We start from the raw sequence: 144,179 nt of genomic DNA, 5'->3' as shown, positions 1-144,179 counted from the left end.
GTGCCATTGGACCCACCGGGTGGGGACCGATGACACGTTCGAGCAACAAATTTTAAACGTCCATAAATATTTTTTGAAAAGACGGATATTCATGTATACGAGCGCGATAGGTAGAGCTTGTATCAAAGTGCTGAGCCAGCAAAAAAACTGCTGTTTTCGGCTGAACATTTTGAGACAAGCGATCATTTTCCAATTTTTGATCCATCGGTACCACATCTCCCCTATGCGTTTGTGTTTGAGTGAAAAAGAATTATTTAGAGTAGTGACAGTTTGTGGCCAACGAATGCAAATCGATCATGATATTACAATATACGCTTTCGTCAACATAACGACTTGGTGTAGAAATACTTTCACGTTTTTTGAATAACTGGATTCTCGAGACTTGTTACTTGTACGATGTACCGTTGGTGTGCAAACTATAACGACCATTTTGTATGATAGTATGTTTTACTAGTGAGGATAACCATATGATGACTCAGCACTTTTCGATAGCAAAGTAGATTGATCTATGTGAAAGATGTAAGGATCGTGACTAGAAAACATATGTACTCTGTTGTTGGAGTATCTGGTTTATTGTTATGACATTGACAGACCCCTCGGGAAGTGGGTATGCATTTCTTTCACGAAAGTTTACGCGGCTCCGTTGTAATGAATTTGTGTTAACTAAACTTGGATGGATACCGCAGTTGCGCTCGACTTACACATGGTATTCGCATACTGTACGCATACAAACTTTTGTGTAAACAACTCTGATGTTTCTGTTCGTACTATTGTTGTGTGTTGAACTATTTGATTAATAAGATACATGAACAACCATTCAGACAATAAAGGTCTTGAGGTGACGAAACAGTTTGAAAGCGTCACCAATCATTGTACAGGTTCGTAGCATGGGAATATCGAGTAAAGTTGATTACTTTGTGTGATGTAAATATCTTTCGTACTTTTGTAAGAGTAGTGGGGGTCTCATGAAAAAGTAACTAGTTGACAAAAAAACAAAATATTGAATGAAGGTTCGTCTGTTGTTTTCATAAGTCAAGAGAGTGAAAATTGTTGTAGTTGTTTTTGTTACACTAAATCGAAATAGTGTGAAAGCGTCACCAATCATTGCGTATGTTCGTAGCATGAGCGAATATATTCGTGTACCATGAATATCTTTCATATACACTTAGTATGAAATGAGATGCGTGGAATAATAATTAGTGTCCTACAAAAGTAAAACTTGTTGTGTTTGCTTGTGTACTTTTTATCATTGTTTGTTGTTGAAAGACGGGTGAGTTTACATTTAAATATAGTAAGCAGGACAACTCGAGTAATAAATTTTGCTCGGTTGAAAATCGACTCGTTTGAAAATACCGGTCGATGGAGTGGCAGTATCAATATGAGTGGTATATTATTTTTCGCGAGATGCACCAATCTTCTAAGTATAACTTGTCAAAAATATATCGGGCCATAGAAAAGTAGTCGGTTGTTATGAACTCGAAACAAATGTACTTCGATTATCACGATGATGGAAATTACGACCAACACAGTATTTCGTAAGTGAATGTGTATCGTTTGGTATGTTCAGCAGTCACTAAATGACAAAAATAGCAAACTGATGCAACCCGGTAGTTAAACGATACAGCTACAAGTTGGATGTAATCTTGATTTACAGATGACAGCTTGATGAGTATTGTGATGACATTTACTTTAGCGAATGACAACGGAAAAATTTTCGATTGCATTGTCGGCGTATGCGTTACACAAATAATTCTAGTACACCTAACTATAGGATGCATTTGAAAAACATCGTACAAATTGTTTCGTTGTGATGGTAACGACTTTCAGCGGTTTGGTTTCATGTCGGGAATTATTATTTGGGGGTTCAAAAACAATCAATACTACAAATGAACAACAATGCAAAACACGTTAAGTGGATTACAGCGTAGCAAGTACTTCCTTGATATTACGATTGTTGTGTACCAGATATTTCTAACTGAATTGAATGCATCTAGCAAACATATTCCAATTTACTTTTGTAATGATCAAAGTATGTGAAATGGTGCGAATGGATTAGGTATTAATCAAGCGGCTGTATGTCAATTCACCCAGTGTGATATCTTGACACCGGATAATGTGCGAAAGTGTTTCAATTCTCACTGCTGATTACGATGATAAAGTATTGTACCGGTTATTGTTTAACAAAGGAAATTGTTGTTTCATCTTTAGTCTTGGTTAGTGGAGACAATTACATTTGTAAAATATTTTCTGATATCCGCGATACGCAGGGTGATATGTACCAAGGTGGAATAATTTTCCATTAAAGAACATTTCAGACACGCATAGTTTTACAACTCAATATGTTAATAACAACGGTACTGAAAAGTTTGTTGCTGTCATATTAACCTTTACCACAACGCCGGGTCTAATTAACGCGAATAATTTAATAACCAAGTCATGATAGACCATTACGAAATCTCATATGTTAAATCGATGTGACAATCCTTATGTTTACATCACGATAATTTTCGATATAACACCTGCGTTCGATTGTAAGAAACTACGATGGTCATACTTTCAAATGTCGTATACTCAAATATATTATGTTAACCTCAAGTCGCCGACACCGAGAAGTAATTACTTTTGTCTTACAAAATATACCGCATAGTAATTTCTTTGTCTTGCGGCATAGTAACGACTTTTACAGTTGAACAAAAAAGACGAGTTGGTGGTATATGCCTAAAACCGAACTTGATATGTTTGTGGGTTGTAGTGATTACTTGCGTAGTCTTGTCTACTTTTCGTATGGACACTTTTTTGCTTTGGTTCGGTGAGTTACAAACGGATTGACTTGACAAGGTTTTTGTATTTTACTCTTTTGTTGATGGCAAGATGTTAAAATGTTGAGATGTCATAGTGATAATATTTCTGAAGCTCTCTTTGACAAACGTAAAGACAGGTCGCGAATAGAGTTGTAATGTTTCATTACTTGTTTCGAATCAATGTGCGTATAATCTCTAAATATGACTAAGTTGAAAGTTGTTAGTCATGTTTGTCAATCTATTTCAATTCAGACTATGTCAAAGTCCAAATATTTCATTTTGGATTATCTGGATTTACCTTTAGTACATCTCGCGAGTGGATTCCGACGTCGTACTATAAAACTCTTAATAATACGGATTCAAGGATTTTCAATCAACAATACCTGAATTTTTTGGTAATGCTAGAGTTGGCAAATGATTATAGTTACGTGTTTTTGTTAAGAGTTTAAATTCATGTTGATAAAGATAATAACTGTATAATGCACATACTTGTGATTCTTGTAGAGTTATGTTATAGTTGGTATTGACTCTATAGGTGTGAAACAGCGGCGTGGAATGTGTGAATAATCCGACGCGACTGAAGTTGGAGTCAGTAATATTCAGGTTACGTTCGAATCAACAGATCGCGGTAAATGGATTTCTCAAAGGATTAGGGTTGTACCGGATCAACACATTCAGATACGAATCAACTTGAGCTGTGTAGTAAGTTTCATTTCAAGTTGACAAATTGACACACTGATTGAATATTTTCATGATTTGTATCACACAAAGTCAACGACTGTTCCGAAGTGTCAAAACATATAGCGATCGCGTGCAAGTGTCAAATTGTTGGTTTTCGAATCACGGTCTGCGCTGGTACTGTTATTCATTACTTATTACTTGATAGTAACAACCATCGACACATTACACTGTAGCGATTGGGATGTATGTAATGACAAGACGCGAGAAATGGCTATGTCTTTGGTGTTATCTTGTGAGCGATCGTGGGATTTGTAACCTATTTCACACGTTTTTGAAGTGTTGGTTTGTGAACGCGGCAATTGTTGATATTCGAATCACCGTCTACGCCGGCTCTGTGGCAAACCAATTACCAAAATATTACATTGTCAACGATCAGTATGTATGTAACAGCGAGTCGCGAGCGATGGTTATGTCTTAGGTATTATCTTGTGAGCGATCGCGGGATTTTACCAATATTTCACACCTTTTTGGAGTGATAGTTTGTGAACGCGGATATTGTGCGACGGCTCTGTGACAAACTTATTGCAGAAATATTACCTTGTGCGTAATTCCTACCTTTGTAACATCAAACCACGAGAGATGGCTATTCTGATGTGCTATCTTGTGAGTGGTCGTAGGAAATATTTCACACCTTTTTTGGAGTGTTAGTATGTGAACGCGGCTATTGTTGGTATTCGAATCACCGTCTACACCGGCTCCGTGGTAAACTAATTACCAAGCGACTGATTCCTAGATTTAGCAAACTATTTCACACCCTTTTTGGTGAAAGTACGACATGCCGCTAGCATTCTATCAACGAAAGTACGATTCACCGCCGCAGCCTATACCTGAAAGTACGAGTCACGACCCCGAGTTTTCAATACGAGTCACCGCCGCAGCCTATACCCGAAAGTACGAGTCACGACCCCGAGTTTTCAATACGAGTCACCGCCGCAGCCTATACCCGAAAGTACGAATCACGGCCGCACCCATAAGAACCCATTACGAGTCACCGCCACAAGGGGGGTCTGAAAGTACGAGTCACCACCCCCGGTTTCAATACGAGTCACCACCCCGCCCATAAGACGAAAACGTTAGTTCGCCACCCCCGCCATAAGACGAAAACGTTAGTTCGCCACCCCCGGTTTCTCGTTAGCTTGCCACCCCGCCCATAAGACGAAAACGTTAGTTCGCCACCCCCGCCATAAGACGAAACGTTAGTTCGCCACCCCGCCATAAGACGAAAACGTTAGTTCGCCACCCCCGGTTTCTCGTTAGCTCGCCACCCCGCCATAAGAGCCCCACCCACCTCACGAGCGATCTATATAACTACTAACGTATTATCGGAAAGTTTTTTCAAAGTACTTTTAATAAAAATCTACATTCAGAGTGATTAAAATACGTCGGCCCAGAGACCGTGTCATCAGTATCAGAGCGCACGCGTGCCGCTTAGAGGGAACAGTGACAATAATAGTTCTTCGATCCCCCATTACCATGCTGTGACGTCACTCGAAATTGCAGATATTTCTGTCCTGGCCGATAATAATATCTCTTTCTGAAAGTGATATCGACTCGATATCATGGGCAAACCGATAATAGTCGGTCGGGTTTAATCGCAAAGTCCAGTACGGTGTGGTGTCAATCAGTGTTGGGATGACTCGAGTCACCTTTTTCGTATGACTTGACTTGACTCGAGTCACTTCGCTAAAATGACTCGACTTGACTTGACTCGGCGTATCAGAAATGTGTATTGACTCGTGACTCGGAGCAAAATTCACGAGTCAATTTCAAGTCATCAAGTCATCGGTGTTGATAAAAATCGCTGCATCTTGCATATCATCGGATTGTTCGCAAAACGCTGGTGTAACCCTTGAGAGCGACCAATCCTTCAATGATCGTGAGTTTTACTGAGCCTCCATAGTTCTCTCACAAATAAATTGACCGCAAACGAAGTGAACGAAGCTTACACCCTACGTTGTCGTAAACGAGTTTAGTAAAGTAATTTAATAGCAAAATGTCCATCTCTGTTTTCTTACCTCAACCAAACCTCTTGTTTTATTGAAATTGAATTCGATTATTGTTCATATAGTCCTCAGCCATTGTAAATGGATGATGCATAGCATCTTATCAATTCCTTTCTCTGTTTTCTATTTCGGCTGGTAACTATAAACGTGGCTATGCAGTTAGCAGTTTTACGTATATGTGAGCAATACAATGCCTTCTTGTGTGCATATTTAACTCTACATTCATTCATCTGTTCAAAATCAATGACCATGCTATCGGTATTTCAGACAGTTCGCAAAATGTAATGACGTAATCATGCCTCATACTTCGAAAAGGCAACTTGACTTGAATTGTTACTTGACTCGTGACTTGACTTTACTTGACTCGACTTGACTCGAGTCACCTCCAATAATCGAGTGACTCGACTCGAGTCACCTTCGAAAATCGATTGACTTGACTTGACTCGAGTCAAAATGTGCAATGACTCGAAATGACTCGTGACTCGAAGGTAGTGACTTGATCCCAACACTAGTGTCAATACCCTGTTTCTGACAACTCAGCTAACATATATCCGGAGTCGGTACGGCACGATATTAAACAATTCCAAATGTATTGACTTAAATATTATGCTATCAAAATATGACAAACCGATCCGTCAGTTATTTTGCCTTCACCGGGCTCGCAGCTATTTTCGGTAGCGATTTCGCTTGGTTTTCGCATCCAGGTCTCTCAATGACGCTTCTCTTCACGCCACGCGACGCAAGCGATATAGCCAAGTCAACTTGCCGCAGCCAAGGCATGTCCTTGAAAGTGCTAGCCATCGTCATACACTGGATCGCGTTATCCCTGGGGTCCATACTTCTGTACTTGGCAAAGTTCTTCATAGTCGACTGGATGGGGTTGTTAGATTTGGGAGTCGCGTGGAAGAATGGTCGAAGGTGATTCTCGAAGCTGATAGCGGGCAAAGGTATGCGTCCTTCAACTCGGGCTACAGTTCTCTGGATGGTTTTAAATTGCCCTGTAAGAGAGGCGACTTGGATTCATTGTCGTTTAGGCATAAGGCAACCAGACAAGAAAATACGGAATTAGATGTTTCAAAACAGGGACGCGTAAAATACATAAAAATTAGTTGTGGGTTTCGTCCAGCGGACCTTTCGTTACTGCTTCGCTGGTTGGCCGTAGAAGTAAGCCATGTATTGGGCTGTTAACCAGACTTTCGTACACTATATTATTCAAAGTCTCATGATTTAAATTCTAGTAATCTAATTAGAGCGACATGCCGGTAATTTTACTCTAATCTAGGTAGCGAAATGCCCTATCTAATTGCAAGGCCTCCGAGTAAATGCTAAAGGAGAACTGTATAGTAGGGCTCTTCAAAAATGACTATTTTTCTCAAATCGTACTGGCTACTTGATAAAATTGTTAGGTTACCTAATTTAAGCCTACACACAAAATTTAGTTCAATTCCAGCCAGTAACCGCTTTGCTACAGACGAAGAAAGTTTCTATTTATTAAATAAAAATAAATAATAAAAAATTTAAAAATTACCTTCAGCAATCGTTGGCAAACGATGTTTCTGAGGAACAGGCGTCTGTAAGTAAGATCCTGTGGCCGAGTTAAGCCTCGTGTTCGGTGTTCCTCTGTTGTGTTTCTCTGCACTTTTGCGATCTGCCGTTCACAAACTTTTGACACTATTGACCAGTATAGCGTATGACACGTGAGTACGACAAACCTGGTATTTTGGGAAGCTGCTGGTCCGATGCTGTGCTGTTATATCGAACGTGAAACGGCCGTCCTGACCTGAGTAGCACGTCTCGCTTATCTGAATGATCCGACCATGTTTATTTGTGTAAACCCGTGAAATATTCTTCGCGATGCAGCGCAAGGTTTACCTGCTTGAGTCAGATAATGATGGTCGTGATTGCTTGCATCGCCGTAAGGATTCAATTCTGGATATATTGGTGCAGAATTCATCGCGTAATGATTAAATCCGTCGACATAAATGCCGTGTCCAACCATTGCTTGTGGCTGAAAAGAGTAAATAGTTTTGGTTAATAAATGCGCATCAATATTCAAACGTTGTGAAATATAGTGCTTAACGTATAATGACACCAATAACGCATATATACCTCGCCCGTTTGACAGATATCGTTGTGATATCACTTACCCGATAAGTGCGCTTCTTCGTGGACGATTTATACGCGCCTTGGTTTGTAAGGACCGATTCCCTGGCTCTTTCACTCCATTTTTTCGTTTTTATGACAATCATTACTGGCAGCGTAACATTATTCTCCGTGTAGCTACTGAACAACTTCGACGTCAAATACTGGACGCATTCTACTTGTTTGCACCTATAGAGGAAGAACGCGCGTGTTTTAGTTGAAGACCGGGCCTAGTCAAATTTTAGTTGGGCTGTTGGCTGTTGTCTAGTTGGCTAATTGGAGCCTAATGAGGTCAACAAGCTGATATATTGACTTCGCCTCACACGTCAAGTGCCGACTAATTTTTATCGCTTGTCCTGTTATCATATATCTTTCATTACTTTTCATTCAATGCACTTTTGTACATGCCTTTACATCGCCTATAGGTCAAGGTGGGTGATTGATCGAAAATGACTGCTCCAAGTCGTTTCAACACTTTCCTATCTTTTCATTGTATGGTAATCATAATATGTAGTGAGCTGATGATATTATGAATTAACTGATACCAATGCGAATTTATCCATGGGTTTGATCTTACCCGAATCCTAATTGCGTTGGAGTTCTTCCCGAACCGTCTTTAGCTGTAAGAGAGCAGATGCTGTTCTGTACAAATATTCGAACGATGTTGACTTTTCCGCAGGTGACAGCCTCGTGGATTGGCGTCCTCCATGCGTCGACGTGACACGAGTCCTGGATTCGTAATCAAGAGTATTGAAGCTATCAGTAAGATGGAAATAAATGCAAAGCAATGGAAGTGAAGATACATATACTTGTCTTATGATAAACTCACTCACTCTATTATAGATAGCTACATATTATATACAGCTGTATCTATATTACTATGCTACATATATATGTGGGTTGTTCAAATTTTTGCGGCAGTTTTTAACAATTGCAACCGGTAGGAGCGAAGTTTTTGCTGTTGAAAATTTCGAATTCGAAAAAATAGCATCGATGGTGGGTAATCCCAGAATTATTAATGAAAAACTCAAATAATTTCGCTTCTATGGGTTATAATTGCGTCAAATTTGTCTTGCATCAGTCTTGTAGACAACTCGACAAGTTTATAGGGTTGACAGTAAAATTTTAAGAAAAACACACTCTTTACAATAAATTATATTTACAATAAAATTTTCAAACTCTTGTAGCTTCACATCTACTAGTTGGAATTGAGCCAAATCTGGCGTGCAACGTTTTATGAGCCAGCCTAACAATTTGATCAATTAGCCGCAAAAATTTGATAACAAAGTTATTTTGACCAACCCCATGCTATATCCCATATTCTGACCTTGGCCCAAAGCCTTGAAGGGTGCTGACCGACCGGTTCTTCCGGTTTGATGCCTCCAAGTTTGGAATTTATCATTGAATTTGCAAGGTCGACGTGTCCGAAATGAGCAGCGATGTAACAGGCGACTCGAAATTGATATTTTGCGATCTGAAATAAGAAAAATATCATGACTTCTGTGATATTGTTTTGATTGAAACTGTCATTATTTTGATACTTAGCATTTTAGAATATATCGAAATTGTCAAGATTTCGTGGAGTATATAGAATTAATACCAAATTCAATCTGCGCGGTCCCGTATACAAATATAGTCAATTTACCAGTGACAACCGAAGTTCTGCAAAGAGTTTGACATGATATTGTTGTCTGTCGTAGTAATTCCTTTCAGCAATAGGTATATGACAATGGTATTTGAGACTGCATACGGTGTCATGTGAAGTTTTAAATCGGGGTAACATTCACGTTTGGAATATTGTAGATTGAGATAACGAGGATGGCACAAACAGGTCAATATACTTCTGGGATTGACGCAGTATTCAGCGGTGCTACTCCGGCAGGGATATCTAGCTAACCCTGTAGCGCTGTAGGTCATGGGCGGGAAACACACGGCATACAGAATACAGAATCATCACAACATACAGAATCGAATCACTCAGGTACTCGATTTTGCCCAGCCCCACTTACCACGTCAAATTTTAGTGACTGTATGTTATTATACACGTGTGTGCGCACTGCGCAGCGTGCGAGAGTGGAGCTTACGCGTTAGTTCGTCGAAGCGAGAAGACTTGCATTATCGGCATTTATGATGTACTCATATGCGGTACGCGGGCTTATCGAACGCCTTGAAATCTTAATTAAGGACTGCACCGTGTGTTAATTGATCAGAGAGACCCAGACATGGCGGCGCCTTTAAGACAATGCTGTTCTCCAATCCACATTGTTTTCGTCAATATCGGCGAGAAATGGCTTTGAAGAGACATTGCTGTCGTTAAAATACATTCAATAAACACGATTTATTCCTTGTATATGTGGATAAATGCATGGGCGAATAATGTATCGATTCAGCAATCCGACCCGCCAAAGTACCTAATTTTCCTAGATCCGGCCCGCCGATTGGAGAAGTTTCCCGCCCCTGCTGTAGGCCTACTCGGGTAGACACTTTTAACTTGTCTTTTACGATAAAATTGTTTGTTTGTTTTTCTTCATTCAGCATTTCTCCATTCAAGTCGAAATACAAGCAATTTTTACTGAATCAATACTAGTCAGCCCGCAAGATTACCGGACCATGACCTATATATAACATCGCTCTCGCCTTCTGTCTCATGCCATCTCATTCTGTCGCTGGTGCTTTTTATCTTCTTTCACTTTTCATCCAATTCACTGTGTAGTTTAGGCCATATCACTGGCGTAGCAGCATGTGCTGCCGCCCCTGGCTGTCGCTTAAAATGCCGCCCCCTAAGTAGAAAGCAGTAAATTTCGACATATATTGATTTTCAAGCAATCTTGTCAATACAAATAATTACAAATAATATGCCGCATCTCACCGTCTCAACGTTAAGAAGGCCAAAAATAAGACAGACAAGAAATAGCGAACGAATGTATTGTGCAAATAGAAATCAATATAGCCGCCTAAAAACAACTTTTCGGGCTTTCACTGAAGCAAAATCAGCGATAATAACCTCAAATTAAAGTTTTTGAACGTATATAGTCTCTTTCTATATACAGAATGGATAGAGCTGATAGCCGATCATCATTCATGGTAGAACGTCAATATGCCTTAACCAGTTTGAGCTTTGAGAAGCTCCTCTCACAGCTTGCAATTGAAACACCAATGGTCAGATAAAGTTTCAGACACGAGCATAAATATGGTGTCGAATCAACTAGCTTTTCATTACCTAACCCAGGGGTGGCCAACCTTTTCAGCCAGAGGGCCACATTTTACTGACGAACTATTGCGCGGGCCACCAGCCGCGCAATGCGCGAAAATTTTTCGAGGTTCATAGGTCAATAATATTTTCACTTGACTATATTGCGGGCCTGCTGGATATCGCTGGGCTCAGCTTGCAAGGAATGGACTATTCGGTGCCTTGACATTTCGATATCGCGAAAGCTTCGACCAACATGAGTCAATCATTTTGTGCCTAGGTTTCATAGTCGACGGTCTTTCAGCGGGCGCAAACGCAAGGTTGCATATGTTAAACCACACTTTGTCTCGTAATCGCGAATATAGCTCGACTCAATCTGATACATTAGGCGTTGTTTCATTTTCACAAAGGGGTAACAATATTAAAAGCAAGAAATCGAGTGATAACATGTTGCGCGAAGCGTGTAGAAAATTTTTACTTTTGATAAATCTATCGCAAATTATTCTGCTTCATTGTAATGTACGAAAATCTACCAAAATGTGACTGGCTATGGATCTGCCAATGCGTCGGAACTGATATGTAAGTCATCACATCTCAAGTGTTGCGGCCAGACTAATCAAATTTTTGGTTGGCCTTGCAAGTTCACAATCTGTGCAATCCATTTTGGATAATATTACTAATTTCGGAAATTACCTCGCGGGCCACATGTGGCCCGCGGGCCACGGGTTGGCCGGCCCTGAACTAACCACTGCTCCATACCAGCCAATGTCAATTTCCACAGCTAACTCCAAAAAGTCCACCTCGTCGTCATAGGTGCCTTTAAAAGCGCTGGTGAATAAATTGTGACTTTCGCTTTGCAGCAGCGCGTGGGGATTAAAAAATCCAAACATCATAAGTGGTGTAGGCCTAGGCTATGCCGGTAAACCTAGTTTTTTAGGGTAACCTGACAATTTGATAACAGAACGACTGGAATCCAGAAAAATAATTTATTTTTGAGCAGCCCTACTGTACAGCTGTAAGTACAGTGTGCACTGTGTGTGTAGCCTCATTTTGCCGCCCCCTTGGAGCCTGCCGCCCCTGGCGCAGAGCCAGAACCGTCAAGTGCCTGCTACGCCACTGGGCCATATGCCTCCTCTTTACGTCATTCAATCACAGGTTGGTGTCTGATTTGAAAGACTACTACATGTCGCTTCGACACCTTCCTATCTTTTCATTGTATCGCAGTCTTGTGGTGTTTTGAGATGATGAAATTCTTAAATAAAACTGATACTGAAACAAGCGGGTCAGGCCCGATAGCTGGCTTAGCTTTATAATCGCTAGATACTAATCATAATCTGTTATGAATTCCTTTACCTGCTCTATGCTGGACGTGTTCCTCAAAACTTTTTTTGTGTGCCCCCGTGTCGCGGCCTTCAGCAGATCACTCCATCCGTCCCAGACGTGCAAATGAATCGTGGTTCCTAGTTCTATGCCGTATCGTTCGAGCGGGTGATATCCGAACATTGTTTTACCGTCTTTGGTACACAAACGGAATACTGTGACCGGTAGACCTGTCTTTGATGACACCAGCCTCTGAAGTTGTTTAACTTCGGTCTTCGAGAAATCCAGCTGATCCCTAATCACGACGGTTTCGCTGGAATAATATACAAGTGAAGTAATAATTAGCATTTGAAGAGCTTCTTGGAGGTACAGAACTTCAATATACAATCGAATAGTCACAGAGCAGCGGTTCTCAACCGGGGGTCCGCGAAGCAATTTCAGGGGGTCCGCGAGACCTCCAAATTTTTAGTATGGTTGATATTCTAATTTTCATTTTTTTATTTGAGAAAGCATGAGGCAGTTTCGCACAACAACTGCTAAAACCTCATGTCTCATATCATCGTAATAATCGTCTGACATGATCGTAGTGTGGAAATTCATCTTCATAGCCAATTTCCCATTAACCTGCTGATGCAAACATATTGCTGTTTAGAGACGTTTTGTTGGGGTTTGTGGAAAAAGTAAGAATATGGAGATAGTAACGTCAATCAGGGTGACTTCGTAATGTCTGCGAAACCTTCTCGATTTGAAGTTGTCAGTCTCATCAAATTAGTGAGCAGTCGTTTGAAATAAAAGGTTCCGGATTATTTCACTAATTTGTCCCAATGCAGGGATTGAAACCTCGCCCCAAAACCCATTTTATCCTGTGATATACATAATCATTATTTGAACAGCTTCTTGGAGGAAGAGAATTTCAATATACAATTGAATAGTATATTCATTATTCATATTGAAATGAACCCGAATATTTTTGGCTGGAACCCGTCATAAATCGGACAATGGTATACATGCTCCTAAAGCTGGGCTATCAGATTTGGCGCATTCTGATTGCGGATCCCCAATCGACAAGGCTGTTTTTTATGAACAAGGAGTGTTTCGTTGCTATCAAAGCATTACGCTCCAACCCTGAGATTCATGTCACCAGTTATATTGGTATGCAGCAGCCTTGTCTTGTTAATGTTCAATTGTTTATGGTCGAAAATGTTTGCTCGTAAATATATATGTAAAACCGAACAAAACAAGTAGTTTCATGACAGTCTTTCTCAGGTTGGAAAACTTGGATCCATTCTTTGGGGCATAAAATTTGTCTATACTTTTAGATTAGGATTTTACCTTGACCTCGGAAACTCTCTACGGGCCGATCAAAATGCCGTCGCGGGCCGAATCCGGCCCGCGGTCTATTGCCCGTCCCTGCGCTAGATGCCGACGTGATATGTTTATAAAATATATGTTTCTTCATTTTGATGCCATAAATGTTGCGATCGCACCGAAAGTATCGTCGAAGCGTTATGCGTTAATATTGCATTAGCCCCCATCTATCTCTGCGGAAATGGTTTTCGGCACTCCTCGTTCATATCATAACGAAGACGCGAATTTTCAAGACACGACCACGTACTTCAAGAAATACAGCAGCAAAATTAGCTTTGAAATAATAGAAGTCTACCAATTTCTGCATAAATAGTATGATGTTATTTGCATGAAAAATCATTATTTTGGTATTCATCACAAGCCTACAGTTCATATTTGCACAAGACAGATATGAAGGTTGCGCCATAATAGAGCTAAAATTGAACTAAAACTTCAGGGGGTCCGCGAGAGTCCGTGGCGGTCAAAAGGGGTCCGTGAAGCCAAAAAGGTTGAGAACCACTGTCATAGTGTATTCATATTGAAATAAACCCGAATACTTTCGTCTGACACTCGTCAGTAACTATATAATTGGAAATAACATTGTAGCCCTATACCAACAATCGCATTGCGTCTACTGCGTACTGTTTCTGTTTGTATAATAATGATTTCGCTTTTTCCATGGAAGTGACCGGGCAATCAACGTGTGAACATCATTTTTCATTGGTATGTAGTATTCATCACGAACCAATAAGGTTGCAGCATGATGTCAACAAACAACGAGGCCGGGCAACCTTACTCTGAGCTCTTATGGAAACGGGTTGAAAAATAGAGATTTTAAGCAAAATTACATTGAATTGAGCATATAGGTGGCTTTGATGAGTAGTAATAACGCAGAGCTAGCAGAGATGGTCAAAGTAGTCAAGAAAGCTACTCAAGTAGAAGTAGAAGTAGCGACGAAAAAACCTACTCAAGTACTAGTAGAAGTACTTCTTCCACAAGCAACTTAAAACTACTTGAAGTAGAAGTAGAATTGACTGACTTTAAATCTACTCAAGTCAGTAAGTAGTTGTGAAAACGATACAGGTAAAACACCGTGAAAAACAGACGCTGTCTGTTTATTACATAATACATTTTGGTATAAACTTACTCGTTATACCAGCACCTGATATGCAGTACCGGCTGGTCTGAATCAATCAATACCGATTTGATGACAGACGTCGAAGTGATGCCGATGTCAGAACACACCCAATCGTCTCGTAATATCGCGCCGGCGAATATCATTCGTAATATCTTTCCTTCTGCATGTGACGAATTGAGCTGTACAACGTTACATTACCGATTTTAATCAGAATCAAACAGTTCGTAATCGTGAAGATCCTGTGATCTTCAAATGGTGTTAAACTTTACTACTGTTTTATATATCGAAAATACCTTAAATCTTATCAATGAGCATTCTGTACACAGAAACTTTCACACTTTAAAAAACATATTTGCGCAATCTGCAATGTGTCTTTCGTAATTCTCTTATGCCGGAGATCATAAAGTTGATTATTATCGATAAAGTCGATTGTAGTGTTCATCAGGATAAACAATGCAGGAAACCGGTTGATCGCAGCGCATAAAGGTAGTTTTAATGCCATGATTTAATAAACCGAAATAGATAATAGTTATCTATAAAAACTGAGTAGGACTGCGTAACATTCCTACGTGCAAATGTTTCGAAAATGACCGTGACAAGGTTTGCATTCAAAACAAAAATGAATTTAAAACAAACATGTTTAAAACAATGCCCTTGTTTAAACATGTTTTTATTGTTTTTATTTTGTTTCTTAGCCATGACGTCACGAATCTTCAATTGTGACGTCACAGCGGATTGGCATAGACAATTGTGAATATGGCTCCTTCGACGAAAAGGGCTTCCAACCACTGTCATAAACATACCCAAAATATCTTTTAGCGGGACTACATCGTTATGCAGCATTTTTACATAGTCGGCGATCATCATCATCATCTAATCGCCGTACCAATATTCTATATGTACGTGCTATAACTGTTGAACCGACGACGAATTCGAGGGTTCCAGCCACTCCACGACGTATACGTCGGGTGCAAATCGTCAGTAGGATCATACTACATGTTATTTCGAGTTTCAACAGTATTTACACAATTATGGCTCAATTATACAACGTTAAACTTTGTTATTGTTTAGAAGGCATTTGTTTAAAACACTCATGGATATCTAGAACTTCTAGATATCCCTGAAACACTATTTAAAACATGTGTTTTTGAAACACCGTTTGTTTTAATTGCGGGTGCCTTTATTTTGCACATGCAAGCTAATGAAAAGCTAATGCAGCTAATTAAGCTAAGGAAAAGCTAATTAAGCTAATGAAAGGCTAAGTAAGCTAATGAAAAGCTAAGTAAGCTAATGAAAAGCTAATGAAAAGCTAATTAAGCTAATGAAAAGCTAAGTAAGCTAATGAAAAGCTAATGAAAAGCTAATCAAGCTAATGAAAAAGTAAGCTAATGAAAAGTAAGCTAATGAAAAGCTAATGAAGCTAATTAAGCTAATGAAAAGCTAAGTAAGCTAATGAAAAGCTAATTAAGCTAATGAAAAAGTAAGCTAATGAAAAGTAAGCTAATGAAAAGCTAATGAAGCTAATTAAGCTAATGAAAAGCTAAGTAAGCTAATGAAAAGCTAATGAAAAGCTAAGTAATCTAATGAAAAGCTAATGAAAAGCTAAGTAAGCTAATGAAAAGCTAATTAAGGTAATGAGAAGTAAGCTAATCAAAAGCTAATGAAAACCCAATGAAACAAGGCAATGAAAAACTAATGAAGCTAATGTAACAAGGAAGCTAATTGAACACCACGCATCGAAAAACTTCGCTGATTGCAATTGCGAAATGTGTGCGTTTGTTGATTGACGCTGAATTGGTATCTTTGAAATAATAATTATTAACCGACATCAATGCCAGCCTCGTTTATAAATAAACTATGCTGCGAGTACTATCTCGCGATATTATTGAAAATACTTGTGATATACTCATTTTCGACTATGAAAATGTTGCTACTTTATCGTTCCCAATGACTATGAAAATTATTATATTTGGAACCACTACACATCGCCGATTTTGGGTTGAACATTGTGCCAATGAAAACGTAGCTTTCTCTTTACAAAATATATTGACCCTACATTAAATTACAAAATTACATTACAAAATTAATGTTAGAGACAGTTAGTCACACTTATCAGTGGTCACACCAACGTAGTAGGTTGGTATTAATGGTGTTTCTATTACTATGGGATGGTCATTGGTCATTTTACACCAGGCTGGTATTCGTTATTACGGTTCCTGATCCACCGACTAGTATGGGTCGGGGCCTTTGCAAGACACCGTCTACGCGGATCGTACGAGCAGTACAAGCCCACACCCTACATAAACCAGAAACACTTGGGTAGGAATACTGGAACCGACTTGGGCCTGATTCGAACTCCCAACCAATTCGTTTTGCAGCTGCGGAGCTGTGAATATATTCAAGCGAACTAAAGCGGAACTAGTCAAGTATATTCCGCGCTAAGCATTATTCTTGTCGGATATTATAATAAAAGATCACGAGCGTCAATGCGTTACGACTCGCTAGTCGATAGGCTATACCTTGCCCTCCCTGTGAAATATTATAAAGCAGAAATGATACGTGAATATCCCAATTCAGCGCAGCAAATATATGCAATTACAAAGTAGTACATATCCGGACGTTTTAAACGTTAGTTTACTCATTGCTCAGGATGACAATGGTGCCGATGTCTCACTAGTACGTCATTTAGGTTTCGCAAAGGTAACGAAAAAGAAGTCTTCCCAATTTTGAAATTATGCGCAGAATGATTCAGTTCTAAAGAAAACGATCAATAATCTAAATTATAATCTGTCGATCATGATGTGAAGTTTATTTGTAAAATAAAAATTACTGTCAAGCCCGCAACCAATATCCACGCGAATTCGGTTTACCAGACATATCGCGTGCCCAAACGGGTTAATCCAGTTTTGTATGATGCGTTGATTGATAGCAGGCATGCTGGAGCTTGTGTGACAATGCTGTTTTCAAATCCTCCTTGCCTTCCTAACTAATTACCATCAAGAAATGAACTCCCTTTGAAATGTCGTTGATGTTCATGTTCGTTCACGCTATCAAATTCAGTTTGCAAACATAACCGGCCACATTATCATGTTAGACGTGCTGGCACTTTAGCACCGAGTAGGCAGAAAAACTTCGTCAGAGATCACGGCTGTATGTAGTGCCGAGATAACGTAGTGGTATAATCCACAGCTGCAACACCAATGGGTTGTGGGTTCGAGTCCGACCGAGGTCGACTCCAGAATTCCTACCTAGGTGCCATTTCATCCGTGTAAGCGGTGTCTTATAAAAGCCAAGAATGCGAGCCGTTGTACAAGTCGGCCGCTACGGAATAGAAATGTAGAAAATTGCCTGGTGTAAATGACCATGACCATGACCATATTAGTCGAGACACACCATGAACACCTCAAAACAAACCTGTCGGTGCCGTCAAATCTTCCGGTTTGCAGGGTGCAGTTAGGTCTGAATTGGCACTATTGCAATCATAATTCAAAAATCCCTATTGAGAATCGAATATCCAGATTCTAAACTTGGATTTAAAATTTCGGATTTGATACATCCAGAATCATATGAGCAAAATACTAACCTGGACTTACTTCCTTGCTTCATTGGCTTCATTTTTACATTCGCTGGTTTCATTAGCTTTTCATTAGCTTAATTAGCTTTTCATTAGCTTACTTTTTCATCAGCGTAATTAGCTTTTCATTAGCTTACTTTTTCATTAGCTTACTTAGCTTTTCATTAGCTTTTCATTAGCTTACTTAGCTTTTCATTAGCTTAATTAGCTTCATTAGCTTTTCATTAGCTTACTTTTCATTAGCTTACTTTTTCATTAGCTTAATTAGCTTTTCATTAGCTTACTTAGCTTTTCATTAGCTTAATTAGCCTTTCATTAGCTTAATTAGCTTTTCCTTGGCTTAATTAGCTGCATTAGCTTTTCATTAGCTTGCATGTACAAAATAAAGGCACCCTTAATTGCAACCCTTTATAAGCCTAATCTTTCCATAGAAACGCCCTTCAGTCAAAGGTCAATTTTATATATTTGTACAGTTGATTAAATCAGTAACTTTATACAGTACACACAGTGTATAATTACGATCATTGTAATATGGTATAGTATAGCGGACACATATAGGCTATGTGACAATACAAATTAGAATACATAGCAATCTATAAATCAGCTTTAATAGAAGTACAGATCTTCAATGTTTATATTGCCAAATTCCACTCACAGCTTTTCAACTGACTCTCCTCAGGAGCAAACTTCAGTAATTGCGGTTAACATGTTAATCAGTGTACCTCCTATAACCATACCTTGAAATGATCTTTCAACACCGTCTTTACGTCGCCAACCGTCTGCCCGGGCTGCACATCCATTGGAAGTCGAACATCTTCAAACGCCACAAATATTCGCATGGTATCTATTCGATGTTATTATTGTCCAGTCGTTGCAATATTTTACCCACGAAATAACGCCCCTATACTGTATCATCTCTCCATATCTCCCGACCGGTATTTACGATGTGTCGCAAAGTAATGTTTCAACGAGAAAATTTGAAACCCTATATCGCACCTTTATCATTGGGGTGTCCAGTTACATACGATCGCTCTGTAGCCATGTGTATGGATATTATCGTGATATGTCATTAACAATACTCAAATAATCAAAGTATTGTGTAAAAAACAAAGGTCGGAGTAACAGAATAGGTATTTATCAATGCAAACTAACCACGATTTACTCCGAATGACGGTGTGCAAAATGCTACATACACAAACCACTTGGCGGCCGACGACCAATCTTTCTTAATATGTGGTCTCTTATACGGATAGGGATTAGCTAACTTGAACTTTTTAAAATGTATAAATCTTAATGATTTCATAATTCCGCAATGTGTTTCTTGACGCAAGTCTATATCCTAAATATAGTAAATCAAATTAGCTCAAAAGTACAGGGTTACCATATTTTGGAATCGGGAAAGGACGACACTTTTACCAAATCATAAAAGTTAGATGATCGAAATTAAAAACAGCTGGCTTTGTTATAATATAGGCCTATATATATAGGCTATACATCATTGATTTTTCCCAAACTGCGATCCACATTTGGCGTGGTGTTTCCCGTTTTTCAAATGCGCGTATGGAAACAAGCACCACGCGCGGCCAGTCACTCGTGTACTATAACGGATGCTTTAAAAATTGTAAGATTTGCAACATAGGAAATTAAAGGCACACCTGTCATAACAGCGTAGTTTCACTAAATATACGCTCGCGAATATGACCTACGTTATGAATACGACAATGTTAAAATCATATCGCCTATCGTTAGCCCCGGTTTGATACATAGCTTACTGAATCGTCTCAGCCCGGCATGATACAACATCACTGGATTGCCATGAAGGTAGATATCGGCAGTAAAGCTATAATTGACAGTGATTATTGGTTACCGATGATCAGGCATCAATTTTCACAAAAAAATTGCTTATGCTGGTTATTCAGGCAGAATTTTTCTGTCGGAAGGTAATAGCCTAGTCCAGGGCTCGGCAACCTTTCGTATGCAGCGTGCCCAAATATAAAAAAAATACGTCAAATATTCCCAATTAGCGTGCTAAAATTTTTGATTTTGCCATATTTAGTGTGTCAAGCAAGGAACCCGACCAACCGCTTATCTGCAGCCGTCATCGGTTACACCAATGATTCTTACGGCATTGGTCGCGAAGGGTATAAATTTTGGGGGGGGGCGGCAACCTGTTGTATGCAGTGTGCCAAAAAACGTCAAAAAAATGTGAAACTATTATCAACTGGCGTGCCAAAATATTTTTAATTTTTTCATATTCAGCGTTTCAATCAAGGAACCCCACCGACCGGTTATCTGCAACTGGCAACGACCTCAGTTACGACAGAGATTCTTAAATTATATAGGTCGCTACCGCTATACGTATAATATCTGCACCATTCATTTTTATTCGCGCAATGATTGATCTTCTGCGGTTGATTTGGTCGTGTCCAAGCCAATTGTGTTCGCTACCATATCCAATCAGTGACAAGCCAATCAATGTTGTTACGGTGTTATGTCCTAATAATGAAAATGTGCCCGCCCCTGTATCAGTGTATCATTCAAGTCGGTTTGATGTCACACTAAGGCTGGTCTGGCACGATCTGGCACTTCGTCTACTAAGCTCCAAAGGTCGCGGTAAAGCTTGTCGTTGCTCTAGATATGTTGGAATTAGACACGGGAGTTCATTATTTTTGTCGGTGGGTCTCATTTGATACGTGTGGCTCAAGCTGCGTGCGCTGGACTATTCGGCGCTGGTCATTTCGGACATTGGACATACCGATGTCGAACGTTTTGGCCATCATGCGGCGGTTATTGTTTTCAGGGTTTTATCGCCGTCAATCATTTTAACAGCGCACGCCACACACTGCAGGGAGTCGCATGGTCGCATGTTGCCCGAAACATAACGTCTATGTCGTATCTTCTACAACGTGAAAATGCCCAGCACCGAAATGCCGGTTCATATAATAGCCGCGTTCCCGCAGGCTTCACAGTGGCAACTCCTTAGACTAGCGTCCAAACGGTTTCATACGATGCTAAGTTGTCGTAGTAATAGTAATCGAACGGTTGGACTCATTTCTGTACATTATGCATATTTATGACGGTTCCCACATCATAATCAAGAAATCAGGTTCCAATAAATAGCGCGAAGCGCAAAAAAATGCAAATTATTAAAATCTGCCCCAAATGACTCTATTTGATGTTGATTTACGAAAAATGTTTTGTTCGCCTATGAGCATCATACATTTTAAAAACATATGTTTTACTTTTTGCTAAATCATGGTTATAATATGTCGTTTGCGTCAAATTATTAGGCGTGTCATGAAAAATAATCTCGCGTGCCACAAATGGCACGCGTGCGGGGGTTTGCCGACCCCTGCACTCGACCTATCGTCTAATGTACGTAATATTTGCATCATTTTAATTTTTGTCGCGTAATGATCGATCTTCTGTGGTTACTCTGGTCGTCTCCAAGTCTATTCTGTTCGGCACCATAGCCAATTAGTGACGGGCCCATCAAAGATGTTACGATGATATATTACCTGATGATGAAAAATCTGCCTATTCAGGTGTCATACAAGTAGGTTTGTGGTCACGTTAGGGTTGGTCTGATACTGGATTTGGGTGCAAGCTCCAGAGATCGCGGTAAAGCGGTTATTTTTGGTCCGAACACGATTCCAAATTCGTTCTTCGACACGAGACTTATTTGTGAGGCTCAGGCTGCGGGCGTTGGACTATTCGGCGCCGGTCATTTCGGCGCCTGGACTGTGGAGTGTGGACATAGCAAATTTTGCACATTTTGGCCAACATGCGGCGGTTATAACTAGGCCTACTTCAAGGTTTTATCGCCGTCAGCCATTCCAGCAGCGCACTCAGCGGACGGAGTCGCATGTTGCCTGAACGTGTGTCTCTGTCTCCTAGCGTGAAAATGCCCAGCGCCGAAATGCCGGTTCATGAAATAATTGCGATCCCACAGGCTGCACAGTACACATGCCTAGACGAATGCATTCAAACGGTTTTATACGATATCATGCGGTATTAGATTGCTGTATATACTATTTTGGGTTTCCCACATTAAAATCAAGAAATCAGGTCCCGGTAAATCGCGCGAGGTGCGGGAAAAAATTTCAGGAAAAGATTCTTATTGATGCCCCTAAAAATTCTGTTTAATGTTGGTTTACGAAATAATTTTTGGTCGTCTACGAGCTTTTTCCATTTTGAAAACTTATGTTACATGTTTTGCAACAAACATGGTTTGGTTATGGTTATAGTATGTCGTGCGCGTCAAATCATTTGCCGACCCCTGGCCTATCCTGTAGGCCTACTGCTTGAGGGGAACGGTACTCATATGGGGTGCCCCTCATATGGGCAAAACGATCGCATCCCAAGGTCTTTTCGATAGATCGCGAAAACCGTCTGGCAGACCGCGCAGCAATACGAATCACAGGGGACACGGTTCGAGATCGACGCTAATTTATGAAGATGGTGCTATTTTTTTAATTGGCGATTGGCTATTGACGAATATACACATTTTTCGTTAATGCCATATCCATACGCTGCAAAATTCAACGACTTCACTTCTGAATCTAAAGTAGGCCTACAACACATGTGCGCGTCGACGTCCATCCCTATATGTTCAGCACAATTTACGAACAGCTCAATGATATCTATGAAGAATGACGGCTAAGTCGAATGAAAAGTTTCTCAAGCAATGCAGACGCAGTCGTATATGTCAGCTATAGGGTTACCATATTTTGGAAATCTGGAAAGAGGACACTTTTTCAAAATTTTCTGACTTGCAATCCTGAAAAATTGGTAAATTTTTGCCGGTTCGAGGTCGGTTGAATAAAAAAAGGTCAATTTTCCGAAATAGCCGCCGGAATAGCCGTGCCCTATATTCAACCAAAATTCTCAAAAAAGAGGACAAAATCTCAAAAATGAGGACAAATCCTCTTAATAGAGGACGTATGGTAACCCTAATGTCAGCATATGTCCAGTGTCCACAGCATCCAAGTCAAAATACAAGCTGATTCTAGTGAATAAATCTAACAATATAATATAATAGATAGAATAAAATAAAACTAATCTTCGCCCGAGATTACTGAATCAAGATCAAAGTTCAACACGTATATCTATTGCGCCTTCCACCCACACGCGTGCCCTTATGCGTTATCTTCCATCAGTGTGCTATATTGCGCATGCCTCTTATTAACTTCCCGCTCAAAGTAGGTGCTGATTGAAAGACATCTCCAACCTGTATCGCGTCCACAGTCCATGTCCGGTCCATCCTATTTTTTTTCTTCATTTTATTGCAATCTGGGCGTGTTTTGAAAAGATCAAAGATTCAACTCCTAGTCGCTTCGACATCTTCCTTTCTTTTCATTGTATCGCATTTTTTGTGGCGTATTGAACCAATGATATATATATATCATTGATTGAACTGATAAAATTGCTAATAAATCAATGATTATGATGATGAAATTTAGTATTGATAAAGCTGAACTGAAACGGTAATGACAGTAGGCCGAGGTGGATTGTCAGTTGGTATATTCTTATTCATGTCACCAACAAACCAATGATATAGATAGAGTGTATATCATTGCAACAAACACAACAGGCAAATCGGCATGGATTGGGAGACGACGGGAAGCCCCGAACCGGAAGGCGACCATTGACCGCCAAGCATTGGTAGACTGTACTTTGTTGTTTCGACACCCTCCTATCTCTTCATTACATTTATTGTGTCTCGCGTATCGCATTGTACATTGTCTGTCTTGAGCGGCTGAAAATATCTACAGCCGTTGAAGCGTTGATGATGATTATGATCAGATGATCGCAGTCCCGACGATTATCGCTTTCTGTCGGTATGCATGACCGCGCTCGATGAAAGCGCAGGGTACAAATCAAATAATTTATATAGAATAAAAACCAGAAGGTGCGGAGAGCACGCGGCGCCAATCAAGTCACACTACAGCTTTCGCACTGATACCATGCGCAACGCCGCTTTGTTGTGATATTACTGATATATATGTTCCGTTTGGTTTCAATCTTCAGTCATATATTTGTTTCAGTAGTGAGTAGGCAAAGCGAATAGTCAGATTTTTGACAAAGCTTATTAGCGATTAAGTACTGTTGTATCAGAGCGTTTCGCGTATCATGTTTATTAGAAATGGCGTATGTGAAAACATGGATATCTTGACCTGACAGAAAACTTGGAGGTGGAGATAGCCAAGGTTCAATCGGTAGCTAAAATAGTATGTAGGTAGTCGTTTATTAACTGGTATTGGAGTAGTCCGCAGCTCTGTCTGGCAGTGATTAGGAAACTTGGTAGTAGACTTGTTTCCGAGTCCTGACAAGATTTGGGCCTAGTCTATACCTAACCACAACAAGAAAGTAGGCTAGACACCAGAATTTGAGATGAAAATCCTATGAAGCCAAAACCCGATACCTTGTGGCAAAAAATGTAGTGAACAATTTTGCTCTATGATTCAGCGTATAGGCTTAGTTTGTTCGTATCATTCATACGCAGTGGTTAGATTTAACATGAGAATGTTTTGAAAAGCACAAAGTATGAAATTAGATAGGTAGGCCTATATGGTATATATTGGCAAATGACTTGATGCAGGAAAGTGTCAATTCAACTGTTGCTTCGTCATTAGTAGGGCCCACACATGACAAGAACCTCTCTGAAATGAAACCCAGGCTGTATAGTAGAGTGACCAAAACTATAGCATACAGGGAATTCTGCCTTGAATGCCAACACCACAAGCATTAATAGAATATATATGACTATTGCAGATGTTTTGAAGTCTGAAGGTCAGCCTGTGATACATTTTTTTGTAACTAGCACTATCCGGTGTTCCAGGATTAAGAATCTATACCTGCAACAATTTAGAAAAAAACATCTGCGTTCACGGCAATTATACATAATTTATAACGCTTTTGACATCGATTTGAAATTGAGCTTAATTGTTGCTGACCAATGTCCTACGCCAATGATGCTTCACAATCCAACGATTTGTTATTCGCGGCTTTGACTCAGAGTGGACTCGCCCAGTCGATTCCGTCGCAGACACTGACTATACCCACTGTACCACAACAGACATCTCAAGAAGGTACCAATATCTATCAATATTCAATCTCCTATCTTATCAAATTATGGTGATGCATGTGTGCAGTTTTGCTGGAATTGCAATTTATAATGACTTGAGTGATTTGATTCTGAGTCTAGAATTAGGCGTCGAGTCAAGCATTCAAGTCTCACTTATTAAGACGTCAAAACAGTATCAATGATTTGTGAAAACTGATTTATCTCTTATCTCGAATCATTGTATTATGACCCATCTAATCAGAACCAATTTACTTTGACTCGGGTCTAACCCGTTATGTAACCAGGCCAAATTCAGCACATGACAGAAATGGAGTAATGTTGTCCTGTTATGAACAGATGAAGCTGTGTTTACTTGCATTATTAATTTTAATTGCCCTAAGCTGAAGTGTAGATATATAATTTAGATTTAAAAATGATACAATGAACTTACTTCAACTCTTTTAAATTTCAGTGCCCGCTCTCAACAGAAGAATACTCAGCGTCAACATACCTTTGGTCAAAAGCATTTCGTCCGGTGTCTCTCATCAAAGGATAATACCAAACGGAAATATCAGAACAATTTCAAAACCACAACCAATCAAAATCATAACTTCAAACAATGGATATTCCAAGTTGAATGTGGCCGGTACCAGGATTATACTACCGTCACACATGAAAAACTGTGTCATCAAAAAGGTTGGCATGGGACCTCCAAAAGTACAGGTCCAGCCTGCCGGCAAGAGATCGTACGCCTCGATACAAAATCCACCCCCAGTCAATGAACTAGCAGTGCCCGAAAAAAGCATTAGCTTGGGTAAAAATTTTGTTGAACACGCGTGGAATGCTAAAGACGACAATATAATACCTAAAAAAGCGCTGAAAATTGGTAAGTTGATATTAAAAAGCTTCTTCAAGGTACAGAACTTCAACAGACAATTGAATAATATATTCATATTGAAATAAACCCAAATATTTACGGCTGACACTTTCAGGGGTAATGGTCAGTAGTAGTAGTAGACAATCAGAACGAACATTGTCTATCAACAATCGTAGTATCACTAAATATAATACTACAATAGTCCACTGGCATGAAATTTTGAATAATCTTAGCAAAGAGATCGCTTAAACCTAATGTACTATTTTTAGATGGTACACCAACTACTCAACTCGATATTTTTTCGTACAAACTGAATATTTAGTTGATTTTCTTCTTGAAAGTGTTGTTCTGGAAAACGTCAGTTCGATTTATTGTTCAGATCCTCAAATTTCGTTGAAGCCATCTGTGAACACCAGTGTCGTTACAGGCGCGAATCTTTTCAATGTTGCTGGCACCCTTTCTACATCAGGTTAGACGATCTGATATTTTAGAGGTAGAAATCCAGTAATAATAACAATTTTTTAATCAGGCTCACCATTGGTTCGATCGAAATCTCCTCTCGACGATTTACTTGAAGACTGCAACTTACTTTGTGGTAAGCAAAATTATCATTTTAATCCAACATCCATTTACCCCTGGTTGCAACAGTAATTATGTCAGTGGTTATAACGTGACATTATGATACTAATCACTCGTAATGTGAGGCGATTGTTTTGATAAGATCCTTGGAGGCTGGTTGTGATTGTATAGTAATAATGTACTGATTTGTGTGTGTTGTGTTTGCAATTCGATTTGTACAGTCTGGTATGCGTTTTCTGTTTGGAGCACTCCCGGAAAGGTTTGTTGTAGTCCGAAATGCTTGGATTGGATGTTGTATCAAATTTGCGAAATCATTATGACATTTAGCATAGAAGGGTTGTAGATTAGCAGAAGTGTTCCTCATGCACCAAGAAGGATGTTTAGCACACTTCATCGAAGGCAATTTGTTGCTCGTTGTGACTATGGAATCATTTTAACAGATTCTCCGATACTTTTACCCAAAGTTCCACTGTCGGCCGGTATTGACGATGTCACAAATACCAATCATAATACGCAAGTGTTCGACGGTTCTAACGGTATCTCTGACAGCAACGGCGTGCATAAAGGCGGTGCTGGAGAGGTAATAATTCACGCCAGATTTATAAATGTGATTAAATTTTTCATGATTGATATTTTTGTCAGGTTTCGAAGTCGAGTCCTTATTATCCGACCGACGAGGATTTGAATGAAGAATCTGACGTATCCGTGAAGACATTTTCGGACTACAGACCGAGTAAACGTATGTGAAATAATTCTAGTTGGTTATTTAGACTATTATAATTCCTTCTAATTTGAAACTATTGTTGAAAAATAACTTTATTCTCAAAATTATACTAGCTATTCGATAAATTGTTAGGTTGTCTAAAATAACACGCATCAATTAATAATTACCAACATTTCCCTATACTATTTTTTCAAATTGAAAATTTTGTACTCCGATAACTTTGCTTCTACTGGCAGGAATTAGCCAAATATGTTACGGGTCAGTTTTTTAGGCAACTGAACAGTTTCATCGGGCTGAAAAATGTTTCTAGCTGTAATAGTGTCGCAACTACACATTTGAATTGAGCCAAATTTGGTTTGTAGTGTTGTTTTAGCCAACTTGGCAATTTTATACACTAGCCAGTAAAATTTGAAGAAGTTTTGGGAAGTTTTGATATGTAAGGAACTTATTTTGGTTGTATTTCTTTCTATTGCATAACTTAACAATATCTCAGTTTGTTTTTTCGAATTCAATAGACCTAGTTCTAATTGTAATCTAATTTGAAAAAAACAGTAGCCAGGATTTTTGTTGTAACATCATTTGGAAAAGCTCAACATTTTCTGGTTGTCTAACCCTGTTATATATAGCTGTGTAGCAACATGATTTTTTTTTTAGTGGATTTTGGTATGTCACACCCTGGCGGTACCGTCGAAACGAGCGCGTTGTCCAGTATTCTTCCTCCTGACATCACGTACAAGTTAACATTACCGGACTCCATCATCACCCACGGACTGCTGACGTGTCTACAACTGGAAGCTGTGATTTACGCTTGCCAGAAACACATGACTTATCTCCCTAATGGAGAGCGGGCAGGGTATCTAATCGGTGAGATTTCGTAGTGATCTTATATCAGGGTTGTAATCAAGTCATAAAGTCCCGAGTCACAAGTCAATTTGAGTTTTATAATTTTGACTCGAGTCATTTTCAATTCACCACCGAGTCAAGTCCGAGTCCCAGCCAGGTTTCAACAGTTCGAGTCCAAGTCATTGTGTTCACTGCTCATTGTCGAGTTCAATCTTGTTCAACTAACATTTTACAACTCTGTTCGGGTTAAATTAAATGCCTCGCATTCATAATATAATAATATTCCTTATTTTACACATTTTCTGACCCTGTTTTACAAACACCACTTCTGATATTCGAAATTACAATAATTTGGTCCTGGTACTGTTCTTCGAAGTCACAACAGAATGCCTAAGCTTCTCGATTCGTATGACTTGGTCGAGCGACGCTCAATGACTGGAGTACAAGTCGAGTCAATACATGAATGGGCTTGAGTTGAGTCACCGCAAATCGCGACTCAATTCGAGTCATTACAACCCCGTTCTCAATACTTGGTAAAATAGAAGTACTTTGCGCATATTTTTTAATTGTGTTTTTTGCCCAGGTGATGGCCCCGGTGTGGGCAAGGGTCGGACTATCGCCGGGATTATTTATGAAAATTATTTATTGGGAAGGAAGCGTTCCGTGTGGTGAGTTTGGTGAATTTGCAATTTAATCCACCTGTGTGTACCAGACTCAGTCAAGTGGATAATTCTGGTTTTCTAATTAGATTAATTGGAGCGAAATGCCGGTAATCTAATTCTAATCTAATTGGTTCTATGTTCTCATTTTAATTCTAATGTAATTTCTGGTTTTCTTGAAAATGCTGAAGGAGAACTGTATAATACGAAACGAACCAAATTTCTTTCAATTTTCTAGTTTTCGCAAATTCAGTAATTCTAATATATATAATTTGGGAACGCATAACATTTTCTAGTCCGACTCTGGCATGTACTACCTTTGCTTGCATTTCTACCAGGTTCAGTGTGTCGAACGATTTGAAAGTGGATGCCGAACGAGATTTAAGGGATATCGGGGCTGAAAGTATTACGGTTTATGCGCTTAATAAGGTAACAGGCACAAAAAAATTATTAATCATTAATTAATATCATATTTGGTGACATGACTGTTGAGTTGATATACAATGTTCTTTCCAATCCCTAGCTACTAGTTGCTGACGATTACCCCTGACGGGTGTCAGCCGAAAATATTTGAGGTCATGTCAATATGAATATACTACTGGTTTCAATTGTCTATTGAAGTTCTGTACATCCAAGATTATCTTTAAAAAATAGCATTATACAACATATATAACATGTAACATCTCCATTATTGTGCTGGACTGCTGGTAACTCTTGATATGAGGCACATGAAATGTTCTTCGAGTTAACAAACATTCATTATGAAAGTACTTCAAAAAGGTATTTTGAAATTCTGTAGGTTACCACCACAAAGCAGGTATTTATTAACATTTTCGCAACCTTAACTTTTTATCGCTCTCTTTCGCAGATGAAATACGGGAAAATCACGTCTAAAATCAACGGAGACTGCAAAAAAGGAGTCCTTTTCGTGACGTACTCCTGCTTGATCAGCGAGAGTCACGACAAGCAAAAATTCGGCTCGCGAATGAAACAGATTTTAAACTGGTGCGGAAAAGATTTCGACGGAGCTGTATCCTTTTTGGACTTTTATCGAACTTAGAAATGCAGACTTAACAAACTACTGAATTTTCAAAATGCGCAACTAGAACTAGGATTGCTGAACTTTACAAATCTGTAACTGCACCTAGAATGACTCACTTCAAATACGCAACTAGAACCACTAACTTTTCAAAAATCCCCAACTACAATTGCTCACTTTTCAATATCACTTTTCGAAATCTGCAACTAGAACTAGAACTCCTCAGTTTTAAAATCGCCAACTACAACTGCTCACTTTTCAAAATCTGCTACTAGAACTCAGGGTTGTAATGACTCGAGTCACGATTTTCTACTGACTCGACTTGACTCGAGTCATTTTCTCAAAATACGGAAATGACTCGACTCGACTTATACTGTGTATTGACTCGACTTGGACTCGAGTCATTGCGCATGACTGGAGACTCAGACGGCCAAGACCGACATTTCATTGTAATTTCGAAGAATAGCAAAGTAACCACACTATTGGGATTTCGTCTATTGATACTGGTACTTGAAAATGCGACCAGAAACTGTTAAAAGTGAAGAAATTTGTATAATATAAATGCGAACCATTCAATATCACGAAAAAGAGTTATAAAAGTGGGTTTAACCAGACTTCAACTGGAAGTTGAGCAGTCAACACAATGACTTGGACTCGAACCCCTGCTTGATGACTTGGACTCGGACTTGACACGATGATGAGTTGAAAATGACTCGACTTGACTCGAGTCAAAACCATAAAAGTGAGATTGACTTGTGACTCGGAGCATCGTGACTTGGTTACAACCCTGCTAGAACTACTCATGTTTCAAAATCTTCAAATACAACAACAGCTACTCAACAAAAGTCGCAAATAGAACTACAACTAGAACAACTCGGTTTTCAAATTCTTCCACTAAAACTGAAACTGCTCACTTTTTCGCAAACAGAACTGGTACTACTCATGTTTCAAAATCTTCAAATAGAACTAAAACCACGCAATTTTCAAAATCCGCCACTGAAACTAGGACCGCTCACTTTTCAAAATCTTCAACTATAACTATAACTACTCTGTTTCAAAAGTCTGCATCTAGGACTACTCCTGTTTCCAAATCTTTCAAATGGAACTAGAACTACTCAATTTTCAAAATCCTCTGATAGTACTTGAACTTTTTCTTTTCCAATACTAAAACTACCGGTACTCACTTTTCAAAATGCACACCTAGAACTACTCAAAACCCAGCAGCTAGTTAACCGTCAGCTGGTAATTTTGATAAAGTCTGAAGTATGTCGAATCCAAGCATACCTTATGTGTGCTTTTTCTGTGCTTGTGTTCACTTGACTTTTAACGAATTAGATAGTGTTTGATGAATGCCACAAAGCCAAGAATTTGTTTCCGTCCGGCTCGACCAAACCTACGAAAACCGGGCTGGCCGTCACGGACCTACAACGGTGCCTGCCTCACGCCAGGTACGTACCTTGAATAGTCTTTATACGCTACTTCCGACCAGTGAAGTTATTATTATAGTAGAAAATGTTGGATTTATTTAAGGAAAATGAATATAATAATCTTTCAAATTTTACTGGCTACCCCTTGGAATTGTTAGGCTGTGTGAAAAAACGATGCACAACAAATTTCGTTCAATTCCAACCCGTAAAAGCCAAGTTATTGGTTTTTCAAAATTTAGAATTTCCAGCCATAATATTTCCTGTGGGCAGAGCTTTAATAAATAATGAAAGAATTTGCCACCGTTTATGTACTATTATTGTAAAATTCTGTACTTTTGCGACGCCATAAAGAGTGATACTCTGCTCCGAGAAACAAAATATTTCAGAATAACGCTCACGAAAAATACTGCGGGGTCCCTCATAATCGATGGCGTCGCTTGTATTTTTACAGAATTGTGTACGCCAGCGCGACGGGAGCGACGGAACCTCGTAACATGGCGTACATGTCGAGGATCGGTCTTTGGGGGCCAAGCTCTCCCTTCACAAGCTACAATCATTTTATACAGGTATGAAAATGTAGCATTTGTCGGCAGACTTGGACTACTAGATAATTGTAGTTGTCTGATTAGAGAGAATCGGTAATCTAATTTTAATCTAATGTGTGACATATTTCTAAAATTCTAAACGAGCCAAGCTTGCTGTACAGTAGGACTGTTCAAAAAAGAAACTTTTCCTTCAGATTTCACAGGCTACTTGATAAAATTGTTAGGTTAGCGAAAAAAACGCTGCACACCAACTTTGGCTCCACTCCAACCAGTAGAAGTGAGACTCGTCCAGTACAAAGTTTTGAATTAATCATTGAAAACCAAAAATGAATATTTAAAATTTTTCTGCCGACCCCATAGAATTGTTAGGCTGTCAGTAGAGATGATGCACGCCGAATTTGGCTCCATTCCAACCACTAGAAGCCAAGTTATTGCAGTATGAAAATTTCTAATTCCATTATTTTAAAATAAATAATGAAAGAGTTAGTCACCGTAAATACTATTTTATTCAAATCCAAATTTTTCTACTGCAACAACTTCGCTTCTAGTGGTTGGAATTGAGCCAAATTTGATGTGCATCATTTCTACTGACAGGCTTACAATTTTACGAGGTCGGCAGAAACATTTTGAAATTTCATTTTTCTACTTCACGAATCTCGCTTGTACTGGTTGGAATTGAGCCAAAGTTGGTGTGCAGCGTTTTTTAACCAACGAGATAGTGTAATGGTTATGCGTCCAGCTTCTTGGTCGGTAGGTCGTGGGTTCAATCCCCGGCCGGGTCATAGGCTCGGTCAAGGTGGTATCGCGTCTCCACCGTCAAAAGCATCTCGACGGTGCAGGCGAAAATAAATCTGATCTCTCTCTCTCTCTAACCATTTTATCAAGTAGCCAGCGAAATCTGAAGGAAAAGTTATTTTTGAACAGCCCTACTGTACAGACATGACAGCGAGCTCTGATTCAATATGAACGGGACTTTTATTGTGGCGCATGTCTTACCGATTTAGAAAATGGAACAATCGTTAATTCTAAGTTGAAAAAAGCTGTTTAGCTATCAATGCTATCATGCTAATTTGTAACTCTGCTTGTTGGACACAAGGACAGTTATGACGAAGGCTCACACGCACATTTCAGGCTCTCGAAAAAGGCGGAGTCGGCGCAATGGAGCTGGTCGCTATGCATTTGAAACTGAGCGGTTCATATATCGTACGCCAGCTTAGTTTTCAAGGCGTGTCTTTTCTCATTGACGAGGTCAAACTCGACCAGGAGTTCACGATGGTGTACAATAAATCAGTCAGACTGGTGAGTATTTGGCATATCTAGGGAATTAATAGCAACGCTCATTACTTTGATATAGTCGATCTCAGGAATGATACTATTTACGGTGTGGCTTTGTTTAGTGGGTGATGGCGAGAGAAGCTTTTGAGATTGCGTCCGGACTTTTCGGGGCTGAGAACGGCATGATGAAGACCATGTGGACGCAATTTTGGGCCGCTCACCAGCGATTTTTCAAGTACATGTGTGTCGCCGCAAAGGTATGTTTAGTCCAGGGTTGTAACCAAGTCGCAAGGTTCCGAGTCACAAGTTTATTGTTTTGACTCGATTCAAGTCGAGTCATTTTCAATTCACTGAGTCAAGTCCAAGTCCTTGCTAGTAGAGGGTCGAGTCCGAGTCATGGTATTACGACTCCAGTCCAAGTCGTTGTGTTCACTGTCCAGTTTCAAGTTCAATCCAGTTCAACCCAATTTTCCAACTCTGCTCGAGTGATATCGAATGACTCGCATTCATAATATCATAATTTTTCTCAGTTTTAACAGTTTCTGGCCCTACTTTTCGAGTATCAGGACTGATAGACGAAATGCCAATCATATGGTGACTTTATTATTCGAAGTTACAATGAAATGTCTGTCTTGGCCGTCCTAGTCTCGAGTCATATGACTTGGTTCGAGTCACGCACAATGACTCGAGTACAAGTAAATTGACTCAAGTCGAGTCATTTTACGCATTGTGCCTTGTCAGTTAATACTCTTTGAAAAATTACTGTGAATTGAATATGTCTTTGTGGTTTTAGGTGAAGCGTGCAGCTGATCTTGCGAAAAGGGCCGTCCGACACGGCAAATGTGTTGTTATTGGCTTGCAATCGACCGGCGAGGCAAGGACGTTAGAATTGGTCGAGAGGTCCGGCGGCAAGATGACTGATTTTGTTTCCACAACAAGGTTTGTTGAATTTATTATTAAAAGATTTGAATATTGCTTCAAATTGTACTGTCGACCTCATGAAATTGTTGAGTCGTCTAAAAGAACGATGCATAACAATTCTTGCAGTTGGAAATTTTGGATTTGCAAAATATCGTCGACGATGGGTGATTCCAGAATTCTGAATGAAAAATTCAGACAACTTCACTTCTACGGGGTATAATTGCGTCAAATTCGTTTTGCATGATTTTTGTAGGCAACTCAACGATTTCGTGGGGCGGACAGTAAAATTTAGAAAAGTTAATATTTAATCGAAAATACTCAAACTCCTGCACCTCGACATCTACCGGCTGGAATTGAGCCAAATGTGGTGTGCAACAGTTTAATCAGCGAATCAACGGATTCCGAAAAAAAAGTTATTTTTGAATGTCCTCTATAATATCCTAGTTTGGGATAATGAAATATACAAGGAAAGCGACTGCAGTCTTAGTTTTATAGTTTGTAACAGGGGTACAAAGGTCTAGTTACAATATTTTAAAATTTGCTTAGGTCCGTTATAACTGTCGTGTAATTATTTACAGGATTCGTGAAAATGTAATACGGTGTATGTACATGCTAAATCCATTGAGGCGGTATTAGCAAAAGCGATAAGCGAAATATAGTTATTGTCGTGTTAGTTACAGCTTGTGGGAGAGTTGCCGTTTTTTATTTCTCGCTAGTTCTTTAAATCTTGGTTCTAAAGTGTTAAAAGCTAGTTGAAGGCAGTGGTGAAGGTTTTCATTTGTCTATACAAATGTGAAGTCAATTCTATATCATGTATTCTTTTCAAAATGCTGGCCTTCCAAGGATCCTTCAATAAAGGGGTCGTGGACTTCGGGTTAAGAACCTCTGATCTCCATATTAGGTACAGCCAACGCCGCTAATGCCATGTTTCGATACTTTACAGGGGAGTTTTTGAAAACCTGATCGAGCAACATTTCCCGGCGCCGAACAGGTCGAGGATTACCAACATGTTCGGCAAAGACTTCTATTCGGAGAAGAAAAATGATGACGCCGGAAGCGATTTTGAGTTTGACAAGGATGAGGATGTGAGTTCAAATTGCTGTTCGATGACTTTGATGACCTTTTCTTCCACAGCTCCCATTCTGTGAAACAATCTTCTAGCTTTTATCAGATTATCAGACTCGCTGGATCTTTTCAAGTGTATTTACAAGGGCATTTCGACTACAGTAGTTTTCATTCTCTTCATATAACTATCCACTCCGCCTTTTATACATATCGTGTACAGTAGGGGTATTCAAAAATGAAATTTTTTCTCAAATTGTACTGGCTACTTGATAAAATTGTTAGGTTACCTAATGTAGGCCTACACACGAAATTTTTTCAATTCCAGCGAGTAGCCGCATTGCTTCAGAAGAAAGTCTCAATTTATTATATAAAAATAGATTTAAGATTTTTTCAAAATTTTCGGTTCACCCCATGAAAGTGTTAGGTTGTCTACAGAAACGATGTTCACCAAATTTGGTTCAATTCCAACCAGCGGAAGCGAAGTTATTGCCGCCGAAAAATTTTGATTATCATTAAAATAGTATTTACGGTGACCAACTCGTGAATACTATTTTATTCAAAACCATATTGTTATTAAGACAAAACCGGCAGAATAGCCCATTATCTTGAAAAAAAATTTCAAATATTTGGGTGAAACTGGTGTTATTGTGCTTTACGGTCTTGCATGCGTGTGACGTCTCCGCGCAGTACTTCAGAACCCTTGACGCGTGACTCGATCTTTCAGGAATACGAAAAAGCCCTCAACTCTGGTTCTGACGATTTCTTTCGGTCAGACGATGACTACGATAGCAACGACGAGGATATCTCGAAAATATTCGGAGCCGAATCAGATACAGAAGGTTTGATTTGATGACTGACCAAACTCGAAAACCGTTGAATATTCTCTACAGGTGACAGCTTCTGTGAGGCAGACTCGAAAGTAGCTCCTGAAGAAAACGCCGACGTGAACGAGGAAACCGCAAAGTCATCGAAAGCTTCGTTTCCATCGAAACCACTGTTCAGCACAGGCGACGGAATTCCCGATAACGCAGGTAACAATATTTATTGCAATCCCGCATGAATGCTATAAAGCAGGGCTACTTGTCTGGCGGACTGTGGTTCGAATAAGGATTTTCAGTGTTGAGTCCAGACGTTGTCTCTCTCAGTTTCTGTTCAGCTCTGTGCTAGCAATATGTAACATCTGTGTGACCAGTGAAAATCTTCACCGCTACCTTTGACTCGCTTTCGCCACTTCAGATCCAAGAGTTATGGAACTAGCTAGAAATAAAAAGATCCAATTCTCTCACTAGTTGGCACTAACAGAACAATAATTAAAATTCACTCATTGCTTTTGCTTATAATGCTTTACTGTGTTTTGTATATATTTATATTTGTACGACTGTGAATTATTTCATGAGAGTCACAACAGACCTTAGCAAAATTTTAAGTTTTGTTGTTGGACCTTTGGTGAAACAGTTTGGAAGCCCTGCTGAAAAAGGCAGCGCCAATCTCATATTTGTGTAGAGTAAAATACTGTTTGAGTGTGTATAAGATTGTTACCAAAAACCAACTTTTGTTCATGCATACCTGAATGAATATATTTACGAATGGTTATACTTGTTTTACTATTAAAGTCCTACCAATAACGGATTTTTTTAGCCGATACCGATGAAACCAATAACTAGCACCCTCACCGATAGCTCCGACATATTCAGCCAATATTCAAAAGATACCGCATGTAGCAACAAGCATATTTCTAGAACTTCAGAGCATTTGAACAGTTTTATAGCCTTTGCTATGCTGGGGCGTTGGGGTTGTTTTCGGATTCCGGGGTTTCACTGATTATATTGTTAAGTTGCCTAAAAAACACTGCACTTCAAATTTGACTCAATCCCGAACAAACCGTCGCAGAGCCAATTGAAATTTTTTACTTTAATAAAAAATATAAAACTTTTTTTTTTTCAAATTTCACTGTCAACCCCATGAAATTGTTTAGTGACCTAAAAATAGGATGCGTAACAATTTTTTCTCACTTACTACCAATAGAAGCGAAGTTATTGCAGTTGAAAGTTTCGGATTTGCAAAAATAGCATTGACAGTGAGTAATTCCAGAATTATTGATGAAAAAGTCGAATAACTTCGCTTCTACGGGTCTGAATTGCGTCAAATCTCTTTTGCATCGTTTTTGTATACAACTTGACAATTTCATGGTGTTGGCAGTAAAATATGAACATTTTTTTCCAATTTTTTCAATAAATTCAAAAATTTCAATTGAATCGGCGACCGATTTAAACTATGGCTGACCGCGGAAATGATCTTATTCAAGACTTACGAAGTTTGATATCGGAAGCCAACGATCCGATGGAGAAGATACAGATCTTGAAAGACGAACTGCTGAGAAGGGTCGAAGAGGTGAATCTCCCAAATAACGCGTTGGACGACCTCATAGAAGCGCTGGGGGGATCCGAGAATGTGGCCGAAGTAGGTTTAAGTGCTAGGCTTGTGTTTTCGAGTCTGGAAACGAGGTAACCTTTGTCCTGGTGTGAATTATTCCTTAGATTGCTTGATGTTTGAACGGGTGACTTTGTCGGGAGGTCTGTAAAAAGTACTTGTACTTTTTTGAAGTACTCAAGTAGGTTTGCCTACTCTAACGATTTTAGACTACCTACGTTTTACGCCTCTACCTGAAATTTTTGTTTTTAAGGCAAAACTAGGCCTAGTACACTTACTCTTACTTACTCTGGAATGGCTTCTACTTGTGTGCAGAGACTACTACTTTCACCACCTTTGGACTCGTAGCCCTAAAACTATCTCTAGCGTCAACCGTAACCCCAAAATTAACCCTCACCCTGACTGAACCCTAACATTAACCCAGGAGTCGCCAACTCAAAACGGCCACCTTTCAAATTTCGTAGAACGCAATATCGAGAAGAAATAGGCCACTCCGTTTAGCAACCACGTTTTTAAAACTTTACATCAGTGCAACATTCAGGTGTAATAATGGTTTTTCATAATTCTGTATTGATTTTTAACACTTATATTTCACGACAGTCTCTCGCCTTTGTGAAAAACGCTGCACCCACTTTTATATTAATGCACAAAACAACCTTTATTTCACAAAGCTATCTTTACTGAAAGAGTTATTTCTTATGCACAATGTCAGACATTTCAACGGTCATTGTCTATGCCTTCTTAAGACTGAACACCATCTTGACTGCCATTTTTGCATATAAGGCCTTTACATACTTCACAGGCCGAAATGCATGTGACCCCGTTCTTCTTGCAGCTGTATCCCCGGCTGTTGCCATGTCCATTGCAATTACAGCTTGTGAACTGCAATAGCTCATCAGGAGCCATGGGTTCCAGTGTTGGAACTGGCTCATATCCATGCACGCCTATTCTCCATCCGTAATCGATGGGGTCCAGAGACATGCTCTGTAAACATATCCAATCCTGGATCTGTAGGTACGCTCGAAGTGAATGTTGTGCAGCTGCACCCTCTGTGGGCGGTAGTTTCTTTGGTCGCATCAGTATTTCCGCTGCCTTCGCTGAGAACATGTTGTATCGAATTTTGCCCAATGTAGTATCTTGCCCATTGTAAATCCACTTGAAAATGGCAGTGCCAGCATGAATCACCGCTTCCTTAGTGGCTTGTGTGTCAAGGAAGATGTCGATGTACTCACCAGCCGCATCCCATTCACAAAACCTGAAATATGCATCGGTTCTATGTCACGTAAAGTATAATCAAATCCCGAAATCAAGTTATTGTTATTCTTAACATTAATATTGTTAGTAATATTTGCCGACTTAATAGGAGGTTTATCATTATTTACCTGCGGAATAGAGTGGATTTGCCGCAACCAGCAATTGCAGAAACCGTATCACACCCTGTGAAGGCGTGACAAAAGAGTAGATACTTCTTCTGTGTTTCGCTGAGGGATTTTTTAATACCGCCAACGTCATAAGAGCCCTTCGAAGTGGTTAAGAAGACTGAGTGGCGGCTGTCGGAGCTATGGTGCACCAGCATTACCAGCACGTCTGCATCTTCAGCCCGCACCTGTAAACACAACAGCATGTACCATATATTAAGATTTTCATCCGTTTGAATTAGCTTATTTCAAATTACTCCATCCCTCTCCCAGGCTTCGTCCAATATAGTTATACAGACATACTACATCAATGTTACTGACCTTAACGGAGCCATCCAAAGCAGCTGTAAGCGCTTTTCTCACAATTGTAGTGTCAGCATCATTGTCACATTGCTCCACAATGATGCCATGGTTTTGAAACTTTGAAGAGAGAAGTTGGATGAGCTCAGTCTTGTTATGAGTGTTGTCCAGAAATTGCTCTTTTGAGATCGCGTTTGGCATATCCGGTCGAATACGGATGTCATGACAGGACTTCTTGGTGCGCCGGATGTGGTCGTGATCTTTTGGTGAACTGTTGTAACCATCAAAGACTACAATGATGTCCTCAGAGCAATGACGCAGATCCTGCACGTAGCTCAGGTAATTGTAGGCGATTTGCTGCCATGTCTGACGTTGTTCCCACGGCACCCTGTGCAGAAGCCTTCCGCCATCAATTACGAGGGTACTGCGTGGTTTGTTAGTCGAATCAAGCGGATCGGTTAAGGCCTTAGTCAAGTCAAGCGGATCGGTTAAGGCCTTGAGGGTTTTATTTGAAAATTCTGCCTTGTTGGCCTTGTTCATCATCTGATCTCTGTTGCTGAACAGGGACAGCGGGAAGAGAGTGAGCTCATACTGTAAGCTTCTCTCCACTGCCCCACCATGCTGCCGGGCGGAAATGATCAGTCCTTTAAACAACTTTATGGGGTCAATGTGAATGCATACATCCTTATACAAGAGGTTTGCTGACTGGTTTTCTCTAGAACTGTGGTCAGTTGATGATCTGAGCTGATAACTAGTACGTCTTTCAGCTGATGAAGTGGCGGCTTCATCCATCTTGCTTGGCTATTTACTATACACTCAAATGCTGCTTAACAGTACTTAGTTCCTGTTGCCAGACGACGAGTAATTATACCGAAACAGTGACGATCCATGAAGTCAACAATCGACGATGAACTCACATGAGACCGTTCCGGGTTCATGGTCGCTTTCACTTCTGTACAATTGCGTCCATCTTTAGGAACGGAATTCTACAGAACATACCATTTTAGCCCCTGCTGCATGGCTTAGTACTGTATTTGAAGAATTACTGTACTTATTTTAAGCCTATATATATGTGTGCCTGGTACAAAGTAATACAGTATACGGTAGAGTGAGCTAACTTCAATATCCACAAGAGTGAGTTAACTTCAATATTTTAACACCTGTTATAAGAGACCTTGACGAAAATATTGTTGCAGAAAATATCTGGTAACAATTTAGTTCATAGATTTGTGATGTATTCCATAAAATGCCCTTACTAGGACTATTAGTGATGTTGGGCACAGTAGAATGGCTTATTTTTAGGGAAAAAAGCGATATTTTGAATCTGAAATCAATTTCAACCCCTGCTTTAACCAATATGCTTGAGTGTCGTGTGGTCATATGTGTATGGACTGCATACCTATCATCATGATCAAGCCTGAAACATGCGTGTGCCTTTAGATGACTGGCCGTAAAGGACGTATGGTGCTGTCTAAGAACGGGGAAGTCTGTTACGAAATGCGCAACGATTGCGAGGACAGCGCATCCGTGAACATTGCAGAGAAACAGGTTTGTAACCCGGTGCAGTCATCTAGAACAGCGGTTCTCGACTTTTTCGGGCGATAAAATTTGCTGACTGGTAAACTTCCTAAAATTGAAATTAACCCAGAATGTACTTACGAGAAAACTATCCAACTAAAACAAAGCAATGGAGCTTTGATTAGATGAGAAATTTCCTGCTGTTGTCTTTTTTTTATCACGTCCGTCTTGTGTGGTGATATTGAAGATTCTGCAAGGAAAAGTCTTGTTGAAAACCACCGACCACCATTTAGTCTGGTAAATCCAATTTTGGTGTTTTTCTAGATTTTAATTTACTGTCGAAGCTGCAAAATTCTCTCGAATTTCGTAAAATTTGAAACAAACTCCTTAGGTGTCAAATATTACTAGTATTATCAAATTGTAAGCTAATTTTAAACAGTTTGGTACGATACTTCCGGGATGTTGGCGTAGGATTGTCACGCGGATCGAAAGTAGATTATAAATGCTACAGCGTGTAAGAAAATTGTTCTAAATTACATTCATATTTCTAAATCAATTAAAAAGTTCTTGTTTTATTTCTCTAATAAATGGACTAGGAAATTTTCAGCATTTTCAAGTTAAATTCGAATGATACAGTTAGTTCTAATTTTCTAATTGACGTCATGTTACGAATCTTAATTCAGAAATTCATGGACGGCGAAAAGAACATTGCGATTATCAGCGAGGCGGCCAGCTCCGGTATATCGTTGCAATCCGACCGGAGGGCCAAGAACCGCAGGAGACGCTTGCATATCACTCTGGAATTGCCATGGAGTGCGGACCGCGCAGTTCAACAATTCGGTAAGGTTTTTTCAAAGATCTTATCTTGGTTGTATTTTGGTTTGTGTGTCTGTGTGATGTTTTCAATGTCGTAGTGCTCTCTAATTTGTGAATTCGTGTCCCGGAAGGAAATTCAAGCAAATCCATGATGGTTTTCTTTCAACGCCTTTTTCATTTCCAGGTCGAACTCACAGATCCAATCAAGTGAACGCTCCGGAATACGTTTTCTTAATTACTGAACTTGCCGGAGAGAGAAGATTCGCTTCCGTCGTGGCAAAGCGTCTCGAAAGTCTGGTACGTGGACCAGAAATCCGGTATTACTCGCCAATGCGATGGGGCTTTGGCCCCGAAAGAAATGTTCAGCAATTTTGTAATTAGAAAGATTTCCTTTGCAATTTCACGTAATTCATGACGCGCGCAAACCGACTCGGGTAGTGCCAGTAAAAGTACTTCATTCCTCATAATTAGGGCAATTTTTTTTACCTAAAATACGGAAGATTTTGACCTAAAAATCAAAATTTTGACATTTTTTTCCTTGAAAAACTTAATGATGACCTGCAAAAAACTTAATTTTGATCTCTTAATTTTGACCTAACGTATGCAAATTAGGTGTTTTCCCACATTTTGTTGGAATTGTACTACTTATCATCATTTCTGGTTCAAACCGTCTGTCCTTACGATGTAGTTCGGCCTGAAACAACTTTTTTGACCAAAAAAACTGACATAAAGAAACTTGATTCTAATGAAAACCGACCCTATGAAGAATTCCCGTAGTTACACCACGTATTGTGGTAGAAATAATTAAAATCTGTTTTAGCACATTAAAAGATACTTTTCCTACATTCTGAGTAGAAAGCGTCTGTTCTTACTAATAGATCCCACGCAATACACAGTATGAGTGTGATTACAGTTTTATTGTATGCTAATAGGCAATAACCCCAATCACACTGTGATCTAAAAAGATTAAGAAATACAAGCAAACAACGTTAGCTCCCGCACGCAGCGTGCAGCCAGGCGAGTACGTGCGAAGCGCGATGTCTGTCACGGTCGATTAGTGTCCAATTACAATGAGCCATTATTGAGGAACTAAACAATCACCAAATAACGAAATTGAGATACATCACTTACTAAGGAGCTTGCCAAGAATGGAGAAAGACATTAAACAGCAGCAGCTGTTGGCCGACAACATTGAACTTGTACGTACGCTGCTGGTGACAAACCGTGTTGCTTTGTTCTGATACTGGTGTCTACATCACTATTTCTCATAATGACTTTGTTTACAATTTTGACACTTTTTGATCTAATACTACCATTTTGACTTTTTTTGACGAGTCAAAAAAATTGCTGTACTGATAATCTATGTATACATAAGATATTATTTCACATCGCTATTTCAAATATGATCAGCGTCAAACTAGCCAACTGTGTCCATAGTTTTGATTTCCGAATGTTAATTCTACCTGAGTACGGTTTTCCATCGTTATCGACCAAGAACACTCTCATGTAATGCGTTTATTTTCCTCTGCAGGGCGCATTGACGCACGGAGACCGTCGCGCCACCGATATGCGTGACTTGTCTCAATACAACGTTGACACTAAATACGGAAGGCTGGCTCTGGATTACGTGCTGAGCTCGCTGAAAGGCACTAGAACCCTTATCACCACCCCGCCAGCCTGGTACACGGGCGAATTCTTTTCCGGTAAGCGTTTCGTAAGTCAGTGTATGAAAGATGTTACAAGTTGAAGTATGCATCAATATGTATTAATCAATTTTGATTAAAAAGAGCAAATTTTAGCAATTAAAAATCACTTGCATGTGTCACCCTTTTATGTGGGAACTGGGAACAGCAGCTTGCTATATTTTTTCCATTCCGGCGCATTTACTGCATCTTAAATCTTCTGCACGTGGTCCTCGTTTTTGGCAGCCTTATTTGCCGAGTTTGCTGTTAATCGGTGTAATGACTGCTTGCATCAGATAGTAATTAACGACTCATTCTTCGTCACAGAAATGAGAGACGCTTTAGTCAACGTCGGGTTAATGAAGAAACCCACGATAAGGGAACTACAAACCAATGAAAAAGGTATGTTTTCCTGCTTGACAAATTTAAGCTGTGTGCATGTTAAGCAAGTATTTTAAATAGTATGGTGTTCTCGAGTCGCATTGTGTTTTGTTTTTGCAGAAACTTGCGACATTCCAAGATTTTTGAATCGCATTCTCGGCATGGAGGTCATGCAGCAGAACGCTCTTTTCCATTATTTCTGCAGTGCGCTCTGCGTCATCATGCAGAAAGCAAAGTTCAAAGGGGAGCTCGATGAAATTAAAGGTGCTACGACTCAAATTATTATTACGACAATTGTGTGTAATTGTGTGCTGGGTTTTTTCTCGTGTTCACCCCATCACACTTTCTCAAGTCTGATTTAATTGGTATTTTCTGTTTACAGAACTTTGATATACAATTGAATAATATATTCACTCGTCAGAGGTAATCATCAGCAACTAGCTGGTGACGTCATATTTTGTGATACGATTGTTGATATACAACGTTCTTTCCAATTCTCTCTCTCCCTGATGAGTGTCAGCCCTAAATATTCGGGTTCATTTCGATATGAATAGTGAATACACAATTCAATTGTGGGGAATTGAAGACAACTTTTTATATCAATAAATAGCCGTATCACCAAGTATGACGTGTGACATCACATGCATATGATTTTAGACATTGTTTGATTCTCGACTAAAACTAGAACTACTCACCTAGAAAGATAATTTCCAGCTTTATCAAACTACATTAGAATTAGGGTCCGTGGACATATGAGCATGCGACATTATAGCATACAACACATGAGCATGTGGGTTAGCGATGGATTTATGGCTGGGTTAGGGTTAGGCTTGGGGTTAGGATATATATGAGGGTTAATTTCGGGGCTGTGTTTCGGTCCAGGGTAACTTTTGTGGTTATAAAGTCTGATGCGGAAGTGTCCTTTGCTGAACTGTCGTTTTCCATTGTATCGCATACTCATATGTCGGGCAACCTAAAAATAGAATTCAAGCTCCACGTTTTTTTTTCAACTTAATTAGAACTTGAATTACTGAATTCGCAAAAATGTGGAAACTGACGCTAATTGCTAATTAGTAGAGCGTTTTTTTTACCTCTGCATTATGTTTGTATCGCAGATTTTGCATTGTGGGTGAACGTGTCATTTGATATTTTACAGCTTGTAGCCTACTTTATAGGCCTACTGTTGTAAACGGCTAATTGTCTGCTCATTTTGAAATAACGGTCAAATAAAACAAATAGGTAGACATGGTATTATTGTCAACGTATCGCAATATTCTAACTGAAGAAAGACTTGTTGGGCATTGCATCATTCTTATAATGAGAAGCGCATGATGAAAAATTGTGATGTGAACAACATTGTCAGAATGAAGCAACACGGTGTGTCATCAGCAGTGTGCGCACAACTTTAGCGTTGTCAGCCAACACCTGCTGCTGTCGAACGTCCTTGGCAAGTTTCTTAGTAAGGACATGCACTTTCTACCCAAGAATGTAGGAAAGTATCTCTCGTACTACAAAATTTTTCAATTCTTTTGACCATAATACGTATTGCAACCACTGGAATTCTTCGTAGGGCCAGGTTTTGTTAAAATATTGTTTTTTTATGTACAAAGTTGCCTGTTTCTATGCTAAAAACTTTTTTCAGGCCAAACTACTTTGTTAGGACAGCCAGTTCCAACCAGAGATGTAGATGAGTGGTACAATTTTGACATTATATGGGAAAACACCTAATTTGCATACGTTACGTCAAAATTCAGTTCGTTTACGTAAAAAAAGTCAAAATTTTGATTTTTTAGGTCAAAATTTTCCTTTTTTCAGGTCAAGAAAAACTGCCCTACCAATTAGAAAAAGATGCAACAACAATCAAGTTGATTTCAGTTCAATTAAGAGTTAATTCCCATAAGCACCAGAATGGCAAATGTCTGTACGCCGAGCTTGGGTTGTTTCGCGGTATACAATTCTCCTGCAGCATTTTATGGTGAACCAAAAATTCGATTAGGATTAAAAGCAAAGAAACATTTCACAAATCAGATTAGAATTAGTTTACCGACATTTCGCTCCTATTAGTCGAATTAAACCGCTAGAAATATGTAATCCAAGTCTGTGTCACAGAGCTCATATTGCTATATGTTGTTTTTATTTTGTTGTTAAGATATCGGATGTGCCTCGTCCGTCGAGAGGCGTGAATTTTACCTTCGCAACGCGAGCATGGACCAGAACTACCAGAACCGTGTCGTACTGAACACTGTCTCCGTGGAGAGGGGTCTGTCCTGGTTGGAAGCAAAACGGATTTTAACTTCCAGCACGGGCGGACAACACAACGGTTTTTACATTTCACATTTTGTAAGTATTTGTGTGACAAATTTGATTTTGCTGAAAACTTAGCAAATGGTCTCTGTTTGAGAGTGGAATTTCTTTGAACACAATTGCTATCAGCCTCATTTATTTCTGGCATTTGCAATTTGGTAATATTTTTACCAATCTATTTTGCTGTGCTTCGACTAACTACTGGTTTTTGAGTAGTTCTAGTTGTACATTGGTGCTGTGCAAAAAAATCCTTTTTTTCCAAAATATTTTTTTTCAAAATTATTGGCTACTTGATAAAATTGTTAGGTTGCCTAAAAAAAACGGTGCGTACCAGTTTTGGCTCAATTCCAACCTATCGAAGCATTGCCATATAAGAAAAACATTTGGAGTTGCATAATAAAAATGAATATAAATTTTTGTCTAAATTCAGGATTTCCAATCATAGTATTTATGGTGGGTGGATCTATAAATAATGAAATAATTTCCACCGTTTATCGGGGTTGGGACCAAGTCACAAGGGTTTGAGTCACAAGTCAATATCACTTTTCTAGCTTGACTTAAGTCAAGTCCAAGTCAGCGAGCAGAGGGTTAAACCCGCTTTCTACAACTCTATTTGGTGATAACTAATGGTTCGCATTGCTAATATGCTAATTTTCCTCAGTTTTCGCAGTCTCTGGCAGCATTTTCAAGTACCTGTACCAATAGACGAAATCATAATAGTGTGATTACTTTACTATTCGTCAAATTACAATGAAATGTCGGTCTTGGCCGTCTGAGTCTCGAGTCATGCGCAGTCGAGTCGACTCATTTCCATATTTGGAAAAAATGACTCAAGTCGAGTCATTGGAAAATCGTGATTCGAGTCATTACAACCCTGCTTTTAATACTATTGTTTTCAAATCCAAAATTTTGTGCCAAATAACTTGGCTTCTACAGGTTGGAATTGAGCCAAATTTGTTTAGCATCGTTTTTTCAGACAACTTCACAGTTTCACGGGGTAGCCAGTAAAAGATTCTACTGGTTGGAATAATTTTGCATTCATCTCTGTCTCATTCTTTGATAAAGCAAAGGGAAGACCACCAGATGGTGATGCTCTGCATCGAATGCGCGCAGTCCTTCAAAAACGACGTGGGCTCCACGTTCGCGCTTTACAAGCCAAACACCGGGAAGCAAGCGAGAAAGGTCAATTTGAAGTTCATCAAGGCGAAGTACAAACGAGTCACGGAAGACGTGGCCCGACAGAACTGGGAGTTTGTGTACTCAACTTCAGAACGCATTTGTTCGCACAAATTTTGGTGAGTTTGTCATTTTATAGCTAAACGAGTGAATGTCTCAATCAAGCATCAAATGTTTTTCTGTTATAGCAATGCTTCTATAGATTAAAATTGAGTCAAAATTAGTGTTCAGCGTTTTTAAGCGACCTAACAGTTTTATCAAGTACCCATTAAAATCTGACACAGATTTGTTTTTGAACAGTCATTGCCCTTGTTTCTTCTTATCCTATTCGTATCTGTTCAGGCGAGGATACTGCGAAGACATTTCCTGTATGGTGGGCAGACGCCAGCAAGTCTACCACGTCCTTACGGGTTCGGTGCTGGCTGCCTGGCGCATTTTGGAGGAGGTCATGTGCGAGAAGACATCGGGCCAGCTCCGTATGCAGATTGTCCGGTTCACTGTGAATGACAAACGTCTCGTTGGTAATTTATGTTTTTTTTTGTCGGGAATGTTTAGTGTTACCGAGCTGTGTCGTAAGAAGAGGCTCTTGGACAGAATGGTACAATAGGGCTCTTCAAAAATGACTTTTTTTCTCAAATCGTACTGGCTACTTGATAAAATTGTTAGGTTACCTAATTTAAGCCTACACACAAAATTTGGTTCAATTCCAGACAGTAGCCGCTTTGCTACAGGAGAAGAAAGTTTCTATTCATTATATAAAAATAAATAACAAAATATTTGAAAATTTTCTGTTCACCCCATGAAAGTGTTAGGCTGTCAATTGAAACGATGTTCACCAAATTTGGTTCAATTCCGACCAGTGGAAGCGGAGTTATTGCCGTCGAAAAATTTGAATTTGAATAAAATAGTATTTACGGTGAGCACAACTATAATAAATAAACAAAGAATCGGTCACCGTAAATACTATTTTATTCAAATCCAAATTTTTTGACGGCAATACAAACAAACTGTACAAACTGCTGGATATTCAAAACTCGCTACTAGAACTACAACTACCCACTTTTCCAAACCCAGAAGTAGAACTATTCACTAGTTTCAAGATTCAAAACTAGAACTATTCAGTTTTCTAAACTCGCAACCACAGTACAACTAGGACTACTCACATTTCAAAACTTGCGATCAAACTAGAACTGACGACCTTTAAATATCTGCAACCAACTAAAACACGACAAGCTAGATTCTGAAGCGACTCGTTCATTTTTACTTCATCGGATTGGCAACTAGAATTACTTGTTTTTCAAAACTTGCAAATAGAACTGAAACTACTCACTTTTCTAAACTTGCAACTAAACTAGAACTGACGACCTTTGAATATCGGTAACGAAGTAAAACGCGACAAGCTAGATCGTGGAGCAACACGTTCATTTTATTTCGTCGGATTGGCTGAAATCGCAGGGGTTTCGACCCCCCAAAACCCAGGGCTGTAGTGACTCGAGTCATTTTCTCAAAATACAGAAATGACTCGACTCGAGTCATTTTGTTTATTGACTCGGCTTGAACTCGAGTGTTTGCGCATGACTCGAACCAAGTCATATGACTTGAGACTCAAGACCGTCATTTCATTGTCATTTTGAAGAATAGTAATTTAGTAAAGTAACCACCCTGTTGTGATTTCGTTTATTGGTACTGGTACTTGAACATGCGACCAGAAATTGTTAAAAGTGAGGGAAATTGGTAAATTATAAATGCGAACCATTCGATATCTCCAAACAGAGATATAAAAGTGGGCTCAACAAGACTTTGACTGGAAACTGAGCAGTCAACACAATGACTTGGACTCGGGTCATAATACCATGCCGCTGACTCGAACCTCTGCTAGATGACTTGTACTCGGGCTTGACTCGGTGAATTGAAAATGACTCGGCTTGACTTGAGTCAAAACTATAAATGTGAGATTGACTTGTGATTTGGTTACAACCCCGCCAACCCCCCCCCCCCCCCCCCCCGGCTAAGCCACTGAAAAGTGTTTTCTAGTTGTTTTTAAATGAACTAAAACTAGCAATTTTCAAAATCTGCAGTTACTTGAACTGGAACTACAAAAAAATGAGTTTAGTTAGCTGACTAGATTGATAATTTGTGCATTTATGCAATCAATGCAATTACGTCACAGGTCTCCTCGTCACTACAAAATACGTTATCAAATTGAAGAACATTCTTGAATTATCGTCGTGACCTAACTGATTTGAAAGCTTTCGTGTATCATGGCGGTGAGTTGAGAATTATATGTTTAGTTGTGAAGTCTGGCTTTGGAGGCCAATCTGTTTGAAATGTGACACGTGATGTGTTATGTGCTAATGTTCCGCTAATTTTTAGACTGATTCTGGAAAACTACATAGGGAACGGTCTGTGAGGATATAAAGTTTGGTAGCGACGCATTTCGGCAATATGTCTGGCATCGTTGACCTGAACAACTTTGCGCAATGGTCCTGGCATGTAGCTGTTTTCTGTCGGATTTTTGGTTGCGTAATCATGGTTCAAGCTTTTTGTCATACAAGTGCATTTCGTTAATGAATAAAATCCTTCCTTTTCATAAATTGTGTTGTTCGTGTTGCATGGTGAGAGAAATCAGAAGCTGACTTGAGTATTTGACTTTGCGTCACTCACTGGATAGTGTCACTACAAAATGGTTACTAGTGCCAAATCGACCTTATCAACACATCTGACTTGGAACTTGGTCATCTCACTAAGCTCCGTGTCGCATGTGTTGAGAAGGTCGGTCTGATACTAGTAGCCGTTATGGAGTGTGTGATGTTGGAGAGTTAAATATTTCGAGTCAAGATGGACAATATTTCTGATGGGGAAGACACAGAACAAACCGAAGGCAACAATAATAATACAGAGAAAAATACATCGGATGGTAATGATCGCCAAATAGGTAACCTACACTGTCTCTACATGGTCTGGTTGTAACCAATGTTCGGGAGGTTGATGATAGACACAGAAGCAATGTCTGGACGAGGTAGGGAAACAGTTAACCTTCCATGATATGAGACTGACATCAGAACCAGTTTATTCGGAATTTTTATTTCCAAACACCACAAGACTGCTATACAACGAAAAGACAGGAAGGTGTCGAAACGAATCAGAGTACTCTTCGTAATCAGACACCCACCTGTCTAGGCGATGTAAAAAAGGAGGCATGATCCGATAAACTTGAGGGCTGACTAGTATTTATTCAGTAGAAATTGCTGGTAATGTATTTCGACTTGAATGTGGATACTGGACAAGTGGACATGCTCGACGACAGTCGGATAGCTGGCGGGATACTGTTCCACAAATCAGGTCCGGCATATTTGATGGAGCGATGATCTTTCCTGTCGACGATTATGATAGTTGGACGACGACGAGGACGCGCGGGTGTTGTAGGCTTCTGATTCCGAGGTAAACCTCTGCCGTCGACGATGGTCAACAGATATTATTGTTCCAGGTATACTTTTTCAGTAGGCTGAATCTAGGAGTCATCAGCATGTCATACGGCGAGCAGATAAGTTGACTATATACGAACACAGTCATTTTACCGTGTGAAGTGTGCAGAGCATACCTCCTCTTTACATCGCCTAGGCTAGGCCAAGGTGGGTGTCTGATTTCGAAGACTACTCCAAGGGACCAAGTCGTTTCAACACCTTCCTATCTTTTCACTGTGGCGCAATTTTTGTGGTGTTTTGAAATGGTGAAAATAGACGTGATTGATTCTGGGGTCGAGTGTTATTATGGGCGGGAGGGGGCGTGTTCGTTTACGCATCGGAGCGTGTCATCATGTGTAACTTTCGTGTCGGAATTTCATCATCTTCGAACATAACAGAAATAAATAAATCGCGCACTGGGTGACTTGATCAGCTGATGGTTGCGGTTGCGGTTTATGCCGCCTGTGCCTAGCATAAAATTAAATGAGTGACAGAAGTGTACGAGATTATGTCAGCATCATCATATTGATTACGCCATAGTTTCAATTGAACCCAAACCAGTAAATAAAACAACTGACTTTTCGTAAGAGAGAGAGAGTCTTTATTTTCATCGAACCAAAATACATAACAAACGGCAGTGATGGCGGTACAGAAAATATGCGTGCACAGTATTCGGTATTAGATAGGAATGATCGATAAGACCGTGAAGGTCATCTAGTCTGATCACACCAGCATCAAACAGGTACACTTGACTCAGAACAGTCTGGCTGTGAAAAAATGTTTAGTTAGGAAAGGAAAATATAAAAAAAATTAAACAATGGTAGCAAATGATCAATGAAGCAATGTCTGGGCGAGGTAGGGCAACAGTGTTAGTGTAACGACAAGAGGTGATCAAGTAGGGCTTTTTTGAATCTATTATAAGGCAATTCACGGATATGTGATGGTAATGCATTCCAGATGATAGGTCCCGAGTAGTCGATAGATCTCTTAGTTAGGTTGCTATTGGGTTGGGGTAAGTAGACGTTTCCTTTAGATGAAGATCTCGTGTAATGGGAATGGACATGTTTAGTCACCTGGCTCTCCTCATTTGATCGCAATGCAGCTGTGGTATTGTGAACCAAATATTGTGTTTTTACATAATGTAAACACTGTTGGGCTGAGTAACTTGATTGCCAGAGTATTTACATCCATTTTTGACACATGTATGCATGCATTTCAGTGAGCATGGATACTAATGATTTAATAAGTTTGGCAAGATCCAACTCTTCATATGCGGAAGATCTTCAACTTATGCAAAATACGTACTTAGCCGCTGAACAAAGCTCGCTAAAATCTCCGGCTTCTAAAAGCTCCGCACAAGCGCTGCCTATTTCTGGATGCATCGCAAAGGCACGAGATCACATCGAACATGAAATAAAAAGCTTAGGATTATCAAAAAGTGTATCTAAATCGGATAACACAGACCGGGATGAGCAGCTATGCAGAACCGTGGAGAATTTGAAGAAAAGAGTGGAGGATTTTGAGGGAAGGCTCCAAGATCTTGAAAAAGGAAAATCACTTTCAAAGCATCCTGATGGAGTACCATCGAAATCTGCATCTCATTCTGGTATTACTCCAATATTGTGATACATCCTACTACTACTGCAGTATTAATATCATTCAGGCAAAAATTTTCATGAATTTCATGCAAAAACTAAGTGATACGTTAACAGTATAATTTGAATTCATTTTTCAGGTTCCACCAAATCGAAACGAGAGCAGCCTAAGTGGACACCCCCACAGAATGATAACGTCGCGAAACTTCGCCTGTACAATAGCTTGACCCGTCAGAAAGTGAGTGGAACTTCACGTTGGAAGGAATCCGAGTTTTGTATTTGACCAATAGAGTAGGTTACTAGCAGGGTTGTAACCAAGTCACAAGGCTCCGAGTCACAAGTCAATCTCACTTTTTTATTTTTGACTCGAGTCAAGACGAGTCATTTTCAATTCCCACCGAGTCAAGTCCGAGTCCAAGTCAGCGAACAGAGGATCGAGTCCGAGTCATGGTATTATGACTCGAGTTCGAGTCCAAGTCATTGTGTTGACTGCTCAGTTTCCAGTTAAAGTCTTCCTAAACCCACTTTTTTAACTCTTTTTGGTGATATTGAATGGTTTGCATTTATAATATATCAATTTTCCCCACTTTTAGCAGTTTCTGGTCGCATTTTCAAGCATCAGCACCAACTAACCGAATCCCAATAATGTGTTGGCTTCGAAATTACAATGAAATGTCGGTCTTGGCCGTCTGTATCTCGAGTCAATGACTTGCTTCGAGTCATGTGCAATGACTCGAGTCCAAGTCGAGTCAATACACGGATTGACTCGAGTCGAGTCATTTCCGTATTTTGAGAAAATGACTCGAGTCGAGTCATCCGAAAATCGTGACTCTAGTCTGACTCGAGTCGAGTCATGACTCGAGTCATTACAACCCTGGTTACTAGCAGAAATGAAGAATCTATTCTGATGAGAAATCTATACTATCTTTGCAGTATTTTACTTTACTATTTCAGTGCATCCAACTATTGTAACTTCATCCTGTTCCAATATATTTTGTCATTAAGCGTGAGTTTTTTAAATCGTCCACATGCTGGAATCTATCCCTGCATCAAAGTATCAGCTCGAAAAGCTTTGTGTCTTCATATATTCTTGGTATGAATACCGTAATATTATTAAAAAGTGTGATTAAAGGTTCTGTGCCCCAAAAGCTCTCTTCATGTTTTTGTCAACAACGCTTCACAAATTCCAAGTTCCATCTCATGGGTGAGGAGAAATGAAATTCGGTGCTATAAAATTGTGCAATTAGAATAATGTATTGGCTGTACTTACGGTTTGACTTGTAAAATTTATAAGTACCCAAAAAGTGAAAGTATATAATATGGAATTAATGCTGCATAACTCGGGTTATCACAAGATTTTAAATTTTCTTGCTATTTTACAGGAAATATTTGTTCCGCAACACGGGAATCAAGTTCTGTGGTACAGCTGCGGCCCCACGGTGTACGACTCTTCGCACATGGGGCACGCTCGTTCTTACATATCTTTCGATATTTTGAGGCGGGTCATGACGGATTATTTCGGGTACAACATCCTGTACTGTATGAACATCACTGATATCGACGATAAGGTTGATATTATCTTTCTTTCAATCACTGTGAAATTGTGATTACTTGTGATAATATTTTATAGATTATAAGGCGGGCGCGACAGAATTTCCTTATTGGTGAATACAAGAAAACTTCAACAGATTTATCAAAAGTCTTTTGTGACTTACAAGACGCATTGATGGTGAGTGCAGTGTTGGATAACTGGAAAATTCACACCTTCTTTAAATTAGATTAGAATTAGGATTGTAGCTATAGTTTTTTTATCCAACTATTGAATTTGAATTAAAATATAAATTATGAAGAAATAACGTACAAACCAAGTTCAGTTCATGTCAAATAGAGTTTATTCTCATATGCATGACAACGGCAAATGGCTGTACACAGAACTTGGCTCGTTTTGGACTTCACAGTTCAAAATTAATTTTTTCTTTCAAATTTCCCTGGCTACGTAATAAAATTATAATGTTGGCTCAAACAACGCTGCACACCAAATTTGGCTCAATCCCAACCAGTAGAAGCGAGACTCTTGCGGTAGAAAATTTTGAATTTGTCAAATAAAAAATAAAATTTCGAATTTTTCCGTCTACCCCATAAAATTCTTGGGCTGTCAGTAGAGATGATGCACACCAAATCTGGCTCAATTCCAACCACTAGAAGCGAAGTTATTGCAGTGGCAAAATTTCCAATTCCATGATTTTATAATAAATAATTGAAGAGTTCGCCACCGTAAATACCATTTTATTCAAGTCCAAATTTTTCTACTGCAATAACTTTGCTTCTACTGGTTGGAGTTGAGCCAAATTTGGTGTGATAAATTCAAAACTTGCTACTGGAAGAATCTCGCTTATACTGGTTGAAATTGACACAAATTCGGTGTGCAGCGTTGTTTTAGCCGACATAATAATTTTATCACGTAGCCGGTGAAATTTGAAAGAAAAAATTGTTTTTGAACCGCCCTACTATACAGTTCTGTAGTCCTATCGATTTACTGAATTTATTGAAGTACAATCCGAATTACAGAGAAATACCGTACAACAAAAATCATTCATACTAGAGCAGAGTTCGTTCTGTCAATATTTGTATGAGAATGGCAAATGTCTCGGCATTGCGCTCGAATTAGTTTAATTATTGAATTATGTTGTTGTCAAAGTACGCGCAGGTGATCATAATTGACTGTGACGTACTCTCAGCAGTCGTATTTCTTATTTTCAGGTCGTCAAACTTGATCAGAAATATTTTTGATGTTTCTAAATTCTTCATATAAATTCAGAAATCTTTCTGAATTCCATCTATGCCGCATTTTGTAATTGATCTAAAGTATTTGTGATTTGGAATTCCCTTCATATTTAGGTCAGTATGTTGATAAGCCTGACTCTGATGGATTTCAATATCAATTGGTTGCATTACACCATAGTTATGCCCGCAGCTATAAATTTAAATAAATACATATCTTTAGCCTAGGTTGTATCCCAATGAAAAAGACATTTGTTTATAGCCGTTTAAGCAAAAGTGCCAAGATGCGGCAGATCCGGACAAGAAAAAAATGCTGGAAAAACTCGTATCACAAGCCGAGACGGGCTACACCGCAATTAAAGAGCAACACGATAAAGGGTTAGTCAAAGACATCAGGGGAACGATTTCGAACTTCGTAGATGTTTGCAAAGATCCATTAGCCGAGTGGTTAGACGCAAAGGTGGGTATGGGTCGAAAATTAGTCGTTCAAATTTTAAAAATGGAACGTCTATTTCCAGAGTGGCGACAGCGTGACGGATAATTCGATTTTCTTTGAATTACCGAGGTTGTGGGAAAACGAGTATTTCAAAGACATGGATTCGTTAAATGTGAGTTTTTCAGTATCGAATGTAAACATGGAATGGCAACGACCAAATTTTCTACTTCGTTTCGCTGATTTGGATTTCTGGCAATCCAAAAGCTATCGTCCAAAGCGCAGAATTTAGTGAAACTGGTCATGATCGAAAGCTACTGTCGCAATGATTCCGAAAATATAAATTAAAATCTGTTCAGGGCTCTGGAAATTGACCAAAAATCATCCTTAACATATGAAATCTGCATTGTTTGGGACAATGGGACGACCGCAACACAATGACCTATTGCGACTCTCCGATTGTTCTTTCCAATTCTCTGCTAGTTGCTGACGATTACCCCTGATGAGTGTCAGCCGAAAATATTTGTGATTATTTCGCTATGAATCAGTGCTGTAACCAAGTCTCAAGGTTCCGAGTCACGAGTCAATCTCACTTATAGTTTTGACTCGAGTCAAGTCGAGTCATTTTCAATTCACAGCCGAGTCAAGTCCGAGTCATTGTGTTTTGAATCGAGTCCAAATCATTGTGCTCACTGTTCAGTTTTCAGTTCAATCTGACAATGACTCGAGTTCAAGTCGAGTCAATACAAAAATTGACTCGTATCGAGTCATTTACGCGTTTGAAAAAATGACTCTGGTCAAGTCGAGTCACCATAACTCGAGTCAGTACAACCCTCCTGTGAATATACCACTCAATTGCACATTGAACTTCTGCACGTCCAGAGTCTTTTCAAGTGATTGGTGTGATTCATGCTACCTTTCTCTTTTTTCATACCTTTCCTACGTTTCGCAGCGCTTCGTTTGCTTTTAAAGGTCTCCCCTCCCGACGTCCTCACGAGAGTAACGGAATACGTTCCCGAAATCGTGGAGTTTGTCCAAAAGATTATTGCAAACGGTTACGCTTACGAGTCCCGGGGATCGGTCTATTTTTCCGTCGGCGAATTCGATACCGCCGACAAGCATTTCTACGCTCGGCTGGTGCCAGAAGCTGTCGGAGATCAGAAGGCTCTTCAAGAAGGAGAAGGTAACTACGAGTATCATTCTCTTTTCTCTTTTCAAGTTAAATTTTGCCACTACGAGTTATTTTATCAACTGGAATTATAGTATAAGGTGGTAAACCTCGGTTAGTCGTACCACAGCGTATAAAACATGTAGTTCAAATCTACGCAAGTTAGTCGAAGGGAATTATCTCTGAAGTCGTGATCGAACCAAGGTGTTGTCACAAACTGCGACGAAATGGGTATGGTCGAAAAAATCCAAAATCTTTAATGTGATGTATTCCTATATCTGGCGTTACATTCTTTGTGGTTGTGAAATGTTCCTATACTCTTGTTTTAATTCTAGCCTAATTTCTGGTTTTCCGGGGAATGCTACAGACAAGTGTATAGTGCGAAACAAGCCAAGCCTATTGTACAAGCATTTGCCCTATTCTCGTTTAGTGCTTATAAAATGAACTTCTTTCTTCTTAATTAGGAATTCAATTCAATTATTAAGGTTTCGCGAATTCAGTATTCCTAATACTAATCTAATTCAGAAAAGAGGTGCAGCTGTCATTCTAATCTAATTTTAGTATCCGGTACTTACAGGCGATCTCTCTGCTCAAGTGTCAGACAAACGCTCACCAAATGACTTCGCTTTGTGGAAAGCTTCTAAACCCGGTGAGCCTGCCTGGGAGTCACCGTGGGGCATGGTGAGTATTTAGCAGTACATAGGATCTTCTATGGTGTTGGTGTGTTACACTATCATATCTCTCATAAGATTCCTTACAAGTCAAATATGCAGGTTATGACCAGAGGGGGGCAGTAGTAGGGTTCGAAAATACCTTTTTTCCAGATTCCGAGTATTCACTGATTACATTGTTAGGTTGCTTTAAAAAAATGCTACACACTAAATTTGGATCGATTCCAACTAGTTGACGTGAACGCACGGGAGTTTGAAAATTTTGAATTTATTATAACAAAATTAAAAACAATTATTAAATTTAACTGTCAACCCCGTGGAATGTTGAGTTGTTTTAAGACCGATGCTTGACAGTTTTTGTTCACTTCAAACCGGCAGAAACGAAATTATTGCATTAAAATTTTGGATTTCGCAAAAATAGCCTGGACAGTGGGTAATGCCAGAATTATGAATGAAAAACTCGAATAAATTCACTTCTACGGGTTAGAATTGCGTCAAATTTGTTTTGCATCGCTTTTGCAGAGAACTCTCCAATTTCATGGGGTTGACGGTACAATTTAAAAATATTTAAAAAAAGTTTATACTAAATTCAAAATTTTCAAACTCCTATGACGTGTTATTGATTTGTGCAGGGCCGGCCCGGGTGGCACGTGGAATGTTCTGTGATGGCGTCCTGTGTCTTGGGATCATCGATGGACATCCACACAGGCGGCGTTGATCTCAAATTTCCACATCACGATAATGAGTTGGCTCAGTCAGAGGTGCGTATTATTGCTGTTTCCATATCCTATGTATTGTATTCTATTGGAAAGTGTACATTGTGTTACGGAAGCTTTCATGTTTCAACTACAGATTTTCAAATGTTCAAATGTGTGAAATATAATGCCAGCACCTTGTGTTAATGATGTGGGTTGATCTTTTGTTGATCGATATCTTTTGTATGTTGCGATACGACCAATTGAAGTTTCAAGACTTCCGCAGTGGAAAATAGTATCGAAATTATAATTCTCGTTGATAAATCAACTCTTACTGGCAACTACCATATAATATCAGTGCTCAAAAATATAATCTCTCACAACTTGACTCGAATCATTGGAATTAATACTCAATTCAGGTTGTGCCTAGCCCTAGCCGTAATATCGAGCTTTTCGGATGATATATTTTAAGCGGATTGCGTGTATTACACAATCCCGAATTGAAACGGTACCCTAGCCTCTAATTTTTTTGTATGTAACATGTCTTCGCAGGCTTACTACGACAACACGGACTGGGTGAGATATTTTCTTCACTCCGGACATCTGACCATACAAGGATGCAAGATGTCAAAATCGTTAAAGAATTTTATAACGATAAAGGTGATTGTCGGCTAGCTATGTATGATTATCGCCTCAATTTGTGAGCATGGCAGTTAGATGTCAGTCCAAATTCATTTTGAACCGATGGCATATATTTGATTAAGCATCACTGTTCTCCTGGATCAGTGGTTCTCAACCTTTTTGTCTTCGCGGGCCCCTTTTGCACCGTCACGGACCCCCTAACTTTTAGTATAAATTTAGCTCAATTATCGTGCAACGGTCATCTGCAAATGTTGACTGTAGGCTAGTGATAAACAGCAATAAAAGGACTTTCGAAAATAAAATACTATTTATGTAGAAATTGGGAAGACTTTTATTATGCAAAGCGAATTCCATAGCTCCTTTTTTTAAATACACGGCTGTGTCTTGAAAATCCTTGTCTTTGATTTGACATATGAACGAGTGCCGAGAACCCATTAAATTCCACAAAGATGGGTGGTTGGTGGCGAATGTCATAATAACGCTCACGACATCACCTTTGGGTATGATCGCCACATTTCTGGCACGAGTCTAATATCCAGCCTAGTCATTTCTTTTTAGCAGCTCATCTTGAAGTTATTCTGGAATAGCGGTTATGTATATCACGGGAGTAAATGGATTTTTACAAACAAATTGATTCCAAGACCGCAACAAAACATCTCTAAACAGCAATATGTTTGTATCGGTAGGTTATTGACCATTTTATGATTAGGAGATTTCGTGGACCCTCGGTTGAGAACCACTGCCCCAAAATAGGTTTCCTACATTCTCAATGGTGTAGAGCAGTGGTTCTCAACCGCCAGTCCGCGGACCGGTGCCGGTCTGCGACGACATTTCTGCCGGTCCGTGAGGTATATTACATCTTTATAATTTAATTTCAAGATGCAATGTTGAAGGCGACAAGTACAGAACAGATACGAGCTGACTCATCGCTGCTCGATCATTCGTTTTCGATTCCTTCATTTTGTGCAGGACCGTAACTGGGGCACCCCAAACCGCCCAATTGGAGAGGAGAGGAGCCGAGCTTGAAAAAGGCCCAAAATTATTTTGCAAATGAACATAAACCATGGCGTAATTTTTGAAATTTTTTCCAACATTTTTCAATTTCTTTACGCTCTTTGCGCGATTTAGAGTCACTAAATGTCTGGCTTATAGCTGCCCTTTTCCGAGAAATACGCATGATTTACATAAATAGGCATTTCGGCGTCAGCCATTACCGCGCCACGACGTACCAACACATAATGAAGTTCAGGCTAACATGGGACTCCGAAAGTTGTGCCAAAAATTCGGCAGCGAGAATACTGATTCAGTCATGAATGATCGAAAATTTTCGCTTTTGGCGCGATTAAGCTACATAAACTCTCTACTTACACTGAGTAGAATGAATGTGCTCACAAGTACAGGTGAAAATATCCACCCAACTGTAGGGTCTGGGGACGAAGCCCCCGGAAGTTTGGCATATCGACCTGTGGGGGCAAAAGATCAGCGTTTTTTGGGGTGAGCTGACGAAGTAATTTTTCGGCCCGGGTTTGAGCATGGCCGGTATAGCTGCTGTAAAGTGTTGTCTTGCGGCACGCATTGTATTCGTAGTTGCCAGAGTAGCCTGCGTCTGGTGGCAGTGGGCAATGAGCAAGGTAACACGACAAGGTGCTTGGTTCTACTCCGAAACGCTTCTTCTCTCGATATTGTCAAAGAGAAGAATATTATTCGTGTTGGCGTGGTCGGTTAAACCCACGGCCTTCGGCGCGAAAGACTGTAAACGACTTTCGGCGGTACCACGTTTATCTGGACAAGGCAATTTTACCTCGACTCAGAAGACTCAATACCATAAAATCACATGGATGCCATCATGAAGATAATTAATTACGATCAAAACCCTCTAAATGTCACACTCTAGCACCATATAATTGCAAAAAACGGTTGCATACTTTACATTTTGGCTTCATTTCAATTTTGAAAGTTCACCGGTCCGCCAGACATTTTTTGAAATTTTACTGGTCCGCGAGGTGAAAAAGGTTGATAACCACTGGTGTAGAGGCCTGTTGTTATTCCGTTATTACAAGAAAATGTTTTAACCGTTTTATTCCTCCAGGACGCTTTAAAACGGAATTCCGCCCGTCAATTGAGAATCGCGTTTTTACTACATTCGTGGAAAGACACGCTCGATTACTCTGACAACACTATGCAAGACGCTGTGCAATACGAAAAGTTTTTGAACGTAAGAACCATAATTTTCAATGATCTGCCTGGATTTAGGAAGATGCATCCTCTATTGACAGGAGTTTTTCTTGAGCGTGAAGAATATCATTCGAGGAAAATCGTTTGTCGATCCCAAAGATTTTTTGAAGTGGACACAGGATGAAGTGACGCTCAACAACACGTAAGATTAAAATTTGACTTTTTGGTCAAACTGTCTGAAATCCCGCATTTTTTTGGCTTTATCATTCGTCTGCCTGTGAATTGAGAATAATAATTGTTGAGCGGCATTTATCACAGTGATTGAACTTCCTGGAAATAAATTCTTGGCTTGCAAGTGTTCAGAATGCAAAAATGGTAGCGTGTTCCCGTTTGTGTTACACGGTAAAATAACTATTGGAATATAATTTGCGGGTTACTTTCGGCACCATATAATTATATAGCTACACAGTTTTTTCCAAAATGAGATTATTGGTACCGAATTCGCAAAAAATGGCAAATATCTTGATAGCAAACTTGAAATAGAAATATATTATCTTGTTGTTAAAGTCTTATGCCATGCACGTTTGGATTTTTTCCAAAATTACTTTTTCAGATTCACGCAACAACAGCAAAACGTACACAACGCCATGTGCGACAATGTCGACACCAGAACGGTCCTCGATCACATAAGACAGCTGGTGACGTCCGCAAACTCGTATGTGGCTAAAAAGCGAGGGGGTACCGATCTAAACAGCTGGCTTTTGCGGAACATCGCAAAATACGTCACAAAGATTATGAGGGTAGGAATGAATTTGGTATTTCGGTCAGAGTTGATTATTTGAACTTTTGCTTTTGTGGCTACGATCAGAAAATTTTCAACTTTTCCAAAATAGATAGAATTAGATTTATAGCTACAATTTTTTTTCAAAATTAGGTTAGAACCACAATTACGGCTCTGAATTCGCAAAAACTTGAACACTTTCTCATGGTTTTGTTTGCAGGTTTTTGGCGCTATCGTCGGCGGCAGTGCGGACGCAATCGGTTTTCCGTTGGGCTCCGGACAGGACACTTTTGACCTGGAGGGCACCGTAATGCCGTACCTGACAGCGTTTGCAGATTTTCGAGAAGGCGTCAGGAAAATTGCTAGGGAACATAAAGGTTGGCTTTCCTCGGCATTTTATTACAATCAACGATTTGATATTTTTGAAGAAAATGGCCATTTTCACGCTAGCAACGTTGATTTAAGACCAAGACTCAAGTCCGAGTCCAAGTCATTGTGTTGACTGCTCAGTTTCCAGCTGTAGTCTTGTTAAACCCACTTTTTATAACTCTGTTTGGTGATATCGAATGGTTCGCTTTTATAATGTACTGATTTTCCTCACTTTCAGCAGTTTCTGGTCACATTTTCAAGAGCCAGTACCAATAGACGAAATTACAATGAAATGTGTCGGTCTTGGTCGACTGAGTCTCGAGGCATGTGCAATGACTCGAGTCATTACAACCCTGAAAAGTACCAAATAATCTTTAATGTGATGTAAAACAAGCAATATATTTGTGGTTGCATTCGCATAAAAGGTATATATTTGTAACTTGGTCATATTGAATCACGAACTGTGGTTTCTTGCAGTGTCCGGCGTGCTGAAAATGTGCGACGAAGTGCGTGACGATGTGCTGCCAGAATTGGGAGTGCGTTTGGAGGACCACGAGACTGGGACTGTCGTGAAACTGGTCGACAAAGAAGAGTTGCTGAAGGAAAGAGAAGAGAAGAAAAGGGTATTCTCCGATATTCAAACAGAATCTTGAATTAAATAGAATCGCGCAAAGTTGGGTATCAGGTTTTTAATGACTAGAGTCAAAAACTAATCGTAGTTTTTCCTTGACACAGCTTGACTCGGACTCGAGCTTGTTTATCGCCTTTTTAATTCCTGATTATTGATTTTCGAATCAGATTGAGGAAGAAAAACGCAGAAAAAAGGAGCAGGCCGCTCTGAAAAAGGCAAAACTGGAAGCCGAGAAAGTAGCCAAAAGCAAAATCCCTCCGTCTGAAATGTTTTTGTCGAAAACCGACGAATATTCTGCCTTTGACGAGAAGGTATTTTTTCTAGCATACATCATATAAATAGAAATAGGTTGATGGCTTTCGAGCAAATTTTTGTGTTTGGTAATTTGAAAACTCTTTTTATACGAAACTTGAAAAATGAATTGACTTGTGACTCCGTTACAACTTACAATCCTGGTATTAGTTCTGCACCACGTGCTAATACTCAACGCCGGTTTGATAATTCCAGGGATTTCCAATAAAGACAAAAGATGGGGAAGAACTGAGCAAGGGGCAAATCAAGAAACTCAAGAAGTTATACGACGCTCAAGAAAAGCTCCATCAAACCTATCTCTCCAAGAGCAAAGCTTGACTGCATGTAGTTTAAAATCCGTCCATTGGGTTGTGCCGTCTAGACTCGTAACGTTACGGTGTTTGAGTCACATAGAATATTTTTGCCGGTGATAAAGAAATTATAGAAATAGTAGCAATGATTTGTTTGGTTTGGAGTAAGGCGGATAGGGTGTCACACGCAATGAGAGAGATATTTAAAGAGACTCTTGAAGGTACAGAGCTTCAATATACAATTGAATCACATATTCACATTGAAATAAATCCGAATATTTTAAGCCGAACGTGTTAGGGGTGATCGTCAGCAACTAGTAAAGATTTGAAAAGAACTGCGTATAACTTACTATACACATGTCTTCCGAAATTTACACGCAATCGAGCCCATAAGATGAAGACTTCTAAATTTTTATATGCAGATCGCTGATGCGTACTTTTGCAAACGAGAAACTCACTCTTACGGAGTGAGCAAGGTTGTGTTTAAAACAGAACCATTGTTTAAATAATGTTATTACCAGGATAGCATGTAGGGGTGGTGTAAGACCTTGAAAGCCTTCCAAGTAAAGTATGGGTTGCGAAGGGTCTACAACTCAACATTAGGGTCGCGACCGCGCCAGAGCGTTCTGTCAATATGTATATGCAATAAAGCTAAAGTGCTCGAAACAGAAATTCACTTCGATCGATCTCGTGCGGTCAGTTTGCACTTTTCCAAAGTCAATGTGATGGGTACTGTAGTCAATAAGTGAGAATTGGTACGACAATACCCAACGATATTCCAATACGGCTTTACCATGAAAATGTGCCAATATTTGTATTACACAAATCGGAATGATGCTACGATAATATTTTTCTGACAATGCCTTCTCTGAAAAATCGAGACTTGTGCGGTTGAACAAGTATTTCGGCGCCGACTTTTTCTGCGGCAGTGCAGTTGCGGATATGAAGTTTTGACCAGCATGCGGCAGGGTAAAGCGCGGTGCCGAAAAATCGGCGGCGACAAAACCTTGCCCCAGAACGACCGTCGCTGGTTGGCCGCAACCATCGATATTGATATGCCCGATCGTTGAATTGGACTGCACTAATAGTCCCGGTATTGTAATCTGAGCCCCGTACAAATGCGACCAGCAAAGAAAATAGGCCTACTGCTCCCCAACTTGTACTCGCGTGCTTCACACATGTTTCAAAGAACTGCGTTGCGTACTAGTTAGCGGCACCCATCAATTTCATACCCGCTCGTTAACGCGTAACATACTGACATAAAAATACGTTATTTCGATGTGTGGGGCTTGGGTCGCAACGAGATGCCAATAAACTCCTACTTGGGTCGCGGCCTAAAAAGTTTAAGAACCATTGTTTGAGAGAGACTGCATATCTATATGCACTTGCGGTAGTTTTTAGACCAATCCTTGGAGGCCAAGTGGGTGCATCAGTCCTACGCTAATTTGTCAGCCTTCTGCGAATTAACATTCAACAATTCAACATACACCACATTACACATTCAACTGCTCATCTAATATAATACCATAGATGGATTACTGGTGCGCAAAATCAACCGTGCACCAACAGCAACGTTAAAAGAACATAACCAGCGAAACATAATTTTACTCGAAACGAAAAGATCATGAAGAATATTTATTGCGAATGAGTGTGCTACTGTGCAACTGTGCAAGTGTGCATGGCTTTTGTTGTTCAATTTCACAGGCAACTTCACGTTGGAAAGTGCCATCGTATCGTTCGGACGAAGGGCAACAGCGCGATACCAAATGCCGAATTACAAATGAGCTAGTAAATATCGGAGATATTATCACCTTTCAAAAGGACTAGGTTTATATTTGAAACCCACCCTTCCTTAGTACGCCACTGTGTACGTTGATTATATATTTTTTTAATTGCCAGGTAATTTAATTACTATATGACCTCGCAACTCGCAAGGCTATCCGAATATTTGGGATGTTGATGACGAAAATTCACTTCAGCTTTCGATACCACATTTTTCGTAGATATTCATATCATATATGACCATAAAGTAGAATATTTATTGACAGATTTATGTGGCTTGAAATTCTTCTCAGCGTTTCGGGCGATTTATTGTCCCTCGATTTCTTCCTTTTATAGTAGTCCTACTGGTGGTGCCCGCTCCTGAAAATCAAAAATACGCGCAATTTGCAGAAACAAGTTTACCTTCGCGTTCGAACTCGCAGAAGGATCGTCGTTGATGAAACCTTTGCACAAAATGATAGACGCATGTTTGCCGAAATCGATATGCCCACTGCCCGGTTGCCGAATAATCCTGTCCTTGCCAAATGAGCCCAGCGGTATACAGAGGCGACCCGCAATATATTCAAGAAACAATGATATTGTGGGAATTCATTCAGTAACTTTGAAAACTGGCCCGCGCAACGGTTGGCCACCCCTGACCTACGTACGACCGCTACGGGGTATGACTTAAGTACATATTATCGTGTCGACCGTCCTAAATAAACTGACTGCTGTGACGAGGAACTCAGCCTGAAACATATCTTTCTAGGGTTTCGGCTGAACATGATGCCGATCAATCCATGGTCGCCGATTAAACGTCAGTTATTTTGTTGCTTTTTTCCAACGTCGAAGCTTTGAAACCTCGTTCGTACAATAGCATGTAAAACATGTACTAAAAGCTATACTCGCGTCGTGACGTGATCAGCCCACAGCATTGTGGTACGGTCGAATAAATACCAAATTATCTGTATTTGATGTAGCAATATTGTATATTGTTCTTTATTGTCATCTGCACACCAAACGGGCGATCTGAACCTAAAACCCGTCCCACATAGGCTGCTAACACGCTCAATGGTAGCCCTATCCAGACCACATCAAAATAACGAGCATTCCGTATGATTTATTCGCTTAATTGCTCTCCATCAAGCCGCACTCGGCTGACAGCAGAGAATGATACAATAAGTGTGTGAAAATCGATAAAACGTGGAAGACAAAAGAGAACACGCAGAAGATCTAAATAAATGCAGAACAACATCAAACAAACTACACATCGGGGTCGCGGCGCGAAATTGTCGAGCAGCGGACAAGCGTGAACTTTTTTATCGTATAGGAAAATACGCGGCCTTGCAGGCATGATAATAGCCAGGGGTTATGAGGGGTGTTACATCACTGAGTAGCAGACTTGGAAATCTAGAAAATTTTATTTTCAATTACATCAGAATTAGCATTACTGAACTCGCAAAAACTTGGGAAATTGAATTGAATTCCTAATTAGCAAGGAATACAACAAAAATGAAGTTCACATTCCAAGCTTTGCATACCGGGTTTTACAGCTAGGTTTTGAAGTGATGGGGGTCGTTTGTCTGTAGGAACGGCGACTGCATTGAAACAGAACGAGAAATAAAAACAAGAGGCAGCCGAAAATAGCAATGAAATCTGTTCGTAAAACAGTGTGTGTCAACTAAGCGGTCTACGAGTGAAAAATGACAAAAAATCACAAAAAAATTCACTCAAATGTAATACGCGTCGTTAGTAGAATGATTGTGTGTCGCGATGTCGCATTTCGTCGGTCGTATATGTTATTCACCTTTGAAGAAACGGGCATATAATGCAAATTCAATCCATGACTTTTCAAGTTTAGAGTATGCTTGTACAAAATGGTTGAATTATTTGTCGAGGCTTTATATTATGTGTAGGCAGATTGAAGATTGTGACGTCATGAAGCGTATCGCAAGAGGCAAGACGACGAAGCAGCTTTGGACTAGCGATAGAGGTCGGTTTAAGGTTGCAGGTGGCGTTGTGATCATCGAAATCAGTGGCAATATATTTTCCATTATATGATGAACAATATGCGTTCGCGCTACCTGACCCATACAGACAAAATGGCTTTGTGTAATGCGATTGGAATAGTTCTATATTGCAAGGACGACAGAAAATGGCTGATCCTAATCAATGTCAGAGGCGGTCATTAGCAAGTACTTGTACTTTTTGGGAGTACTCAAGCATGTTTTAACTACTTCCAGTACTTGACCAAGCGGTTATTTTTTTAGATTCTACTTCTACTTGACAGGAAAAGCAGGCCTAGAATAATTAGTTTTTCACTTACTCAGAAATTGCTACTTCTATTATACTTGAGCAGGTTTAGCCTAATTGCTCGACTGGCTTGCACTTCAGTAGAAACTTGTGACTTTATTTCTATTTCTACTCGAGTACTAAGAATGATAACTTGAGTATTTGACCTCTGGTAGATTGGAGTTACCTCTACTTGAGTACCAATGTTAGCGAGTTTGACCACGTCTGTGTCGGTTTCGTGTAGGGAGAATAGCACGACACACAAATTGTCGATGATAAACAAGTATACATTGCGGCAAGGTGGATTACATATAGCGTAATATATCCGCGAAAATCCTACCCATTGATACAGTCAAGCTCGACTTAGAGCCTGTGTGTCAAAGCTTTAAATAGACAGGGTTAGGGTATAGGTTAGGGTAGGCTGTATGTCAAAGCTTTACAAAGACATGAGCTTGTGACATTCAAAGAAAAGCAGCGATTTACCAGCAATCTAAAACTAATAAAAAAGATCTACTGTGCTTGCAGCGTATAGTACGATTGATGAATGCGACAGAACAAACGCAAAAAACGAGGATAAAAACCCCAAATATTTCGAAGCACCAAATATATTTTGCGCGAAATTCTCGGCCCCGTCGAGTTTCTCAAGCGATAACGCGCTCACTTATGGAACAGTACATACAGGGCGGTTACGAAACGCGCCGCATTGTCCACTATCACCTCCGACCTGGTCAGCAGGACCGGCAACGCAGCACAACTGGACTTGTGGTGTCACCAAGGAAATTTGACGGCTACAAATCTTGTTTCATGAAGGAGGGGTCGACCTGTCCCGGCATTCGTCGTCGGAATTGGGTCTTCCGTAGGACCCAACGCTCGAAGCCAAGTGGGTCAAGCCGCTCATGGACATGGACGCCAGCGACTGAAAATAGAAATAGATGTATTCACAAATCAACGTAACACTTTTTCAGGCCAAACAAACTTTTTAAACTTTGAATTTTGTAAAGTAGAAGTAGTTTTAGGATTTTAGAGTACTTCTCTTTGATAACTTTCAGTTTTTAGGCAAAACTGTGGGATTCTACTTGTACTGGATCAAACCAAAATATCTCCAGACACCTACCTTTGAATTGGGCGTCGGATATGTGTACAGTGATGACACCATGGTGGGCGGGGATGGGTAGGAATTGGGAGGCGGCGATGGGTTGTTCGTGGGGTAGACCCCGGTCCTCATGTCGGCCCGTCGCATACGCATCAAAGCCTGAACGAAAAAACATTGTGGTTAGAATTACAAACGTAAAAATTGACTGGCAGCTCAAGCACGATTTTCTTATGACTCGACTCGAGTCATTTTCTCAAAATACGGAAATGACTCGACTCGAGTCAATCTGTGTATTGATTCGACTTGTACTCGAGTCATTGCGCATGACTCGAACCTATTCATAGGACTCGAGACTCAGACGGCCAATACCGACATTTAATTATAACTTCGAAGAATAGTAAAGTACCACACTATTGGGATATCGTCTATTGGTACTGGTACTTGAAAATGCGACCAGAAACTGCTAAAACTGAGGGAAATTAGTATATTTTAAATGCGAACCATTCAAGCACCAATCATAATTACCTAAAGATTACACAGGAGAAATTAATCAATCTGTTTAGCTCACCTTGTACTCTGATATTCTCAGTTTCTTGCCATCCACAATGCACGTCCTCTTGGGGCGAGGTTTGTATTTGTAGTCCGGATACTTCTCCAAATGCAGCTTGCTGAGACGAGCCTGCTCTTCGTAGTAAGGCTGCTTTTCCACGTTCGACATTTCTTTCCACTTTGCTCCTAAACCATGGACATAATAGACATTTAGCAAGCGGTAAACTAGAATGTTCGGTGATATGATTGTTGATGACTGCCTCTGAGTATTATAAGTTTCTAATCTATTTAAGTAGCAATGGCCTCAATATCTAATGTTTTCCCGGCTTACGTTTCTCACCTAATATTTTACTGATGTTGGAGTTGTGCATGTCCGGGAATGCCTGCAGGATCTTCCTCCGTTCGTCCTTGGCCCACACCATGAACGCGTTCATGGGCCGCTTGATGTGCTGGCCGTCGCGTTTTTCGCGGTACGCTCGCGAGTCCGCAGAAGACAGCTCGCCTGAGAGAGAAATGGAGCTTTTAGCACGTTTTTATACTCAATTATTTTATTATTATTTAGTTTTAGTTATTCTTGAACAGCCTTATTGCGCATAGCTACTTTTAATTGCACTCAAGTAGTAGAAATTTATGTTGTTACTTCTACAAGAGTACAAAAGCTGACTAGTTTGACCATCCCTGGTAATCTTATGTATTTGAATATGACAAGAAGCACTGAAAAGCAGTGCCTACCGTATTGCTTCCCAGGACTCTGTCTTCCGGGAGATGTCCTCAATCCTTGCGTGTAAGAATCTAAAAGAACGCGCGATATTTCACTAATTCCCACACAGATCTATAAAGCGACAAGCATACTAACCATTTTCACGCTTGCAAGACTCAGACTTGAGGTAGTTGTGAATGTCAGCCGGGTTTGTGGCGCCGGGGAACATGTTTTGCAACAAGCTCACGGTCTGAAAAGGCGGAAATAAAGATAGGACTCTTGTATTTTCAGGATTTGATAGCCAATACTATGTTACCTTGTTAGAAGAAGCTCCCGGCAACAGTGGGTGCGATTTATTGGACTGCTCCATGGCTTTGAACCCGTGGGCCAGCAGCAGGTCTTGTGTCATGACGCCGTCTGACAAAAAAAAAACAGAGAGTGAGACTAATATGAAAGTTTCTGCTTTTCCAATATAGATTAGTATTAGAATTAGAGGTAAACATCTTTTTTCCAAATTACATTATAACTAGAATTATAGCTAAACTATTTTTTCCAAATTAGATTTGAATTATAGCTGAACAGTTTTTTCCAAATTAGATTAGAATCAGAGTTACCGAATTCGCTAAAACTTGAAAATTGAAGTAAGTTCCGAATTAGAATCACAGCTGCACATTTTTTTCCAAATTGGATTAGAATTAGAAATTTAGAACTATAGCTAAATAGTTTTTTCCCCAAATCAGATTAAAATTACCGAATTCGCAAAAACTCGAGAATTGAAGTAATATACGAATTAGAATGATAGCTATACATTTTTTCTTCCAAATTGGGCCGGAATTAGAAAATCAGAATCATAGCTAAACAGTCTTGTTTTTCAAATTCGATTAGAATTAAAATGATAGCTGCAGTTTTGTTTTCTAAATTACATCAGAATTAGAATTACTGAATACGGAAGAGTTCATTTTCAGTAGCACGAGATTATCTGTACTGAGAGCTTGTGTCGTTTCGAACTAAACATTTCTCCTGTTGCGTTTTCAGGAAATCCAAAAATTAAATTCAAAATGTGAGCATACAAACATTCTACTAATTAGATTAGCGGCATTTCACTCTAATTAGATTAGAAGTATGTGGTAGTGCTGGCGTGAAATTGCCGCCACGAGATGATGGCAAAGATCAAAATTACCGTATTGCCGTTCTGGCGATCTCCTGTTTTGCGAGTGGAGAGCGTGCGCTTTCTCTTTTTCCTCTTCCAGCCTCTGCGACAAATTCAGCGGCCGTTCCTGTTACGAGAAAACAATCCTTTGTCTCACGCGCTAGATCTGGATCGGTAGCTGTTTACAGGCTTTTAGAGTCACGCGGCTCGTATTGTGATTGTAGCTCGGCTATTTGCGGTCAAATAATTGCGCACAGCGAGTTACGCGCCTGGCAACTACCCATTGTATGTAATAATGTACGGTATCTGCGTTACGGGCAGTTACAATAGTTATTTGCATTCCATAAGCGCCACCAGATTATACAACACATGAGAATATTGTCTGTAAAGTGACATCGTGGGCTTCCGCAAGCATTACATTACCATACTCTAATTCTTTACTAGTTGCTGACGATTATCTCTGGCGAGTGTCCGCAGAAAATATGCGGGTTTGTTTCAATATCGTATATGAATTTTTGAGCCTCCAAGAAGCTCTTCAAAAGGCAGGAGTCACGAAACTCTCGCGGAAGAACAATCGCTCTCGACCGCGGCCTGCCGCGATTCCGGATAACAATCGTCGATTAGCTCGAGTTCCATTGTCGAGGGCTGAATAATTTTTCGCCTCTCGAAGCATTTCCCCTTTTGTGCCGCACAGCGGCACTCATCGGAAACAATGACACTGCATACGCAGGCCATCAATATTATTCCCAATAATAACTTCTCCACATTGTATCGCACACTCAAGTGGCATCGCGCCCCTTATGGCGAACAATAAAAACTGTTACAATGAATTCGCAAGCAACAATTGGTGCTCGAACGGCCCCGTTGTCAAAGCCTAGCTTACAGTTAACAACACTACCGGACGCAGGCCGCGCGTTGCAGAATAAACAAATCAAGCAATACTCGCAAATCGCGCACTCGCGATAAAACCTACTGCGACAACAATGATAACACAAAGAAAAACTTGGCATTCTTTGTGCGCACCTGTCTACAGCCTACAACTCCGAGATGACAACAGAGTCACGCTTGATTTATGACATCGTTACGTCATACGCGAGCAACAACGACGCAGCCTAAACAAATACTGAGAACCAGGCTTGGACTAGCGATAATTCTAGTTTAATTTGTTAAATATTTGTATGCCCTCATTTTAGTATCCGGTTTTTGTTGCATATCTTTCAAATACTGAATTGAAGTCAATTTCCAAGTATGTGATTTAGGTAATTCTAATTCTAATCGAGTTTCAAAGGAAAGGATAATAATAATTCGGCCAGGCCCTAATAATAAGTGTTCTGTATGAATTGTCGACTAGATGAAACAAGAGGCTCGAAATTCGTGACATATCCACAAGTCCATTACGGCGTAATGAATTAATGATTGCGCTACGAGTCGACAGCTGGATATTTCATTTCCTGACGATTGTTGTTAGTAACAACCTTTTGTCGGCGACGGCTTTGGACACTTTCTCAGTTAATTTCGAACGTTCGTAACCCGCGTTTGGCTATAATAGCTTGGCGCAGTTACTAAATAAAGCTCGCCTTGTTGCTTACAGTAAACACAATATCGATAACGCCGCTTCAAGAAGATACACACGAGCGTGAACCCTTTTTACAAGGTAAAGTGTAACTTTCAAAAGTCAAAACCCATCAGTATCGAGTGAAATCGACTTTTACGAGGCCTACACAATGAAAGAGTGTAATTTCGTACGCTTTGTAATGTGTATATGGCTCGACTAGGCTTAGCAACAAAAAAGGTTTTAGTGCAGGGATGATTTCAAAACGGCAATATCACGATCGTGCGGTACTTGACCGTGTTTTGTCCACAATCTTTAAGTGTTGCTGGCTGGTTTGGTAAGGCGTGACGGGCGCATAATGGCTGCGTGGCGGATTTAAGGGTAACAATAGCGGTTGTGGTTTCCGTGCAACATCATTTTCCAGTTTCTTAATCTAGCGCGCCAGTTTGACAAAGCAATATTGTTACGCGGTACCGTGGGAATGATATCGACAATAACGACGCTTAGCTACCGGCTCTTAAGCGCCTCGATTTACGAACATGACTTTCCGACGACTACGCATTGTGCGGGTGTCACTGCCTGTCAATGGAAATACTTTACAAGTCAAACTATCTAAAATGGGTTTCTTTTACAGGAAAACGACTGATGGAAAATGAACGATACAGAAATTCAGATTGCATCCGCTGATTGGGATTGAAATTATACTCTGAAAATTACACTTGTAGACATAAAAGCATCGTTAATTTATCGCTAATAATGCATGGTTTTGACACTGTGCAAGTCAGGCTATCTAAATAAGACATAATACAAATTCATTAGTAGTTGTTCAATTATTTTTTCGCAAATTCAATGACGAAAATGATCAGATAGCATGCACTGATTAGAATTGAAATTATACTCTGAAAACTACAACTGTAGATAGATATGTATTGTACACTCGTACAGGTAATTTATCGAACGGTCAGCATACAAGACAATGGACTGCTATCGGCAGGTAACACAATCGAAAATCCCACGATAGGGGGCAACGCCCCGAGTGAATCATCGCGCTTTATTTCGGGTGTATATAACAATAGGGCTACTTGAGTGTGGCAAAATGACGTCAAAGCCCTGAAAACCATCAGTCTGTTATCTTGAAACGGGTTTCAGATCGTACAATGCCTCGCGTAGAAAAAGCGAATTAAAACGATCAATTACGCCGTTTCAGTTTATGTTACACAGTTCTAGAATATACTGTAGCCAACGCAAGGTATCGCTTGGAGATGGGCAGGTCCAGAAAATTTTCAGCTGCGTCGTTTTTGTAGACAACCCAGCGATTTCATGGGGTTGACAGTAGAATTTGAAATTTTTTCAAGATTTTTATAATAAATTCAAAATTTTCAATTAGTCTGCTTCTACTGATTGGAATTGAGCCAAATTTGGTGTGCAGCGTTTTGTAGGCAACCCAACAATTTAACCAGTGAATCCCCGGAATTCGGGGAAAAAAGGTATTTTTGAACAACCCTACTACAGAGTTTGTTTCGAAATTAATTTAGAATTATAATTACTGAATTCGAGAAAACTTTGATATTGGGTCACGTTCAGTTCAAATCAGAGTTCGTTATCACGAGCAAGAGAACAACAAATGTCTCGTTTCTAGGTTGGCTCGTTTCGTACCGTACAGTTTTTCCTTTATATTTACAAGAAAACCACAAATTTGATTAGTATTAATATGAGAGCATGTAGAAACATTTCACAGATTAGATTAGAATTCTCTAGTTGGCCAAGTCTGGCATCGCTACTTTTGAAGACTAATGGTCGCGACATGCGATAACACAAACTATTGTAATGAAAGCGTAGGCCTCCGCGTATCTTTATCGACACATACACTTAGCATATATAACGTTGTCTTTCGGAAATCAAGTGCGGTGGTCGGTAGCTGTGACTTAACGCGACACGATAGCTTCGCCTAATCTCGACGGGAACAATTAGTAAGTCGTTATCGGTCGGAGAATATTTGCCGACTCATTTCGTGCGCTTCTGTCCAATGTCACGCGAATTGTTCCCAGGCGATTGTCCTTATCGTGGTTGATGTAATGGTAGTTATTTTCTCAGGGCAGAGCAAGCAGTTAGAGTCAACGCTCGGCTGAGTCTTACGGCTTCATCTATACCTTTTTCAAGTGGAAAACAATAACAGAACGCTCGGTAGATATGGAAGTTGCCGATCAAAGCTATATAAGGCACTCTATCGAATCCCGAGCGACTTGAAGGTCTTATTTACATCGATGGTTCAAAAGTTGCAGTTTAGAACTAGGCCAGTGGTCATCAACCATTTGACAGTGGCAACGGTTCTGGCGGTTACCTCAATATTGTACGATTCTATACATTCAATATCCTTATAGAGAAATCACTAGGGCAAGTTTTTGTTGCAGTTAAATCCGTGGAAAGTTGCATTTTCTTTTTGGCAAAAGTTGCATTTATTTAGTCACAAAAGTTGCACTAAAAGACCACGTTTTGCTCGGTTGACTCGGTCAACTTTCCGGCTCAGCTCCCGAAATACCCGCAAGAGCGTTACTTCAGTGCTGATTTACGGTATTTCAGTCGAATTTGGCCGCGTATTTCACCAAAATCTAAAATACTTTCATGAAAAATCGAAAAAGTTGCAAAATGTTGGAAAAAGTTGCATGAAAACACATGGACAAAAGTTGCAAAAAGTTGCGCTATAAGATTCCTTCAAACAGCTTAACACAGCATTCTACATAACTTACGAGTATTTAGGAAGCTGCCGGAAGCTGTAAAAAAAACTTGCAAAAGTTGCAAAAACTTGCCCTAGAAATCACTCATAAAACTTTTAATCCATTAAAAATCTGAAACGCAATTTATCATGGCGCCGTATTAGAGTCCATGGTATACGTTGGACTTGGCGGACATCTCAAGGCTGCGAGTAATGTATCAAACTCTCTAAAAGTACTCTGCAACTCGTTTAAGACCAGTTATATGTGAAAGTTAAGTAGATTCCTTACACAAAATCTTGTTAAATTTCGACCACACAATTTACCGTACATTAGGCAGCATCATGGCAGCTAACAAATAAAAAAACGAAGCAATGGCACCGCGTATAACACGAGTATTATCAAATGAGAACAATGAGAACCAGACATGGGGTGATTACTTTATGAATGTAATCGATTGCGATTACGATTACTTCTGAATCACGCGATTACGATTACGATTACAGCAAAATCAGGAAGTAGTCGATTACGATTACGATTATATTGCAAAAGTAATCACGATTACTCACGATTACATTCATTTCGCTTCTTAGAACTAATTTTAGAATATATATTGAAGACAATAAGGATGCGATGAAAATGCCTAACGAGATTACAACTTTCTTTATAAATGATACATCATTTGCTTGTTGCGTCATAATGTACCCATTGCCCAGCTTTATAGCGGACGATTCATCGCACTCAACGGGGGTGGGGAGCGAGGTCGTAGGGGACTCAAAAGTATTTCGTAAATCAACATAAATTATATAGAGTATTTTCGAGAGATTTAATTAACTTTAAAATGTTCTTCGAGCTTCGCGATTTAATGTCTCTATGTAGCTTGATTTTGAAATGCATACCTCTCCCCGAAACGTGCAATATTTATAGGCATTTCGGTGCCGGCCATTAACGAGCCACGACACACCAAAAGACATATACTATGCAGTTTCGGCCAACTTTCGACTTCACAAAGTGCGCTACCAAAGAAAGAACCTTACCGAAATGTTGGGTACACATCAATAGCCGCGCAGGATGGGCGTGACGAATATATAGTTTTGTCCTTCCAATCTGAGCGTCACATTACAAATGTCACCCGGGGCACCCACAGAGGAATTAGGACATGACAATCTGTGTGTGCGACGCACACTGTTCGTTTCACGTCCGAGTCATTAGTCTGCTACGTTTGGGCGACTACAATATCTTTTGATTATATTACAGACGGGAGGTCACGAATTAACAACTTATAATAAATTAAAGTTATAACAATGATACCAGATATTATAGCTATGAATTACGTGCCCCCAGCTCTACCGGTAAATGTAACCATCGGGGGCTGAGAGAGGATCATTAATGAATAGTAATATTATGCAATTACCAATATTATTGACGAAACTCAGTCATCAACTTTAAAAGTGACCACCCTATGGGGAACCAAGACAAACGTTTGGAGTTGGGGGGTGGGCGAATTGTTTTGTTTTGGTTCTGATTCTAGCTAGACCCACGCTAACATGGTGTATAAGCAGCTATGGCGACAGGGCCATATGTTGAGTGAAAATTGCGAAATAACGATGAAACCCGTTTCAGGTAGAGGCATATGAAAATATGATAAATATCAGCAGCTGTTGATTTTTATTGTTTCGTTGTGGAAATCGTAATGTCTCATTTGACGAGTACAAAATTTCATATCTTTGTTCGATGTACGTAGCTAAGTATGCCAACATACATTGGCGAGGCCTACTGCTCGCCAAGCAGCAACGGTCAAACTGCGTTCAAATAGGCATAACCAAACCTAAATACATAAGTTAGTATTTGAAAATATAGTAAGAATGGTGATTATTATGCTGCTACGAGGTAGTGGTGTGTGGAGTGTATTGATAACCTGATATACTGCATGGCGTGTGTTCTTACAACTACACTACAATGTAGGCCTACATCGAATATCTATCTTCTATATATCTATAAGTAACTAAGAAAGTTATATTCATCCGCAAGTGGACGTTAAATAGGATGTGAAAGCTACTAAGGTCTTAGGTTTATATATATCGTCTGCTATCGGCGCAACAAAGCATTCATTCTATATTATGTGTGGATACTTCTTACGCAATGACGATCAAAGCTAATACTTCTGACGTAATAATGAGCAGTGACGATTGGAAGTCAGACGTTTGTGATATCACTAACCTCAACCTGGCCTCTTCCTTGTTCACGAATGTTCAGTTTATGTCATAGTTCTTGTACGTACAGATTAAAAGTAATCGTTATTCCACTAAGAAATCGATTAAATATTGGAAGTAGTCGATTACGATTACGATTACTTCGGATTTTTTTCGAATGTAATCGATTGCGATTACGATTACCTGAAAATGCTGTAATCGTCGTAATCGATTACGATTACTAATCGCGATTACCCCATGTCTGATGAGAACATGTCAAGTTTCCAACGTTAGCTTTTGAGCAACAGCGCGGTTGCATTTCGGGTTAATTTTGGATTTTTGAAATTTTCAAAATTTTATCGCCCTTATAAAATCGGGCGCCATCGTTTTTCGTAAGCTAATATAAGAGCAGAAACTGTTGTTATTTGTCGAATTTTGATTGTCAAATAAAATGCTTCACAATCGCGAGACCAGACATCGCGTTTTGTATGCGTTTATGCTTAAATTTGCAATTTGCAAGTCATTTCCAAGGAGCTGAAAATACTTGATCGCAAATCTATGTTAGCGGATGCCGACCCAAACATACGTAATGAAATATCAGCGTCAGTTTCGCACCGAAAGCTGTAAAACTGCCAAATCATTCCAGGAATTCAGAACTGCCGCTCCATAATTCCACAAGCGTTGGTCACACACTGCCTATGCCTAAAACAGGTCTTCGGTGCATTTATGGCGTCACAAACCACGCGGTCAATGCGTCGTCCGAAACGTTCCGATTGAAAAATTGTTTTTGGAGCTTCGTATTTTTGGGTGAGTTCTACGCAGAGGTGGTCAGTGTTTTACTTGTAACTTACTTGTACTTCACAGATTTCGTTTTTGTTTGTACGAAACAAAAGGTCGACTATGTCTGTATTACACTTCACTGACAGAACCTTCACAGGTAAAATAAAACCAATGCAATTAATGACTGAAAATTTCAATCTAGCTAATAATACGCAGTCTTAATGCCAATCTCATCACAAAATGAAACACGATAATGTTATTTACACGCTGGAATCGGGCGCGGAACCGGTAAAATTGAGGGAATAATACGCCATATTGGTTTCCACGACCAAATAGTCCACAATATGCAATTCTGCTGCAGGACAGATCGCATTACGGCCGCGGCCAAATGTCACAAATTTGCCTTCAATCAAACAAAGTCGCGTTTTCTTTATTCACATGTCAAACACACGTCGCCCGCGACATGATGTACTTTGTCATGGAAACGCACCGTAAAGTACCTTGCAGTGCGCGCATAATAAGGTCTCGTAATACTAGGTAACGGAGCGCAGCGACACGTTTGAATCGCGTCTTAGCTGCAATCAAGTGTTAGCATTTTTAATTTGACACGTCCAGCTATACAGTGTACAATTTTCATGACAGAATCGGATAGCTAGAAAATAATCAGCTTTTCAAAATGAGATACTAATTAGAATGACACCTACACCGCGAAAATTAGAGTAAAATTGGAATTACTGAATCCGCAAAATCTTGAAATTGAATTATATTCCGAACTAGAAAGAAATGCAACCATTGTAGTTACAGTTTTTCCAAATGAGACTAGAATTCGAATTATAGCAACAATTTTTTCCAAATTAGATTAGAATTAGAATTATAGTTATGTTTTTCCAAATTACACTAGAATTATAATCATAGTTACAGTTTTTCCAAATTAGACTAGAATTAGAATTACAGCGACAATTTTATTCCAAATCCGATTACAATTAGAATTACGAAATCCGCGAAAACTCGTTTCGCGCTATACAATTCTCATGTAGCATTTTTAGGAAAAGCAAAAATTAGATAAGAATTAAAATTACAACATTGAAACATTTCACAAATTATATCACCGGCATTTCGCTCTAATTAGCCTCATTACACTACTACAACTATTGAGTTGTCCAAACCTACGTTAGTAGGTCATGCCAATGGCGAGGTGACATATCTTAGCTAGCACATGGCTAGGACATTTCAAAATCGAACTGGCAATCATGAATCAGGCAGGGACTTCTAAGCGAAAATATACATCTAACCCGTTTGTGTAAGACTACCTACCGATCAAGATAGCGTAATGGTTAAGCGTCCGGCTTCTTGATCGGTAGATCGTGGGTTCGATTCCCGGCCGGGTCAGACCGAAGACCTGATTAGTAACACTGGTATCCATGGCTTCCCTGCTTGGCGCTCATGCATTACTGGGATAGCATGGAGGGGTGGTGCATGACTTAGAAAGCCGTAAAGGCTACATCTGCACTTCCTTGTCCAGCGGCATAAGCACATCATGCAGATCATGTGTATGTGTATTGTGTATCATGAGTCGGTGTATATGCCGCAAAAACATCAAGGACAAAAATAAACTACGTCCTTTCCGAAATCGGCATCACGCGTTCCGAGAACGATTTTGAATATTGGAGCCGCGCGCATACGCGGAACGCCTTCGCAATATCTCAAGACCGCGCTGGTAAACATGACATCAAGAATCGTGAAATTTTCGAATTTGAATTCTCGAGATTTTACTGCAACAAAGAAAGCGAGTTTACGATCTCCCTGAATTAGAACGACAATGTATTATCATGACCGGACGAGGCTTGCAAGCAAAGTTCCAGGTAACGCTGCCAATATACCGAGATTTCAACATGCTTGCAAAATATGCGTATCGCAAATCCGATGTAGGCCCTTGTGAAGGTTTGCATTTAATAACTATAGTGACGTGACACTGACTTTACAAGGTATCGTTTTTATATAGAATAAGAAATACATTGCAAAAAGGAATTGGAGATTCCTTAACTGTAGTGTAGGCCCTCGGGATCATAGAGAAAAATGGGTTTCAAAAATTCTTATTCTACCCCAAAATCACTATATTTGCCAACATCTCTTAAACGGCTTTAGGAAGGAATAAGCCTATGATGAAACTCTTGGAGTTATACAATCTGATACCAAAATCTTAGCTGCAGACCCTCGGGAACATAGAGAAAAAAACGGGTTGCAAAAACGTTTTATACCCCCTAATCACTTTTTTGCCAATATCTATCGAACGGCTTTAGCCACAGCTAAGCCAATGCGCGCTTTTGATGTAATTCTTCGAGTTCTACGATCCGTTCCAAAATCTTAACAGTTTTCAGTTTTTTTAGGCAAATCAAGCCCACTTCATATCAAATCAGACTTACTTATTTTAAGCACGAGAATGTCAAAGTTCTATAGCAAGCTTGGCTCGTTGCGCCCTACACAGTTACCCTGTTGAATTTTCAGGAAAACCAGATTACAATTAAAATGAGACTATAGAAACATTTCACAAACCAGATTAGAATCTGAAATACCGTAATTTCGCCCAAATCAGTTTAATTAAACGAATAGAATTATCTAGCTGTCCGAGATACATCGGAACGCGAAGATTCTGTGTACATTGTCACACCGCGCCAGCCGCTTCTCACCAGACTCAAACAATGTACATTGTACAAGACACATTCGATGTATTAACGCGACGCAGCTGCGCGACATAAATTTCGGATTTCCCTTTCCGCGATATTGTTTGATATCGGCGAGCTCTGAGACACGCGTACGTGTGTCACAAAGGGCGGTTTCACCCACCGCGAAGGAAAACAATCGTAGCCCGGGAGAAAATTCGCGTGTTTTTCTCTGTACGGTACGCTTCCCCCGCGATATTTCAAGAGCTTCTTGTAGGCACAGAACTTCAATATACAATTGAATAATATATTCATATTAATAATGTTCGGGTAAATTCGAGAGCGGTGTCGGAAAGGCGTGTTTCAGTAACCTTATCAAAACAAAAGGTGGCCTTTCTGCGGGGTTAAACACGGTAGCTGGTGTCGAAAAGAAATCGCTTGTACAGACCAGTCTGATGGATACCACCTTGCATATTACAAAGTTTCACGGCTGGTATTACCATGTCTGGACAATCAAATTACACAAAATTAGATTAGAATTAGAACTACTGTATTCCCCAAACACCTTTAAATTGAAAAAATACACAAAAACCAAGTTCACTACGTATCAAATCTGATATCATTGTCACGAGCACGAGAATAGCAAATATCTGTACAAAAAGCTTGGCGGGTTTCGCACTAGCTCTCCTGTAGCGTTTTCATGAAACCAAAAACAGATTAGACTTGAAATTACTAAATGGAAACACTTCTCAAAAATTACATTAGAATTAGAATTTCAGGAAACCGGCATTTCTCTCCTGTAACATTTTCAGCAAAACCAGATTAGAATAAAAATGACAGGATAAGAAACGTTTCAAAGATTACATTACAATTACATGAATAATAGAATTGTCTAGTTGTCCAAGTCTGTCTGTTACAGGAGTACTTTTACCTTTCCGGTTTACTCAAGTAAGTTGCGCCTGTTTGCTAACAAGTAGATATCGCCTACTTGCAATACATACTCAAGTAGTTTTGATTTTTTGACTAATTATTCTTGGCCTGGAATACTTTTATATGTGATTGACTGAGAGTGTCAATTCCACTTAAGTGTCAAAGATGATTGTTTTGGCCGCATCTGTGTATTAAATACCACGAGAAAGGAGTTAAAAGTTGAGACCATGTATAACACGCATCGCCTATTAAATTCGTCGACTTTGCATAAAGAATTTTAGTAGCAGGCAGACATTGCATGTTGTGTACTGAACTTTGAACAAAGCGATTGTGTTAAGCTTTATTGTCAAATCATTGTGACCTCGTATATACCCCGCGAATAGATAGCGCAGAGGTGATAACACCGTTTGTCTCTGTCACAGTATTGTTAACAAGGGGAAACCAACTGTTGATAACAATGTCAGGCGGATAATGCAGATTGTGACATCACGCAGAGGAGTTTGTCTGCACGCGAGACCTATCTGGGATTTGGGTTCGGAAAAGTCCTCAAATGTTGCCCGTAGACCGCAACAGACACCAATAATATATTTTTGTCAACGTGTATATGTATAATTTTATTTGCAGAGTATTACGGCGGATTTATAGACGATGACATCTCCTGAGCGGATTCTGGAAATGATTTCGGCTGGAAAGACGGACTTTTAGCATTGCTAGGTGTTTTATGTGTAAATTGCATGCTAAATTTCCATCGATTCCGTCGAAATGCAGTTTTCACGTCTATCACGACATTTTTTAGATGTCTTTGTACAATGTACAATGTACATTCACCTAGGAAGAGGGCATTTGGGCGTCCTCGGAGGACATTTTACATTTCTCGAAAAAAAGCGGACAAATCCTCTTAAATGAGGACGTGTGGTTTAAGCTATTTCCGCCGTTACTATTATAGACAACTTCTACTTCACAATTTTTAGCTTTTAGGCTAAACCAGGCCTAGAACACTTAGTTTTTAAAACTTGGAAATACTGCACAAGAGGAGTTTTTCAAGTCGTCCAAGATGTCCTAAATGTATTTTTCCAATGGACGTTGCTATCAAAGCATGAATACATAATCGAACTTATAAAGTACGCTGGCGATTTACAGCTGGAATGAGACCGTTACTCTCGCTGATTTCGAGCTGACACCGCTTAGAAACAGAAAGCATGTTACTGAATTTGTTCCTATGTCGCGATATGTTTCCTTACAGCGCACGCGGCATCATTGTAGGGCAAAAACGATGTCGATATTCCCTGCGCAAACAATCAGACCAAGCGATTTGTGCCACTGTCCTATGGTTAACTACTAAAGCCTGATTCACTCCGTGTTTAGATGTTTGTTTGGACTCTGTCGACAGGATAGTCATTTGTTGTAAACAAGGATGTCGGAGTAGCTTTTCAAAGACGTCCGTGTTCCGAAAGTACAAATGACCACTCCACGGTATTTTTTAATTTCCGCAAAACATAAATCACACTGTTCGGAACAAGAAATTCTCATTGGACACGGCCCGATTGAACTGCCGCGTGACGCAATAATCGAATAAGTTTTCGGACGACGGATTAGTCACCGGGTCCGACAAATGTTTACCGCGTAATTAGTCAACTAAACATGTCGTTTCTCTGGTTAATTCCACGCGGAATATACAGCGAAACGCGTGCCCTGTGTGGTCCAAGATTTTGCAATGTGTAATTCTATAAACCACGATGCGTTATATCGTTAACTTCTTCATTCAGAATCGAATCACTGAGGCCTACAAACAGGCCAACAATCATAGACAGTCCTATGGAATTACGGTATGAATACTCCTTGATTTCATGAATAACAGGGCAACTGTACGATCAATAGCATCCCGCATAAGGGCCTAAAACAGGATATCTTCACACAACTCCCAAGGAAAACATCTACGCCCCGATTCAATATATATCATGAGGTAATAGCATCAGAAATCAAGTAACGATAGAGCTTGTATGCATCGGGCTAGGACGCTACCTTTCCGACGATTGAAGCCACTCAAAAAACACTCGGAATGCGAATGGAAAGTTGGCGCTGAATAGCGGGAAACGTACAATATTCATTTTCAATTGATGTTCCGCTATTCAAGACCACGGCAAGAAGCAAAACCGAATCTAAAGCAGGATGCGTTGAAAGAAACCGCGAACAGCATTCAATTTGCGCGTATCTTAACAAAAAACGTGTAAAAATCAAAAGTTCGAAAAGGGGACTCGGTTTTCAACATAACACCGTATCTGGAAATGCGCGTTTCCCAAAAAATGTCAAACCATTGAAATTGTAGGCATTGCGGTTTGCGCGAATATGCCAATCGCGAGATTATACACAATCAACTGTAATTCATTTTTTCTTTCCATCAAACCCACCGTTTCCGCGACTAAACAACCGTACACGCGCGCCCGTAGCACCTAACACGCGTCTACAATCCTACAAAGCTTCGTCACGAGTCAAAACAACAATTTACATCCGAGAAGTCGCGATTCCGATGCTGTCATAAGTGCCAATCAGCGATCCCGATAAGAATGAGGAAATACAACACGGCGCGCGGCGCGCGACAAATTTCGGAAGCACTACGCTTGTCAGCGGGGCCAGAAAGTGCGGGCTGTATCGTGTTATTTGGTGGTGAAATTCTTCGACAGAAATCTGTTAGGCCTGCTGACGGGTCGAACAATACGCGTCGTTCTGTGGTTGTTGGTACGTTGGGAGTGTGGTTGGTTAACAAGCTAATTGCAATACGCCGTGTCAGCAACTGATGTGAATTTAAAAACATTAAAAGCAATGCAGTGTATCACCAAACTCAGCCCAACTTGCCTTGAGACTTCAGAGCACAACACATCTAAAGAAGTTGACAGGCGTGGATAACAAGCTTTTCCGAATGAGATTATAGTTACAATTATATCTACAGCGTTTACTTGTTCAAATTAGATAGGAATTAGAATTACTGAATCCGCAAAAACTTGGAAATCGAATGCTATCCCGAATAAGCAAGGAATAAACAAAATTAAAATTCAGTTCATGACGCCAGAGTTCATTTTCGCAAGCACGAGAATGGCAAATGTGGTATCTAGATTAGAATTAGAACTAAAGTATAGAAACATTTCACAAATTAGATTTGAATTAGATTACAGACATTTCGTTGTAATTAGCCTAATTAAAAAGTGGAATTATCTAGTCACCAAGTCTACTGTAAGCGATCAGCCAACAAGCTTCAATCGCAAACAATTCCAAAATATCAATCAACACGATGCAGATATATGTTCAATAGGGCTCTTCAAAAATGACTTTTTTTCTCAAATCGTACTGGCTACTTGATAAAATTGTTAGGTTACCTAATTTAAGCCTACACACAAAATTTGGTTCAATTCCAGCCAGTAACCGCTTTGCTACAGGTAAAGAAAGTTTATATTTATTATATAAAAATAAACAATAAAAAATTTGAAAATTTTCTGTTAACCCCATAAAAGTGTTAGGCTGTCTATAGAAACGATGCTCACCAAATTTGGTTCAATTCCAACCAGTGGAAGCGGAGATATTGCCGTCGAAAAATTTGGATTTGAATAAAATAGTATTTACGGTGACCGATTCTTTGTTTATTTATTGTAGTTGTGCTCACCGTAAATACTATTTTATTCGAATCAAAATTTTTCGACGGTAATAACGCCGCATCCACTGGTCGGAATTGAACTAAATTTGGTGAGGATCGTTTCTATAGACAGCTTAACACTTTCATGGGGTTAACAGAAAATTTTCAAATTTTTTATTGTTTATTTTTATATAACAATTAGAAACTTTCTTCTCCTGTAGCAAAGCGATTACTGGCTGGAATTGAACCGAATTTTGTGTGTAGGCTTAAATTAGGTAACCTAACAATTTTATCAAGTAGCCAGTACGATTTGAGAAAAAAAGTCATTTTTGAAGAGCCCTAATGTTCAACCAAAGAGTTCTGACCGTTACGCTGACAGACTCCATCAATTCTCAGCGCCAGACTATGTTTAGTACAAAGGCGCATTACCACAATCGTTTTCGTCCCACACAACAGCCGGGAAGTACACAATAAACACCAATTCGATTTGCTACAAGACACGCAGTTAACAGATGGCAATATATGGGAATATCCGCACTGGAGTATCAGCGTTACAAAAGATATTCGGCTCTAGCGCGTGCAATCAAGTTCATCAAAGCCCGCAAAGAATAGGCGACAGCGCAAGTGACAAGCTTGTTGCTGTCAATTTGATTGCGAGGATATAAGCCAGACGCCTGGCTATTGTTTCCTATATTGTGGCTCGGAACATGCGCCAACACAAGCGCATTCCAGGAATAATAAACCCTGACGGGAGCGCGACAAAAAGATACAGCGACTCGACAATGTAGGCTTTGCGAAATATGACAGAAACATATTGTAAAACACGAAGCAATTTGCTACTTTTCATTAAAAGTTTCGAGTGTCACGGCGCTCTGGATACTATAGGCTGTTCCGTTACAGACCTAGTTGCTATGTATATGATCGGTATACTGTGACGGGTACATATGCGGTATGTATGCTAGTATGCATATTGCGTATGATATATATTTTGCAACAGTGGTAATGTCTTCAGTTGTTTTCCACTAATAGCAATACGTAGGCAGGCCTAACAGACCCTTCTCTAGATGAAAACGCTTAAAAAGGCATTACATTCCCTTCAGGTATTTATAAAACTATACATCACGAAATTTACCACCGTAAATGCTATTATTTTATAAAATGGTTGAAATTTCAAATTGTAATCACTTTCATTCTATCGGGTGGAATTGGGCTAAATTTGGTGTGCAGCCTTTTTTTCAAGGAAATCTAACAATTTATTTGGATAACCGGTGAAATTTGGAAAAATATATTTCGAACAGTCCAAATGGCACGATCAGAAAACTAGATAATCGTAGTTGTCAAATTAGATTAATTACAGCGAAATGGCGGTAAAAGAATTTGTGAAATGCTTCCATGGTTTAATTTTAATTCTAATCTAATTTCTGGTGTCCTGAAAAGGCTACAGGAGAACCGTATAGTGCGAAACGAGCGAAGCTCGGCGTACAGACATTTACCATTCTCGTGGTTATCATAACTCTGGTTTGATACGGAGCGATCTTTCCAAGTTTTTGAGAATTCAGTGATCACAAGTCTAATTTTATTCGAAAAAAAACGCGTAGATATGATTCTAGTACTAATCTAATCATAAAAAGCCGAAAATTATTGATCGCTGTCCAAATGTTTTCTTCAATAGCGTATATGCATCCACAGCGGCTAACATAATGAACGGTAAACCCCACCAATGCACGCGGGGACTGCGTCAGGTTAAGGCAAGACTCGCTAATACGCCAGTTGTTCTCTGAAACAATCAACGCCACCATAATCGATTCTTCTCCGGGCAGTAATTAGAATATTGTGACGCACGCAAGCCGTACGACTATGCCTACGCGGTCTAGGTGAGTTATTTCTGTCAGCCCCCAGAGTAAGAAGGGTGGGCTAAGGTGTGCCGTGCTATTTCCCAACGGGTGCCTAGGTAAGAATCGCAGGCCGCGCAAGAATATTAAGACGCCTTCCTGGTAAATAGCAGAATCATTAACTAACAGGCATTATACGTCCAATCAGCACAGTTTAAGTATAGCCTACGTGAGTTTTGATTAATGGGCCTGTCATTGGCGCTGCGTGGAAGTGATAACGGACGAATAACTTTGAATATATTAGGCATAATTGGTTAGTGCGTGTTACAGACTAGGACTAGGTCATTCTAATTACTAATTAGACTCATTAGAACGAGATTTCGGCGATCTAATTCTAATCAAATCCGTGAAACGTGTCTATGCTTTCATTTTAATTCTAGTTCTGTTTTCTTGAAAATGCTATGCAGAAGAACTGTATAATGCGTAACGAGCCAAGCTTGCTGTACAGACATTTGTCATTCTCGTGTTTATGTGAATGGAAATAAATGGAAATAAATGTGTAGCTACAATTCTAATAGCAATCTAATTTGAAAATATATGTGTAGCTATAATTCAAATTGCAATCTAGTTTGGAAAAAAATTGTGCAGCCATCATACTAATTCTAATCTAATTAGGAAAAATCTGTGTGGGTATAACTCTATCAAGTCCTATTTGGAAATAATGTGCAGCTATTATTTTAATTGTAATGTAATTTGGAAAAAGCTGTGTAGGTATAACTCTAAATTTAGTCTAATTTGGAAACAAATGTGCAGGTACAATTCTACTTGTAATCTAATTTGAAAATAAATGTGTAGCTGTAATTCTAATTGTAATCTAGTTTGGAAAAAAATTGTGCAGCCATCATACCAATTCTAATCTAATTATACAATTAAATAGTATATTCATATTGAAATGGACCCGAATATTTTCGGCTGACACTCGTCAGGGGTAATCGTCAGCAACTAGTAGAGAATTGGAAAGAACATTGTATATCAACAATCGTATCACAAAATATGACGTCACCAGCATGAAATTTCGAATGAGAGAACGTTCAATGTACTATTTTTAGGTGATACACGAACTCCTTTTGTTGACAGAGTTTTGGTTGGTGTATTTTGATAAAAGTTGATTCCAAGGCACACAAATGGAATTGTGATTAATTAGGAAAATTAATTAGGAAAAAGCTGTGTATGCATAACTTTATCAAGTCCTATTTGGAAATAATGTGTAGCTATTATTTTAATTGTAATCTAATTTGGAAAAAAATGTGTAGCTATCATTCTAATTCTAATCTAATTTGGAAAGAACTGTGTAGCTATAATTCTGATTGTAATCTAATTAGGAAAAAGCTGTGTAGGTATAACTCTGAACCTAGTCTAATTCAAAAATAATGTGTAGCTTATCATTCTAGTTGGAATATAATTTGAAAAAAAAACTATGTAGCTATAATTTTAATTGTAATATAATTTGGAAAAACTAGAACTATCATTCTAATTGTAATCTAATTCGGAAAAAAATGTGTAGCTATCATTCTTATTCTAATCTAATTCGGAAAGAACTGTGTAGTTATTATTCTAATTGTAATCTAATTAGGAAAAAGCTGTGTAGGTATAACTCTAAAGCTAGTGTAATTTGGAAATAATGTGTAGCTATAATTCTAGCTAGAATGTAATTTGGAAAAAAACTGTGTTGCTATAATTTTAATTGTAATATAATTTGGAAAAACTGGAACTATCATTCTAATTGTAATATAATTTGGAAAGAAATGTGTAGCTCTAATCTAATTTAAAAACGCTGAAAATTTCTCGTTGTCAGATTCTGTACCCACCCAAAGCTAAATTACCGTAATAATCACAACAACAGCTCACCGATTTGAGAAATCCGCTTTTCGGCGACTTCCGCGCGTCTTGTCTCGCTTCGAGCGGGCTCTTCGAGAATCTCGAATTGGAGATGCTCTGATAATCGAAATGCGACTGTCTCCTGTCCGCGGATTTCCGGCCGCCGTCCTCCTCGGCGCTGGCTTGCCTGTTGCGCTGCAGTTCGGGCGAGAATCGCGGGCGGTGGTTGGTCTTTTGCTCGGCCGAGTTGGCCGCGCTGTTTCTGCGGTACTGCGAGCGGCCTTGTTTCGACGACGTGGCGAAGATCGAGTCTGCGGCGTCCGCCGATTTCAGCTTGGACTGGTCGATCAATGTGGACACGCTGGGTTTGGAGGCGATCTGAGGACCTTTCAGGGCTGTTGAAGATAAGGTCGCATTTTTGAAAAAGTCTCGAATCTCCGAAACAGCGCTTCCAAAAGGATAGTTCATACATAACCTTACTATTAATCTACTAGTTGCTGACGACTATCCCTGATATATCATGGAATAGTACCCAAATATTTTCGGCTGACACTCGTCAGGGGTAATAGTCAGCGACCGGCAGACAATTAGAACATTGTTAATCAGCAATCGTATAACAATGTTCTTTTCAATTCTCTACTAGTTTCTGACGATTACCCCTGACGAATGACAGCCGAAAATATTCGGGTTCATTTCAACATGAATATGTCGTGCCTTCAAGATACTGCACGAGACTTCTGTGCGAATGAATGATTGATTTATTGCTGATAGGAGAGGAGCTACGATGTTTCATCAGCGATAGTCAAAGCTTCAACAGTACTTTATTTCTGCCACTGGAGTCTAAAATCGGCCGTAATTATGCATCGAAAACAAGTTTTACAAGGGTACGAATATTTTTAGTACTGCATTTCACTAAAATCGTCACAAAGACTTGCGGAATAGACATGATTCAGAAACACGAAATTATTTTGCACGCGAAACATGCAATCGTTTACCTAGCAGGCGCAAAAGAGATGTATATTTGAGCTTTTCAGGTCATTAACACTGTTACGATAGCACAACGGTTGGGGTAATAGCCCCATAACCCTCTATATATTACCTGCTCTTGAAGACAGGTGCGAAGACGGCAGAGATTGCGAGAAGAGTCCCAGTCCGGACATTTCCGTGTTGGGCAGGCCGCTGGCGCCCGGGTGGGGCATCATGAGAGGGTGCTGAAAAGTGACACGCGACTTTAGACTTAGAGTAGGCTTTTGAAAACGGTGGTTTCGATAGAAAATGTATAACCTCAGCAGCAAAGGTGGTTGACGACTCAAAGTAGTTAGCATTCCAGCTCAAGTAGAAGTAAAAGTAGCCAACACAACTGAAAACTTTCGAATAGAAGTAGAAGTAGTCTAGAATCATAGCCGCATAAGGAAGTAGTGCTAGTGAAATCTACTTGAAGTACTTTGAGAAGTAGAAGTACTACTTCGTCACTGACTAACCTCTGTATAAGGGCTGTTCAAAAATTAGTTTATTCCAAATTTTGCGGGCTACTTGATAAAATTGTTAGTTTACCTAAATAAAACTGCGCACCAATTTTGGCTCAATACCAACCAGTAGAAGCGAAGTTATTGGAGTGCAAAATTTTAGATTTGGACAAAATAGTATTTACAATGGCAAATTATTTTGTTATTTACTCTAGATCTGCCCACCGTGAATACTATGTTTTGAAATCCTAAATTTTGAACATGAATAATTTCGGTTCTAGAAGCCAAATTTGTTGTGCGTCGATATTTCAGACAACCAAACAATTTCATGGGGTATCTTGCAAATTTTGATCAAATTTTATATTATTATTACATAAATCCTAAATTTTCTACTATAATAACTTCGCATCCACTGGTTGGAATTGAGCCAAAATTGGTACGCAGTTTTATTTCGGTAACCTGAGAATTTTATCAAGTAGCCAGTCAAATTTGGGATAGAGTGATTTTTGAACAGCCCCAATGCAGAGGTTAGTCAGTGACGAAGTAGTAGTACTTCTACTTCTCAAAGTACTTCAAGTAGATTTAACTCGCACTACTTCCTTATGTGGTTATGATTCTAGACTACTTGACAGTTTTCAGTTGTTTTGGCTACTTTTACTTCTACTTTTTTAGGTGACCTGACAATTCCATCAAGTTGCCAGTAAAATATACAAAAAAAAAGTTATTTTTGAACAGCCCTACTCTGTATGTACCAAGATATGACCAATCGGCGCTTCGTGCTTACCTGGTTCGGATTGAGTCCAAATCCAGACGCGGCCAGCATTTGCGTGTACGGGTCTGCAAGGGAAAAGTTGCTTAGCAGTCGATACTATCGTGAACTATATTCCCCTATCTCCGTAGTACATCTTGCGATAATGGAGAACAAATAACAATAACAGGAAATTGCAGAGGTAAACAAATTATGAGAATGGCGTCGGCAGAAGGCGCGTCTCATAATTCACAATGTCATCAATCTGACGGACGCTGCGTTCAACACATTGCTGATGCGATTTATGATCACATGCATTCGCGACAATATGTTCTATACACTTGGAGGTGCAAAACTTCAGTGCACAGTTTGATAGTATATTATTCATATTGAAATCAACTCGAAGATACGATTGTTGATATACAATATTCTTTCTAATTCTCTGGCGATTACCCCTGAAGAGTGTCAGCCGAAGATATTCAGGCTCATTTCAATATGAATATACAATTCATTTGAATTCGATATATTAGCGCAGTGCAACTTTTAGCTCCCGGTAAAAATACATTGCGAGCCTCTATCAGGCTCAAAGTTCAAGATATCGACAACGAATAACATCGGGCGTGTTTACATAGTGTGGTATCGAATGCGCGTGGCGATAACAATTGTTGTATTAGCTTAGCAATGTCGCTGGATTCCGCGATAGTTACTGAGCTGATATGCAAACGGTATTGCGTATTTTCAGCTTTTTCAAATAAAATTGAAATTATTCTCATTATCATAAATGACAAACGTCTTCAAACCAAGCTTGGCTCGTCTCGCACTACGTAGCTTTTTCATGAAGCCAGAAATTAGATTAAAATCATAATCATAGCGTAGAAATCTTTCACAAAGTAGATTAAAACTAGATTACCAGTATTCCGCTATAATTAGTGTAATTTAGAACTAGAATTATATAATAGGCTGGTCATCATAACGCGGATCTTAAGGCGATACGCGCACACGTACGCATCGCGTTCAATTTACAGAACCAATCCTTCTTCATTTACGATAAAAGCACAATCAGTGCGGTACAAAACGGCCAGGAGTAACCGTTCGCGATACATCCTCCAATCTTTCAGTCAGCAATATGACGGATCGCCATTGTTCCGCGAATAAAGTCCACCTGCTCGGGATCAGCCGCGGAATATTCTTCAAAAACAAAACCCGGCACGCGACTCCACGAAAGTACAATATGATTAATTGACCGTTTCTCTTCCGAAAAGACTCGAATATAAAAACGGGCGCGCATAATGGGAGCGCTACGCGAAGATTATGATTGATGGGCCCGCCGTCCGATCTAAGGTAATTATTAGACTCGTCTGTTATCGGGGTAATAAATATCAAGCAAACTTTCTTCCAATGAATTCAGCGCCAGTTTAAACTAGAGCAAGACCGATATCCGATTTTACAGCCGATACCAATAAAACCGATACCGATAAAACAGCCACGATCCCGAGATCTCCAGCCGATATCCAAAAGTCACGGCATCTATACCTTAAGCTGTTCATAGATATGGACATTTGGACAAATACAGTGATTCTTGGGTGTAAAGAGTTTTTGCAACCCAGTTATCTCATGTTCCCGATGGTCTACAGTTAAGATTTTGGGACAAGATTGTATAACTCCAAGAGTTACGAGCTGTCTAAGAGATATTGGCTGATAATGGTTTTGGGGTATAAAAAAATGTTTGCAACCCAATTATCTCTTGTTCGCGAGGGTCTACGGTTAAAATTTTCGTATCAGATTGTCTAATTCCAAGAGTTACATCAAACGCGCGAATTGGCTTAGTCGTGGCTGAAGAGGTTCAAGAGATATTGGCAAACACAGTGATTTTTGGTGTAAACATTTTTGGCGACCCACTTTTCTCTATGCGGTACCCACTTTTCTCTATGCGCTACCCACTTTTCTCTTTCTCTTGGCGGTAGAAAACTTCCAATAACTAGACACGCAATGTCTTTTCAATTCTCTGCTAGTTTGACGAATAACACTGACGATGTCTGCCGAAAATATTACGGTTTATTTCAATATCAATATATTAATCAACCTAAAAAATCCAACATCGAAGGCATGGGTTGGTTTGATAAATGATCCCCGTTGTTGAAGTATATTGTGCGGGCTTGCGCGCGTGTGCGGGAATGACAAATCGTTGTCTTTTCCGTTCGGCGAGGATGCAAGTTATCATTTGTTACCGCGATGAATTCGCCTGCTCATCAATTATAAATCGCGAGACAATGGCCGCGCGAAAGGTTTGGGTTACGCAAGGACGCCGAACCGGTCTGCGTGCTTCGATATAATCTAGGCCGCAGTATGGCTGCTGCATATACGATCAGGCTATAGGTTGATTCCAGTTAACTAATTAAAACTGTACAGTGCAAACCAAGCGATGATTGCTGTACAGACATTTGCTGCGTGCATATGAGATTCCACTCTTATCTGATTCATCGTAGTTCGGGATTTAATTCAATTTCGGAGCATTTTCGGTTTCAGTAATTCTAATTGTAACTTAATCTGGAAAACTATGAAGCTGTCATTCCAATTCTAATCTAATTTGAGAAAAACTGTGTAGATGTCTTTCGAATTCCAATCTAATTTGGGGAAAATGTGTAGATATCATTGTAATTCTATTCTAATTTGGGAAAAACTGTGTAGATGTCTTTCTAATTCTAATATAATCGGGAAAAATGTGTAGGTATCATTGTAATTCTAATTTAATTTGGGAAAAATGCGTAGATGTCTTGCTAATTCTAATCTAATTCTAATTTGGGAAAAATGTGTGGATGTATTTCTAATTCTAATCGAATCGGGAAAAATGTGTAGATATCCTTCTACTTCTAATCCAATTTGGGAAACACTGTAGATAAATATCTTTCTAATTCATTTTAATTTGATTAGGGAAAAAATGTGTGGGTGTCCTTCTAATTCTAATCTAATTTGGGAAAAATGTGTGGATGTATTTCTAATTCTAATCTAATCGGGAAAATGTGTAGATATCATTGTAATTCTAATCTAATTTGACAAAATCTGGGCAGATATCATTGTAACTCTAATCTAATTTGGGGAAAAAACTGTAGATATCATTGTAATTCTAATCTAACTTGTGAAAAACTGTGTAGATATCCTTCTAATTCTAATCCAATTTGGGAAAAACTGTAGATAAATATCCTTCTAATTCATTTTAATTTGATTAGGGAAAAAATGTGTGGGTGTCCTTCTAATTCTAATCTAATTTGGGAAAAATGTGTGGATGTATTTCTAATTCTAATCTAATCGGGAAAAATGTGTAGATATCATTGTAATTCTAATATAATTTGACAAAACCTGGGCAGATATCATTGTAACTCTAATCTAATTTGGAGAAAAACTGTAGATATCATTGTAATTCTAATCTAACTTGTGAAAAACTGTGTAGATATCCTTCTAATTCTAATCCAATTTGGGAAAAACTGTAGATAAATATCCTTCTAATTCAATTTAATTTGATTAGGAAAAAAATGTGTGGGTGTCCTTCTAATTCTAATCTAATTTGGGAAAAATGTGTCTACATTTCTAATCCTGATCTGAAAAAGTCGAAATTTTCACGTTGTCCGGCTCTGCCACGGATTCGCCATTGTCAAAATCGCAATAAGACTAATGGTTGACACTTTATCTGACGTCATGCGGTGATATAATAGGCAAAGTCAACAGCTAAACAAATTGCGTTAATGTATATTTAATCGAACAGACCAATAAAGAAACGGTAATGCTTTTCAAGTTTCGAAAAGATTATATAGCATACGCTAAGCGTATGACGATACAGTTCATCAATACGTCGGTAGCAAATCGATTACCATAACGATGTACTTATCTAATCCACGTTATCATCTCTGGCTCTATAACGTATTGTACACATTGTACAGTAGGGTTGTTTAAAAAAAAATCCGGATTCCGGGGATTCACTGTTGAAACTGTTGCCTAAAAAACGCTGCACACCAAATTTGGATAGATTCCACCTTATTGTAGATGCGAACGCACTGGGGTTTACATATTTTGAATTTATTATATAAAAATTGAAACAATTTAATCAGTGAATCCCCGGAATCCGGCAAAAAAAGTCATTCGAACAAATACTCACCTAGCATTCCTTTATACGCGGCGATAGACGGCAGCAGTCCACTTTGCGCGGCCGACAGCAGGCTGTCGCTCGATGATACGGCCGGTGCGAACGGCATCATTCGTAAAAGAGGGTTCCCGACGTGGTGGTCCTGATGGTTGCTCACGAATTTCTGTAAAGATAAAAAACATTACTCAATTTCACACCAATTTCGAAAAGCGGTAGTAAATTTAAGAGCTTATGCAAAAAAACAGCGTGATCAGTAAGGGTGTTCAAAAATTACTTTTTATCAAATTTTACCGTATACATGATAAAATTGTTGGGTTGCCTAAAATAACGCAGCACGCCAATTTCGGCTCAATTCCAACCTATAGAAGCATTGTTTTGTGAGAAAAAAAGTTTTGGGTCGATTTTATAAAAAATAAACATCAATTTTTTTCAAATTTACTGATGGCTACCCTATGATATTGTTAGGTTGTCTGTAAAAGGATTCACAACAAATTTGGCTCAATTACAACCAGTAGAAGCGAAGTTATTGATGCTCGAAATTTCGAATTTGAACTCATAGTATTTACGGTGGGTAGATTTGTATTGTATAATGAAATAATTTGCCGCCGTAATTACTATTTTTTTCAAATCCAAAATTTGGTACTCCAAGTCTGCTGCACACTATATCATCGGCCAATAGACAAATTAAACTCTCCGCAATACAAAGACATCGCCGACAACACACGACAGGAAGCCAGGAAGTCGGCAATCCATAAAAGGCTATCAACCAGCGCTTTATAAGGCCGCTAACAAATGATATGATTGATGATATCGAGCCCAGTGTTTTGATACCATCGCATGTACCCTACATTTGTTGCCAAATTCCGCGTGTCTGATATCACAGGGGTTGCGATTTTCGCGGGGTATGGCAATGAAAGAATGCCACCTTGAACGAGGCTAAGTATTAGTTTTGAAAGAATGGGGAAACAGGTGAAATAACATTGATAAGAACAAAGCTTGTACAATGGGGTATAGAACAAAAATGTCAATGTATTACAATTCTCCTGCTATGCAACAACTTAGTTACAAGAGGCAGCAGGTAAAAGCCTACGCCTTACCATGCTCGACCGCCCTGGAATACAACGAAAATTGATCAGATTAAACACAGCGATAACCGCACGAACCACCTGCGCGGCGCCTTTTGGTAAGACAACATCGAATTTCAGCACTCGACAAAGTCTTTGTTACGAACACAAAAAGTCCGCGATTTGTTATATTTTCCTATCCCCAAAATACGAGGTTGCTATGACAGCGCGGTGATGTATCTTCTCGCTGCAAATTAGCCACCCGCGTCGAAGTTTTCCGAGGTAGAACGCAGTTGCATACTAAGTTATACATACGGATGACAAGACAATTTGCTTGCCAGTAATGGATTTCACAAATAGCATTTCATTCTATTTTAAACACTTTTGCTAATGTAATCATGTTATATTATGAGGAAAAAAGTTTCGCAAACACAGTGTATCATCGTGAATTGTCGATATTTTCATCGTAACGATGTACAGGGCCCGGAATTGACAAATTTTCAGCGTTTACAAATTGAATAACAACTCGAATAATAGCTACAGTTTGTTCAAGATTGGATTAGAATTAGAATTACTGGTTCGATGCACATAGCGTCAGAAAAGTTCCACACGGACGCCTGACACACAACGGAGATCGATAAGTTGTGACTTTTTAAAGCGCATCGCGCGAATTAACATATTATTTCACGGCGAAGACAGACGCTAAATGCAGCATTTGTTTTTCACGACACCCTTTGTACATCTGAATAATATTTGATTTTATAATTCACCAGCGAAACCGTGGCGTGTAACGCACAATAACCATGCAAAACGATGTTACATTTCCAGCAGTCATGATATCGAACGACGCATGTCATAGAAACGAAACCAGATCAAGCAAAACGAACAAAGCGCTGTGAGAATTGACCGTTGATCTGTACACTCTGCGCAGCCCGGATGCTTGTGACTGGGCGTGCGTACGTACGAACGGTACGATACTCGCAATTCCGATTGTTATCCAGTTATGTCGTCATCATTATTATCATCATTATTGTCAACTTCATGACGTAACTTTTTAAAGAATTCCGAATTGAAAAAAAAAAATTTAAATTTTACTGTCAACCCCCATAACATTTTTAAATTGTCTAAAAGAACGATGATTAACAATTTTTGCTCGCTTCAAAGCGGTGGAAACGAAGTGATCGCCGGTGAAAATTTCGGATTCGCAAAATTAGTCTGGAAATTAGTCCCAGAATTACAAATGAAAACTCAAATACGGTAACTTCGCTTCTACGGTTTGGAATCGCGTAAAAATTTGTTTTGCATCGTTTTTGAAGAAGAAAAAACATATTTTTTATGACGAATTCAGAATGTTCAAACTCGGAATTTTCAAACCACTATTTCTACTTCTACTTCATTTCTAGTGGAACGCTTTCAATTTTTACGCAAAACAAAGTCTAGAATAGTTACTTGTTTACTTTCTGCGAATCGTTACTTCTACTTCGGCACAAAAGAGAATTGCTTTGGCCAGATCTGATGTCAGGAGGGTTTCGGGCGTTGTACAACATACTCGGACGCACCCCGATCGTGTCGAAACCGCCCTACATCCACGCGCGATCTGATAACTACAACGCGCGGCAAAGTTGCGGTCCGTAATCCAAAGCCAGGACAAGCTCAGCGCGCGACTTTTATAAACACGCGCGGTAAAGGAAGACAGAAATCGCCGATATGCGGAAATAAAACCGCACGCAGGCCCGAAACCCAACAAGGAGTCTTATTGTCACTTAGTATGAAGCTTACTCACAATAAACTTTTATCAGAAGTTCGGAACCCTATACCGGAGACGGACCAATGAGAAAATTAGAATTAGAATTACAGCTACACACTTCACAGCCTTTTCAAAATCGAATTACCGGTAATAATGGCTTGTACAGACCCTGTGGCATTTTTATGAAGCAGAAATTAGATTACAATTAGATCACTGGTAATTCGTTAATTATACAACTAGAATTAACTAGTTTTTCATGTTTGCTGATAAAATAAAGTCATACATGAAACACGATGGTGACTTGAATGTCGATTCATCAACAACCCGAAACTTCAAATTCCTAATCCCGAGACATGATAGTCAGTTCAGTACATAGTCACACACCTTGTACGATTCCGCAAAATCCTAACTCTTCAAATGCATGACACGCTCACCAGTGACGACATTGCGCCAAAAGCTGATGCCTACGTAATCCCGTGTAACAGATGTCTGTTTATCTGTCGATTTGAAGTTTTATCTTGACGAGCGTGACACAATAGTTTTACTACGGGCAATTTGCGTGCGTTAATAAGTCAATGGAAATGCCGGAGTTAGTAATAAGGGGTGCGCGGTTGAAAATATACGGCCTTGAGACGGAGATAAAAACGCTTACACGCTCACAGTCTAAAAATACCGCAGTAAAACAAGAGTTATGGTATTGTTTTACGTTCCGTTTGTTTTCACCGTATAAGGTTAATCGGCGCGGTTCGCGCTCAAAGCCATGACGTAATTTGGCACCAGAAACGCATCGCGCGATTGATTTTTGGAGACAAAAGCTCGGGTTTCTTGACGTGTGGAATATTTCGCGTTGAGAAATTGAAAATTCATCGGCGCGCGGCACGATTCTGTTGTTAATTTTTTGCGACCTGATCGCCGCGCCGTGTTCCAAATCACGTTTTGTGCGAAATTTTCGAGGTTCGCGTCGAAACAATACGCTTGCTCGAAGGTGGCTCAGAAAGGTGATATCTAATCTTTAGATTTATCGTTGGTTGGACGAAATCATTACACTAATTAGGTCTAATTCTAATATAATTTGAAGTTTCCTAAAATTACAACAAGAGAGCTGTATAGTGCGAAACGAAACGATTTGATGAGTAGTGAACTTGTTTTTTGTTGCATTACTGTATAAATCGGAAATAAATTCTATTTCCAAGTTTTAGTGAATTCAATAATTCCAATCCAATTTGGAAAAACTGCTGCAACGATCATGATGCTTTGATGTCATTTGAAAGAGAGCGCGAGATAGCAACAATACCAAACTGTCACGCGCTAATCAAATGACACGAACATTGAAAAATTCCCGACATTGTATGCTAAATTTCGCTTCGCAGAAAGCCGATTGTTGTGCTAAGTTCGCACATCTGGAAATAGTTTCTTCTACTTGGGTTGCTTCTTGTCGTGATTTTATGAGTAAATCGCTATCCGCAAAGCTACCAGCGTGAATGAGCGGAAATTTACTGAAAATCAATTCGACTCCTGCTGCATTACCCCCATCGAACTCGGGTTAAGAATACTTCATTACCAAATTATTCAATAAATATCTATTTCATGTTGTTATTTACCGGACTGAGGTAAATTGACAAGATAGAATATGGAGCCAAAATGCATTTAAGGGGATAGGCTACACATCGAAATAGAAAATCAGCAATACACCAATAACTTTAGACTACATACGCAATCTTTTAGAAATTTGAACACAATGCGCTTTCGTGGACATTCGAACTTTGGTGAAAATTTGGTATTTCCAGGAAAAAATTTACAGTGCAATTTTTTGGGTGCTTTTTTATCTCAAAATGTTTATTCTATGTAAAAAAAATGTTAATTCCAAAATTTGCAAATTTTTGACTTCCATGAACCTAAACGGAGGGACCACTCATAAAAAATAAATCCTTTCATCCGGTATATCATCTCAATTAACTATACGAACCAGTTAAATGTCGTCCGATCACGAAAATTTACTTTTAATAACAAAAAACTCGCCGTAAATTCCAGGAGACACTTTTTTGCTACACCGAAGCCATATAATTAAACACATGATTTTAAATCCATTGCCGAGTATAAAGCTTTTAGTGAAAAAAATGCATGATACGCGACCAATCACGCGAAACGTAACTGCCATAAGATTTCAAGAAAGAGGAGATAATTGGCAAGTTTGAAAACGCATATACCCACCCCCTTGTACGAGCCAATATCTCCCCGTGAAATCTGTGGGAAGCCATGGGAAAATACGCGTTTCATTGTCGATACACGAATCGCGTTTCAGCCTCAAAGATACGACGCGAGATCTCGCAATTAATTTGTCGCTTCGTATTGATTTCGAAACAAAATCGTTCCATATAAAATCAAGGCGGCAAAAGCCAATAACGATATACACGGATTTATGACAATGTGTAACACGTAAATGTATCTTAAGCAGCATCCGACACGCTAAACGCATTAAATATTGTGCGAAGCACTCCCTGGGCGCGTTCTGATATCCTACGCTGTGGGAAATGCGACTCTATTCGATGCATTTCGAGATAAGGCCCTCTCTGTTGCATCGTGGAGACAGATTTCAGGATATCTTGGGTATAAATCCTATAAAATCTATTTAAATCGATCTATGCGTTGCCAGTGTAATGAAGGGAGGTCATTAATCATCAAAATCTCGCAAATATCACGAAATTAAAGAATTTGGGTGTACCCGTGCTGCACTTTTCAAGTGATAAAGCCTTAAAAGTGAAAATAACGTCCGTAACTTTCCTAAATGTAAAACCTAGTCTCGATAAGGAGAAAAATACCAGCTCTATCAAGTAAAAAATATTTGAAGAAACTCTTGGATTTACAGAACTTAAAAATACAATTGAAAAACATATTCGTATTGAAATAAACCGACTATTTTCGGCTGACACTCGTCAGGGGCAATCGTCAGCAACCAGTAAAGAATTTAGTACATCAACAATCAACCGTTATCAATCGAAAACATTCGGGTTTATTACAATACAAAATTATCATTCAATTGCGTACTTAAGCGCTGAGCTCAGGTTTAAGAGAAACGACGCACACGAATTGAATAATTCGAAAATATAACATCCCGAAAAATCAGCTCTGACAATCGCCTGATTCAGGACACTACTGTATACCGATAATAAAATCAAGATATATAGTTCACCACAAAGCATTACTTCAGAACTGTTCGTAAGGTGTCTGATTTCAAAGACTACTCCAGGCCGTTTCGACACCTTCCTATCTTTTCATTGTATCGCAGTCTTGTGGTGCATTGAAATGATGAAATTCTTAATAATAAACTGATACAGCAGCGACGTGACACAGTGGATTCTGGAATGAACGAAATAGCCACAACGCATATGATGTAAAGATGTGATAAAACAAACCATGCCTCTGTTGTTGCAATGTTTTGTACAGAAACATGTGAGTAACATCCGCGTAAATTGCGATTCACGTCTTCCAGATTGCACGGGCTAATTTTCAGTTTAGCGCGGCATCTAGAAAAGGGAAGCTTACCTGAATCTGTTGCTGTAGGAGATTGATTCGGTGCTGCTGTTCCAACAGCTGCTGTTGTTGGCGTGCGATCTGAAAATTATCCGGAGTTTACACCGCGAAATTAGCACAATATTTTAGCGTATCAAATAGAACTTTCAAGTCATAATACAGTTTCATATCGCACGGTTGAAGGTGTCTACAATACTGTTTAGTGTGTACTATACTATACTGCCGTAATCACAGACCAGCTCTACTATACTGAGCCGTCATAAATATACAAAGATTAAGAAAAGCTTTAACAAGCGACCTCGTTCCAAATATGTGTAGTACATCCGTTGTCAATGCTAACCAATATATATCAATTGTAAAGCTGAGACTGTTGCAACACCTTAGAATTGGAAGGAAGTCAACACCGTTAAAGACTATTGTCGCATTGATTTCCCCAATATAATCTCAACTTCAAGTGACGGTCGCGAGTGTCTGAAAGTCATCTTAAGTGCGATCCCTTTCCTTTATCCGTGCAACGTAAACAGACGGATTTCATCGTCCATTGTTCTTACGTAAGGAGCAATTGTTCATAACAATGCATTTGAGGGTAATTTCCGCGTACCCGCATGAACTTCTTCTAATTGACCACCGCACACTTGACAGTATCGTAAAGGTAACGGATTAGTAGGATAATGATGGCGAGACCTACAGCGACCTGCACACGTTTACACCGCATGCAGCGACTACGTATCTGAACTTGAATCTGGTTTATACGATATGTTAGGATGCTTCTAAATATTCTGAATCAGATTCATACCGCATGCCGCAAAATGATTTAATATGAATTTAACTTGATCTTTGTTACACTTCCTTGTTTCCAAGTTGGAATTTCAAGTGAATATGATTATCTGGAACTCTGCATGTAAGATTGGTACATTGATAACGAGCAACCACGCGACTCTCCATAATATCGCATCGCGGACATCGAAATTTGCAAAAAATCGAACGCGGCTGACGCGAGACTAGCCCCGCCCCTTTCATGCGTGACCGTACGACGAAGACTCACGTTGTGGGATCTTTGATGCACCCGTAACACGAATACATATAGTTATGCTGATAAGGGTTTTATTGAGGAGAATAGTTCCGTCGTAAAGTTTATGTAGACCGTTTCATGTCAAAAACAAGTCAAATGTACCGAAGTCGTTTTTGCGGTGACAATGCCAGAAAATTGCGCGTTTCGAAATAACTACTTCTGCTTTATGATTGCACGCGGGTTGTACCGCTCCGTTAAGGATAACTAAAGAGACGCATAAATCATTACTTGATGGCGGTAGAAAGTTTTGAATAATTGAAAGCACAGTAGAATACAATGTGTAACGCGTTTTCAAGTTGTACGCTTTTGTTCCGAACATGTATTATTCATTATCCTCGTAAATCGGCATTGTCGCCCTTCAAACCAGCGCTTCGATGCAGCATCGTATGTCACGATCGCTTTTACGCGCAAATGATGGATGCCACAAAAGTACAAAGGGAGCCGAGATAAATTAGACGACGCGTTGGTGCTGGCAACTTTAGCTCAAGCTTGGTTTACAATGGTAGCGGAACATTTGTAACGTTCTCGCCGTCTCTACTCTGCAGCGCATGCGTCCATATCATAGACATATTTAAAGATACTCTTGAAGGTAGAGCACATAATTGAATCGTATGTTATATTAATTCTAATCTAATTTCTGGATTTCCTGAAAATGCTACAGGAGAACTATATAGTGCGAAACGAGACAAGTTCGGTGTACAGATATTTGCATAGAGACAATGAACTCTGAATTGATATGAACTGAACTTCATTGAGTTTCCAAGATTTCGCTAATTCAGTCTGCATAATTCTAATATAATATCAAAAAAATGTGCAGCTACAATTGCAATTCTAATCTAATTTGGAAAAATGTGTAGATATAACGATTACCCCTGACGAGTGTCAGCGTAAAATATTCGGGTTGATTTCAATACGAATACATTATTCAATCATAAATACACCTTACACATTCAACCTCAATATTTCACGATAAGTTTCAAAGTGTCCTAGATGCTATCACGATTTTGAGATAGGATTACTGACACACATACAGAGCATGATATTGTAACTTTCACACAAAATTGTAGGTCTTCACCATGCATACATACATGGATGCATGCATACAGAAATTGTCGCTTCATGCACGCTGCACGGACCAGTTATGTCGTCAAGATATTGGCACGAATTCAAGTCAATTTCGTTCTTTAATCAAATTAGCGCATTTGTAAATAAAATAGATATTGCGTCACACGAGTCGCGAAATAATGATACGCCGACCACGTTCGCTGTCGAGAAATAGAGGTAAAGGGAGAATAGGCATTGAAATGGGCCTAATCGCTAACGGATTCATTACGAATCTTCAGTAAAATTTCAATACCCGAACACCGAAAGGGCTCTTGGCGGTACTGAACCTCAACATACAATTGAATAGTATATTCATACTGAAAGGAACCCGTATATTTTCGTCAGCGGTGAACGTCAGCAACTAATAGAGAAGTAAAAAGAACATTGATATACGATTGTTGACAAAATATTCGGGTTTATGTCGATAGGAATGCACTATTCAATAATAACCCAAAAGCTGTAAGCTCGCGTAATAACAACACGAGATACGCCGAGGCCTGCTCTTGGTTAACTGGCCACACCACTATGGAAACGATTCAGTATAAATAAATCAAGTCAAATTTAATGGTGTTGGCATTAATACGATACTTCAATGCACAATTGAATGTTATATTCATATTGAAATAAACCCGAATATTTTCGGCTGACACTGGTCAGGGGTAATCGTCCGCAACTATACTATTCTGTGCGGTATCTACTATAAATATAAGCATCAGATTCAGGGCCTGGACAATTATATAAGTGTTACGTACGCGAATCAGGCTATGCAGTTTTGCACGGATACCAAGTTAGCAGGAAGGGGTTTATTAGTCCGAGGCCGGTAATCCGACTAAAGATGATTGTCCTAACAGTCGTCTCAATTCTCAGTAATTTTATCGTATTACCACGATTGGCGAGTTCAATGCACAGCCAGCACAATGCGCGTAACAAAACAAGCCGAAAAGCAGGTAAAAAAGAGTTCTATTGTGGAGAAAACGAAGAAGTATCTTTTGTGCGTCTCAAGACAACATTACCCAGCTAGTCGAGTCAATAACAAACAGCCTAGTACAAGGAAATGGCGAGGAAAGGGCCCAATGAGCAGGCCTTCTGAAGACGAACAATAGACGATTTAAAATTGTCTTCCCGCCTCTTATGAGGACACAAAAGAACAATCGCCACGGTATATAAGCAAGACTATCGTATTGCAACGCTACTAAAGTGCGCGCAACCAGACAGAAAACAATTACCAACACGAGACTATTTCGCAACTATACTAAACGTGTGAAGGTACAGTGCTTCTTAGGTGATACCGTTGTTGATACACAATGTTCTTTCCAATTCTCTACTTACCACTGACGATTACCCCTGACGAGTGTCAGCCAAAAATATCTCGGTTTTGTCCAATATGAAGATACGTTTCAATTGTACACTATACTTTTGTCCCTCGATTTGATGTGTCCCGTAGTCGAACTAATTCCATTATCGAATCGACAAGGAAAAAATGACTCAACAAGGAAGCAGAGATGAGAAACGCACATTTCTGTCATCGTAATTACGACATCGCCTGATGTTGGGTGATATGACGTAACAACGGCGATTTTCTACCACAAAGGCTCCTAGATAATTCAAATTAGAATTCAATTCAGTTCAAATTCAAATTCAATTGAAATTAGAATTCTAATTCAATTTCTAAAAGCTGTAAATTTTCTGGTCGGAACTCAGGGCCCTGCGTCGCTATGATGAAATCGTCGACAATTCACGACGAGACACTGTTTTTCCTCATAATAGACAGAAAAACATTATTACATTAGCAAAAGTGTTTCAAAATAGAATCGAATTCTATTCCTAATATAATATAATATAATTTGGAGAAAAACTGTGTGGTGATAATTCTATTTCTAGTATAATTTGGAAAATCTGAAAATTTCCTAGTTGCCCAATGCCCATCTCTGACCCACTACCCGATCGTGAAAACCACTAAAAATGTCGAAGACGAGGAAGAGAATAAACCAGTATACACACGACGTCAAGGCTATTTATATCGCTTCTTAGTCGGCCATTCATCACACCGAATAGTGCATAGTCCCATCAACTATCGTTTCAAAAAACATTAGGCTATTATTGTAAAGCAATAACCCTGCTGTAACGCTAATGGACGGGAGCGGGAAGTCTTAACAAAAGGAACACAATGCAAACAACGGATTTCGGCGAAAACTTTTACTGGTTTTAGGGCCGGCGAAAGCAAAACAACGCAATTTGGTCCGCAGTGGCTAAATAACCGACAGGTTTTCAAGCGAAAATCATATAATTGCGAGAACAAAAGCCATACGCGTCTTGAGTGCAACGAACTGATATCGACTGGAAGAGAGATGGCGCGCCACACGCAACGCTGCAGACAGCTGATGCATTTGTCTCGTCTGTGTACTAAACGCGATCTGACTTGTATGTAACTATGTATGTTATATGGAGACCACAATTATCAAAACATATTTGCTGCATTTGGCTCACGTAGTTATCCTACGCCGGGTTGCACTTATAACAAAGCACGTGTATTAATATCCAGTATTAAAATAAACACGAATATTTTGCCTGAAATTCGTCAGCGGTAATCGTCGGCAGGTAGCAGAGAATTGAAAAGAACTTTGTACATCAAAAATCGCCGTTTTTAATCAAAAGAGTGCTATTTTAGATGTTATTTTCGACGACAGGAGATCATGGCCGAAAAATACACGAAAAACAATGAAAATACATGATTTAAACAAGCGTTTTCTTTGAAATACCTCACACCTGTGTTATAAATTCATGTACATTTTACACACAATCTTGCTCACAGTCGAAAATACGTTCATACTGATACAAAAACCCGGATATTTTCGGCTGACACTCGTCAGGGTTTTAAGCGTCAGCAACTAGCACAGAATTGAAAAGAACCTAGTACATCAGCAATCAACAACAATAGAAGCATTCTCAAGCATTCTTATTGCTACGTGGCGAGGGTATTGTGCAGTAACGCGCAGGCTTGTCAGTAAATTAGCCACTAATTGTTGCGCGCTTTTTGCAGAGCGCGCCCGAAATATGGGTTGTATCGATTGCAAAGCGAGACCGTGGTCAATATTGTTAAAAGTATCATTGTGTTTTCTAGGCCCTCTATTTTGGTAATTGAAGTCGCCATTATTTACTCAACCCGATGAAAAGTCTTCGGTTACGTCATGCTAACAAATGCGCGAAAAAGCACTTAGCGCGTCCAAAGAATGAAATTACCTTCAAAGACGATGGCTGACTCGAAACAAAGACTTTGCCCAATGTAAACGCAACAATAGACATTATCTCTGCTAAAATCCCCTCTCGATTGTTGAGCTCTTCTAATACCGCACAATGAATAAACCTAAGTCAGCTATAGTATAATGGAATCAGCTAGAAAACAGTGCTTTCTATAAAGCAAGATTGGCCAGACATCAAAACAGCATAAACAGTTTCGGAGTAAGAATCAGAACTCGGCCATCGAAAAGAAACCGATTGTGACGCCACATTGCAAGACTTGGACTGTATTGTGATGCAACTCTGTATCCAATGGATGGTTTCTGCTCGGGCAAAACAATACGCAGAGGCTTCCGGGTTTTCATGAGATGCGCGTATCGTTTTTATTTTTTTATTTTCTTGGCTATTCGATTCTAGGTCGACTTTGAGAATCTTATTGTAGGTACAGAACTTCAATGTACGATTGAATAGTGTATTCATATTGAAATGAACCTTAATGTTTTCGGCTGACAGTCGACATGGATTATCGTCAGAAAGTGGTGGAAAATTGACGGAAACTTTTTATATAATAGATAATTCAATCGCATACTGCTGTTCCGTACCTACAATACTTTCTTATCTGCCGTTACTATGTCATAACACACTGTGACACTACCCAAAAATGTCGTTTTTATGAACACGCGTAGCCCTTTGCTGCGAAAGCAGCGTCAAAACGATAATTCTACTCGGAAAAATACAAATTTTAGTCGCAAAAAACGCAGAAACTCAGTACTGTCCCACTCAAATCGTTAAAATCAACACTCATCCATAATCGGCATTCTCACAATTAAAAATTAACTGGCCATCATTAAAATAGATAAGCCGCCATCAAAAGGAAGCTATTGTTATTTGGCTGTAATGAATCTTGTTATCAAGCGGGTGTAGCCGATATTACTTTCTCCTTTAATTCTTATCCCGTGGAAGATCGTGTTATTGCGCGCGCCCTTCCCGAAACGGATATCATCCCTAATTATGCATGCTACAGCTATACGATTAATACGAACCGGCCAGGATAAGGAGTTAGCGACAATAGACTCCTATATTCTTATCTATCTTCATAACACGTATCATTGTACAAATGTTTGGTGTCACTAAACAAACGCGCATAACTCACAAACACGTTTGAAAAGCAATTATTGTTAGGCTCATCTGCGAATTGAGTAGGCCTATTCCATAGCGAGTAAACTTAGCTATAATATCTCTCAAGTATCGAATTATAGGTAAAGAAAAGTCTGACACTGTTCACATCGACCAGAAACCCCAACTTTTCCAAATTACATTTGAATTAGAATCATAGCTACAGTTTGTTTTCAAGCTAGACCAGAATTAGAGTTATAGGTGCACAGTTTATTAAAACGGCAGCCCACCTGATCTTGTTGCTGACGGGCCAGTTCCAAGTGCTGCATCGCCGCCGGCGAGTCGGCCGGTTTGTCGTCCTGTGAACACGGGATTTTTCGGTTTAGAAATTACGAACAATATGGCGAACGCGCGCGATGACGCGTTTCTTACCTTGGACATGAGCTTTTCTTTTAGAGATTTCAGCTGATCGATCATTTCCGTGAGTTTCTTCTCCTTGTCGCTCACAGACTCTATAAAAATACCGCGTCTTTAGTTAGGTCGAAATACTCGGACGGTTGGGTCCGTTTTCAAGTCAATGAACCCCATGATTTTAAATTTTAGTTTTCAAGTTTTTGGAATTACGTCATATTTGGTGATACGATTGTTGGTATACGTTCTTTCCAATTCTCTACTGGTTTCTGAAGATTACCGCAGACGAATGTCAGCCGAAAATATTCGGGTTTATTTCAATATGAATATATATTCAACCTTAGATTTTAGATTTTGAGATTTTCAAATTTTTCGATTTTTCGATTTTGAGTTCTACTCCCAAAAACAGTCACCAAAAATTTTTAAGCAAAACCAGGCTTAAAACACTCAATTTTTCACTTAACCAGAAATAACTACTTCTACTTGTACTCGAGCATAAATATACAACACTCTTTCTACTTCTACTTGAGCACCGACGATTACTACTTCTCTGATTACGAATCTTTACAAGTGATTATGGCAATATCATATTATGAGTCGCGATTTTATTTTCAATGCAGCATTGTCGACTGTAAACAGGGCGAGGCATAGAAAATCACTCTTTGATCTCTGGGATGTCCGAACAATCACTATACAGACGGAAAGGCGGCTTACCTTTGTCGGGCGAATGTTCCCTTTGAGAGACTTCGTGATCTTGATATTTGCGCTTCCCTAAGCCTTGTCTGTCCTGGGCGTCGTGCATCGGACGAAATTCTGCAGGCTTCTCTTGCTTGCTATCAGGCGAGTTTCTGAATCAGTCGTGTTAGTTCCCGATGTCAGCAATTGCGTCTATAAAATTATACCTGTGAGCCGAGTCTTCCGCTATTGCGTGGGATTGGCCGCACGTCGCTGGATTTTCGTCCGCGGTATGTGATCCGCCACGGGGCTGCTTCTTATCCCAATCGCTAAATCCGTGGTAGCGAGACGATATCGAGGTTTGATCGTTCATGAAAACTAAACGATAATATTCAGCGATTAGATTTTGTTAATTTTCGCAAGATGGCATCAAAAAACGCTTTAACCGTGGACTCATCAGTATCACCATATTTTGATAAATAATATCGGCCGAATTCGACATATTAGTGCTATACACTGTCACTTCAGAACGGTGATAACTAGGGCAAGTTTTGGCAACTTTGCCAACTCTTTTTACAGCTTCCGGCAGCTTCCTAAATACTCAGAAGTTGTGTAGGATGGTGTCTTAAGCTGTTTGGATGATTCGTATATTGCAACTTTTCGCCATTTTTTTCATGAAACTTTTTGGAAGTTTTTTTTTTCAATATTTAATGTAACTAACTTTTTTTGGAAATATTTGGCACTATCTGTAAATGGATCGTTTGATAATTTCACTGTCGTTTAAATTTGAGGTTCTTTCTGATTGTTGACGTACATCCAGGCTAGAACGCTGAAAATTATATTTTCACTGGGTCAATTTTTCAGGTTATTGATTTTGTTGAAGTTGTCAACACTGCGTTTTGCTACAGCGCCTTGGATACGGATCGATTCGAGTGTCTCATACCCTGATAATTTCAAGGAACTTGTCCATAAATGAAACTTTTTAGTGCAACTTTCCACGGATTTGACTGCAACAAAAACTTGCCCTAGAAAACACTCTTGCAGAACTTCAAAATACAATTGAATATTGTATTCATATTCATTTCTATACCTATACCTTCATCAGTCCGTTCAATTACGTAAGTTTATGAATATTTTCATTGCAAATACCACGCAATATCCGTATCGTAATTAATATCCGAACTGCGAAGGCACTGCCCATCTATCTTTCCACGGGCGTTCACTATTGAGCTAGATTAGCGGGATTTATTCTCGGACTAGTCTATTAGGTCGGAATAAGTACGAAATCCTTTGTCCCGTGCTGGCTTGGGGATGGATTGGCGAATTTGTGCTGCACAAAATTGTAATCGGATTTGCCATATTAAAAGGGAAGTCGCGTTATACAAATCATCAAGACGGGCTCACTCGATTGTAATCTCCCTAAGCGCATCTCTATTATGGACGTGTAAATATTCATACCATGGGAACACCATAAGGTTGCGATTGGTAAAACGACAAAAAGTCAAAACCGATACGCGCACGGATTTGCACCTCGGGATTTCGAGACAATGGTCGCCATGTCGGAGTATACTTTAAAACGCGGTATTGATATCATGCATACCGGCACATGCTCGCATAATATTTCCACGGTACACAAATCACAGCTGGAACGCCATATTCAAAAAATATCTTGAAAATACTTATCGATACTTTTCACGTAATTACGTTCAACCAAACTGTCGAATTCGTCAGATATCTTTTGGATTCATGCCCCCGTTGCGTAAGTACCCCCCTCTTTTCGGATATTTCCTCATTAAAAAAGTTTAGTTCTATAATTTAGGATACAACTGCTATCGTTCATCACAACGACCATAGCAAGAATACATGCATATAATATTATATAGACTTTTTAGCGCGTCTTATCGAGAGTTATCAGCACACACTTGATAATTTATCTTCACACATCTCATCGGTCGCAAGGAGTTCAATGTGCGTATATCTACCATAGTGGATTATTCCGTACGGTTCTAAGACAATGGTTTTTGCATGCTGTTTGTTTTAGTCGCTTTCAGACATAATTTTAGCTGTTCAAGATAGAGCAAGACTTGATATGGTTCGTATTTTCCGAAGGAATCGGGGAAGAGGTAGCATTTTATGAGTGCATTAGTCGAGTGAAGTCCCTTGGCTTTTGGTGTACTTGGCGCTATGCAATCTCTTAACAATATCAACTGTGCGGCATGTGACCAAGGCAATCAAGATTTGGTATCGATCTTACCCTACGACAGTCAACAATTTGGGATTCGTTTGCTTTTATTGAGTTAGTAGGACAATACATGTACTTTCTTTCCGATTGACCTAATGCGCTCGTTGGGGCGTATTTACACTGTCGCAGGAGTGCACCGTACTCGGATCTCGCTTATGAAACGTGTATTTTCGGTCTACGGATTTCAGAACATGTTAATAGCAGTGATATTATCCACTAATCTAGGCATTGTAGCTAAACGGCAGTTTTACCATAACTTCATAGCTTATACATACACACTGACCAGGATAAAGCCTGTCAAGTAATAATTAAAGTCAACAATCTATAAGGTCGGCGACCGGTCGTGGATATCAGGAAAATGTAGAATAGTATACTGACCCAAATTAAGATACGGAGATGTGGGCCAAAACTGACTCGGTCAAGGAAACGCGACAGATAGAAACAATTTCGACCCCTCTCGACTGCGAGAGCGCGAGTTTATGACGGCGTACACCGCGCGATCGAAATATTACAATACCTCGACAATTGCTTTGTAATCCCACGAGACAATCGACACTCAAACAAATGAATTGAACTTCGCTACAGTTCGCGGATATCCACAATGCGCTCGATTTTTAATTGTAGCCGATTGATCGATGCATCATAAAACACTTTCGAGTTATACTATATATATACGGCAGTCGCTGATGAAGCTTTTACCGAAATTGAGTACGATAGTACATTCGTATCGAAAGAAACCCCAATATTTTCGGCTCACACTCGTCAAGGGTAATCGTAAGCCTAACATATTCGGGTTCATTTCAATGTGAATGTACTATTCAGATATACAAATGAAATTCTCCCAGTCTCTCAATTAAGATCAATATCCAGCTCACGAAAATACACGATGGTGGAGATTGCCATAATTTGTGTTCAACTATTAAGCATTTCAGTATAAATACGCAATTCTAGTAGCCCCTGCCCTAACATCAATACCCAGTACGCAAAAATACACGAAGTCTTGGCGAAGATAGTCAGAATTCGTGTTAACTATGAAGCATTTCAGGAATTGTTAGTATACGCTGAATACATGTCGGTAACTTGATTGCATAACACTATTTCAGTCAATTGAGTTAACGGATTCCAAATCATTTTAACCCATTGCAAGCCTCCAATACTAAGCTATTAGTGAATGTTCTTGTCAACAACAACGTTTCAAGTTTTGAAAAACACCGATTTTATATACTACACAAACAGCATTTGAGAAGTTTCGGGCTAATTATTATTGCATTCAATCTCTGCGTAACACTTTAAATAATCACCAAACGATTTGACATGATTATCGACAAAACGCGTACCTTCATTTTCCTCCGCCTCAGCGCCCGCTTCGAAGTTATCGGAAGTAAAATTGAATCCATTTCGATTCTGTTTCGGAGTATGCTTCCGTTTCTTCCTAGATGGTTGGCCATCTTCGCTTTTCACAATGATTGATTCCGTGCTTACACCATTACCGGCGTGTTCATCATCACTACAGGCCTGGTGTTTATTGTCTTGCAGCAATCTGCCTACGTGAAACGGCCCTTGGTGTGTGTCAAAGTGATACGGGCTTTGGGGAATCTTTTGGTCAGGGTTGAAGATATTAGACTGGCCTTGGTAGTCTTGTTTCTCCGCCGTTTCTGGAGAAACCGACTTCGGGGGCTCGTCTTGAATGGCAGCTCTTGAAAACTGCATGTCTGGGCTTGCAGGGGGTGGCGAATCCATTGATGATGTTGACGATGTGGTAGCTTTTGTTAAATTCGATGTCGGTGATTTTACAAGGTGGCGGCCGCCAACAGCTAGCATGTTGTTCTATGCAGTGTAATCCTCGGTGAAAATTGTCCGTTGTCGCCGTCACGTAAAGTCTTAAATGCCGGCGAGTAATCCTCGTAAAGTCGGTATAGCGTCTGATAAATTCACTATACTAAAAGTAACGGAACTTATATTGTTCCAGAGCTATGAATGCTGCAAATATCATAGCAGGACACGATATATTATTACACTTGGTACGAAAAATCTTGCATAAGCGAACAGAAACGGATAACTTACAACTGGATAACTGCCAAATGCGAACAGGTGAACTGGGGATCAACAACTCCTTAGCGCATGTATTGAACCGAACCAGCCAGTACGTATTGCATTGTTTCCGACTATCGTTAAAAGATATATCGAAATGGTCGCGTGAAGCCGAGAGAAATCGGTGGTGGTCTACCTTTTTCAGATGATTTCAAAGGGAAAAAGTGGTGCAGCGGGGATAAAACTTTCCCGAGCGCCCGCTCGTCCATTAGTGGTGCGCTGTAAGGGGCTGACGTAGCAACACGAACAGGTAATTGTCACGTACTCGATGCGCATGCAAGGTACAATTATCAAATATGCAAAATTCTTAATGCATCGTAAGCCCATTACGTATTGATCACAAATGAAATTGACATTGGCGATACAAGGGGAGAAGGTGTCTATTTCGTTTCAATGCAATGTTAATTTGATACGCACGCCGTCGACAACAAGCTCTGCCTCGTAATTTAGCTTTTAAAGCCATTCCGCATCCAACAATCATTCTAATATCCTACACAAATGATAAAGGCATGATAGGACTATGAGCTTTATGTTCACCGAAACACTAACATTACCGACAAGATTCGTATGCATTTGCGCTACTCCTTATCGGCATCATTCAGTGAACAAAGTTCGCGCGTGTCTCTTTTCGCCGTAATGACATTTCTCTCATAATATACGCTTCTGCGTTTTGTCCAGTCTAAACTGTGAGCGTTTACCGCCAACTAGTGACGTAGACACTCTTTTAGAGGCAGTACATTGAACGATGTACCACCTGAAAATAGTACATTGAAAGCTCTCTCATTCGAAATTTCATGCTGGTGCCGTCATATTTATGATACGATTGTTGATATACAATGTTCTTTCCGATTCTCTACTAGTTGCTGACGATTACCACTGACGAGTGTCAGCCGAAAATATTCGGGTTTATTTCAATATGAATATACTGCTCAATTGTATATTGAAGTTCTGTACCTCCAAGAAGCTCTTCGATTGTTGATATACAATAGCATTTCCTATTCTCTGCTAGTTGCTGACGATAACCCCTGACGAGTGGCAGCAGAAAATATTTGGGTTCTTTTCAATATGAATTTACTATTCAATTGTATACTCTTTAAGGTGCAGAACTTCATCATACACTGGAATTATATATTCATATCGAAATAAACCCGAATATTTTCGGGTGACACTTGTCAGGCGTAATCGTCGCCAGCTAGTAGAGAATTGGAAAGAATCAACAATCGTATTTATTGGTGTGAGTATTGAAGGAGTGGCGTCTCCACCTGGGCTGCGAGGTGTTTGAAATCAGGCTGATATGACGTCGTGATCATCATGATTTTATTCATAAATTTATCAAATCATTACGTCACACGATTGCGAGATAATGAAAAGATAGGAGGGTGCTGGAACGGCTTGGAATAGTCTTTTAATCATTGTGTTCTTTTACTTTTCGTTCAGCGTACATACCTCTTACGGCGACAAAAAAAAAGCCCCCAAAAAAGACCCGAAGAAAGAAAGCACTCACAAGGAATGGAAAGAACTAGTAGAAAGGGCCGCGGCTTCAAAAAAGATCAACATCGAAAAAGAACTGTGACATCGGGCACTCTAGGCCAAGGTGGATGTTTGAGTAAAGGATCGCTACTGATGCGTGTCGTTCGACATTATCCTATCTGTTCGTTACATTGCATTGTGTCTTATCGCATTGTACATTGTATGTGTAGCTTGTTCGGATGAAAATTATAACCCAATGGATTGACCTCCTCTTTGCATCACCTAAGCCCGGGGGTGCGTGTCTGATTTCAAAGACTGTAGTGTATATTAGGGCTCTTCAAAAATGACTTTTTTTTCTCAAATCGTACTGGCTACTTGATAAAATTGTTAGTTACCTAATTTTAGCCTATACACAAAATTTGGTTCGATTCCAGCCAGTAACCGCTTTGCTAGAGGAGAAGAAAGTTTCTATCTATTATATAAAAGTAAATAAATAAAAATTTGAAAATTTTCTGTTCACCCCATGAAAGTGTTAGGCTGTCTATAGAAACGATGCTCACCAAATTTGGTTCAATTCCAACCAGTGGATGCGGGGTTATTGCCGTCGAAAAATTTTGATTTGAATAAAATAGTATTTACGGTGAGCACAACTATAATAAATAAATAAAGAATCGGTCACCGTAAATACTATCTTCCTACCTTTTCAATGTATCGCAGTCTTGTGGTGTTTTGAATTGGTGAAAATTCTTAATAGACTGAGCTGAACAGTCGATTCGATATGCGTGCAAAATTACCGGCATTCACACAAATCCTAATACCACTGATTATTACAATTTAAAGGAATGCTAATTGCTGACACGTTCACGAGTAGTTTTAATTTACTATATAATATGAGAAACTATGCAACCGACAAAGAAAAATCTAAGAAAGCACATAATGTATGTACGTTACGCATAGATGGGGGTCGATTCTTGGCGACTGGGGTCTTTTGCACTACCGTGTGTCATTAATTGGTTCGTTTATTTAGCAATTTTTATCAGCTCCATACACCACAAAATTCCGATACAATGAAAAGGTAGGAAGGTGTAGAAACCGACTTGGAGTAGTCTTTGAAATCAGACACCCACCTTGGCCTAGGCGACGTAAAGAGGAGGCATGCACAGACTGAATGAAAAGTAAAAGACGATAATATAAAAAGCAAGCGAAAAAATGAGGAGCCACGTCACGGAAGGCGATATCGAAAAGTCAGGTCGTGATCCGGTAATCTTGAGGGCGGACTAGTACTCATTTAGTAGGAATTGCTTGTATTTCGACTTGAATGTCGACATGCTCGTCGCCAGTCGGATAGTTGCAGGCGAGATACTGGTCCACACGTCAGGTCCGGCATATTCGATGGAGCGATGATCTTTTAGGTATTGATGAAACTAAATAATTTTGTTTCACACACTTGTTTTGTTTTTGCTTCATACAAATTCCTGTCAATTATGCTGACATTTTTATGAAAAACTTTCATAAAAATCTATATTTGCAAAAAGTCTTATTCAAAGTTTTATTTTTGGCAGTCTGGTTGCCAAAGATAAACATGCCTATACTAATAGTATTAAATATACCGTAGATTGTTCCTCCTCATATATAGCAAAGGCGATAAGGATTTTATGATTACTTGAGCTAGTGAGCAATGAGCAGATATAAAATCAATAACCACGAACCAAAGTGCACGATATCTTGCGTCTTCTAAGCCGATCGAAATGCTTCATTTCCACAGTTTACCACCGATGATTCGTTATCTTATTTCCCCATGATGACTGCGAGAGCAGGTAATGGAAACGTCTGTTCTTTATTATCTAGACTGGTCTATATCGCAGGTAATTTCTTGCAACTGTCTGCGACTTCAAAGCCTAGATGATGGGCCTTTCGCCACTGGGCTGGCTACGCCAATACGGTCCTCGCTAGATGCTTCAATCAGTTGCTCATAAGTCTGAAATATCTCGCATATATACGATACCTTGATATTTTGATAGCAGAGTGTAATACAATCAAGACCGCAATAATGCTTCTTGAATTGAACGTGAAGGGCACTGCAAGCAGCTGACAATTTTCATGACCTGCCCTGCCCGTCTTCACCGACCTTTCCCGGTCATTTATGATTCCCTTCAAGTTTTAGCCAGTGACAGGTGCTTCGCATCGGAGATCTCTTTCTGACGCATCAAACCGCCATTGTCAACGTTATGACAACGTTACGAAATCCCATTAACACTGTAATTGTCAATTGTGCAACTTGCTGCCGTGAAGTTACAATTACAACACCGCTGACTGGCGTAGCGCTATATCGACATGTGTAACGTTGTAGAAATGTGTTACAGATACGCATACCATTTTTGGCAGGTACGGAAGAGCAGCACTGGCGATATTCAAACCATCTTAGGCTTAAGCGGAAGGAAAGGCAATGGGTCAAGAAGTCCGAATGCTTCTATACTGCTAGCAGATAGCCTACACACCTGTATTCCAAACTTGAACAACTAGGAAATTTCCACCTTTACCAAAGCACATTAGGATTAGAACTATAGCTATACAGTTTTTACAAATTAGACTATAATTAGAATGTAGCTACAGGTTTTTTTCATATTAAATTATAATTACTGAATCAAGTTATTCAGTTCATATCAAATGCTGGTACTGTATACAGTTCTCCTGAAGCATTTTCCGGCCTTCAGAAATTCGACTAGAAATGAGATCATCGACGGCTAGACACGTTTCACAAATTAGATCGCTGGCATTTCGCTGTAAGTAGTCTAACTCCATAACTATCTGATCTGCTCGAAAAAGCTTGAATGCGTCTATACTGCCGGCGACTATAGGGCATATACACCAGAACATTGAACAAGGTAGCATGTACTGTACAATGTACAGACAATTGTGTGTGTTTATTGTTTTGTGACGTGTCCACATACTAAAAGTAGGCTGTAACTTCCAATCGATTCAGGGACGATATGTATAGGATACAATTTAAGATATTTTAAAAGTGTATACCTATCGGTACATAATGTGGTTCATGAAAGCTTTCGAAATAGGCCGCATCGCCTAATTAACATCTACGGAACGAGAGCGACCATTATCAAGTGGAAAGGTTTTGTTAAATTAACTTTTGTCATTTCCTCAAGCCTATCGACCGATCCCGGTATAACAGATCACAGCGGTGAGATTCTGTGCATACGGTATGCGTTCTATTGTTCGCGTAAGAAATATATAGCGGGAGTGCCTTTGGAAAAGTCCTGTCTATATCAATTTGGAACCAGCCTTAAAATGCTTCGTTAAGCTCCAATATCTGGCGTTGGCATTGTTTGACTTCAATGACACGCCACCATATATTATTTTCTCTTTTATTCCATTCACAACAGACCGTCAGACGAAGCGCTTTGTCCCGGTTTTAATTTGGGAGGTTTTTCTGCGCGAGCCGAACGAGAAAAACAGCCGTGAGTGTCTCGAAAATGTCGACGGGAACCAATTGGAAGTCATAAAGCTGTATAAACGCTTGGAGGATAAGCAAACACATTGTTTCATATGCGGCCGAGGCTTCTCATCCTAATTTTCACAATTTTTTTTCACTTTAACACGAAAGTCAACTAAAGGAGTTAGTGTACCATCGGGGCCTACGATAATATCATCAAAAAATAGTGCATTGAACTCTCTCTTATTCGAAATCTAATGCTAGTGACGTCAGATTTTGTGATACGATTGTTGATATACAATGTTGTTTCCAATTCTATACTAGTTGCTGACGATTATCCCTGACGAGTGTCAGCCGAATATTATTTCAATATGAATATGCTATTCAATTGTAAGTCTTTTCGCAAGCAAACTTTCAGAAAATCATGCGATGTTTTGAACTGAAAATTTACGAAATCAGTAACATACTATGTTTGCTAATGCAGTTTTGTGTATAGGAAGTTGAATCAAAGTATACCCCTCTACATTCAATACAATGTGGGTTACTAAAATTTGTTTATCAATAAATGAATGGAATTCTCAGTTTCAGATATCCAAACTATAGAACACGGTGCATGTATAAGTCCGGTTATATAAATGCAATAACCAGGAATCTGATATGTAACTTTACTTCATTTAATACAATATGAATAATTTTACTCAGCCATACATTCACTAGCCTGCAGCAAATCATGTTAGTTTTGATAAATTCCGTATGGTAAATACACAGAATTACTAACCAGGCGTAAGAAAAGAAGTCACACGTTTCATTTTCAAATTGTAGTAAACAGATGTATTTGGTGACACGACACCATTGCTGATATACAATGTTCTTTCCAATTGTCAACTACTTGATGACGATTAGCCCAGAAGAGTGTCAGTCGAAAATATTTGGGTTTATTTCAATATGAATGTATTATTCAATTGTATATTGAAGCTCTGTACCTCCAGTATAAAAAATTCTTCAGATATATCTGAGGTAAAATGTTGTAACCATCATGCAGTGCTCGACAGACGTTGCGTTGTCGTACATGGCGATCCTAGGATAGAGTGCGCTATATGATTGTCTTCAACTCGTATTGACCAAGACGTCGTGTTGTTCAGTATACTGGTCTGTCGTTAATGCTTAAATCGAAGAAGGACTCATTTAATGGTTCCTAAAGTTATTTAGTCATACTTGAACAGTACCATCGAATCGAATGTCAATACTCGAGCAACATGGTCACACAATACGTATTCTTCTCTAGATCTAAAAGCCAAACACTCCGCTATCATAAATGCAGATAAGGGAAGGCGTGGAGACCTTCTCCCAGAAGGAAACACATGGAATCGACAATGAGTTCGCAATGGGCTGGAAGAGGCGCAATAGGATTTATCTGCCAACAATGGCTATAGCTTGAAAAACACAAATGAGACACTCACACTCATTCTTTCCTAGGCACTAATCCATGGGAAAATATACACTAGCAAAGGAGTTACCGAGAATTGACTGTACAATTGTAGCGTATAGCCCTTTATATTTTACATGGTAATGAAATTTGCCTGTAGCTCAAAAGGTTAATCTGTAATTGTCAAAGGTAAATTAGTGTACTTGCAGATGTATCAGACCTCGACTAACAATGGCGCGCACCACGATGCTGTACATGCTGCATGCTGTATTATATGCGAACCATATAGCTCTAACGGTAACAGAATAGCAACAATCAACGTCGTTCATACGCATTTGATACGAGTTGTCTTGTCGTTTTGACTCTGAACTTTCAAATATAATACTTAACTAAGTTTGTAAAATCAAATTGTATACCTGCTCCATTCGTTATCGACAGAATCAGCAATAACTTCAAATTTCTGGCGGCGGTTGGTGTGCGTGTTCGTCGAAACTGATTGAGATTGCGTTTCCTTTTTCAAGCCTGCATTTCAGCCAATCTTTTCTTCATATTTCTATCTAAGATTGTTAATATAATAACAACTTCATTGACTTTACGCGGGTTACGAAACAGCCAAGCGTGCAACCCCGATCATCAATTAAATGAATGGAATTGTAGCCTACAATTCTATAGAACAGGGGTGGGCAACCTATATACGGCCCGTAGTGAAAATATTTGCGATCCGCGAAAAAGTGCCATTTTGAACGGTGTGAGGCCTGCGAAATGGGTTTTTAATTTAGCTTAATCTGGTAAGTTAAAGCTCAGCAGCCCGCGGTATTTTTGACCTATTTATATCAGGCCCAGCACTCGCTACAAAGGTTGCAAAATGCACTGCACAGTTTTAGAACGCCGGGTTCAATTTATAACCTAATGCTACATATGCGCAAGTAGCCTACATAATACATATCTGTGTAAATAGTAAAATAGTATATATATGTATATTGTATATGAATAGGTCTCCAATACAAAACGAGCCTATACCTATCGCAGCTTCTGAGTTCTAACGAATGTTTGTTAGCGTAAATTACCTCGAGGATTTTTGACGAATGACCGTGCAGAGCTGCAGCAAACTGTATTGCTTTATACCACACTTGAACTGCGGATATCACATTCTGTTTATATTTCAGACAAACACAACCATCTATTCGTAGTCATGGTTTTACCACCAATTCTTATTTCATCGCTTATTTGCCTTCTTCAGCTCTACCGGATATGTTCTTGTCGTGAATAATACACATCTATATATGCACCATATCATCATTTTTCCGCTTAAAAGACATTTCGTTGTTTTTCGAATATCAAATACACCACAATTATCGAATGGTAATGATTAATATTGTGTATCAAAGACAAACGGACCGGATGCACTGCAAATCGTGCGATTATTCATAGTCTTGTAATTTTGTCAATAGGTAAATCAGAAAAACGCATCGTGGCAGTTAATACAGATACAGACCTCATTGCCGCGAAATAATAATGCTGATGCATTTTTGCTTACTCGATAGCAGTACCATAAATGACATAATATAAGGTCCCATATCAGAAGAGCTTCTTGGAGGTACAGAACTTCAATATACAATGCAATTGTTGGAATAAACCCAGATATTTTCGGCTCTCACTCGTCAGGGGTAATCGTCAGTGACTGGTAAAGAATGGGAAAGACCGTTGTATATCAACAATCGTCCCATATCAATTGATGTTAAGCATCAACTATACAAATTTTGTCAATCATATAGCATTCAGGTGGTCAATACGCACTATAACTGCTGCGATCTTATTACCATTAGGTCTTGAATGCTGCCTCAAACTATCGAATACTCACACTCACATTCGATACTGACGCTTATACCCCCACTCTAATAAGCTGAACGAGTCCTTTAAAGAAACATTCGTAACCATACGAGGCACGCGCATTTCGAATATTTTCTAGAAATATTCAGTATACTGCCCCACGCCGACCATATAGTCTTTGTATCCCCATTCAACATGCTGTCTGAAATAGGTAATCCTGGTCACAAAAGAAAACTGGTCGTAATGCCGGGCTGTATTTTTTTCTCCTTATGTAAAAACATATTGACCTTCCTTTATCTACAATTCCGAACAAAGCCGATTGTCTACGCCAGAACATTGTCATGTACGCGAACAATAGAATTCGGAGGTATTTTTGAACGTTACGCACCACCGGATCGTATTCAAACAATAGTACAATTTGAGCGTCCTTTGTCTGGAGTCCATCGTTCAATATTTGCCAACTCGTAATTCTACAATTGAATTATATTAAATACATCATGAAATGTGTAGTTACATAAACCTAGACAATAACGGTATTTACATTGGATATATCAATAAAATGTGGCATTGCCACGAAATTCATTTGACCGACAATCCAAAATCAAACGGAATTTCTTCAATAACAGAATTCGGTCTATATCATTAATGTTGCGATTCTACAGAAGGCTAATACGTGCATATGGCTCGCCTTTTATGCGCATTTCCAGTTTCTCCTGAAAAAAACATGGTAGGCATATCTCTAAAATTACCCCCAAAACTATTCTTTAATGAATTTCAGAATTATAATAACCACAAATACGGGAATATCAGATATTGCTGTATATCGATCGACAGCACTTTCTAATGATACCAAGACCTGATCATTAAAATAAGATCATGTTCTGTTATTTTAATTATATGCAAATCATCCATGACTGGCGATGGCCAAACTTGAATCAGATACTGAAACTTCGGCTCGAATCGAATTGAAATTTACAGCGATATATTCGAGTTACACAATATAAACGAAATATAATGCACAGTGAAGAGCATAGAACTATTCCGTATCGAAATATAATCATCGATAATAAACAGATCTGGCCATTGTGCGGCCCGCGAAAGGTTGCTTGGAAGTTAAACTATGTAATCTATTTGTTATGTTAATGTGTGGACAAAAACTGCTGTATAAACTGATCGGAAAATGCGTTTACTTCGAAGTCAAGTAAAGTATATTTATGTTCCGTGACCACGTAACCTATACGTACGTCGTGCGAGTAATCCAGCTTCAAAGTAAAGCCAATATACCAAATTATCCCTAACAATTCAAGTTACAAGTCACCGTTTCCATAATAAGTTCAAATTTGTATGTTGACAGACCTGCGCTTTAAACTGTACGTTTCCAAATTCTAATTCGTAAAATAATACAATCAGTGTACGTGATTAGCAGTCGCCCTCACTCAAACGATGTTATGTCAAGCATTAAAAGATGCGACCGAAGGCCGACATTTCAGCAAGATTTGCAGCCCTACATATTGCTTTACTGAAGTCAGCCGTGAACCGGTCATTTTAGTTTATTGTGAGCAGCGAAAAGGTCTCCGTGTTTAAGGAGTATATTTGGAGTCGGCATTATGAGAAAAATGATGCAGTGAATACGTACATTCGGCTGCTGCGGGCCTGCTATAGCGTAGTCAACAAAACTGCAAGACTATTTCACCACCAGGCCACATAGAGCAAGGGGCGCAGCTTATAATATTAACGGATCCACTTCGCAACACGTGTTAGCAATGTAATTCACTGCTTTCAATTTGGAAATATAACTTCGCGACACAGTTCGTATAGTCTAAAAATTTTTCTCGGACCGCTTACATATTTTCTGCTTCACATTTCGCCCGCTGGGAAAAATAATTGCCCACCCTTGATTATAAACAACCTAACGTCGTCACAGTCACATTTATTCCAGCATCGGAAATATAGCATTTTTTAAAGCGCGTATAGGTTCAGTTCAGTTTATTATCAACAATTTTATCAGATCAATACACCACAAAATTCTCTCGAGAATCTTTCTCAGGGATTGATTAACTTTGATGCTCCATTATTAAAATACACCGCTGTATATCATCACATACCTACCACAGTATCTCCCACTATATTTCCGAGATAACTTCCATCCTAGTGCAGAGATTAGCTGGAGAAAGATCTGCGCATCGACACCTTCAAGTTCATCAATATGCTCGAGTTGAGGGCGTCACAGTAACAGCATCAGTATGAATGAGAAATGAGCATAATTCATGAAGGAGCGCGTTGAGTGCTAACACATTTGAAGTGCTTTAATGCAATATCCCTCCAAGTTGAAATTATCGTCTCGCACAAGCCGGTTACTAGATATAACTGTTATTGAACGCTGCCAATCAAAACCGCTTTGCCAACAATGTGGTTAGCCCTCTTGATTCGATTCGAGATGCCTGATTCCATTCATACGCTATGAAAAAGAATTCGATGTCGAATCATTGATTCGTCTTTCCTGTTCCAGTCATGACAATACCATTTGAATAGCTATAATTTTATTTAAATCCAACCAATCAAAGTACTGTCGAATGCTCGACATTTACACTTGGATTTGGAAGTGTGTAACTGTCCGATTAAAGACTATTCCGTCGTTTCGACAGCCTCCTATCTTGTCATGATATCGCGATCTAGTGGTGTTTTGATTTGATGAAGATTTCAACAAAATGTCTGACTGACTGTTATCGTAGTATAGCTGTTAGATATTAAATTTTACCGGAATTTCGAGAGCCAATATTTTTTCTGTATAGGGATGTTTCACGTCAAGTATGGTTTTGCTGTCGATAACGATGAGGCATACTGATGTTTTCAGCATTTTAATTCGGGAATCTATCCTCATTGCTCATTCATGCATGATTCTAACATGCTGGATCGAAGTTTGAAAAGTTCTGTACTGAAGCCATTCATTGACATTCCATTCTCGTGTGGTCGTTTTATCATAATCAGTCATGTGATTTTGCATACGGTTCATACGGTTCGTATTCCAGCCATTCACTCAATAAATTGTCAGGTTACCCTTAAAAACGCCGCATACCAAATTTGATTCAATTCTAACCAGTATAAGCCGCTGCAGAGCCAGTTTAAATTTTTAATTCATTATGAAAAATTTTTAAAAATTCAAATTTTTCTATAAACCCCATGAAATTGTTGAGTTGTCTTCAAAAACGATGCAAAACAAATTTGACTCAACTCCAACCTCTAGAAGCGGACAAGGCTGACATCTGGCTTGGCTGAGGTGGATACCAGTTTACGCGACCGCCACTGCAACGGCAACTGGTCGTTCGGCATCCTCATATATCTGTTTATTACATCGCATTGTACATTGCGTGGGTCTTGTTACGATGAAAATATATTCCGCCGATTATTAGTCTACGATTATATTAGCAATGATCGCTAACACTGACTGCAGCCTGTTTTTTGTACAGTATTCAGGTATATGGACGCATGTATGACTGATTATGTTAGTTTCCTTCAGCTAATTTAAAATATCATGACAAATGGTGTGTGTGTTATAGTTTAAAGTAAGTAATTTTTCATTTTACATCATTAAATAAGGTATGGCATGTGGCAGTATTTGGATCCTGACTAAAGCCTTTACTCACCTTGCGGAATGAGTTGTTGTGACCGATTTTGGGCCACTGCAGGTGGCTAGTTTGCTACAATGCAAAACAGAGACGTCACCAATTGTCCGGCTTTCCTGCGTTTGTTGCATTCATCAGAAGTTAGCTTTTTCTGCAAAATGCGCTGACGCGTCATTGAATAAAAGTCGGAACTTTTTTCCATAAAACACAATGCGAGTCGGGATTACTCATAAAGACCGCGGCTCTGAGCACAAAATATCAATCTCGCGTGAATGGACATCCCATGAAACTATTATGACACCAGATATCTACCTTTGAATGACTTGCAGTTGCTGGTGCTTCGATGTAAATCTCTAGACTGACTTCCCCTTTCGGTAAGATTGTTATTGTATATGCTGTACTTTTCAGGCATAGTGATTTTTGACGTACATCTGTTTCGCTGATAATAATAGAAGCATAGTGTCATCAACAACCCAAATTTCGCAGTCGAACTAATTAAATTTTTGCTTGGCCTTCCAAGTTCATAATAACTTACTTGAGTATTTTTTTAATAATATAACAAATTTCTAGAATTACGTCGCGGGCCACTCAAAACCGTCTTGTGAGCCCCATTTGGCCCGCGGGACGCGGGTTGTATGCCCCTGATATATATCATATAAAAAGGATAGTGCATTGATTCACATCATATGCCACGAATTTTACTTCTATCATAGTGTCCTACAATGGTGTGGACACAAGCAAATCTCAGGGCTCACTGCGATTGGTCTACGTCACCCTTTCCATTTGGCTAAAGGCAATTTGACGGTAATTTTTGACCGACTTGCAGAGTGTGAAATTTGACAAAATTGGTAGCAATCGAAAACTACCGATGTACTGACTACGAAAATATAAACTTCATTGTGCTCGTGATCCTAAAACCCCCAAAAATCATCCTCAAATTTTGATTGCAACTGAGTTGGGTATTGTGACGCAGCAATGGCGTCTGGAAGCAAGTTCGGAAGCGATTGAGCATTCACACTATCACTATAGATAACTAACCTGCGCAGTGCGTGATCTATACTATCATTGTGCACTTGCCCCGAGCCACGGCTGCTTATTCCATACAGAATTGTTGCCTCCTAACTATATTCGCAAGTATTAGAGAACGTGTCGTCCAACATCCAACTTCGCGTCGCTTGCTATTATTGTGTCGCATGCTAATATGTCCACGGACCCACAGAAAGATCGTCGGCGATAAAACCTTTGCACAAAACGATAGACGCATTTTCGCATCTTCGATGTTGATACATCCAAACGCCGAATAATCCTTGTCCTTGCTAAATTAGCCCAGCGGTTTACAGAGGCGACCCGCAATATATGCAAGTAACAATATTATTGAGCGAGTACACATTCATTAACTCTAAACAAATTCCGCGTGATTTTCATGACGTGAGTTGTTATAGATTTTGATTTGTAGTAAGATAAGTCTTGTTTTCAAAACCTAATCCGGTTCATTCCTATCGGTTCACTTGAAAAAAAACCATCAAAATTTAAGTGGCCCGCCCAGTGGTTCGTAAATCGAATGTGCCCCTCTGGCAGAAAAGGTTGACCGCCGTTTGATACATATAGTATACAACACAGTGCTGCCAAAGTTGAGAATGCACAATCCTGGAAAATCACTGATATTCTGAAGTAGGTTTACTGCCAAAGTGCTTATAAACAAGTAAAAGCACCCATACGCCAAATGTATTTGAATTAGAACTGAAACATGAAAAGCTTTACTGAGTAGGCCCATATTGAGGGGAATCGTGTCAAAAGTAGCCCAGGGATTAGGAATCTATTGAATTGGAGGTGAAATTGGTATAGAAAACAGAACCTGTACTTGATCACTCCAATAAAGTGTAAGTAATACTTGACACATACGATCAATGAATCGAGGCCAATGATGACTCGATGGTGATATAATAAGTTTCTCAGTTGAGCAGTCTGAGCATGAATAGGGATATGGATAGGACATTTAAAACAAAAACATGTCCAAAACAAGGCCCTTGTGACGTCATAGTGGAACGACATTGACAATTGAAAATAGCTCCTTTGACCAAATCGGCTTCCAAAAATATCTTTAACCAGGACAGCATCGTCATGCAGCATTTTTACTATCGACAGTTCATCATCATCAGAACATTCATTCCGTACCGATGTTCTATATCTACATACTATCGTTATTGAACCGACTATTTCGAGGGTTCCAACCATGTTCTATATCATATACGTCGGTTATATCGGGTGAAAATTGTTCGTAGGCTCATACTACATGTTATTTGGAAAGTATTTACACAATAATGGCATAATTAAACAACTTGAAAAAATTATTTTTTAAAAAAAGGCCTTTGTTTAAAACACATGTTTTAAACAACCATCTGTTTTAAATGTAACCCAAGATGTGGAGCGTTTGTTGGGGAAAGCGTGTTAGCAATCAAATTTGAAAACATATTTGAGACTTATTTCGAGACAGAGAAAGATCAGATAATTTCGCCTGCAGCACTGAGATTCTTCTGCGACGCGATACTACCTTTAAGCAAGCTCAAGTGTGCAGCCATTTTTCTCATCCATACTATCAGTGGGTGCTGATCGCCTATGGTCTTTCTTCTGACCCGGACAGGGATTGAATCCTCGACCTACCGACCAAGAAGCCGGACGCATCACCACCACACTATCTCGCACGGTATATAGTGCTACCTCTCCAATCTTTTGAGTCACTACCGAATTATAAGACGATAAGGTCATGCAGATACAATGAATGTGACATTTGGAATTGAAATGCAATTGCATTCGGAATGGTGGTGACGGTAAGTTATAGACAGATTTTGAAGTAGACGGTCTATGGAATGTAGAAAAAGTGCAACCGATGGGAAAACCGAAGTACGATATATTTGAGAATCCCAAGCGCATGACATGTCCGGACGATGGCGACCCTACTTTTCAGCGACTAGCCCTTATTATATTCATCAAAGGGATTGATATAGAGATGTTAACACCACTGACCATACTATGGAACACAGATACAAACGCAATCCAGACAAATGACATCCCTATAACAAGCATAAGAAATGTATATGTGATGCGTACTACCTTGGCAATTTCAAGTTATATACCGACTACTCGTACATAAAAAAATTGTTAAAAATTTTAGGCCATAACAAAAGGCTTTACTGCTGTTCGCATTATCGGACCGTCATTATATGGTCTTTTACTAACACTATTTACATCATCTTTAACAAGACGGGTTTACACGTTACCGGAATAACGCATCAACGAACACCTATGGTACCCTTCTACATCAGATCCGGACATGTTATGGAAATTCTGAGCTCTGGTCGGCTCTTTGTGTTACATAATTTGATACAGCAGTGTTTAAATGTATAATAATGGACATTCAATTCAGTCTAGGAAAATATTTATTCTCGAGATTGTACAATTAACATTTCCGTTTCGTAGACGGGGATGCAATTAGTCTGCTCTGACGTGCATTGACTCGAATTGACTAATTATTAGCAGACATACATCGCCAACGTGGCGCATCAGTGAGTGTTAACTTCGCGCATTGTGAAGCATCTTACAACAAACATATTTTCAATTACCTTTGTTGATAGTCTCATTCATACTGTTACAAATGGCAACAATGTATTATGATGAGTTCTTGTCGATTTACGAATCAGGTTATTTGTGTTGACTTTGACTGACGTTGCGGCTAGGGAACGTGTTTTATACACTGAAATGTTATTTTTTTAATCTCAAATTTTCAAGTTTAGGTGCAAAAATTCACAATTATTCGCAGAAATGTAGCGTGTTCAGAAACGCGCCGCCACGTGACACCATACACTATGCACTTTTAGCGAATAGAGTGTGTCTTCATACCCGAAGGGCCGAAAAGGGTGGTATAGGCCTACATGAAAACAGAACCTAACTAAGAATTTTATCGCGGTCCAAAAATCGTACGAGGGGAAAACGCCTACCCTAAGCGGGAAACGCCATGACATCCACCAATCTATGTCCATTAATTTGACATTATAGTGCATGAGTGGGGTAAAACCCCTCCATTGGGCTTTTACCACGTTATACCTTACTAAATACCGTATTTCAATCAGTAACCGATGAATATTTCATTCCTATACAGCCCTATAAACGCTTATCCGCCTCATCATGCCGTACTGTATCTGCATGACGATGACCATAGTCAAAATGTAATATGACATTTCACTTGGTTATAAAAGGCTCTCTTTTGGTAAGAATGTGTGTAAAAGTCATAAATTCTCATAAAACGTTCCAAATCTTCATTCGGGCGTGGAAATCAAAGTGACAGTTTCGTCTGGCCTCTAGGCGATTTCTGAGAAACTGTGACGCATTCAACGTTCAACCCCATCTTTGTTCTGTCATATTGATGGTGGGCGTCTTACCTCACCTAGGCGTTTCACTCTACCCCTACAATGCATAATTTGTATTAAAATGCTGTATTCGATTTATATCGCGGTATAAGCTTGAGGCAGGTTCTGGTTTCATGTCTCATGGGTGTATACTGTATATTTACACCCGTGTGCCAGGGGTGCTACACGGGTGGAAATACGCGCTATTTTTCGCTAAGAGTGTATTGTGACACCATCAGCAAGCAATTCTGCGAAATCATTATCCTTAGGCGGTGTTATAGATGTTGTGATACAACGAGGCATTCAGCGATTTCGACGACCTGACCGGAGTGAATTTACGTTTCGGAAATTATGATCCTATCTCGAGCCCTCCGCGTTTGTCAGCGATCGATCCTTGTCCGTTTTCCGTGCAGTAGCTGCATTGATTGGCGACCTGGTTAATTGTTACCGGAGGTAGTTCATATCGGCACACTTCCTATAGGAATAGTGATTTTCAAGGAAATAAAGGGATTGGGAGAATTAGATAAAATACTAGATTTGCTAAAAATTTCAGATCCATCCCGACAACTATCGAAGACGCGACAGTATATAGCCTATAGGGCTGTTCAAAAATAACTTTTTTCCCGGATTCCAGCCATTCACTGATTGAATTGTCAGGCTACCCTAAAAAACGCTGCACACCAAATCTGGTTCAATTCTAACAAGTCTATGACTCCGAGATCGAATTAAAATCTATAATTTATAAGGGAAAATTATAAAAAATCAAATTTTTCTGTCAACCCCACGAAATTGTTGAGCTGTCTTCAGAGGCGATGCAAAACAAATTTGACCCAATTCGAACTAGTAGAAGCGGAGTTGTTTGAGTTTTTCGTTGATAATTCTCGGATTATCCTTGATTGGTTCACATAAATTATGGGGACAGTAGTCACAGAAAGAAATTTGTGGTGGTCCGAAAACGTGAAAACTTGATGACTCCTGCACTTTTCGGTAACAATTGGTTCGATTTTAAAAGTACCTGGAGTAGGAGTCAGAACATTTTAACAAAGTCATACTCCAGCCAGTATGTGCCTCCCCAACTCCGACTTCAAGGAGTGCTACAGATATTCTGCACAGCCCTGGCCGAAACGAATTGTTGTAGCCTTTCCATTAAACATCCTATCACCTTTGCCAGTAGTTATAATAACTATAGGCCGACCGACCGATATATTGCACGGTATGGCATCTAGGTTAAGGCGCATTTCCATAACTCTGGATCACTTATTTGAACGGCATTGTATAGCATTTTTTGTGGTGTATTGAACTGATAAAATTGCTAATAAACCAATGATGATGATGATTTACAGCCACCCCTGCGCTTGGTCATAAAATAGGGTTACCATACGTCCTCTTTTAAGAGGATTTGTCCTCTTTTTTGACTTTTCTGAAAGTGTCCTCGGAGGACGGCCTTTTGTCCACTATTTTGAGATATTGCCCTCTTTTTTGAAAAGTTAGGTCAGATTTAGAGCAAATTGCGAGTGATGTGCCGTAAATTAGCACAGAAGTGACGCCCCGGCAGGTATTTCGTAGTGAAAAACGGTGATTCGAAAAGATGACCTTTTTTTTTAGTCATCCACCTAGCAATGCGGAGAGAAAAACGGTATTTTGAGCTCTGAGCGGAAAGATGACCTTTTTTTTAGTCAACCGATCACAAAGTGGGAAAAATTCACCGGTTTTTGAGAATTCTTCGGCTTTGCAAGTCTCAAATTTCTGAAAAAGTGTCCTCTTTTTAGATTTCCAAAATATGGTAAGCCTATCATAAAATGAACTAGTTGCATCTCGACACCTGTAAACTGGAAGTAGTACGTAACCTAACGTATTTTTGTCATCATGTGTTTGCGGCATACAGACCTACCGGACGCTTCACAATTACGCTATCTTGAAAGCGTAATATCGATTCAATATTATCGGGCGGATTCTAGTTATAACAAGGTAACATATGAAAATTACGCGAATTAATCAAAAACTGGAGTTCTACATAGGTCCAACAGGACAATTAGTAATCTGCCTCTTAGCTGTGCCTGTGTTCGGGTAGAAGTTTATGAACAAAGTAAGTTGCTTTTAATAAAATCAATAGGAATTACAAAATCGAAAAAATTAATAGATTGGAAAAACTATTCTCATAGAAACATGAATACATACACATACACTTTAACTACGCAACATTAGAAATGATGAACTTGAATCAGTCATAATTTTGGTGTCACATTCAACACTGATTTTGCTGATACGGGTGCGATCTGTCCAAACCTAAGTTCAGCAGTGCATGACATCGATGATATAATTTCGACCGGGGTACGTCGCCACAATATCCGAAATTTAGTTGCTGCGTCTTCCATCTCTTTGTGCGTCATATTGATCGTAGGAAGACTTGGTATTTCAGCGGTGGGATCAAAATTCTCGGGGTATGCTTCATCGCCTGCAACGGGTTTTCGTTAAGTGTGAATGTTGCGTTTTGAATTAATGAATAAAGAGAAGGTACAGAACATCAGTATTTATAATAAACGAATGAAAAAATGTCAATTTTTCGGATAAAAAACTTCAGTATCAGTTTTATCAGGAATATCATCATTTCACACCGTGAGACTGCGATACAATAAATAGACAGGAAGGTGTTGAAAAGACTCGGAGTAGTCTTTGAAATCAGACACATACCTGGGCCTTGGCGATCAAAAACTTGGCACTTGCAGATTAACAATCGTTCACCGCACTATATTCACAGCAGACCTCAAATGTTTAATTGCAAATTTAAGCTCACCAAATGATGCGCCACTAAATAAAAGAAGTATCAGGCCGGACTTGAAGAACTAGAAAATTTTCAGTTTTTACAAATAAGATTAGAATAACAATGATACCTACACCGTTTCTTTTTTCCAAATTAGACTAGAATAGAACTATAGTCAGTTTGTTTCAAAATTCGATCAAAATTCGAATTCTCGCTAAACACTGAACAGTTTTTTCCAAATTAAATTAGAATTCAGGGTTGTGATGACTTGAGTCATTTTTTCAAATACGTAAAATGACTCGACTCATTGTATATAACTTGAACCAAGTCATAAGACTCGAGACTGGGACGGCCACTACTGACATTTCATTGTAACTGCTAAGAATACTAAAGTCACCACATGATTGGTATTTCGACTATCAGTCCTGATACTTGGAAATAGATCTGAAACTGATAGGACACAGGAAAAATACTGTATTCTGAATGCGAGCCATTCTATATCACTGAATGCGAGCCATTCTATATCACTGAAGCGGAGTTGAAGAACAGTGAACATAACGTGTCAGACTCGACCCTCTACCAGCTGACTTGGACTTAACTCGGTGGTGAATTCAAAATGACTCGACTGGACTCGAGTCAAAACTATAAAAGTGAGATTGACTTGTGACTCGGAACCTTGCGACTTGGTTACAACTCTGCTTTTCCCCTGTGGAAAGCATGAAACCGCGGCTGGTCAAATCACAGCACCCGAAACTTGTAGCAAAAAGCTATGCGCCTTGGTAGAAGCGGCAGATCCGTAAACCCGCAGCATTGCTAGAAAGTGCAGAGAAATAGGTAGGGTCGAAAAAATACCAAATTACCTTTATGTGACGGAGAACTGGCATTATGTTCTTTGTGGTCGCATCGAAGGTACATATTTGAAGTTTACACATGAGGCATACTCATACTGAAACTCGTTTCGGATTAAATCTCATGGGTAATCAATTTTTCTCAGCCCTAGTTCTGAATACCATACGAAGAAGGTCCGCCCAATACCACTTATTAAATTGTAATTTTAGATTGCCTAGACTTGAAGGGGCACTGCACTCTAAAAATGATGTGGTCTTAGATTGAAGGACAAAACGAAAAAAATTTTAGGCCACAGCCATTTTCTTCAGAACGCCACCGTAATGGAGCTGCAATTTATTGAAATTTCCACAAGGGTTTCACGCTCCAGCAGTCACGCAGAGATCGAACAATATATAGTTGTCAGCCGATGTTATAAAGGAAATATGTCGTACACGCGAAGGTGGTTTAGATACCGCGTTCAACGGAAGATGTCCACCGTCCAGTCAGGAGATTCATGTCAAAATCGAGCCTAGTGTATTCAATTCTTTTAAGACGGAAATAGATCATGTCCTATTCTTATGTATATCAGTATATGCATTGTTAGGACAGAAATAGATCATGTCTAACAATGTTTTATACATAAACAAGGTTTTATGCATGAGAATAGGACATGCTCTATTTCTGTTCTAAAGAAATAGAATACACTAGGCCCGATTTTGACATAAATCTCCTGACTGGACAAGTGGACATCTTCCACTGAACGCGGTATCTAAACCACCTTGGCGGGTACGGCATGTTTGCTTCATAACATCGGCTGACAACTGTATAAAGTTTGATCTCTGTGTGACTGCTGGGAACCACCTTGGGAAATTTCAATAAATTGCAGCTCCATTACGGTGGCGTTCTGAAGAAAATGCATGCGGCAAAAAAAAAAAAATTCGTTTTGCCCTTAAATTTGAGACCACATCATTTTTAGAGTACAGTGCCCCTTTAAAATTACAAAATACAAACTTCATCTACGAGTCGAAAATGGAATATCAATGGGTTGCATTCACTAATTACTACCAATGCTACATAGTTCAGATATCTAATGAGCTAGGATACTAAGAGAACTCATTGACGTCATTGTCATAGATACATTGAGAGAGTTAATCAAACCTGGAAGCATTTGCACGACTATCGAATCTGTGGTCTTCACAATATAAGGAGTCCACCTCTCCAGGCCCTTCAAGGACCTTTCTCCAAGATACCTACTCAGCTCTTCGATGGTGGAAAAATTGAGTAGTCGCATGTTCTCAAAAATTTGAGGAGGAGCTAAAAATACTTTCTCCTGGACGTACCTAGATACAGAATGGCTGCAATGTAACAATTTTATAAGTGCATATGAAATATCTTTTACATTTGTATAATTTCTGCAGGAGATTTCCATTGAGATTCAGTAGTCTCCACGTTATCAAAAGCAGTTGAAGAAGGCATCTCGGACAAGCAGCAGCAGTAAAACACAGTGTCAAATCTGCAAACGAAGTTTTGACAAATTACTATCCTTGGTAAGTGGGATTTCAACATGGGTCTCAGCTAATATACCCTGGTTATGATTAGGATTTCTAATGAGTTGATAAGGCGACAAGAAGCAAGGCTGCAGGAAAGACATGTCCAATGTGAGCACTGTTGTTTTGTACAGCAGCAGTGCAAACACATACTATATAAAACAACAGAAATCTCATCTTCATGGCCAGACAAGCTATATGAAGCAATAATTGAGGGTTTAGAATTCTACCTGACAAACTCATATCGAAGCATATTTCACGACATAAGAATTCTCGATTTCGCGTGTAATCCTTCACCTCTTTGGCTTCTTTTCTTTTTGATATCCAGTTGGAGTCAGCCACTCGCTCCATTCTCTGAGACTCCATATGTCCGGTACCATTTGAAGTCGGGCGCACAGGTTGAAAAATTCACTAGCATCATTATGGACTTTGTGTCTCCAACTGTTTACCTCATCGTTTGAAAGCACGTCTATAATTGATTTTCCATATACAAGATGCAGACCGATATCTTTGTTCTGCCTCGATGCAAAGTCATTACTAAGCAGGAGTATTCCGCTCTCCTCAAACGTTTCCCGAATTGCACAAATTCGAAAAGCAACTTCATTGGGTACAATCCCTTTGTTCAGTGAAGCTTCATCTGAGGGGAATAATTCAGATTGATGGCGATCCACAGTTTTTGAGAAAAGTCTCTGTACGATAGTTTCGCTTAAATTGGTATCAAACTTTGAAAAAGCATCCAGCCATTTCGGATTTCTATCTGCATTATCCAACGCGCCTCCTGGATAAACGTACGCGTTCGGGAAAAACGAAGATTTTGCTGCTCTTTTCAAATGAAGTACAGAATAGTTTGTCCGACTTCCAGATATGTCGTCTGGTGCCGCAATTATTAATGAAGATGCGTCCCTCCAAAGGCGACTGGTGTCCTGGAGAGTTGAATTTACCGATGCCGATATCCTTCTAATGGTAGGAGTGTTACGCACTCTTTTAAGCCTAGATATCATCTGTAGATAACATGGTAGCATTTGCATTTCAGTGTAAAATATTATTGAGCAATAGCTGTGACATAAAACAATATGTAGTTGACGCCGGCTCTGGCCCACAGATATCCTGGGATATCGTAGAAATTGCAGGTATCACAGATATTGTAGCTATCAGTTGCGTGGATATACTGAGACAATAACTATCAGGGTATCATCCACTCAGACACAGTCATCTCACGCAGGTGTGTATTGCAGATAGGTTATCACTAGGGCGATTTTTTTACATGTCAAAAAAAGTCAAAACTAGGTCAAAATTGTAGCGTTAGGTCAAAAAATGTCAAAATTATTTACAAAGGAAAACTTTTTTTGCAACCAGCATTTCGTTTGTATCATAGATTTTGCACTGTCGGTGAACTTATCGTTTGACATTTTACAGCTTGTAGCCTGCTTTATAGGCCTAAAGTTGTAGACAGACAATTGTTTGCTCAGTGTGAATCATAAAAATTCAAATAAAACAAATAGGTTGACATGGTGTTATGCTCAACGTACCGCTATATCCTAATTGAAGCAAGAATGCGTGGGCATTGCATGGTTCTTATATCAAGAAGCGCATGATGAGAAATCGTGATGTAGACGCCATTGTCAGAATGAAGCAACACGGTGTGTCACCAGTGAGTGTTGTCAGCCAACAACTGCTGCTGTAACGTTCTTTCTCCATTCTCGACGAGCAACTTAGTAAGGATAGACACTTTCTACCCGAGAATGTAGGAAAGTATTTTTCGTTGTGCTTTATTTCTACCATAAAGTTTTTTTCACGTTAAATTTGTCAGTTTTTGATTCAAAAAAGTTTTTTCAGGTTAAACTACTTCGTAAGGACTGACAGTTCGAACCAGAAATGATGATAAGTAGTACAATTCTAACATTATATGGGAAAACACCTAATTTGCATACGTTTGGTCAAAATGAAGTTATTTGAGGTCAAAAAATGTCAAAATTTTGATTTTTTAGGTCAAAATCTTCTGTTTCTGAAATAATCGTAAAATATATATAAATTAGAAAAATCGATTCTCAGAGATACGAATACATACACAATACACTACAATACATTAAATAATGATGAACTCATAATTTTGGTGTCATATTCAATACTGATTTTGCTGATACTGGTGCAATCTGACCAAACCTAAGTTTGGCAGTGCATGTCAGCGATGATACAGTTTCGACTGAGGTATGGTGCCAGCTCATCCGAAACTTAGCTGTTGGAGCTTCCATCTCTCTCCTATTGATAGTAGGAATAGTTTGTATTTCGGCAGTGGGATCAAAATCCTCCGGGTATGCCGCGTCCCCTGCAATGCGTTTCCATCATATTATGCGAATGTTACGTGTCGAATTGATAAATAATGTCATGGTTTCGGATCAAAAATCTGGAACCGGCAGACTAACAATTGTTTATTGGGTCGTAATACACAGTAGGCCTCAGCTATTCAATTGCCAATCTCCGAAAATACAAATTGAAATATGATCAGGCACTAAACCACCCAGAATTCGCCCTCCAATCGGAGAGCGGCAGTGGGTCATTGTTTTACGGTCATCCGATTGTTCAGAACAATGCAGATTTTACATGTTGAGGGTGATTTTTCATCAAAGTATGGAACCTGACCGTATTTTCATTTATATTTTCGGAATCAGTGCGAGAGTAGCTTTCGATCAAGACCAGATTCAGTAAATTCTGCTCTCTGGAGCATGATTTCGGATTGCCAGAAATCCTACAGCCGCTGCCGCAAAACAATTCTGAATAAAGCCTCATCAAAGCGGAATGAAGTTTCAAAATCGGTCGTTGCCATTCCATGTTTACATTCGATACACTCATACTCCCTACAGAATCGAACCATTCAGGTAGCAGTGTTGGGATGACTCGAGTCATGACTTGACTCGAGTCAGACTCGAGTCACCTTTTTCGTATGACTTGACTTGACTCGAGTCACTTTTCTAAAATGACTTGACTTGACTCGGCGTATCAGAAATGTGGATTGACTCGTGACTCGGAGCAAAATTCACGAGTCAATTTCAAGTCATCAAGTAGTCGGTGTCGATAAAATCACTGTATCTTGCATATGTTCCGATTGTTCGCGAAAAGCTGGTGTAACCCGTGAGAGCGACCAATCATTCAATGATCGTGAGTTTTACTGAGCCTCCATTGTTCTCTCACAAATAAATTGACCGCAAACGGAGGGATCGAAGCTTATAGCTTACGTTGTCGTAAACTAGTATAGTAAAGTCATTTAATAGCAAAATATATATTTCTGTTCTCTGTTCATACCTTGACGAAACCTCTTATTTTATTGCAATTGAATTCGAATATAGTTTATATAGTCCTCAGCCATTGTCACAGGCTCGATTTACATCATATGAATTTGTAAATGGGTAATGTAATGTATTGCATCTTATCAAATTCGTTTCTCTATTGACTATTTTGGCTGGTAACTATAAACTGAGGATATGCAATTACTTACGTCGTCTAGCTACAGCGCCTTCTTGAGTGTATATATTGAACTCTATATTCGTTCATCGATTTCAAATTAATGAACATTCAATCTGTATTTCCGACAGCTAGCATAATTCAATGACGTAATCATGCCTCATACTTCGAAAGGGCAATTTGACTTGAATTGTGACTTGACTCGTGACTTGACTTGACTCGACTTGACTCGAGTCACCTCCAAAAATCGAGTGACTTGACTTGACTCGAGTCACCTTCGAAAATCGATTGACTTGACTTGACTCGAGTCAAAATGTGCAATGACTCGAAATGACTCGTGACTCGATGGTAGTGACTTGATCCCAACACTGTCAGGTAGGCTACTCGTTATTGCCCACATTATGTATTACAAAAATTGTAATATCGACAGGTCAGTCATGTCGCACGGACAATGCCTCATAGTTCTGCTGGAGTATGATAGCAAGTGCATACCGCGTGTCACAGATACATTTAGAAAGTTGAGCAAACCTGGAAGCAATTGCACCATTATCGAATCTGTGGTCTTCACAATATATGAAGTCCACCTCTCCAGGCCCTTCAAGGACCTCTCTTCGAGATACCTACTCAGCTCTTCAATGGTGGTAAAATTGAGTAATCGCATGTTTTCAAAGATTTGAGGAGGAGCTAAAAGTGCTTTCTCCTGGGCATACCTAGACGCAGATTGGTACGTATAAAAATTTCATTAATAGTGTGTACAAACAACAATGTTTACATTGGTATGATTTCTGCAGGAGATTTCCACTGACACTCGGTCGTCTCCACATTATCAAAAGCAGTTGAAGAAGGCATCTCTGACAAGCAGCAGCAGTAGAAGACCGTGTCAAATCTGCAATTGGGAATGAAGGACATTATTATGATGAATTACTATCATTGTGTATTGGCTCTTGAACATGGGAGTAACCAAACATGCCCTGTTTATGTTTAAGATGAGTTGAGTGTTTCTTTGGTACAGTGGTAGTGTAACCGAGGGTTGTAAGGACTCGAGTCATGACTCAACTCGAGTCACGATTTACCGACGACTCGACTTGACTCCAGTCATTTTCTCAAAATACGGAAATGACTCGACTCGAGTCAATCTGTGTATTGACTAGACTTGGACTGACCCAAACCAAGTCATATGAATCGAGACTCAGACGGCCAAGACCGACATTTCATTGTAATTTCGAAGACTAGTAAAGTAACCACACTATTGGGATTTCGTGTATTGGTACTGGTACTTGAAAATGCGACCAAAAACCGCTAAAACTAGTATATATATTATAAATGCGAACCATTCGATATCACCAGACAGAGTTATAAAAAGCGGATTCACAAGACGTTAGCTGGAAACTGATCAGTCAACACAATGACTTGGACTCGGATTCGAGTCATAATAATATGAATCGGACTCGACCCTCTGCTCGCTGACTTGGACTCGAACTTGACTTGGTGGCGAAATCAAAATGACTTGACTTGACTCGAGTCAAAACTATAAAAGTGAGATTGACTTGTGACTCAGAGCCTTGTGACTTGGTTACCACCCTGGTTTAACCTGCAACCACAAGTCAAGTCTACAGCTCTCTGTGGCATGAAACATTACAATTACGAGGCGGTGTGAATGACATGCTTTATGAAACAATCTTAATCCCATCTGCTGGGTCAGACAGACATAAGTTCATTTCCAAAATAAGAGGAACTGTTTCAGTAAAATGGTGACCACCGATACGTCCATTAGCTCATTAAGTCAGCTGGTCACATTATATGGTCACAGGCCTAGGCAAATGTTATAAATAAGTTTAATGCAAATATATGTATAATAATATATTAGAATATTACAAGCATATTATATGTACACAGATCCTATACATTTATATATATATATATATGATTCAACAGGTCAGGCATGCTACAAAGCAATAACTAGGGTATGGTTTATAACAACAACATTAGACATGCACTTTTCCTGCTAGCCAATACCTAAGATTAATTAACTATCATTAGTTGAAGCATACTTCACGAGAAAAGAATTCTTGATTTGACGAGTTATGTTTCACCTCTTTGGCTTTTTTCCTTCCTCATATATAATTGGAGTCAACCACTCGCTCCACTCTTTGAGGCTCCATATGTCTGGTACCATTTGAAGTCGAGCGCATAGATTGAAAAATTCACTAGAATCACTATGCACTTTATATCTCCAACTGTATATTTCGTTGTTTGAAATCAGGTAACTAATCGATTTTCCATATAGACGGGGTACATCTATATCGTTGTTCTTTCTTGATGCAAAGTCGTTAGTAAGAAGAAGTATTCCGCACTCCTCAAATGTTTCTCGGATTGCACAGATTCGGAATGCAACTTCATTCGGCACAATCCCTTTATTCAGTGAAGCTTCATCTGATTGGAATAATTCAGATTGACGTCGATCCACTGTTTTTGAGAAAAGTTTCTGCACGATTGTTTCACTCAAATTGGTATCAAACTTTTTAAAAGCATCCAGCCATTTCGGATTCCTATCTGCATTATCCAACACACCTCCTGGATAGACATACGCGTTCGGGAAAAACGACGATTTTGCAGCTCTTTTCAAATGAAGTACAGAATAGTTCGTCCGACTTCCAGATATGTCGTCTGGTGCCGCAATTATTAATGAAGATGCGTCCCTCCGAACTCCAAAGGCGACTGGTTTCCTTGAGAGTAGAATTTACCGATACCGATAAACATATATTTCTAATGATAGGAGCGTTAGGCACTCTTTGAAGTCTGAATATCATCTGTAGATAGCATGGTATACGGTTTGTATTCCCGTGCCAATCATTGAAATCCCAAACTAGACAAGGGCGATGCCAAACAAGACTATCGAATGTAAACGTAGACATGTACAATATTAACATTCGATAACAAAACAAAACGCCGACCTCGGCCGGAGGATATACTGGGTATCACAGAAATCGCACGCATCACACCCTGCTCCGGATACCACTTGCTGATATGGGTTACACCATAGCATTTTCAAAGACTATGGATATATTGCGATCTGTTCATTAGTTTCATCAGCTCAAGACACGGAATTTAAAATTTGATGCACAAGACACAATGCGATGTAATTAATAGATAGAATAGCGTCGAAACGACTAAGTACGGTGCAGCCATAGTGTCCTATATGGTGTCGACACAAGCAAATCTCACGGTTCAATGAAATTGTATCACGTCACAATTTCCATTTGGCTACGGGCAATTTAACGGTCATTGTTGACCGGCTTGCCGAGCATTAAATTTGATGAGTCGGGTATCAATCGAAAGCTGATTCTGCACTGATTACGAAAATATAAATTTTATTCCACTCATGGCCCTGGAACCCCCACAATCAGCCCCAAATTATTCATTGTTAAGTAGGTTGGCAGTGTGACGCAACAATGCTGTCGGGCGAAACGAGAGACTAGCTCAAGAGCAAGGATGCGGCCGAGCGGCGAGAGTGGGATCAGCTGACGTCGCGGCAATAGCAATGAGCAATCGCGTCGCAGAGAAACCCTGCGCTGTTGATACTTTTCTATGCGCTTTCTATGCAAACTCTGTTGGGCCGAATGGACAATGGACATTCAGTTATTCACAGATGCGAAAAAAATAATGCAAATTCGTTATACGTAAGTTACATTAGGAATATAAATACAGGCTACAGAATGAATATAATTCAAATATCTGTGATACCACTGTATTACTTTTGACGCAAAAGGTCCCCGGCATTCAAAAAAACTGTTTGGTGATTGAAAAATGATACACCAAATTCCAACGTCAACGTTTATAGTGATATCAGATATATTCCAGTGAAAAACAAAGGTATGGATTTGGTGGTAACATTTTGGAGTCGTTTGGCAGGTCAGGCCCGCAAGCTTTCCAATAACGGATTGAATCCGGACAGCGATCCCAGTATAATTCGACACTCCTGCTGTTGAACTTTATTCAACAATCAACATTTTACCTGCTGCATTCGCGAACCAAGTCCTACCCTTACGGATCAAATAAAAGCTTGTGCTGTATGCCCATGCTCAATGCTCATTGCTCACACTTAACCATAAAAGCGACTATAGAAAGTATCGACACCCGCCATCACCAGCGCCACGCATCTCTGGAGCCCTACGCAACAAGCGGCTAAGGTAATCGATATCATAATAATCTGACATAGTCAATGTAAACTACTTAAACGTAGCCTACATATCTCTATCAGCTGAAGGATATTGCGCGAAAATTGGTAGGGACCAAAACATTCTGTGGACCCAGTTCTACCCTTACAAGTCAAGGAAAGGCTGGTGTGTGCTCGCTTCTAGCGAAGCGCCTATAGAAAGTATCAACAGCGCCACGCGTCTCTGGAGCCCTACGCAACTAGCGGGCTAAGGCAATCGATATCATAATAATGTGACATATCCAATGTAGACTATTTAGACGTAGCCTAAATATCTCTATCAGTTGAACGATAATGCGCGAAAATTTGTAGGGCCCTAATACATTCTGTGGACCCAGTTCTACCCTTTAAAGTCAAGGAAAGGCTGATAAGGCGTGCTCGCTTGTACCGAAGCGCATAGAAAAGTATCAACAGCGCAGGGTTCTCTGCGACGCGATTGCTCATTGCTATTGCCGCGACGTCAGCTGATCCCACTCTCGCCGCTCGGCCGCATCCTTGCTCTTGAGCTAGTCTCTCGTTTCGCCAGATAGCATTGTTGCGTCACACTGCCAACCTACTTAACAATGAATAATTTGGAGCTGATTGTGGGGGTTCCAGGGCCATGAGTGGAATAAAATTTATATTTTCGTAATCAGTGCAGAGTCAGCTTTCGATTGATACCCGACTCATCAAATTTAATGCTCGGCAAGCCGGTCAAAAATGACCGTTAAATTGCCTGTAGCCAAATGGAAATTGTGACGTGATACAATTTCATTAAACCGTGAGATTTGCTTGTGTCGACACCATATAGGACACTATGGTGCAGCTATCCAGCTGTGATCACTCGCCCATGATATTTCGCTATGTCTCAAATAAGAAACTACTTCTTGTTGTGATTACTCGAGAGTCGAGACTCGTATATAGCCTAAGTGTCTGTAACAAGTGTTTTAGATTATTATTATTGATTGAGACTCTACACGCTACTTACTGCATCAACGTTTGAATAAACCAATTGTATTGAGAATATATCTGTTACGAAGAACTTCACCCAAGGAACAGCTTCTCGAGATAAGTATTGTATAGCCGAGCACCAAGACGTTTGGTTAGCTATACTTTTATACAGATCGACAGAGACAATAAGCTCTAATTCCTGCAACGGCCCATCTCGGCATATTGCCCGGTGTAAGACCATAGCCTTTATGCGCTCTTATAAAGGCTATGATAAGACGGAATAGAAGAAAAAGCATCGCTCCATCAAGTAGGCTATGTCGCACCTGTAGTGTGGAACAGCATCTCGCGGGCTATCCGGCAGTCATCGAGCATGTCCTGTCCGCATTCAAATCGACATTCAAGCAATTTCTACTGAATCAATAGTAGTCAGCCCTCTAGATTGCCGGACGACTATGTGACATATCGACCTCGTCTACCGACACATGCAGCATTCATTTTGGTCGTTTCCTTTTATGTTATCCTCTCTTAAATCCAGTGCGCATGCCTCATATTTGCATACTGTAGGCCAAGGTGGCTGTCTGAA

The 144,179-nt window shown here is 39.5% G+C and overlaps 7 protein-coding genes and 1 long non-coding RNA gene across 8 annotated transcripts; 3 read left to right on the top strand and 5 right to left on the bottom strand.

Moving 5' to 3' along the window:
• Nucleotides 1-6,116: 6,116 nt before the first annotated feature.
• LOC145446865 (protein ANKUB1-like) lies at nt 6,117-19,221 on the bottom strand. The gene is made up of 10 exons (XM_080325237.1): nt 18,994-19,221; nt 14,692-14,861; nt 12,231-12,510; nt 9,015-9,161; nt 8,265-8,416; nt 7,693-7,876; nt 7,418-7,553; nt 7,258-7,347; nt 7,074-7,193; nt 6,117-6,543 (listed from the first exon to the last, which is right to left on the bottom strand). The coding sequence occupies exons 1-10, from the start codon at nt 19,093-19,095 to the stop codon at nt 6,185-6,187; spliced, it is 1,740 nt and encodes a 579-aa protein (XP_080181363.1). The 5' UTR covers nt 19,096-19,221; the 3' UTR covers nt 6,117-6,184.
• Nucleotides 19,222-24,250: 5,029 nt separating this feature from the next.
• On the top strand, nt 24,251-49,895 carry LOC145446394 (protein strawberry notch homolog 1-like). Its single transcript, XM_080324681.1, has 30 exons — nt 24,251-25,347; nt 25,795-26,208; nt 26,579-26,668; nt 26,729-26,794; nt 27,219-27,358; nt 27,421-27,517; nt 28,157-28,366; nt 28,929-29,013; nt 29,343-29,433; nt 29,873-30,034; nt 31,379-31,491; nt 31,922-32,036; nt 33,147-33,314; nt 33,413-33,547; nt 34,084-34,229; nt 35,155-35,296; nt 36,001-36,115; nt 36,167-36,307; nt 37,582-37,736; nt 40,865-40,972; nt 41,626-41,782; nt 41,943-42,055; nt 43,290-43,461; nt 43,768-43,842; nt 43,942-44,085; nt 45,971-46,161; nt 47,191-47,420; nt 47,644-47,822; nt 49,472-49,568; nt 49,675-49,895. Exons 1-29 carry the CDS (start codon nt 25,215-25,217, stop codon nt 49,531-49,533), a joined length of 4,149 nt encoding a protein of 1,382 aa, XP_080180807.1. The 5' UTR covers nt 24,251-25,214; the 3' UTR covers nt 49,534-49,568; nt 49,675-49,895.
• On the bottom strand, nt 38,364-40,216 carry LOC145446623 (uncharacterized). Its single transcript, XM_080324970.1, has 3 exons — nt 39,446-40,216; nt 39,089-39,312; nt 38,364-38,961 (listed from the first exon to the last, which is right to left on the bottom strand). Exons 1-3 carry the CDS (start codon nt 40,214-40,216, stop codon nt 38,448-38,450), a joined length of 1,509 nt encoding a protein of 502 aa, XP_080181096.1. The 3' UTR covers nt 38,364-38,447.
• Nucleotides 49,896-51,956: 2,061 nt separating the features above from the next.
• Nucleotides 51,957-63,457, top strand: LOC145447087 (cysteine--tRNA ligase, cytoplasmic-like). The gene is made up of 17 exons (XM_080325508.1): nt 51,957-52,371; nt 52,501-52,598; nt 53,743-53,928; nt 53,991-54,089; nt 55,404-55,601; nt 55,660-55,749; nt 56,547-56,757; nt 57,320-57,423; nt 58,046-58,174; nt 58,661-58,768; nt 60,840-60,965; nt 61,027-61,127; nt 61,539-61,725; nt 61,927-62,083; nt 62,553-62,698; nt 62,874-63,017; nt 63,214-63,457. The coding sequence occupies exons 1-17, from the start codon at nt 51,966-51,968 to the stop codon at nt 63,334-63,336; spliced, it is 2,613 nt and encodes an 870-aa protein (XP_080181634.1). The 5' UTR covers nt 51,957-51,965; the 3' UTR covers nt 63,337-63,457.
• Nucleotides 63,458-66,169: 2,712 nt separating this feature from the next.
• On the bottom strand, nt 66,170-114,449 carry LOC145447088 (uncharacterized). The gene is made up of 18 exons (XM_080325510.1): nt 112,902-114,449; nt 109,550-109,700; nt 109,362-109,495; nt 108,669-108,748; nt 108,527-108,595; nt 101,720-101,788; nt 95,378-95,528; nt 91,264-91,316; nt 90,113-90,224; nt 89,044-89,408; nt 70,884-70,980; nt 70,020-70,120; nt 69,860-69,953; nt 69,736-69,795; nt 69,344-69,505; nt 69,023-69,189; nt 68,476-68,613; nt 66,170-68,277 (listed from the first exon to the last, which is right to left on the bottom strand). The coding sequence occupies exons 1-18, from the start codon at nt 113,383-113,385 to the stop codon at nt 68,164-68,166; spliced, it is 2,601 nt and encodes an 866-aa protein (XP_080181636.1). The 5' UTR covers nt 113,386-114,449; the 3' UTR covers nt 66,170-68,163.
• Nucleotides 71,998-73,642, top strand: LOC145447089 (uncharacterized). The gene is made up of 3 exons (XR_013917450.1): nt 71,998-72,099; nt 72,445-72,507; nt 73,040-73,642. It is a non-coding gene; the product is annotated as an uncharacterized LOC145447089 (long non-coding RNA).
• Nucleotides 114,450-131,929: 17,480 nt separating the features above from the next.
• Nucleotides 131,930-136,616, bottom strand: LOC145446349 (acyl-coenzyme A diphosphatase NUDT19-like). The gene is made up of 4 exons (XM_080324617.1): nt 135,289-136,616; nt 134,844-134,957; nt 134,603-134,784; nt 131,930-132,310 (listed from the first exon to the last, which is right to left on the bottom strand). Exons 1-4 carry the CDS (start codon nt 136,017-136,019, stop codon nt 132,081-132,083), a joined length of 1,257 nt encoding a protein of 418 aa, XP_080180743.1. The 5' UTR covers nt 136,020-136,616; the 3' UTR covers nt 131,930-132,080.
• A 401-nt stretch (nt 136,617-137,017) lies between these two features.
• Nucleotides 137,018-140,764, bottom strand: LOC145446361 (acyl-coenzyme A diphosphatase NUDT19-like). Its single transcript, XM_080324628.1, has 4 exons — nt 140,544-140,764; nt 139,223-139,336; nt 138,979-139,160; nt 137,018-137,317 (listed from the first exon to the last, which is right to left on the bottom strand). Exons 1-4 carry the CDS (start codon nt 140,624-140,626, stop codon nt 137,094-137,096), a joined length of 603 nt encoding a protein of 200 aa, XP_080180754.1. The 5' UTR covers nt 140,627-140,764; the 3' UTR covers nt 137,018-137,093.
• Nucleotides 140,765-144,179: the final 3,415 nt, after the last annotated feature.

This window comes from Botryllus schlosseri, chromosome 9, assembly GCF_051294905.1.
Source record: "Botryllus schlosseri isolate E-star chromosome 9, Bs_hap1, whole genome shotgun sequence".
Taxonomy (NCBI): Eukaryota; Metazoa; Chordata; class Ascidiacea; order Stolidobranchia; family Styelidae; genus Botryllus; species Botryllus schlosseri.
This window is presented reverse-complemented; position numbering and strand designations above follow the sequence as displayed.

Bases quoted from the DNA above. Each gene is read 5' to 3' on its own strand.
- LOC145446865 (XM_080325237.1), bottom strand. From the start codon at position 19,095: ATGCGAATATTTGTGGCGTTTGAAGATGTTCGACTTCCAATGGATGTG. The intron at 12,511-14,691 runs GTAAGTTTATAC...ATATTATTCCAG, and splicing joins ATCAGGTGCTGGTATAACGA to CGAAACCGTCGTGATTAGGG. The intron at 9,162-12,230 runs GTAAAGGAATTC...TTCTTATTTCAG, and splicing joins ACACGTCCAGCATAGAGCAG to ATCGCAAAATATCAATTTCG.
- LOC145446394 (XM_080324681.1), top strand. From the start codon at position 25,215: ATGTCCTACGCCAATGATGCTTCACAATCCAACGATTTGTTATTCGCG. The intron at 29,014-29,342 runs GTGAGTTTGGTG...CATTTCTACCAG, and splicing joins GGAAGGAAGCGTTCCGTGTG to GTTCAGTGTGTCGAACGATT. The intron at 46,162-47,190 runs GTAAGTATTTGT...TCTTTGATAAAG, and splicing joins GTTTTTACATTTCACATTTT to CAAAGGGAAGACCACCAGAT.
- LOC145446623 (XM_080324970.1), bottom strand. From the start codon at position 40,216: ATGGATGAAGCCGCCACTTCATCAGCTGAAAGACGTACTAGTTATCAG. The intron at 39,313-39,445 runs GTCAGTAACATT...TTGTGTTTACAG, and splicing joins CTTTGGATGGCTCCGTTAAG to GTGCGGGCTGAAGATGCAGA. The intron at 38,962-39,088 runs GTAAATAATGAT...TGCATATTTCAG, and splicing joins AAATCCACTCTATTCCGCAG to GTTTTGTGAATGGGATGCGG.
- LOC145447087 (XM_080325508.1), top strand. From the start codon at position 51,966: ATGTATGCATGCATTTCAGTGAGCATGGATACTAATGATTTAATAAGT. The intron at 52,599-53,742 runs GTGAGTGGAACT...GCTATTTTACAG, and splicing joins ATAGCTTGACCCGTCAGAAA to GAAATATTTGTTCCGCAACA. The intron at 55,602-55,659 runs GTGGGTATGGGT...GTCTATTTCCAG, and splicing joins CCGAGTGGTTAGACGCAAAG to AGTGGCGACAGCGTGACGGA.
- LOC145447088 (XM_080325510.1), bottom strand. From the start codon at position 113,385: ATGCTAGCTGTTGGCGGCCGCCACCTTGTAAAATCACCGACATCGAAT. The intron at 108,749-109,361 runs GTAAGCCGCCTT...GTATTTTTATAG, and splicing joins GGAACATTCGCCCGACAAAG to AGTCTGTGAGCGACAAGGAG. The intron at 91,317-95,377 runs GTGAGTATTTGT...TTTCCCTTGCAG, and splicing joins CGCGTATAAAGGAATGCTAG to ACCCGTACACGCAAATGCTG.
- LOC145446349 (XM_080324617.1), bottom strand. From the start codon at position 136,019: ATGCAAATGCTACCATGTTATCTACAGATGATATCTAGGCTTAAAAGA. The intron at 134,958-135,288 runs GTGAAGGATTAC...CTTCGTTTGCAG, and splicing joins AAAGAAAAGAAGCCAAAGAG to ATTTGACACTGTGTTTTACT. The intron at 134,785-134,843 runs GTAAAAGATATT...TTCTGTATCTAG, and splicing joins CCTGCAGAAATTATACAAAT to GTACGTCCAGGAGAAAGTAT.
- LOC145446361 (XM_080324628.1), bottom strand. From the start codon at position 140,626: ATGGTACCAGACATATGGAGCCTCAAAGAGTGGAGCGAGTGGTTGACT. The intron at 139,161-139,222 runs GTAAACATTGTT...ATCTGCGTCTAG, and splicing joins CCTGCAGAAATCATACCAAT to GTATGCCCAGGAGAAAGCAC. The intron at 137,318-138,978 runs GTTTGCTCAACT...AACGCATTGCAG, and splicing joins AATGGTGCAATTGCTTCCAG to GGGACGCGGCATACCCGGAG.